We start from the raw sequence: 144179 nt of genomic DNA, 5'->3' as shown, positions 1-144179 counted from the left end.
AAGTACCAGTTTTAATAAACACAACGTGTACGATTTTAGCACAATTTGAAATTAGCATATCAGAATTATAACTCTAGTCTAAATTGTACGTTTAACTATGATGAAACTGGATTTAGTAGCGTGCACACTCAAACACGAGTGAAAGATTCACGAAGACAGAAACAAGTCAGACACGTAACTTCAGCGAAACATTCTGAACAAGTGACAGTGCTATGTACCGTCATTGTAATTAGGAATAGCATTCCTCCATATTTTCTATATTCGAGAATACAGTATAAGGATTTCTTCCTGAAGATAATGCCACCTCATAGCTTGGCATTAAAAAGTCTTATTGTTTGGATGATTGCTGATATATTTGGTGTTTGCTTAGAGCACATTATCCAAATTTCAAAACATTCGAAAGAAAATCCAATCATACTCCTCCTCGACAACATAAATATCACTGTGATAGAGAAGGCTTATCAAAATGAAGTGGTTATGCATATTTTCGCCCCGCATTGCAGTCACAAACTGCACCTGGTGGAAGTAACGATTTATGGACCTCTGAAGTCCCACTACAATCAGGTGTTCAAAGACTGGCTGGTAAATAATCCAGGAAAAACTATTTCTCCTGATTCTATTGGTGAACTTATAGGGATGGTTTACTGTTGTGCTGTGACACAACAGAATATCGCATATGGATTTGAAAAAACTGGAACCTAACCTTTCAACAGTGCTCATTTTACAGAGGACGAACACCTTATATCTTCAGCGAATTACCGTCGAAACCCCTCGCTGAACAGAAACGCACCGTTTCTCCAGCAAAGATTATAAATAAATTTACCACACAGAATATTGCTGGCATATCTTAGGATATGGACCATGGTTCATTAGAGCTTCTTCCTCAAGGCTCCGATACGTCATCAGCTAAACAAGAAACTATATCTGTTATATTCTGCAGCAATATCTTCCACTACGTTACTAATCCCTGAGAATATCTGTCCTTATCCGAAAGCTGCCTGCCCCTCTTAATGAACTCAACCGTTGAAGAAAAAGAGTTGTGGTCGAACAAGAATACTAACAGCAACTCCACAAAAGATGAAACCAAAAAGAAAAAGTCTGCAAAGTTAAAGAGATGTCGGTATAGAAATTCATTTCCAACAAGTAATGGAAAGGTTCATACAAACTGAGGGTTCTCAATCAAAGACATAGTACTTTCTCTCGCGGAGAGTGTATTGATGTATCCTTTAGTAGTTATACTACTTATGTTGGTCTATCCATGAACGAAAAAACACTGATGTTACTGTTGAAAACGATGATATTATACTTCTTAAATTTTACATCAAAAAGTGTGATGTATATTATATAGGAATTGTCCAAAATGTGTATAGCAATGGACGCAAAGTGAATTTTACGCGTAAGAGTGCCGGATGTTCTATGTGTGTTTGTCCTGTACAAAAAGATACTAGCTTTGTTGGGTTGCAAGATATGGTACTGAAATTACCTCTTCCTGTCATGTGTACGGTATCAGCACGTATGCAGTCTTCGTATTAGTGAAACCGTCAAGTGTATCGGATCACTGTTCGGGTACCATTTACTTGTAATCGCCTGGTCGTGGTCTGTCCTCCGTTGTTCTGCCAATGAGTATTTCCCTGATACCTGGACTTACCTGAGTAGGACGATGAGGGACCTCTCCAAGAAGGGATTACAAAATTGTTCCCAAATTACTCGTCGGTCACAATGATGAGATGAGCATTAGGTGGCGAGAGGTTCGGGTGTCTCGCCTCGAGAACCTCACGGACGATCAGAAGGTCATCCAGACCAAAACGCATACAAACATTACTCAGAAACACCACGAAAACACACTGGGTTAAATGACATTATACTTATTTATTAGAAAACTATTAGAAAGAAAATAACGAAAAGAATAAATCATTCACTTAACACTATGTATAATCATTTCCATTATCAAAATCGCACTTTGCTTTTCATTATACTGTAGCCCTCTATCATTTTGATTTATATATAGAAGATTACAATTGAGATTTCAGTATAAATGTATTTCTCACACCATTAACGCACTTGGGGGTTAAACACTGGGGGAAGCGTCGCCGGGATAATCCCTGGTAATAATCTAGTTGCTATTAGAAACTGTCCTGAAGAGTCGACACGAGTCTTCATTGAAATTACATAGCTTCCAAACTAGAATGCTAATGTTGGAGGGCGCGTTTATAATTTTATCGCACTACTCCATGAACCTTGAACTTATTGATTGAAGCTAGCCGTAAGAAAATGTCCTTCACCGGCTAATAGCTTATGCCCCTTCGCAGAATATGATACTTGATGCTTGACGCAACGTGCGTGGTCTCTGTCTCGAAACATGGAGTAACACTCCCCGAACCAAGAAGTTCGTCATACGAACTGCATTGTTCCATAATCAATGTTAGCAGTTCATTCTTAAAAGCACTCAGCTTAAATCACCTGTATGTATATACAAATAGAACGTAAAAAAGAGTTGACGTTAATATTAGTCCACTGGCTACGACGCACGAGAGATTGCGATAATTCTGGTGTGTCAAAGTACAGATAACGAACTGGTAAAGCAACTTGGTCTATTCTGATCTGCTCTAATGTACTGCAATATTTCCATAAACGATTAAAGAAAGCCCTTAATTTAGTTCCAAATAACTGTAGAATATATACGGTGCATATTAATAAGTCAGGGGGAAACACTGAGAAAGTTCGTCGCTTACTGAAATGTTCGCATCACAAAGTAATGATATATATATATATGAAAAACAATGGAAGACTTCTTGTTCAATTGCGTGGGAAAGCAATTCACACCGAAGAAAGAACTTATTTGCGTTCGTAAGAGGAACGACCTGTCAAATGTCTGCGTAGACAGGTTGAGAACTGGCAGTTTAATAAGGCTTGAATAAATTTAGGTTTTTCACCAAAAATTTAAAATTAGTTAGTTGCAAACACTGTGATATGCCGTGAGATTTACTTGCATAAACGTTCAATTGTTTTTCACCTGAAACAAGACATTTAAAATAGTTAAACGACTTGTTTACTCATTACAACATGATGAGGTTCCTACATGAGCAGTGTCCAGTCGAAATGATCCATGAAGTAGTAATATCCTCTTATATGTCTGCTGTAGTTGAGTTTTCTTATCAACCTGACTTTTCGTAAATTGAAGTCTATCCTATCCTCCTATCGTCCTATCGTCCCATATTGTTTTCCAACATTGAGTTGGTAAGGAACGGAGGGAAGATTCTTTCTGTTTTCTTTTATTACTTTTTTTAATACACTGGTCTGAGAAACTAGGTATGGTCAAAACACCTGTTTGGTAACTTCATTGAAAATGAGCAGAAAACGTTCAGATGACTATTTAAATTCTTACCTTAAAAAACACTTATAAATACTTTTCGTAAAATGTTTTAAATGTTCCGTATCGATCACCTTATATTATATATTATGAAGTAAATATACACGCTCAATAACTATTCATGAAAATATTGACTTAGAGTTATCAAACATCTCAATGAAAATTAATAAATCTCTTCTTTTAAAATATACTGATATCTGTATTTAAAACATTAAAATGAAAATAGACAAATAGGAAAATCTAGAACATGTTGAAATATGAACATTATTATCAAAATTTCGATATAACTGAAATATATTCGAAAAAAATATGAAGATAGTTAAAAAAAGTATAATAAATAAGAATGTAAACACATTGTAAACTGACAATATATAAACAAAATATGGTTTCCACCGGTATGTCCTCTTTTTAATAGCGCGTTGTGTTGTTCAAAAAAGGAACGAAAAATCGTCTTTCCAAGAATAAAAAAATAAACTTAAGTGTCAAAACTGACGTTCATAGTGATTCCAGCAAACAAGCATGATCCTGTATATCAAGAAAAGGGTTCTGATTTCGTCGACATATTTGAAGAAAATTCGGTACTTCATAAGATCGAAGTGATATCTGCTCGCCATGTGAAAATCGAGACTTTAATTCAATAATACTCAATATAACAAACGATTCATTCTGAAGCAAAGTTATTAGAAGATTAGGCCTAGAATAATAATTGTTATTCACTTCCAAAAGACGTAAATATTTTAGGGTTACCAGAACATGTGGGTATTGTCTGCAAAAAATATTAGGCCTAATAAAGCGTTGAAAACTATGCAGTGTTGATCCAAGTTTTTCGAAGGCCTGAATCAAGGAAGTTGACACACTAGTCCAAACATTCCTGAAAATAAACTGTCCTTACGCCATATATTGACCAAAACCATAGATGGGTAAAATGTTTAATACTAACCATACTTACACACAAAATTTGCGATCGTTTCCTACGATGCGAAACTAAAAACGTAAAAGGCCTGCAACCATAAGCACTTACAACATAAACAAAAAAAAAATAAAAGTGAGTTTGCAACCCTTGTGAGTATGTGACTGTAAATGTGCTCCAGTTTAAGTGATGTGATTCAGTGCTTTTTGTGTAAGTGAGAGGAAACCAGGGCCTAAAATTCAACGAAATCACAGCTCCACACTGGTAAAAATTTTACATATTATAGGAAAACTAGTTTAGTCAGCATTTGTCTTGACATATAATCAGTGTTCTGTGTAGCATATTATGTTTACCTGAGGCCAAAAATATTATTATTATTATTATTATTATTATTATTATTATTATTATTATTATTATTATGTAGGAAAATTTTGACATCCAGAACAAACAAAATTAAAGGTACATTAGGATACATATTTAATTGTATTGTATTAAACCATAAAATACGGGAAACAAACCGGTAAGAAAAATAGTCACACTGAAAGAATTTTTTCCCATGAAACTTACGAACGGATAATATTTCCTGGGTTATGATTGGTTGTTGAGAGTCTACGGTGCTTCGGCTAAATTTTTGGCGGTTATTTATGTGTTATCTCTGGTAGTACATATTTCTATAACGGATTCAAAGGATCGTGTAATTTGTATCTACAAAACAATTTGTATTTCATTATATCGGAAAAGTGTAATGTCCTATTGAAACAATAGATAAACGTGCAGTTAGTTGCATATTTTAAAACTATATGAATGTAACCGAAAACTTTTGAAAACTAAATATAGTTAAAAGGTTCCTTCACCTCAAAATTGGCGATGGTTTTCTCTGACATCTAGGGGACACCTATACGTATTAACTCTGGCTTAATATCATATACTGGCAGTTATATGAAATTGAGTAACCCATTCTATAATGAGTGTATTGAATCAGTAAGACTTAGTTTGGCACACTAAACGCGATTAAATGCATAATCCAAGAAATATAAGGTACTTACATTAATACCATTCCACACTCTATAAATTATAGTTCCACACTCCTTTCCTACAGTTCCACAAAGTGTGGAGTACTCCACTCAATTTTAGGCCCTGGAGGAAGCTGATGTATCTGCATTGACAAGTACCAGTCTCATCGACAAATATGGTATACAGTAATTTTATTTCACTGGTCATTATAAAATCCACTTTTCAGTTTGCGTGATAATCTTGCATCGAATGTCAGCATTGCTAACTCACTCTTGGTAATTTTTACCAGTGCGTAGTACCAGGTCATATGCAAGAAAAATCTTTGAATTCAAGTAGTGACAATAAAAACTGGAGAAAAATACGTATTTCATAATTTGCATATTTACAAATACTTTTAAAAAAACGTTAGCTTCTTACTCCCTGTCAGAAAACCAATTATTTAAATAAAAGAAGAATTTTGGAGCACTTTATTCGGGTGCACATCGTTTCTTTTCTTCTTTTTTCTCTTGAGTGGTACATCATGGGAATCTGCTGTACATGTTTGAAATCAGTGTCTAGACTAGATGTAAATTCAAACATTCAGTGTAAGGAGTGCAGCAATATTTATCACGGTGCTTGTGTTGACTTGAAGAAAGAAGTTAAATTTCTTAAATCCTCAGATAATGTATGGCGATATAAAGATAGTGAGAAGGCCCGACGGAAATTTGTGCCTGGTGACAGTTCTGTGGATAAGGCTGAAAAACTCCCCACTTTGTCTGAAGTACATAATTTGTTACCATCAATAAAAAGGGAAGTCGATGAAATTAAAGGCTCTAATAAAAGACTGGGGGATGAGTTAGGTACTTCCTTAAACACCATCCATGAAAAACTTGATGATTGATTGTAACCTCATCAAATATCAAACAGAGGAGTTGAATAAATGCAAGAATACAATGGACGAATTAAAGAATCAAAATCTATCGTTAAAAAAACATTGACAAATTAAAAGTTCAAGTAGATGAATTGGACCAGTAAAGTAGAAGGAACACAATTGAAATACAAGGTATTCATGTCTTACCAAATGAAGATGTTAATACTATAATTAAGAGAGTAGGTACAGCATTGAACATGTGTTACTAATGATATGATAGATGTATGTCATAGCTTGAAGAAATCTCCCAGCCAACCAGAACCAGCTATTATTGTTAGATTTGTTAGGAGATCAGATAAGGATAAATTTATTGCAAAAAGAAAGGTGAAAAGAAATCTCAGTTGTAAAGATCTGGGTCTGTCAGTGGGTGGTACTATTTGTGGCAACCAGAGTTTAATATTACACCGTAGAATAATCTTTGGTGACGTCAAGAAGGCTAAGAGAGAGAAAAACTTCACTTTCCTCTGGGTTGACTATGCGGGTAATTTCAAATTTTTAAAAAGACTGATGACTCCTTTGCATATACCCTCATTACTATTGATGAAATCAGAAGTTTAATGTAAAATATGAACAGCAATGATCAGACTTTTTAAATTATCCAAATGTTAGGAGTATTCGAACTAAATTACATAAACTGTACACAGGTATTGCAGCCACTAATTTAGACATAATACTTTTGACCGAAACTTGGCTGTGTGACGGTATATATAATAATGAATTTATTGATGAAGTGTATAATGTATTTAGATATGATAGAATTCACAAAGATGGAGGAGGTGCACTTATAGCAATTTTAAAGAACTATAGTGTTACTGAAATTCCAATTGCTGTAAATTATGTTGAAGCATTATGTATAAAAGTTAAAATAGCAACTAAATATATTTATGTCATTGTTGCATACTTTCCACCGAATACTAAAGTGGAAAAATACCTTGAATTCTTTGAAAAATTGAAAAAATAGATGATATACAGTTTCATAATATTGTTCTAGTTGATGATTTTAAAATTCCTTCAATTATAGACTGCTCGTTTGATTTGTTAGATGGTGACGTTATCTGTAAGTCCTTGGCAAACTTTATCTCATTTCATAAATTATGATCAATGAACTCAGTAAAGAATGCGTATGGTAAAACTCTTGACTTAGTTCTCTCTAGTGTTGAGTTGGAAGTTAAAGTATCTAGTAATATGTATCCATTATTAGAAGATAACCATCATCCCTCATTACATTGTCAGCTGTACCTTAATAACACTATTTCGCGTATCAAGCATACTACTAGTATTGTATATAATTTTAGTAAAGCTAATTTCCTTAATTTATATAGTTTTTAAGGCAACAAAACTGGTCAGAGTTACTTGCTATAAAATATATTAATCTAGCAGTGAATTACTTTTATAATATTTTAAATCTTATTATCGATAGTAATGTGCCCAAGAAGAAAATATTCAAAAGGCACCGTCACCCCTGCTGGTTCACGCAGGAAATTGTTAGTGTACATAAAAAAAATACTATAGAAAACATATGGATGTTTCAGTTTATAATTTGAATAAATTTAGGGAGCTACGGAAATGAGCTAAAACTCTTATTAATAGGGCTTACGAACTTTAAATAAGGAAATGAGAAAACGACTTAAGGAGAAACCCTAAATGCCAAATCATTTAGAAGTCAGTCATATGGTATATAAAAATCAAATACTTACTTCTGATTCTGCCATTGCCAATATTTTGCTCAATATTTTAGAAGTGTTTACTCTTCACGTCGTCCAATTTATAATGGATATTATTTTTCCGTCTTAAATGTTCGTGTCTTGTGATAAATTCCATTACTGAACGAGATTATGTGAATGCCATTAAAAAGTTAAAATCGTCTAAATATTCTGGTCCCGACTTAATTCCTTCGTACATTGTTAAGGGATGTGGGGAAGTTCTGAAGACACCTCTCACATCTATAATCTCATTAAAAATTTGTCTATCATGGTGTTTGGAAAAGTAGCTAAGTCCGTCCTATATTAGAAAAGGGAAATCCTACAGCAATAGAAAATTATAGACCAATCTCACTAATTTCTACAATAGCTAAAGTTATGTGACTGGCGACATAATAACCTAAGGATAGATAAAAGAATTTTATTAGAGTGTTCCGTGATGTTACTCATGGGATGGTAAGGTGTTGTATGATGAACTTTAATATTGTACTCCTACATTTTAGATAAGAACTTTTTGCTTTGAAATACTGCAGCCTTGCCAGTAAGCACTGTTTACACGATGCCTAAATGTAGCATGTATATATCAAATAAACACTTGATTACTAAAGTACCAGTAGCGTTCTTCAAGGGATAAGTTGTACAATATTGAGTAAACACATCGATGGTAACCAGTGCAAAGCGCGCACCATGTTTCCGGATGGGTATGGACCAAAAAAATAAAACGCCAATAAAGCTCTGGGTGCTGAATAGTGATTAGTGGACAAGAAACGAGCTGGTGGGTGATGGTCGGATTTAAATTGCATGTACTTCAAACAATCTTTTAAATGTTTCTTTATATCTGATCTCATTTTACTCCAATAAATCGATTTCGAGATAATCCGAAGTATTTTGTCTACTCCTGGGTGATCTAAATCATCATGGTAAGCTGTGAGAACATTATTCACTAATGACCTGGAAATGCAAATTTTATATGAGCCTGGAAAATAAAAATCTCTACACATAAGAATACCGTTATCGAGTTTGAAAAATTTTCCCAATTGCGTGAATTCCTTGGGAACTCTTCCATTTTCTCGCCTGCAAAAAAATGGGGAAGTCATCGGGATCTTCCTTTTGTGCGTTCTGTAACTCTTCAACTGAAATATTTTCGATTTTGTCTTGAATAACCTGTAAAAGATGAACAGATCTAGTTGGTATTTCTTTAGGAGGGGATAGACGTGAAAGCGCATCTGCACAAAGATTCTCAGAATCTTTCTGGAAACGTATTTCGTAGTCTAGCTGTTGTAATTCCAGAGACCATCTCAAAAGTCGGGTGTTCCAAGGCTTGGCCTTGTCTAACCAAGTATGATTTTTGTGACCTATAATAAAAATAACATGGTGATCAATTAGTAATTGACGTCCTTTTCGCACTGCAAATACGATCGCAAGACACTCCAGTTCACGAACACTATTGCGAGATTCAACATGTGTTAAAGTTCGACTAGCGAACTGGATTACTTTTATCTGTCCATCACTGTACTGATATAAGATTTCACTGACTCCCAGGCAGGATGCATTCGATTCTAAATAATAAGGTAAATTCAAATCAGGGTGACACAAGAGAACATCTTTACAAATATCGTCTTTAATTCGTTGAAAAGATTGTTTGTGTTCTTCAAGCCATTGCCTCAGTTTTCCTTTTTTGAGAAGCTGAAAAAGAGGTTGCTTTTTTTTCTGAGAAACGAGGAATGAAGTTTCGTGACCAGATAAAGAGACCAATTACAGATTTTAAAGATTTAATATTGGTGGGTCTGGGTAAGTTACGAACCGCTTCTATGGTTTTTGGATCTCTTTTGATGTCTTCGGGAGTAATCAATAAACCTAAAGAATGATATTGGAGTAGTACAAGACAAACATTTTTTAATATTAAGTGTTAGGTTGTTTTCTAAACTTTTCAAAGATTTGTCTCAGCAATGCACAGTGTTCTTCGAATCTATCTGTAAAGCAAGCCAAATAGTCGACATATCGTAATATTTTGGAATGTAACTCCGGTCCCAATACTTTTTGAAGCATACTGTTTGATACACTGCTACCATTTGTAGCTAAAACATGTGAATCGATATTGGTAATTCTGACCTTCGAAATTGAATGCTGTATATTCCTGTGACTTAGGGGTAAGCAAAGCTTCATTATAGCTACTTACAAAGTCGAAAGAGCTAAGGAAAGGTTTACATTTTACTTTTAATAACAAGTATTGTAGGCCTTCTATTTGGTTTGGCGGAGTTCCACAAACTGGTTCAGTAAACGGTCAACACATACCCTTCGTTTTCCGTTTTCCTTGGGAACTACAAGGATAGAATTGCTGTGAACAGAATTTGAATGACAAATTAATCCTAATTCTAATAACTTATGAATCTCTTCTCGTACATCTTGGAGATACTTATGAGGGATGGGATATTGTTTACGTGCCAATAGCTCCTCAGTTTTCACCTCCATCTCGTAAACGAAATCTTTAAAACGCCTGGTAATTTGTAAAAATATCCGTGTTGTGACAACAGAGAGTATAATTGCTTTTTCCCTTCGTTGTTTAAATTAAAAGTGTGGTTAACAGCATCTCTAATCTGTTCGTCTGTAGCACTTTTTTTTTTTAAAATGGCAGCTGAAATAGAAAAATTATTATATATTGTATCTCTCTCTTCAGCTTCGGAGATTTCCTGAAAGTCAAAATTTTCAGATAAAAGACTAACGTTGGTTTTCAAAATATTATATTCCATGAAAATCGTTCCATCCAATAGATTAATTTGGCTTCTCAAGACTTAGTGCATCAAATTCTAAAACGAGATCTTGATTAAGAGATTCAGTAACGTAAACTTTTACATAAACAGAAATGTTATCAATTTGAATAGTGACTAAGGTGTAACCTCTTACTTTTCTTCTGGTTGACCCATTGAAATCCCTAAAGTACATCGTTAGCTGGAGTGAGTTTGGGTGCGTAACATTCGCACTAATGCGTTTCCAAAGCGCTAAAGACATGATGCACGTCTTGGAGCCTGTTACCCCCAGACATTTAACTTCGGTATTACAAACTGAAACTTTATGTTTAGCAGAGAGAGGGTTAAGTTGCGCATTGATATAATCAGTGGCGAAGGGTGATATTTTCAAGAGGGTAGGCCCAATGTTCTCCTCCTCCTACTACTACTACTATTACTACTACTACTACTAATAATAATAATAAAAACAAAACGAAATAGATTAGACAAATATTTTACTACAGAAAACAAGAAGACAAATTCACATACATTTAATGCAATTGTAGTCAATCCACAGCACTTATTCGATCCGGATCTCCATTTTCATAATGAAATTGACGTATATGTGCCTCATAGATGGTCTTATTTCACCATAATGCAATTTAATTGTTTTAAGTGGCATGATCGGGTAGGGAAGATGGACTATCATGTTATCTGCGTTTCACAGAAAACATATGTTGTTTAGTCTACATGTACTGAAACAAACTCTACTTGTAAAATTTTGTCTTTAATTATATTGTTCAAAACATAAGACAGGCATTCTATCAAGACATTTTGTGTGTCACTTAATTCCCCTTTAAACACAGAATCATACTTAAATATTTTTATACGCTGCTCTATTTCAACAACTACATATATTTTTTGTACCAATCAATGCAGAACTCTCTTGCCGTCTCTTCTATTTTCAACACAGCCGTTGGCCTTCGTTCCTTAATAGCACATAAGGCCACTTCAAAAGTTTCAAACATACCACTAAGTTTCAAAAGAACACTGACATAGAAGATTCATTAATAGGAATTATATTATGTATATTCATATTCTCCACTTACTGGCATTTTCTCTCATTCACTTTTGCAAATGTAAGAAAAAATATCACACAGTATCTCAAAAGCACATACTCTTTCTACAGTGGTGCCCCCCTCTATTGTCTATCCGTAGGTGTTCCTCCATGAAAAAAAAATCTTTTCGATTAATTTTACATCGCCTCAAACATATTTATATAGATTTTTAACCCCCGCAATATTTCAGTGACGCAGTTTGCGTCATAGCCCCCCTTTGTGTGCACCCCTGCTTTCTAATGAACTCAACGAGTCTGATTTCGTACAGGTTTGTGCCAACGCAACGAAATAAAGGGGCTTTAGTTTGCGATAATAGACGAAGCACCTTTAGAATTGCTTGTTCCAATTTTTGAGTTGCGTTAGAGTCCGCAAAATTAAGCAAAGTTAGAACGGAATGGACCCAACCTTATCTTGCTCTTTATTTGTTTGATATATCGAATTGAAATCGAAGGTCTCGAGAGGAACTAGTAGGTAGAAACGAAAGTCGATAAGCGCTGAGGCCGGTCTCTTTCGCCGTTATTAGCAACACGCTCTCTCGCGGGATTTTCTGAGTAGCTTGGCGGTAGTTCTACTGCTGTCTGAGACACTGCTTGGTGAGTCTCCCAGCATTGGTGCCAACCACGAATTCTTTATCGAATCTTTTTTCCAACTTAGAAAATATCATGCGTTCTGTGCAAGGAAAATAAATTAATTATAAATTATAATTTCTGAAAGTAAATGGGTAGGCAGGGCCTCAGGGCCTCTTACCACCCTTCGTCACTAGATATAATGCTCTAGGCAGTCGGTGTCCGATTCGCAGTCACTTCTAGCCAAACCGGGATTATTTACACTACAAATGTATTATATACCAGAAAATGTTAGTTCGACCTACAGTAGGATAGTATGCATCTGCCGGTACCCAGTCCACAGTACCGCCTTCGAATTGTTTTCCGAGTGACCAGATTTCCGTTCATTATGTCGGTTTGACCGGTTTGAGTTGTTCCTGTTATGATTTTGTCTATTATTGTTATTTCTACTATTATTTCTCCTTTCATTATTGCCACTATTATTTCGTCGATTACTGGAATTATTGTTCTTTCGTTCAGGTCCAGTGTTAGAATTATCGCGCGAGTTCCGATTCCTGTTTCGCTCCTCATTATTACTCTGATCACGTGATGGCGAGGATCGATTCCTACTGTTTCTACTATTGTCATGTCGCGTACGACCTTTTCATTACTGTTAATTCTCATTTTATTTACACGCTTATCTTGGTATCTTTGAGTGTTACCCTTACCCGAGGAAGAGGACTTCATGTTCAACTCGGAACCCATGCACAAAAGATGAACGCTATACCACTAAATCACCAAGGTCCCTATCGCATCACAAGTGAACGCTTTACCATTGATTCACCGAGTCCCCTTAGATCAAAGTACAGTACTCATGTAATAATATTATCTAACATAAAGTTCACTTGTCGAGGGGCTCCCTGGGGGGTGATATTCATACACGTAAAATAATTTAAAATAAACAATATTAGTATCGATTCCATAGTTTTCGAAAGTGTTGTATTCAATAAAGACACTTTGAAAACAGTAACATGATATCTAAGGGGTAAAAAGTGGTGAGCTCCCGGGGGTGATTCGAGTTGTTAGGCTTTAAGTGTCATACAAAGGGCGTATCCCACATAAACTATAAGACCCAGGTAAAAATAAATATAATATTCCTAATCAGCATGTCCGAAAACCCCCATATGCCGAGTTTCATACAAATCGGTTCAATTTGTCATAGAAATGGCGTATCCCACATAAACTATAAGCCCCAGGTAAAAATAAGTATGATATTCGTAATCAGCATGTCCGAAAACCCCCGTATACCGAGTTGCATCCAAATTGGGCGTATCCCACATAAACTATAAGACCCACGTAGAAATAAGTGTGGTATTCGTAATCACCATGTTCGAAAAACCCTATATGCCGAGTTTCATCCAAATCGGTTCAAAGTGCGTATCGAATCGGAAATGTAAATGTGTCTGCGCATGCGTGTTATTTCTACTAAATTGGATTTGGCAAACGCAATCATGTGTGTATACTATGTTATTTAGGGGACAAAAAATAGGTCTTAGTCTTTTACGACTACTCGTTGCACGTAGTCTGCTCCGAGGGTGGGAACAGTACCTCAATGCGTGGTTTTCGTATTCGTTTTCGATTTTGATCTTTGACCTCGATGGTCAACACTCTTCGGTCATGTAGCTGTTGATGACCAATTACAAAATGTGGAAACGGCACCTCAATATGTTGCTTCATTTACGAGTTTGACCTTTTACCACGATGGTCAGTATTTTAGGACATGCAATAATTGACGAATGCTGTGTTACGAGTACACGCCCTTATATTTTTGCTATGCGCAAACAGGGGTGTAAAAATAAGCCATACTCTTTTATTAGCTCTGCTATGTTAAATAGGTGGTTGGAAGATGTGTTACCGATTTGCTATGTAAGTGCTAATAAAAGGGAACGAATACACCCCTTAAAGATTATCTGCTCTACTATGTGTTCGTAGTCTCCATGCTCTTTTATTAGCTCTGCTGTGTAATTTCTGCTATGTTAAAAGTGTTCATAAAAGGGGACGAATACATCCCCGCTATGTTTCGTAGTCTCCATGTATTCCCTGCTATGTTACGTGGTCTTAAGTATTATCTGCTCTACTATGGTGAAATAAGGGGTGGTGGCATGTTCGAATACCCCCATGGGCAGTAGGTCAGAAAATAGAACGAGTACTGCTCTGGTATATAATATGTGCTATGTTAAATAGGTGGATGCAGAATGTGCTCATAAAAGGGAACGATTCTTATGTGGCCTGTTCGAACACCCCCATATTCCGAGGTTTGCCGGCGTATGAAAAATAAGCCATACTCTTTTATTAGCTCTGCTATGTTAAAATTGGAGTTGAGAAAAGTGCTCATAAAAGGAAAGGAATCTTTGCTATGTTATGTTAAATAAGATAATAGGCCATGCTCTGCTGTGTTTTCGATCTGCTATGTTCAAACTGCTCATAAAAGAGTTGAGTTGATTTTGAGTTTAACGTCCCGTTCAGCAGCGAGGCTATATGAGACGTGGACCTACTGATTAACGTGGAATCCGAACCACATGAGCTCCCGCCGGGAATCGAACCCGTGTCTTCCACGCCAAAGGCGCGTACGCTACCCGCTTAGCCACGGAGGAGCTCTGCTCATAAAAGAGTACGAGTACACCCCTGCTATATAATATGTGCTATGTTAAATAGGTGGATGGAGAATGTGCTCATAAAAGGGAACGTTTCATATGTGGCCTGTTCGAACACCCCCATATCCCGAGGTTCGCGGGCGGGGGTCCGGCGCCAGCCAATTAACGTGAAGGGGCGGGGTCCGGCGCCAGCCAATCAGCGCGGCATTCCGAGGTACGCAGTAGGTCATAAAATAGAGGTCGTAGAAGACCGTGGGCGTGGTCAGCCAATCAGCGTGATGGGGCGGGGTCCGGCGCCAGCCAATCAGCGTCAATGGGAGGGTCTGGCACCAGCCAATCAGCGTGATGGGGCGGGGTCCGGCGCCAGCCAATCAGTGTTAAGGGCGTGGCCGGGGCGGGGTCACTTGACCTGCGCCAGCCAATCAGCGCGAAGCGGGCGTGGTTTTTTGCTCATGCGCAGTAGGAAAAAAACACCTTCAAGTGTCTCCACCCTACCTGCAGAGTAATCTTGCTCTTGGCCTTGTTTTGGTGATCACCAAGTAGCGATGAGCGTATTTTCTTGATTTCCGTATAGTATGAAAGACCATAATCAAAATTACACTTGGTCTTCATTTGTACCGATGAGGCGAGCATTCTTGGCTCTTGAATAGCATGAAAGATAACCAAGACTACGAAATACAGGACCAAGACTAGACTGCGAGACAAAGGATAAGACGCAATATTGATGACCAAGACCCAGGGAGCGAATTGTTTGAATTTCATTTGTTGGGCTGAAAGTGATGAAATAAAATTAGTATTTTATAATTAATTATCATACTGTATTTTTAAATTTTAAATTACAAAATTCATATTATGTATCTTCTTACGTGCAACTATATATACTGTAAAAATACGTTTTAATTACCGAGAAAGAAAAATCAAAGTGGCACGGGTCCCGGAATCATAGAAACCTATTTTGGAAAGTTTAAGGGTTGGAAAAAATCACAGTTGTTCTCCCGTTTCCTCAACCCTTGTCGTTGTAGTTAAACGATTTCCTTTTGTCTCTGCCAAGATTCTCTTGCTACTACCTTCCGAGAAGACCCTCTGCCGTCCGAGCAGGTGAGAACACTGACCTTGAAGAAAAATTTCGTCACATAGAACTAAAGCAAGAAAAACAAATTCTCCCACGTCGGACATTAGTATCAGTTACAAAAAGAAATAAGTAATCCTCAAAAGTGCTAAATATTCATTAAGATGCATACACAAATCCCCCGCTTGATCTAGCTAGTGGTTAACGTGTAAGACTTCTGTACACGTAGTCCGGGTTTAATTCCCAATGTGAGTGTATTTTGGCGTTCACCCAGTGTCGTGACCATAGTGCCCTCAAACGGGTCGGGTTGACCCGACCCGACCCGAGTCGGAGCGGGTCAGTTCTGATCAGGTTACGGGTCGGGTCGGGTCAGGTCAACTCGGGTAGAGTTGTCGGGTCAGCTTGGGTGGGTTGTTGGGTCGGTTTCTCGGGTCGGGTTGTCGGGTCGGGTCAGCTTGGGTCGGGTTATCGGGTCAGGTCAATCAGATCGGATCACGGTTTTGGTCAGTCGGGTCGGGTCGGTTATCAACCCGACCCGACCCGTTGAGAGCACTAATATTCAGCCACTGCAGTGGCACAACTCGGTGGCGCAACTGCTTGTGAAGCATTGCTTTAAATTGCTGCCTTCGTACGAGGTAACTGCAGTTGCTTCCACTAAAACGGTTACCGCCACCGACCGCTCTAGCGCAACTGTCTCGAGCAACTCTCAGTGTCCGTCACTCGAGAAAAAGCATTGCTTTATATTGTAGCCTTCGTACGGGGACACAGCAGTGGCGATCACTGCATAAGGTTGCCAGTGTGTCTCGATGCCAATGTATGTATATGTTGTAAAAAAGAAAAAAAGAATAGAAAAGAAAAAGAAAGAAAGAAAGAAAATACGAAAAGGCGCTGATCAGACGAAACATGCACACTTGATCTTTGCGTGCCTGACCTCGTCGCGGGTTTACTACCCCTCCCCGATGGGGGAAATTTTTAACACATTAGAAAGTAATAATGAAAAACTTATGCATATTTTATGCATACCTTTATTTCGTTTTAGTATATATTTTAATGAATTTTCATTTTACATATATTGTGAAGAAAGACTTTCTATAAATTCACGATCTTTTCTTGTTGTTTGAAATAGCTACAGAGAATGATGAGTTTTACAATATGCGTCGGCGAAATAATGAAATAAATTATTTTGAATTTTCGCCCGTAATAATTTGAATATTCCAACACTAAGAATTTCATTAAAGGGAATAAAACAAACGGATTGCAAAGACATCCATCAGGAGGGGCAAGGTGCGGCAATCGTCCCCCAGAGGAAATTGTACTTCAAAATTTCGAAAATTCAATATAATTTTTACGAAAGTTACAGCAAAATTTGAAACTATTTTTGAAACGTCGCTTATAATGCCCCCCTTTTAAACCACAACATGGGTACCCTTGTCGGATTGTTGAACTTTATCTAGATTTATATATATTGTGACAAGGTGTTGAGAAGCACATGCACAGAGGGTTGCGAGGGAAGTGCAGTACACCATAATTACCCGCCTCTTCGCTACTGTCTACTGCAAGTAGAACGTTAAAATTTTATTTTGCTAAATCAATTATTATTTGGAGACTGTTTGACTTCTGTTATTATTATTATTATTATTATTATTATTATTAATAATAATAATAATAATAATAATAATAATAATAATACAATACTTTTCACTTTTCTTCGTCTTGCTAATTAAGTTTTCATTCAAAGTGCTCCCCTCAAAACGTTGCGCCCCTAGACTCGGGCCTAGTGGTAAATCCAACTCTGTCTAGTCGTCTATTATGTTTTGTTCTTTGGGTATTAGTCATTTATATTAATCACCAGATTAGCACCCCTTATGCCAAATGAATCATTTCCGGATACGTTTATAAGTATTATTATTATCACGTAACGGGACTTATAATATTGTATTCTTAATCCGTCCATCCGTTACTTCTACGATAACTCTTGGACAAATGTCAAATTTTTATATTCTGTTTTTGCAATAGATATGTGGAGCGATTATGGTATCTCGTCCGAGTTCGTTAATGGAGACGATTAATCAACCGCACATGCTAAAAATCAACCATTTCCGGTTTTAAGGTTGCCATTATAGAGCGAAAGCCATAATAGATAGCGAGAAGGGATTTTCTCAAATCGATTAAGTATTCCAAGAATATCTTCCATGTCCATCCTTAATACTGTATTAAAACCGGAAGTGGTAGAAATCCAGTACGACTTCCGGTTTCAATATTAATCTATATAAAGAAAACTGATAAGAGAGCAAGTTCGATTTCCTTGGAATCGACTTAGCCTAACGTTCTAAGAATAGTTCGCACTTTCTCTTTTAACACTTTATACAAATTGGTAGTGACAGGAATCAACCATTTCCGCTTTCAGTGTTGATCGCCATAGAAGAAAAACGATAATAGATAGCGAAAAGCGTTTTTGTAATCAATTTAGCATTTCAAATATATGTACTATCTCCCGTCTTAACCCTCTATTTAAACCAGAAATGACATAAATCAACTACTTCCAGTTTAAACATTGATTACTATCAGGTAAAAACGGTAATAGATAGGGAGAAGCCGTTTTCTGTAATCAATTGTGTCCCAAAAATAATATTCCTTCTCGACTCTAATCTGTTTAATAAAACCAAACCTGGTACACATGTACCATTTTTGGTTTCCACACTAATTTAAAAAAAATATTGGCGCGATCCACTTTATTGTTTTTACAGAATTATATATTATTATTATTATTATTATTATTATTATTATTATTATTATTATTATTACTATGATTATTATTATTATTATATCATTAAGGAAAGAAGTAAAGGACGGAAATATGTTGTTGACAAAACCAAATATATATTGATGGGATTCTTTGTGGCTAAATTCTTAGAACTTTGCTCCCTTGCAAAAGTCAGGTTCGATTTCCGGTGGCAGGTACTGTGGTTTGTAGATCTACGTCCCATGTAGCCTAGTAGCGTAGGTGTTGAAATGAAGTTGAACTCTAAGTAATAAAAATGAAATCTTTAAAATTTACGTCCCACGGTAGTAGTATAGGGTACATATCTCACGAAAATTGGTGAACAGTACGAAATTCTCTCAAGATTTGTTGTAAATCTCCCTAATTTTTTTTTACGAAAATTGGTGCAAATATCCTTTATTTTTACGAGAATTAACACTAGAAGCACGGACATTTTGAACCCCCTAGAAGCACGAAGCAGTCAAATTGACTGCTTTCGGTTTTTGACTAAAATAGAAAAGAATGTTGACACAGGATGACTATTTTATTGCCATTCTCAATGAAACACATCTAAAAGTAAGCCTAGAAAGCCTATTATTTATTTTGTTTTTATTTATAAACACTATGGGCAATTATATGTAATATTATAAATATTTATTAATATAATAAATTTAATATCAGTATTTCTAAACTAATGAAAGAAACAAAAAAATTACTGTCACTCTTAGGTTTTAAATTTGACTGTAAAATAATATTGGCTATGATATCTTTCGAAAATATCTTCTTAGGAGAAGACCATCACAAAGTCACCCACACTTAGAGCACATAATTCGATTTCGGATCTCTGCAGTACATACTTTCCACAAACATACTTTCGACATTTGTGGCATGTCATCTGTTTTCTTTTTTACACAACCGTTCTTGACAATTTTTCGCTTGTGTGTGGAAGCTCAGTGATATTGACAATCAAATCTTGAGCCAAACGTTAGAGATTTTGTCACCTACTGATTTTCTTTCCAGTAGCTTCTCTGTACATCTTCCAGAAATCAATACGCACAACTCACTTTGTGTTTCTTCACCATTTGATCCACGATGTCTACACTAAACTTCAGTCTGATTGTAATACCTTATTGTTTCGTTTTTTTCTTATAGTGTCCTGGAAATTGACACTGACTCACGCATGGAACTCACAAACACACAGACACTTTTGTTCATTTTACATTTGTAGACAGCTAATTCATTACCACTCTGATCGCGGTAAACATCACAGTAATACAGGTCTTTCAGCTGGTGTTCTTGTTGTGAAGAAGTTATTACATTTGTCACATTTATTCCTTTTGCAGTAAAAGGATTTATCAAACTAGACACTAGAATTTCACCTAACTGTGTCCCAGCATGACGTTACAAATAATTGCCCAGATATGGAAAGCTATTGAGGATAGACTGATTGTACGTCGGTTAGTAACCAGATTTTGATGTCAAATTTATCGGGTTTATTTAGCATATATTGCAGAAATCGAACTCTGTCTTTCGTAGGATAAAGTTGCTCGTCAAGTTCACGTTGTCAGGTGGTTTGTAACATTTTATACCGTTTTCCATAAACTCATCCCACAGATCCAATTCGAGTGCGAATTTGTTACCTTGACGTCATGCAGATCTTGTACCTTTTCATCAAGTATCAAGTACCGTTTTATTTCACAGAACCTATCCCTACCCATTATTTTCCTATAAATTGTGGCCCTGTTGATCTTTTCTACAAGACTCTAGTGGGCAATGCCAGAACACTTCGATAAATTATAAGGCCCAAATAAGACTGTAGTTTTGAAAGAATTAAAAGTCCATTTTGCTGACTGCAATTGCCTATATGCTTCAGAAACGGCGCACTTTAGGATATGCCTCATCATAGATTTATCAAATAGTAAACGAAAAGCACTAATACATTTTTACTCAAACACCTGCCACTAGGCAAAACTTGTCGGTCCTGGAACTTCACGAACAATATTCTGCTTAGATGTACGGCCAACGTCAGCTTGTCCTAAATAAAATTGTTTCTACAATGTTTCATCTGGAGCAATAAAACTGTTACCACTACTGGAGTTGTCATCACCATCGCTGTCTTCCTCTCCTTCATCACTGGAATGTAAAATGTTCTCTTCAGGTTCAGAATCACTCCAGTTTCCATACCCTTCACTCGAATCCTCAGACTCATCTTCTAAGAGATCATGTAAAACTCGAAGTATTTCTTGAGTTCTCATCGTAAAACGTCAATGTACACGGTTCAGCTCAACCAACTCCAAGTGCACACTAACATGTAGATATTGGCCGCATGTATCTGAACTAATTCGTTTGTTGACCATAAAACACTGAGAGATATCTCATAACACAATAAAAAAATATGAAGTTATAGTTGGAACTATGTATCACAATATACCTAATAAAAGAACAAGTTATCTTAATTTTTCTTTGTCAAATTACAATAAATAAAGGTTTCAATTTTTCTTTTGTCTAGAAATAAGAAATACTTAATACTGCCATACGCAACTTACAAACAAAAACACTAATTTCCTATACTCTTTATAAGGCAGTCAAAATGACTGCTTCGTGCTTCTAGGTGTAACTGACAATAGTTCCCCTGTAAAAACAAGCATAAACTTATTATTAATGCTATCAACAAGTTGGCAAAAAAATATTAAAAGTCAATGAATTTCAGAGCCTTAGCGCAAATATTTCTAAAGTGATATGATATTATATTTCTTGAAGCAGTCAAAATGACTGCTTCGTGCTTCTAGTGTTAATGTACAGTACGAAAACCTCACCAAAATGGGTGCAAATTTTCTCTGACCTATTTTATTATATATTTTTGATACAATTTATGATGATTTTTATACAATTTATGATGATTGCTCACTGTTATTTCCTAACCCTTTAAAAAACTTGTTTCTTCCTTTCATATTTCTCCCTCAAGTGATGAAGAATAGCTGAAGGAACTTAAGGTGACGCCAAAAGAGGTTTTTGTTAATCTTAAATAGAGTTGGTCTTGGTATTCAGGAAACTAATTCAAAGAAAGAAGACACATTTGGTGAAAGAATGGGAGTCCTAAGGTGAGGTAACCACAGGGGAATGGGTACAGGAGGAGGGAAAAAAGTAGTACTTGGTGGGATATGTCAACATTCCTCACGACGTGATACCTTTGTTAAAACAATGGGAAAGGTTAGAATTCGAAACAGAGAAGCATTATCTAACTGTCACATAATTTTCATCCTTCTAGGATTAATACAATAGAAGATATTGACAGTTGAAACTGACAAATAGCTTAGGATGAATACTCTAACTGTTGGAAGTCAAAAGACATGTCACATATATTAGTTGCTTCTATTTAGAAACCGTGTAAATGTAGATAATACATTATTGTTTAAAAGGACATCGAATGATAGCTAAGTGATGGTGGGAGACTCAAAAGAGTCAGAGATTTCTTTGACGGCGTGTAAAGAAAGGAAAGACTGACAGATGTTCCAATGTGGGTGTTCCAGGTGATCGGGGTGAAGTGTGATGTCCTTTCTTGAGTAAACGAACTTTTTTTAATTCGGTTGTGACTTGTTACGCAGTCGTTAACGACCGTACCACCTGAAGGCACAGGAAGACTGATCCTTCTTACCTGAGTTTGAATGGAATAAAGAAAGAATGAAATGTTTACGTAAGGTGAGGCTTCCTTTGTTGCTTTTAGAAGAAGACTTGAAACAAGATTTCTTTAAGACATTTCTACATAAATTATTTTAATATTTTAAAAACTAGATTAATGAATTAATTATTTATGGATATTAATGAGCTGGTAATGAAAGGGTTAGAAAGAAAGATTTTCCGTGTTTATTGTATATTTTAGAGGTATATTGGGATATATATGTAGTATAGAGTAGTACATATTATACATAAATACATGAGATATTGTGAGAGGAAACTGACGCAACTTTAAGAAACGTATTTTATGTATTGATATGGTATTTTTACTAGCTGATATAGGATTTTAGCACAGAATATCATGTTTTGGATGCTGTAAGGGCATATAGGTGTACGAAAGGCAGATGAATGACAAATTACATGTATATATGAATAGTTTGTAAATGGGTGTAAGTATGTATGTATATTGGTCCGGATATCGACAGGAATATATATATCATATTGTAGACATATTATCTTTCGTTTCCATGTAAGTGTTTTAAGCATGTGTTGTTGGGTTGCATAGCTTTAGGCGCTATGCTAGTATGGATAGCTTGTACCTCTTGGTTTGTATTGTTTTAATATTGGTTTGTATTGTAGGGTTATATATTGTGACTTTTTATGCATGTAGCCTTATTTTAACGTAATGTAGGGTTGCATATTTTGTTTTGGGTAATATGCTAGATGAATGCAAACGCCTGAAGTGTTTGTATTGTATTAACATTGGATTGGATTGTAGGGTTACATATTGTCACTCCTTATGTATATAAGTGTTTTAGATTACCTTGAATGCACTGTTGGGATATATATTGTGATTTCTACCGATGTAGATGCTTGTTAGACATGTCCTAGTTGTATTTTAAGCACAAATGATATCACTGTGGTATGAGCCATTTACTTATAGATATCTTTTAACTAAAGTCTTCTAATGAAATATATTGGTAACTTTACTTACTTCAAAGATGCTTCAGCTTGTAGAAGACATTATAACTTCAACATGGTTTCCAACTTAGGATGATTTATTGTAGGAACATAAAATGATAAATACGTATAAATAACCTTATATGAAGCATACGTATTCTTCCTTTATATTATATAGAATACAGATACTTCGTAATATATCAATATTTGTTTAGATATAGCAATAGAAATAAAACAATTATCATAAATTGTAACGATTTATTGTATTTATATAGTCTACAATATTCTAGCGACAACTAGTCATATATATATATATATATATATATATATATATATATATATATATATATATATATATATATATATTTTCTATATTTGAATAAGATATTTTCCGTACTTAGAATATTCTGGAATAATTTATTGACATATTCACATTACATATACGTAGAAGTACCACCTGATAGGTCTTGTGAAAACTTATGAACATATTTGAGGATATTATGACTATGTTATGACATTATGGTGCCTTTAAACAGTTTACTATTTACATATTTACTTCTATATACAGAATACCAATCATTTAACACACTTAGAACTTTGATAACCATATGGCAATGTCCTATAGTCAGTAATATTGTTATGATTTAATCGTCGTCTTTTATTTTGAACTATCTGATGTGTTTTAGTTTCAGACTTGGATACGATGACAAACCCTGGTTTACGTACAATTCTTCCTGGATTGTGGAACTGTTTTTTGACAACCTTATCCTGAACAAGTTGATAAAAATGTTCAAAGTTAATTTCTTGTCGCGTACGATGACTTAAAGTTATTCCTCTGATTTTAAATACATAATCTACTTCCCCGTTTGAACTTCTTTCATTCTATAGGCATAATGTTTTGGCCCTAAGCCTATAAATGCATCAATTTCCCAGCCATCAGGAACTTCATTAGTTAGTTCACCCAAATAGGAACCCAAAGAAAGTGGAGGGTTTTCATTACGTCGCTGTACAAACATAATACTATCAGTGTCGCAGTACAATACACGATCAGGATGTACAGCTGTTAATAACTCGTCAAGTTTTAGATGTGCCCAGGAGGTGATGAATGCTGCAAGGACAACATTGGAAAATTTCCATGGTTTGTTTTTGTTTTCAATGTTTTATATGATACAATGAGATGTTTCTCTCCAATATGTAATGCAGTTTGTACTTCATATTGCGGTGCCCATAGATAACTTAAAACTTTTTCTGTAGTATCTACAATTACAGATTGAGATAAATCTGTTCGCTGTCCCCATTTTCCGTATAAGGAAGTGAGGAATATTTTGGAAATTTATCTTAGACCAGGATTCGATTCAATGTTATTTTCTGTTAACTGAATGCATTCATGAACATAATAGTCTGCAATATATTTGATCTGATCTTGTTTAGTTTTGCACGAGCTAGGAAGCCCTGAAGACTCTTGCTTCATTTTTAAGAAGATTTTGACATAATCTTTAACCATATTATCTTCTGATCCGGATAATTTGAATTCCCAAATTTCGATAATTTGTAGAATTTTGTATCCGAGATCTAAAGCTACATGAAGTTTAGGAGTACAGTATGTACCAGTAAGGACACGCTCGGTATCATTATGCATGTAATTGTTATTACTTTGTTCCATACACGTACGACATAACCCAACCAAAAGGCCTTCATTACACGTATATGGTAAAATTGGAAAATATAAGTCTTTGGGAGGTAAGATACTACATTTGACTAATCCATGAATACTTTGCGCTTGTGGAAAGTCAGGCCCCTTGTATATTTTTGGTTTACCTATAAGCAATGGCTTACGTGCCAAATCCCAAGGATATAATGAAGTTACATCATAATAAGCCACAAACTCTTCGCTCGTACATTCGTACAATGCATTGAAACATTCGGTACATCCACCATGAAAACTATCTTTAGGTATTAGATGGTCGACAAGATCATGACACTGTGTTTGAATAAACTGCTGTAATTTTTGTCATTTTTTGCCATGCGGTCCCATTCACATTCCCACATTTCAATGATATTAGATTTAATTTTTTAAGAAATGCTATTTTATGGTGGTGTTTTCATACCGATCTTGTAGGGATGTACCTTGCTTAGAGGTGGAATCTAGGCACACGTGGCGTAGTGTAGGATAACAGTTTAAACACCCGTGATAGTAACACCCATGACATTCATAAACTGTATTTGTTTTACTTTCAAATCCATCGACCTTATACCTCCCATATCGTTTTTCCAAGCCATTCCGAGAATAAAGAATTTCATTACCAATAGTACGTTCTAAGTACCGTAGCCAGTACATTGCCTTTAGGCTTTGACGATCACAATGATCAAACCCATAGGGTGGAATAATTGGAATAATTTCTTTGGGTAAATATAAGGTACGATACGTTAGTATTGCCAAACCAGCAATAGTTGGCGCGACGATAAAACATTGGATACCATTTGTTTTTTCTTCAATTAAGTTTGAAAATTTAATGACAGCCTCTGCTAAAATTTTAACTTTATTTCTACAATATTCCATCATTTCCTTTTGAAGATTATACTCTTCACCACTAGCAGAACGTTCTCTGTGCCATATGATAAGTTGGTTTCGATCTTCAGTGCTCCTTGAATCAGGATCAAAATACTTTAGCTCAGGAATTTTGCCTATATAATTTTGATTGTGTAATGTATTAAAAAAATATGGGAAATCTCCCTTTCGTAAATTTGCAGAAAGACCTAACGTTTTAGGTAATTTAGATAATTTAACTCCCATATAAAAATATGTGTCACGGAAGTAAATCTTTTGTCCTAAGCGCATTTAAACAATTTTTTGCCCCGACATTATTACTTCAGGTATAAAATGATGGTTTATTATCAAAGTTTTAGCACACAATTGCATATCATAATTACTGCCATTATGGGAAAGTACAATGATTTTTTAAACATTGATCGAGTTATTAATACATGATTAACAAATTTATCAATGCTGTGAAAATGAAACGAAGGAAATCCATTTTTATCGCCACATACAAAGCATGTATCACCAAGTTTCATGTCCTTACATTTGTAGCAGGCGTGAATGCAATTTACGAAATTCACGTGATGTTATTGTTCTCCCTGTTCATTTTTAGGAAGTAACATTGTTTCTACATCAAAGATGATGTACAAAAAGGTATCTATATGCTGCATAAAGGCCGTTTGAACCAAACAAATATGTTCATCGCTTACATATGTATAACATGTTTTACAATAACGTTCACTACATTCATGTTCAGACTTGCGTGAACGCATGTCAACCATATCACCACATTGGACACAAATTTTCTTTGTTTCGCATAAACTCTTTCCGCAAACATTCATCGTTTTATGATTGGCAAAACATTCTTCTGAAGAAGACAGTCTATGACAATTATCACACTCGAGTTTAATATATCGCCCCCTACCTTTACGTGAATCAACAATATGAATTTTGAAATTTACTTTATCACCTAATAAATAAATTTCATTACTATTTAATACATTTTCAATATTACGAAATAGAATGTCGGAGCTTAAATCCGACTTTTGACGCCACGAAATCTATATTGGTTTATTAATCGTGGAAGCAGAACTTTCTATTGTTATACCAACATACATATCATCGTCGGCATAATTTAAAACGTGCTCCTTTACAAATTCAAATAACAACTGAATATATTTTTCAGGATCATCAATTCCGCTAGTTTGCATAGTTCAATTGTAACTTCCTTTCCTGTAATTCCAAAATAAGTATAATGTTTGGTTGTACTATTAACAATACGAAAATATTCATTTGTTTTACCACTCCCATACATGTTAGGTTGTGATACAGAATTTGTATTAGGACTTGGAAAGTTTATAAAATTTTCCATGAACACGCTAAAGTTATCTGTAGTTAAACTATCAGTTTTTTCTTCAAACACAAGTTCCATAAACTTTTCACGAGCTAAATTCCTTATATTATCTTGGCGAAAGAAGCCTACATGATATAAATCAATAATATCTTTTGCAGACTTACATTTTTTCAAAACACCATTAGGATCACAACCAAAATGCATAAACAATGCCTGCAATAGCTTGGAATATGCTTCGTTGCTAACCCTTGCACCTGTAACATGACATTGTGTTAACACTTCCCACGTAAATAAAATTTCGTTTGGATTTTCATATCCCTGCTCTTCTTGTGCTGACAAAATAGTACAGATCACAGTGTTCTTCCATTGTATTACTGACACACAAAATATGTAATTTCAGTTTGAATCATTGTATCTTAAACAGTAAATATTTTACACAATGATGTATTATAAATAAAAAAATTATTAATGCTATTTACTGTACACAAAGACCGTTGATAATTCTTCTTGCAGTTTTCAAATGAGAAGCTTTCGTAGCTAGACTTTTATATGATTCACAATATGTTGACCAAAGATACACTTTTTAAGAATTCTTTTACACTTACCAGTAACTATAATAATAATAATAATAATAATAATAATAATAATAATAAAACTTCCCCGAACTTGTTTCAGTTCACAACATATTTAGTTATAAGTTTACCGATAGTACACTTGAAAGCTTGTCGGCAATTGCACTAATACTAGCCGTTAACTATATTAATAAAACTTCCCGTAAGTGTTTTTAGTTTAGTATCGATGCACTAACACTTGCCACTCACTAACTGCATTTTTAGTTCACCGAACATATATGTCTAAGTTTATTGGTTCACTAGTTCCCGATAATTGTAATTTACAAATTGGCGTAATGAAATTGTTTTAGACTAATTGCACCACAAAGTGTAAACTAGAAACGTGTTTACTTTTTCATTGATTGTTTACTATCAACACTGATAATTGGAAATTCCAAGAACTCCACACGAAGATTTCCGAAAATTGCCGAACTTTACCGAAGCTTGCTGAAGTTTTCCGAAAATTGCCGAACTTAACCGAAGATGAACAGAAGAGTTTATACACAATTCCTGTACATGTTGGTAAATGTACCACATGAATGGTTCCGAAAACTGCCGAACTAAACCGAAAATGTACATAAGAATGTATCAACAATTCCTGTACACGTTTAGTAAATGTAACTTCCAAAAGACTTGTAACTTTAAAGATCACCAAAGATATACTTCAAAGTTTATTGTTAGATGTACGTATACTTTGCAATAATTGCAATTTTGTAACGTAATTAATTGTAATATCAACACAGAGTATAACGATAAACAGCTTTACTTTAACACTACTAATTATATAGTGCGCCGCGTGGCTTGCTGCGCTGGATTTATACTTTTAAAATTTAATCTCGTACCCAAAAGCAATTAGTTTTTAGTCTCGTACGCAGGTGCTTCAAAATGCAAAAAATATTTTAAATTAGTACCAGCAATATTACGAAATGTGGCATAATTTACTCGAACAATTTGTAATTGTAATATTAAAGTTTGTAATACTTTAAACAATTTTAGTTGGTTCGTATCTTTTAATCTTTCGCTTCCAAAAAGTTCATAAAGAGAAACTACGTTTCGAAAATACTAAAACTGCAAACTGTAAAATAATCAGAAATATTAAAATTGACAACAAGTTGAAACATAAGAATGCTATTTTTCTTAATATTTCTTTAATGTGAACATTAAAATTGTTGTGATGTTATAAATAATTTATTTTCTACGAAACTGTTTATTTATTTATTTTTTTGTGAAAGACCCCTTTGCTGGGCAAACTCGGAAGAGAAATTGCGTTTCTAAAATATGAAAAGTTGTCAACCTACAAATAATTTCAATAGAAACTCAAAGTAACATAGTTGCAAACTGTAAAATAATTTGGAATACTAATTAAGAAAACATTAACTTGAACATAAGAAAGTTTAACACTCGTCGGTTAAACTTAAAATTTATTACATGAAATTTTGATTGTTAAATGAAGAAGTAAAATTTAAGTCAGTGTTGCAATTCAATACACATACGAAAAGTAAAAGGATAAGTTAAGAAATAAAAGTGCAGAAACGTAACTTAAAACACAATATTCCAATCCAAATTGCAAAAAAATTAAAAGTACAAGTTCCGAAAGAAAAAAACGTAAACTGGAAATAAAAAAGTGCAGAAAGAAATTAAATTCAATGTTGCAATCAAAAATACAGAAAGGAAAAATAAAAATGCAGAAAGGAAAAATAAAAATACAGAAAAAAATTAAAACTACAAAACAAAAGATGCAAACTGAAAATAAAATTGCAGAAGCAAAACTCAATCTTGCAATACAAATTGGAAAATAAAAATTAAAAGTAGAATTTATGAAATAAAATATAGATTTAAAAAATAAAAAATACAGAAACAAAACACAATGTTGCGTTCCAAATTGCAAAAAGGAAAAATAAAAGTACAAGTTATGAAATAAAATGTACAACTAAAAATAAAAAATACAGAAAAAAATTAAACACAATGTTGTAATCCAAATTGTAAAAGAATATTAAAAGTACAACTTTAAAACAGAATGTGACATTTAAATTACGAAACAAAAAAATACAAGTTAAGAACTAAAAATGCAAAACTGAAAATAAGAAATGCAGAAGCGATGTTAAAAGTACAAGTTAATATGGAAATTAAAATAAAAAGTGCAGAAACAAAATTAAAAACCAATGTTTCAATCCAAAATACAGAAAGGAAAAATAAAAATGCAGGAAGGAAAAAAATAAAAATACCAAAACAAAATTAATATTACAAGTTAACAAATAAAAAATCCAAAACTGAAAATAAAAGAATACAGAATGAAAATTAAAAACAATGTTGCAATCCAAATTTCAAAAAGAAAAATTAATAGTACAAGTTAAAAACTGAAACATGCAAACAAAAAATAAAAAATACAGAAACAAAATTAAAACTATAAAACAAAAGATGCAACTGAAAATAAAATTGCAGAAGCAAAACTCAATCTTGCAATCCAAATTGCAAAAGAAAAATTAAAAGTACAAGTTATGAAATAAAATGTAGAACTAAAAGATAAAAAATACAGAAACAAAACACAATGTGGCAATCCAAATTGCAAAAAGAATATTAAAAGTACAACTTTAAACAGAATGATACATTTTCAAATTCCGAAATAAAATAAAAATTACAAGTTAAGAGATGAAAATTGCGAAACTGAAAATAAAAAAATGAAGAAGCAAAGTTAAAAGTACAAGTTAAAATTAATATGAAAACTAAAGTAAAAAACTTCACAAACATAATTGAAAAAAATGTTACAATCCAAAATACAGAAAAGAAAAATAAAAACACAAACATGGGTCATTAAATTAAACATTACGTAGTAGCATAGGCCGCACTTCCCCCGAAAAGTTGTTGCAAACTCATCTCATTAAAATAATGACGGTAGAAGTACAGTCTATAATACTACGTAAGTTCATGGAAAATTTTATAGCGTGTTCATGGAAAATTTTATAAACTTTCCAAGTCCTAATACAAATTCTGTATCACAAGCTAACATGTATGGCAGTGGTAAAACAAATAAATATTTTCGTATTGTTAATAGTACAACCAAACATTATACTTATTTTGGAATTACAGGAAAGGAAGTTACATTTGAACTATGCAAACTAGCGGAATTGATGATCCTGAAAAATATATTCAGTTGTTATTTGAATTTATAAAGGAGCACGTTTTAAATTATGCCGACGATGATATGTATGTTGGTATAACAATAGAAAGTTCTGCTTCCACGATTAATAAACCAATATAGATTTCGTGGCGTCAAAAGTCGGATTTAAGCTCCGACATTCTATTTCGTAATATTGAAAATGTATTAAATAGTAATGCAAATTATTTATTAGGTGATAAATAAATTTCAAAATTCATATTGTTGATTCACGTAAAGGTAGGGGGCGATATATTAAACTCGAGTGTGATAATTGTCATAGACTGTTTTCTTCAGAAAAATGTTTTGCCAATCATAAAACGATGAATGTTTGCGGAAAGAGTTTATGCGAAACAAAGAAAATTTGTGTCCAATGTGGTGATATGGTTGACATGCGTTCACGCAAGTCTGAACATGAATGTAGTGAACATTATTGTAAAACATGTTATACATATGTAAGCGATGACCATATTTGTTTTGTTCAAACGGCCTTAATGCAGCATGTAGATACCTTTTTGTACATCATCTTTGATGTAGAAACAATGTTGCTTCCTAAAAATGAACAGGGAGAACAAGAACATCACGTGAATTTCGTAAATTGTATTCACGCCTGCTGCAAATATAAGGACATGAAACTTGATGATACATGCTTTGTATGCAGCGGAAAAAATGGATCCGTTCGGTTCATTTTCACAGCATTGATGAATTTGTTAATCATGTATTAATAACTCGATCAATGTTTAAAAAATCATTGTACTTTCCCATAATGGCAGTAATTATGATATGCAATTGTGTGCTAAAACTTTGATAATAAACCATCATTTCACACCTGAAGTAATAATGTTGGGCCAAAAAATTGTTGAAACGCGTTTAGGACAAAAGATTTACTTCCGTGACACATATTTGTATATGGGAGTTAAATTATCTAAATTACCTAAAACGTTGGGTCTTTCTGCAAATTTACGAAAGGGAGATTTCCCATATTTGTTTAATACATTACACAATCAAAATTATATAGGCAAAATTCCTGAGCTAAAGTATTTTGATCCTGATTCAAGGAGCACTGAAGATCGAAACCAACTAATCATATGGCACAAAGAACGTTCTGCTAGCGGTGAAGAGTATAATCTTCAAAAGGAAATGATGGAATATTGTAGAAATGAAGTTAAAATTTTAGCAGAGGCTGTCATTAAATTTTCAAACTTAATTGAAGATAAAAAACATGGTATCCAATGTTTTATCGTCGCGCCAACTATTGCTAGTTTGGCAATACTAACATATCGTACCTTATATTTACCCAAAGAAATTATTCCAATTATTCCACCCTATGGGTTTGACCATTGTGATCGTCAAAGTCTAAGGGCAATGTACTGGCTACGGTACTTAGAACGTACTATTGGTAATGAAATTCTTTATTCTGGGAATGGCTTGGAAAAACGATTTGGAAGGTATAAGGTCGATGGATTTGAAAGTAAAACTAATACAGTTTATGAATTTCATGGGTGTTACTATCACGGGTGTTTAAACTGTTATCCAACACTATGCCACGTGTCCCCAGATTCCACCTCTATGCAAGGTACATCCCTACAAGATCGGTATGAAAACACCACCATAAAAATAGCATTTCTTAAAAAAATAAATCTTAATGTCATTGAAATGTGGGTATGTGAATGGGACCACATGGTAAAAAATGACAAAAAATTACAGCAGTTTATTCAAACACAGTGTCATGATCTTGTCGACCATCTAATACCTAAAGATAGTTTTCATGGTGGATGTACCGAATGTTTCAATGCATTGTACGAATGTACGAGCGAAGAGTTTGTGGCTTATTATGATGTAACTTCATTATATCCTTGGGATTTGGCACGTAAGCCATTGCTTATAGGTAAACCAAAAATATACAAGGGGCCTGACTTTCCACAAGTGCAAAGTATTCATGGATTAGTCAAATGTAGTATCTTACCTACCAAAGACTTATATTTTCCAATTTTACCATATACGTGTAATGAAGGCCTTTTGGTTGGGTTATGTCGTACGTGTATGGAACAAAGTAATAACAATTACATGCATAATGATACCGAGCGTGTCCTTACTGGTACATACTGTACTCCTAAACTTCATGTAGCTTTAGATCTCGGATACAAAATTCTACAAATTATCGAAATTTGGGAATTCAAATTATCCGGATCAGAAGATAATATGGTTAAAGATTATGCCAAAATCTTCTTAAAAATGAAGCAAGAGTCTTCAGGGCTTCCTAGCTCGTGCAAAACTAAACAAGATCAGATCAAATATATTGCAGACTATTATGTTCATGAATGCATTCAGTGAATCGAATCCTGGTCTAAGATAAATTTCCAAAATATTCCTCACTTCCTTATACGGAAAATGGGGACAGCGAACAGATTTATCTCAATCTGTAATTGTAGATACTACAGAAAAAGTTTTAAGTTATCTATGGGCACCACAATATGAAGTACAAACTGCATTACCTATTGGAGAGCAACATCTCATTGTATCATATAAAACATTGAAAACAAAAACAAACCATGGAAATTTTCCAATGTTGTCCTTGCAGCATTCATCACCTCCTGGGCACGTCTAAAACTTTACGAGTTGTTAACAGCTGTACATCCTGATCGTGTATTGTACTGCGACACTGATAGTATTATGTTTGTACAGCGACGTAATGAAAACCCTGCACTTTCTTTGGGTTAATATTTGGGTGAACTAACTAATGAAGTTCCTGATGGTTGGGAAATTGGTGCATTTATAGGCTTAGGGCCAAAACATTATGCCTATACAATGAAAGAAGTTCAAACGGGGAAGTAGATTATGTATTTAAAATCAGAGGAATAACTTTAAGTCATCGTACGCGACAAGAAATTAACTTTGAACATTTTTATCAACTTGTTCAGGATAAGGTTGTCAAAAAACAGTTCCACAATCCAGGAAGAATTGTACGTAAACCAGGGTTTGTCATCGTATCCAAGTCTGAAACTAAAACACATCAGATAGTTCAAAATAAAAGACGACGATTAAATCATAACAATATTACTGACTATAGGACATTGCCATATGGTTAGTAAAGTTCTAAGTGTGTTAAATGATTGGTATTCTGTATATAGAAGTAAATATGTAAATAGTAAACTGTTTAAAGGCACCATAATGTCATAACATAGTCATAATATCCTCAAATATGTTCATAAGTTTTCACAAGACCTATCAGGTGGTACTTCTACGTATATGTAATGTGAATATGTCAATAAATTATTCCAGAATATTCTAAGTACGGTAAATATCTTATTGAAATATAGAAAAAAAAATATATATATATGACAAATTGTCGCTAGAATATAGTAGACTATATAAATACAATAAATCGTTACAATTTACGATAATTGTTTTATTTCTATTGCTATATCTAAACAAATATTGATATATTACGAAGTATCTGTATTCTATATAATATAAAGGAAGAATACGTATGCTTCATATAAGGTTATTTATTCGTATTTATCATATTTTATGTGCCTTCAATAAATCATCCTAAATCGGAAACCATGTTGACGTTAAAATGTCTTCTACAAGCTGAAGCATCTTAGAAGTAAGTAAAGATACCAATATATTTCATTAGAAGACTTTAGTTAAAAGATATCTATAAGTTAATGGCTCATACCACAGTGATATCATTTGTGCTAAAAATACAACTAGGACATGTCTAACAAGCATCTACATCGGTAGAAATCACAATATATATCCCAACAGTGCATTCAAGGCAATCTAAAACACTTATATACATAAGGAGTGACAATATATAACCCTAAAATCCAATCCAATGTTAATACAATACAAACACTTCAGGCGTTTGCATTCATCTAGCATATTACCCAAAACAAAATATGCAACCCTACATTACGTTAAAATAAGGCTACATGCATAAAAAGTCACAATATATAACCCTACAGTACAAACCAATATTAAAACAATACAAACCAAGAGGTACAAGCTATCCATACTAGCATAGCGCCAAAAGCTATGCAACCCAACAACACATGCTTAAAACACTTACATGGAAACGAAAGATAATATGTCTACAATATGACACATATATTCCTGTCGATATCCGAACCAATATACATAGATACACCCATTTACAAACTATTCATATATACATGTAATTTGTCATTCATCTGCCTTTCGTACACCTATATGCCCTTACAGCATCCAAAACATGATATTCTGTGCTAAAATCCTATATCAGCTAGTAAAAATACCATATCAATATATAAAATACGTTTCTTAAAGTTGCGTCCGTTTCCTCCCACAATATCTCATACATTTATGTATAATATGTACTACTCTATACTACATATATATCCCAATATACCTCTAAAATATACAATAAACACGGAAAATCTTTCTTTCTAACCCTTTCATTACCAGCTCATTAATATTCATAAATAATTAATTCGTTAATCTAGCTTTTAAAATATTAAAATAATTTATGCAGAAATGTCTTAAAGAAGTCTTGTTTCAAGTCTTCTAACAAAAGCAACAAAGGAAGCCTCACCTTACGTAAACATTTCATTCTTTCTTTATTCCATTCAAACTCAGGTAAGAAGGATCAGTCTTCCTGTGCCTTCAGGTGGTAAGGTCGTTAACGACTCCGTAACAAGTCACAACCGAATTAAAAAATGTTCGTTTACTCAAGAAAGGACATCACACTTCACCCCGATCACCCGGAACACCCACATTGAAACATCTGTCAGTCTTTCCTTTCTTTACACGCCGTCAAAGAAATCTCTGACTCTTTTGAGTCTCCCACCATCACTTAGCTATCATTCTATGTCCTTTTAAACAATAATGTATTATCTACATTTACACTGTTTCTAAATAGAAGCAACTAACATATGTGACATGTCTTTTGACTTCCAAAAGTTAGAGTATTCATCCTAAGTTATTTGTCAGTTTCAACTGTCAATATCTTCTATTGTATTAATCCTAGAAGGATGAAAATTATGTGACAGTTAGATAATGCTTCTCTGTTTCGAATTCTAACCTTTCCCATTGTTTTAACAAAGGTATCACGTCGTGAGGAATGTTGACATATCCCACCAAGTACTACTTTTTTCCCTCCTCCTGTACCCATTCCCCTGTGGTTACCTCACCTTAGGACTCCCATTCTTTCACCAAATGTGTCCTCTTTCTTTGAATTAGTTTCTTGAATACCAAGACCAACTCTATTTAAGATTAACAAAAACCTCTTTTGGCATCACCTTAAGTTCCTTCAGATATTCTTCAATACTTGAGGGAGAAATAAGAAAGGAAGAAACAAGTTTCTTAAAGGGTTAGGAAGTAACAGTGAGCAATCATCATAAATTGTATAAAATCATCATAAATTGTATCAAAAATATATAATAAAACAGATCAGGGAAAATTTGCACCCATTTTGGTGAGAAATTCGTACTGTATATTAATTCACGTAAGAATGAAGGAAATTTGCACCAGTTTTCGTGAGATTTTCGTACTGTACATTAATTCTCGTAAAAATAAAGGAAATTTGCACCAATTTTCGTAAAAAAAAATTAGGGAGATTTACACCAATTCTCGTGAGAATTTCGTACTGTTCATCGATTCTCGTGAGATATGTACTTTATACTACTCACGGTTATGCCGGTTAGTTTAAAGGAGACGGTGATGATGAGAAATGAATGAAATGGTGGAATGAAGAAAGTGGGAGGAAACGGGAAACCCCGAGAAAACCCTCGAGCACGGTGTTTGTCCAGCACAAAGTCCGCACAGCGCGAGCTGGGATCGAACTATGACCACAAGCACCGGAGTAAGTAATAAAAATATATAAACAAAAATATTGGTAAGTGGAAGAGTATTACCTGCGTCTAACAAAAGAATATAAATTGAGAAATTAATTACAAAGTTTATGTTGAATGGAGCTGCAACACCTTAAAAAAATGGAAATAATATGCATATATATATATATATATATATATATATATATATATATATATATATATATATATATAGTCCTAACGACAGGATTGCTCTCATGCAAATCCTCCTCAGAGGCAAATCTCTTAGCAGAAAGAGAGCCGTCCTGTGAATACTCAGGAACGTCATTCAAGCTAGTTCAGGCCAATTATCATCTGGGGAACCTAAAATATTCCCCTTCATGTCAGCATCTTCAAAACCCAGGGAACTCACTCAGTTAAAAGAATTTAGTTCTAAATATCTAAAAATTGCTCCAGTAGTCGGAACAATCTGGTTTAATTCCCTTTATAAATGATAATTAATAAATAAATTGTAGCTAGTTAAAATAAAAACCGAGCAGCCTCCAGAATTGAAGATTGCGACATTCTCTATCAGGAGCAACCAACTTTTAAGGGTCCATCCAAAAAATAACTGATTCAATTTTATTTAGATTTCGAATAGTCGGCTGTACGTGTGTTTCTGTGTGTTCCATGTATTTCTGTGTGACCTGGCAACACTACTCGTAACTTGGGCAATAAAAGGGGGGGAACAGGACATAACAAGAAGCCTTGGTACTTGCTGTCGCTTGCTTGTCTTTTCACAAGCAGTGGCGCAACTCAGTGTCGCCACCAGTGCTTAAAGTGACATCAGATGAAGTGACGGTATGGAACAAATATGTCCACTTAGAGCAGTAATTAAGGATAGGCACGAGCGAGTTCGAGCTAGTTTTCTTCGAAACTCGACTCGATTCGAAACAGACATTTTTCAGCTCGACTCGAAAAATTTCCTTTAACTCGACTCGAGTTTTGAGTCGAGTCGAGCCAAAACGAGCCAAATTGGGCCAAATCCTGTGTGTAGTTTTAAGTACTCTCTTCAAGTATCCTACATAGACAATATAATTATTCTATTATTAATGATACAATTTACTATTATTATTATTATTATTATTATTATTATTATTATTATTATTATTATTATTACAACAACACCGTGTATAAACATGAAAGTTAGGTGTTTTGTATCTGAATACTAAAAACGAGTTGACTGCCGACATCGGTAGTCCTGAAGTCTAGGAGACAAGGACATGATTCTGGATTTGACTTGTAACGTTGTACGTTCACACATACAACCGTGGTCCCGCGATCAATTTGTCCACAGGTAAAAGTCAAACCTTGCCCAATAAACAGACACAATTCCTTCCTTTACCTGCATACAAATCAATCACAAGCACACTAGTCGAGTTAGATTCCCCGATTCTTGTTTTGGCAATTGCAGAGTAAAAACACTGAAAAAATAATGTTTTTTTTTCTGGTAGCAATCAAGCTTGTTTTGACTAGGAGATATATGTAAACTCGAAAAATTCAACTTGAACAATTTATTATGAACAAAATATATGTATAACAACAACAAGAAATTTCGAAACCCCGTAGAAAAACGATTTAATGCTGAAATAACTTCAAAAACTTCCCAACAAATGACAATATCAACGATTAACATTTAATTTTCCCAAAGTATACGAAAATATCAAATTCTTGAACATTAATTCATCAAAAAGAATCGTTAATAATTCCAAAAGATACAATTTTACCCGTATACACATTTACTTTTTCCATTCACTGAAGTTTACCACCCTTCCGGCACTCAGTGACAATCCGGATCCACGTGAATAATTAATTTTGCTTTTCTTTCCCCAAAACTTACAATATTTCTTGGTTAGGTTAGGAATTAACAGTAATACGTCTACTCGGGTTTTACGCGTTTGTTTCACATGAAAATTCCTACTCAAATATTCTCCCAGTAATTGTTCTTGAGTTGGCATAAATGTGCTTATTGGGATCCGAACCCAGCATGCGCGATCCGAACCAATATATAATATAATGGGATCCAAACCCAAGGATTGGGTTTCCCATGCACTGCTCTGAAAAATAACGCGAGAACGAATAAATTTCGAATCTCCTTCTACAGCCAAAAGAGGTTAAATAATTCGTCCTCACTTTATTCCCCAGGACAGTACTAAGTACAAACCCAATCCTCAACTTCAATAGAAAAATAGCACTCTACTTACCAAAAAACACAAGAAATTATTATACATTCACTAATATTCAAAATATTCTGTTAACACACTAATTGAAGCAATCTTATTCATGTAGTATTAAGCCAACTATCACTTAATTCCAAACCATGATGTTCGAAAGGGAATTCCAATGTTATAACATACCAAAAATGAATTTAAACCTAACCCTTACCCTTTCCAATCTTCAAGTGACCGAATTGCTGGGCAAACCCACTCAGCAGCTACAGCCACTAGTGCTGCCATCTCTTGAGATTCGAGGGAACTCCTCGTAACAAGCACTCATAAGTGAAGTGGAAGGGCATCTAGTGAGTAGAAGCCGTATTACTTAACTCCTACCTTTACATCCAAATATACAATTAGAATTCCATCAGAAATCTTTTTTTTTCTTCGACGGAAACGCTAATATACGTTACATATAGATCCGTCTGCCCAAAAATTAATTACATCCATCAAAAGTATATGCGTGTAAGGAGAAGAATCTTGATCTTAATAATAATTACAAATTTCCATGCATTGCATGCTTATATACAAAAATTTTACAACTTACAGTCTCCATCCATCTATACCTTGAGGACGTGCTTTATTACAATGGTGTGATAGATCCGCGTACATATGTGTATCCAAATTCGGGTATATACTGGAAGATCGTCTTCCCTCATTCATTCGGACATAACCACAAAAGACATTAGGACCAAAACCACGGACAGCTCCTGCAGGATACAAAAATTAAGCGACACAAACAATTCACACAAACATGTCACATATTTATATATATATACAAGATAAAATAATCTTCCTTACAAAATTTTTTTTTCTTACACCTAAACCTTTAATCTCCAACCTGGTTCACGGGTTGCGCATTTCTCGGCAGAATATACCGTTTACAATGCTGAACATGTCTCTTTATTTTGACCTGGGGGTTGTCCACCTTTTCCAACCATAAGGTATTCATAGTTGGTTGTCCAACTACAAAATAAGGACCCTCCCAAATTTCAGCAAGTTTAGGGTTGAAATGTTTTTCTAATGATGCCTTCATGAATCTTTTGGTCAAGACTTGATCACCAACTTTAAAGTTAACTGGCAAATGCCTCTTAGAGTAGGTCTTTTCACATCTTTTCCAGGCGTTCTCTAAATTTCTTTTTATAATTTCATATTTCGTACTCTTATCGACTTCTTCGTCTAATATACCCAAATCTACTAGCCACTTGACATCAAGCGGGCTATACATGGTTCTTCCATAGTAGATATCACATGGAGAGAGACCCGTAGTTTCATTAAGACTCACATTGATAGAGAAAGCAATTTTAGATAGTAATTGGGCCCAATTCCTTTGATTCTTATCAATGTATGCCTTCAGAATTCCCTTCAAACTACGTATCGTTCTCTCACAAATGTTCGGAGATGGATTATACGGCGAGGTTTTTATGTCCTGTATCCCTAGGCTATACAGGAAATGAGTAAAGTACTGTGATACGAAATATGTCGCGCAATCATGAACCACCTTAGAGACAAATCCAGTTCTTAAAAATATATCCATTAATTTCTTACAAATAGCTTGACTTGAGAGTTTCCTTAAAGGTTCTAAGAATACAAACTTACTACAGGCGTCTACTACTACTAATACATATTCATACCCCTGACTACTAGGCCATTTCCCGGCAATATCAATAAAAAACGTGTTATTTGGAGCTTTTACATGTCTCGTATAATAATTTCCCTGAGGCAAGGTGTTCCTATCACGAATCCTTTGACATTTTGAACAAGATCTTACAAACTCATTAATATCCTTAAACATATTCGGCCATGTCATACGTCTAGCAATGGCTGCAGTTGTCTTTCTTACCCCTCTATGAGCACCACTTATCAATTGAGAATGGAAATAGTCTAGTATAGTTGGTACTAAACTTTGTGGAACTACTACTCTATAACCATCCCCAATCTGGCTCTTCGTTTTCTTTAACAAGATACCATCTCTTAAAATATATAAGTCTACACTTTCTTTCTTTTTTAATTTACCTATGATTTCTTGAAGATCTTTATCTGACTGTTGATGTTCTTTTAAAGGTTCATTTAACAACGGCAATTTCCAAAAATTTACAAAACTCAAGTTGACATTTTTACCATTATCTTTTATAACCTCAGCTGTATTAGGTTCATTAGTATAAAATTCCACATGATTTCCTATTCGCGACAGGAAATCTGCAGCTATGTTAGAGCTCGTCCTAATATGGAGAATTTTGAATTTAAACTGGGAAATTTTCTCCATCAGAGTACCGTACTTCCTTTGCCGTTTATGATTATGAAGTAACCAAGATAAAGCCTTCGAATCTGTGTAGACTACAAAGAAATTATGCAAATAATATTCGAAACGTTCTAACGCCAAAGATAAAGCCTTCGCCTCTAACTCGTACACATTTTTGCTCCAATCTGATGGTGGTATGGCCTTTGAAAACATATGTACCGGCATTAATTCGCCATCTTTATTATACTGAGATAATATCGCACTGTAGTTTTTCAAGGAAGAATCACAATGAATAACAAAACTTGAATTCATATCCGGGACCTTAAGGATTACCTCGTCACAAAACGCATCTTTAAGTTTTTGAAAAGCATCATCGTGTTCTTTAGTCCATTTAAATGGAACTTTAGCGGAACGCATCTCCTGTAAAGGTGCAATGAGTTCAGCAAAGTTATGTACAAATTTAGAAAAGAATTGAAAAAATGCACACACCCTATTCAAGCCTTTTCTATTCTTGGGTTTCGGTAGATTTTTAATAGTTTCAAGTCGGTCCTCATCTATGGTCATCGTTCCACGTTCAAATTGAAACCCTAGATATTTTATTCTGGTTTGAAACAAAAGAGTTTTGGAAGGTGATACAGTTAACCCAGCTTCCCTGAACCTACTTAGAACTTCCTCAACCAGTTTTTTGTGTGATTCTAAACCAGGCGTAAAAATTAACACATCGTCATAAAATATTTCTAAGTTATCCCCAATTAAGCCGTCTAATATTTTTGACATCAAATAACTCAAAACATGAGGTGAAGTTGATAACCCCATTGGCAGACGTCGAAATTGATACATCTTATTTTTAGTTACAAAGGCGGTTACCTGTTTACTATCCTCAGTGAGCAAGCACTGGTAGAAGCTTTTCTTGAGGTCAATCTTTGAAAAGATATGGTTATTAGATATGCTAGAGATAACATTTTCAAGATTAGGTGACGGAAAGTTCCGTGTAATTATCTTCTTGTTCACAGAGCCGTAAGCCACGACTAATCTCTTACTGTGGTCCCTATTCTGGACCAAAAAGCATGGACTGGAAAATGGAGAAGCATTAATCTCTTCTACCACCCCCTCTTTTACTAAATCTTGAATAAAATTATCTAATTCTTTTTGCTTATAGTTTGGTACACTATACGGTTGTAGCTTAACTGGAGTTTTATCAATTAATTCAATTTGATAATAGAAATCCTTCACACATCCTAGACGATTTGAAATAACATCTGAAAAAGAAGTTACTAAATTATTTACATAATTTTGTAATTCAGGATCTTGAACTAAAAGTTCCGAAGAAACTTTATAATTACCTTCTGAAGGTGCTGCATTCTGCCCAGAATCAGTAACCTGAAGCACCTCATGGTCCATATAGGTTTCCAATTCGGCAGCCAACTGTTGTTCTCCAAGCGCCTGCTGTTCTGATCTGCAAGTCTGATTTTGTAAGGTTCTAGGGAATCGAGCAGCCTCCTCAGCCCCCTTCGAGCATGTGGGAGTGGGATGAACCACGCTATCCCTAGAAGATAAAAAGTTTGTCCGAGGAGTAGACTGTTGCAGGTTAGATGGGGGATTTATAGGAATTATTAACTTCCTAGCTTGGATTTTGTAAAGTCTGTTTGACACATCTATCACTGCTTGATATTTTCGATGGAAACTATTTCCCAATAAGAGATCAAACTCTGTAGATGGAACTATATAAAAGTTTTCAGAAAACTGTTGAAAACCCATCCGAAAATATAAGCGAACTCGTGATTTAACTGTCACCTGTTGATCACCAAGACCTACAACTTGCAAACTAACATCTACTTCTCTGATTTTACACTGTTTTTGCAGATTTCTAAAGAATACTTCACTCACAAAGCAGGACTAGTGATGGGATTTTTACCGGTAAATATTTTTTGGGTATTTACCTTGGGTAAATACCCAGGTATTTACCCAAATTGGGTAAATATACGGGTATTTTTCATTTTCAATACTATATGTGGAACAGACGTTTTTTCGCAGTACGTAAAAAAATCAAAATGTAGGAGTTGATCCAGTAGAAACCAGAACAAGTATTAAAAGGCAGTAAATTTATTATTTTGTTTAATACAAATGATTTATGTTGTTGTTCCTGTTTTGATAATAGTAACATAAAACAAGTGTGTTTCTCCAGAAAGCAAATTTTAAAAACTGATGACTGAAAAAGACAGCATTTTTTTCTACAAATAAAGAAACTAAAATAATACATGAAACGTGGATAAGTACTTTTCTTTCAATTTACATTTTACAAGTGACTATGGGGAACATGTTATTAATATTGACATGATTTGAAATATTTTTCTGTCACATCATGTATGCTTTATTAACTAGAAATGAAACGGTAGGAGTATATATGCGGGGACTTTCACACTTAAACTACACTTGCTAGCTAAACATCAAAATGTAGTAAAAACTGAGCTGTCTGAAGCCAAATTGAAGTAACTGTATTTTCGTTTTTTGCGGAAAAAAGGCATTCTTGGAAACAAAATAGATAAAGGGCCATTGGAAAATGGGCTTCAAATGACAGTTACGTCAGTTTCTTTAATTAGTTTCTGTTTCGGTGGCATTAGATTTGTACTCCTAATTGAAATGATTTTATGCTTTAATTCAAAATTCGGCAAAATGCAGTTAGTTCACTCTGATTTCAGACATCTCAATTGGCAGCATCATCCACGTCATTTCTATCATAAACCTAATAAAAGAACAAATGAAATACAGAACATTCAAGATTTAGCAGCATTCTCCAAATATTCTATACACATAACTGAAAAGCGTTATCTCGTTATGGGAGAGGATTTCTACTAAGATTACTCATCAGATTCATCGGATACATGGAATGAAAATATGGAATCATCACTGTTAATGTCTTCATCTATGTCGCACACGGAAGAAATGTCACTGTCACTATCTTCTTCAGAGGCTTTCCTTTTCCTTGGTACTATAGTGCATTTCAAATGCGATGAACTTGTATCTTGCGGTAACGTATTTTCTAAGCCTTTCTGCTGCTCTGACTCAACAATCTTCTCTGTCTCTGTACGGTGTGTTGATACTTTCGGCTTTTGTTTCCGGTGAAGCAGTTTCCAGTTATAAGCTATATACGTAATTTTTCCGGCTCTGGAAGTAGTCAGTCTATTCCTTGACTTAGTGTGAATTTTTGAGAATGTACTAAAGGATCTTTCTGTGGCGGCTGATGATACCGGTGCTGTTAATATCCGCTGTGCAACTTCAGATAAGTGGGTATTTCCACACAAACCTTGCCACCAAACTACTGGGTTCATTTCCCCTGAACTTGTCCAAATGAACTTCTTGCCCCACAAATCTTCTTTTGCCTTGTAGTGTGCGAAATCCTTCATCACATTTACAAGATTTGCTTTCATGTTTTCTGCAACCTTGTGTATGAACTCCAATCCATCAACATGTTGTTCTGGAGTCAAGTCAAACCCCTGCGATGATGAATCTAGCAATACTGCGGCATAGTGAATCGGTTGGAGTGCTGTAACTTTTCTGCTTTCAAATTATGAAGAATATTTGTTTCTTCTGCTTTGGACAATGGGAATTCGGGAACAGATTTTCTTAATTGCTCTTCGATTTCTTTGACAGCCGGAAAAACTCTGTGTATGTTACATTCATCAGATTCTAATACATTTATCCAGGATATTATTGGTTTGAGAACGCGTATTAGCTTTTCAACTGTCACCCAGAAACCTTCATCGTCAAGTAACCTTGCTTTGTGGTCTTTGATAAATGCTGTATATCTTGCAGTGGTTTCGTGAACAGCTAAGTTCTGTAGGGTGACTTTTGTAGCTTTCAAACTTTCAAGAGATTTTAAGTAGCTTCCCCAACGGGTTTTACATGGAAGAGTAAGAGAAGTGTGTATGTTTTTCTCATTGTTGATTGCATGAAAAAGTGCATTCAAGACCTGAGTATTTCTAACTGTTTTAATGATGTCTATAATATTTGTCATAAATGATGAAAAACACTTCAAAATATCACTGCAGACAAGGTTCAATGTATGTGCTATACATGACTGGATTGCAAATGGGGGTACTTTTCTTGGACAAGAGAAAAAGCCTTCTGCATATTTGCTGCATTATCGCCAATGAGAACAAAGAACTTACTGGGGTCGTATTTTTCAATTACTTCAAATACTTGATCTCTAATGTACTCAGCAGTAAGACGGTTGTCTTTCGTGTTTATAAAGTGAACAAATATTGGATGAGGGTTGGTAATAATGAAATTGATTATTCCCTCATTGCGAACATTACTCCAACCGTCACATTGATGATTTAGATATTTCGAATCTTGTAGCTCTACACGCAGCTGTGTTTGCATTTCATTAAACTGGGCATCAAGTTGCCAAGTTGACAACGATTTTCTATCCGGAAGTTTGAATGAAGGTCTTAGACGCTTGAAGAAATCTATCCAGAGAGGATGTTCCACCATGGACAATGGCGCTCCAGTTACGTAGGCAGCTTTCGCTAGCATTCTGTTTAACATTGCCTAGAAGATAAAATATAAAAATATGTTGCAAATAAACCATCATAGGTTGAACACGTATCTTAACCTATTCCACTAATAAATACATAAGATTATTTGCACACATAACCAGCATGCATTCAATTTTCACTGTAGGTACAAATTTATCACATGGAAAAAAATCAGCAACAGCTATATCTGTTACGTGTTCCCTTTACGGAAAGTTGTTAACCTAGAAATCTAGAAATGGAAAACAGTTTCTGATCTTAGCCAAGTACAATTCAACCATTTGTGTGAAGATTGTGCGTTTGGTTGGAATTGGTTTTTAAAAGATAATATTAAAATCGAAATAATATTTGAAATTATGCCCTTGTGCTTAACAATTCTATATTTCATAGATTTTCTATAAGTGTTAGGAAATGACGTCACATTTGACAATTGTCGTTCACCCCCATGCAACCATCATTTTCTAAAAACGTACTAGCAGGAATATGCACTTGTTTCTCCTGAAAAAAACTGCTGGTATTTCCTAGCTTTCAATATAAATTGCTGGTACGCTGGAAATTGATCCAATACACACATGCTTGTGGTATATGAGAAATTTTGCTGGAGCAAAGTGAAAGCATGAGTTTTAACGTGAGAAGTGAATATTGTACATATTTTTGTCAATAACGAAGTTCATTGTACACATGTAATGAAAGTAAAAAGATCAATGTTTAAAAGTTTTCTGCTAGAGGTAATAACCCAGATAAGAAACTAATGAATAAAAGGTGAAAAAAGTAAAGATGAATAGTTCTGGAATCAATTCACACATTAAGAATGTCCTTCCATTTTAATTCTGAACTAAGCGAGTTGGAAAAGGTCATTCTTTTAAGTAATTCATTCGTTTAATTTCGAGGGAAACAATGGTAACAAAATTTCTAATAAACATTACTTACGTAGTGATTAACGTGAACCTTGGGAATTTGGATGCATGTCTTAAGCTACAAGTATCTATTATCAGTTGTCATTGTATCTATTAAAGTAGCAATGCTACTAGATGAACTTTGTTCATTCGTTAAGGAGCTCCTCTTATATGAAACTGGCATCAAAGTTTTATCAGTCACACTCGTCACTAAAGAGTCATCAATGCTCTTATTGGTACTACAACTTAGCGTAGGTGGTGCAGTTGTTCCGTCCCAATATTTTGCCAACAATCCGACAAACTTCTTCCTTGTAAACCTTTTAAAATTGTTTTCTTCAAACTTTCAGGACACTTGAAACACTTATTCACATGATCTAACATTTTATTTATATTTGCGTGTTTATAATTTTTACCACAGTACTTGCAGTTTACTGATTTATCACTTCGTACATTGTATGCGCTCCAAACATAACTTTTCCTTCTACCCATTTTCAGTTTTTTCTCTCTCTGAGTAAAATAAAACTTAGGAAACTCAATTACGGTAAGAGGCACGTTTACTGTCAACAAGTCTCAAAGCTAATATCAGTAATGAACTAAATTAGAAAGGGTAAGTTTGAAACAGTGTTACTAGATATAAATTGAGTTTCCAGTGTTGCAAGTTTGCATCTTTCTTTAACCACATTTGTGCCTGGAAGATTTTATACTGTTATTTTAGAATCCACTATGTCTTCTTATTATGTAATCTTGCAGTTTGTAATAAATACCCATTTTTTGGGTAGGTAAATAAAATTTCGGTATTTACCGGGTATTTACCCAATTTTTATTTACCTACCCAGTGGGTAAATACCCAAGTCCCATCCCTAAGCAGGACTCGCTCCCTGTATCGAGGATTGTGTTTACTAATTTCCCTTTTATATATGCAGGCACAACCAGAAGATCTCTATTATGATTATTAGGTTGTGAAGAATTTATAGTTTGGAAACCAGATTCATTCACCAATGACCTATGTTCAAAATTTCTACCAAAAGCACTGTTCCTTTTTCGAAAATGTTTGTTTGAACCCGAAGAACTAGTCACAATATCTTTCCTAATGGCTCCTGTATTACCTTGATATTGTTCATTACCTGATGACGTATTAGCATTCTTACCAGAAACTATTACATTTTGATTTTGTTCAGGATTTCCGTCTAAACATCTACCTTCAACCAAATTTACCGGTTTACTATTAACACTAGGTTGACTAATTACATTACAAATAGCCGTTTTATTTGTTATTCCCTTATGGGGATTTTTATTTACACTACCCATTACTGGTCCGACAGCATTTCTCAGTTTGTAATAGTCGCTACTGTACCTATACATATTATCAAAATGTAAAGCTGCGTCCTCAAGCTGTTCAAAAGTCATCGGTACTCCCTTACAGTTGAAAAACTTATGAACCATTGGACTAACCATATTACAGATTAAGTTACAAATCACTGGTTCTTCGAAATTCATATCTAAAACATGTATTAATGCTAATTTTTCCTCCACAAATTCATACAAGGTTTGATTTTCCCTCATAACTCGGTAAAACTCTAAACGCATAAACTGTGTTCTAACCAAAGGTGAGATGAATTTAATGACAAGTTGTCTACAAATGTCTCCCCAAACTGAACCTGTACCAATCATTGACTGCAAAAGGTAATTAAATTCCCCTTTAGTCCGCGCTAAACTAGCTATTAAAATAACATCACACGGTAAATCTTTACTACGTACTATTTTGTCAAGTTTCAAAATGAATTGGAATGATAATTCTGTATTTGTACCGTCCACCAAAGGTAATTGATTAGTCTCGGCCAACAACAATTTATACACCCCTTCAGTTGCTAATTTATTAAAATCAAAATTCAAATGCTCAGTACGCATATTATGTCTGTGTACATTTCGTCTATCTAAGCCTGGAACAGAGGAAGAACGTATCCGTGGCCTCCCACGATTTGGTTCAACAAAGTTACTATCGAATTTTTGACTCTGCATTATGAAAACAAGGATTTTCAAAAGCTACATAAGCTACAAATCCTTCTTCACTACTCGAACTACTACGATCAAAATTATCCATATTCTCATAATTCTGCCTATTATCCATCTTTCCTGTAGCCAGAGTTCAAATTATCCGTAAATTCTTCTCCTTTTACAAACAATAAGCAAATGCGCAACAACTCGTGCCAACTTGTGCTAGGTGCACCCTCCAAAAATTTCTTCACACAAATTTATTTTCTTTTTATATATCTCCTGAATATTACTCTGCGCTTTATTTTTAACATTAAATTCTAATCTAAACAAGTATATAGCCAAAACAAGTAGCACTTGAAGATTGGAAAGTTGTAACGTTGTACGTTCACACATACAACCGTGGTCCCGCGATCAATTTGTCCACAGGTAAAAGTCAAACCTTGCCCAATAAACAGACACAATTCCTTCCTTTACCTGCATACAAATCAATCACAAGCACACTAGTCGAGTTAGATTCCCCGATTCTTGTTTTGGCAATTGCAGAGTAAAAACACTGAAAAAATAATGTTTTTTTTTTCTGGTAGCAATCAAGCTTGTTTTGACTAGGAGATATATGTAAACTCGAAAAATTCAACTTGAACAATTTATTATGAACAAAATATATGTATAACAACAACAAGAAATTTCGAAACCCCGTAGAAAAACGATTTAATGCTGAAATAACTTCAAAAACTTCCCAACAAATGACAATATCAACGATTAACATTTAATTTTCCCAAAGTATACGAAAATATCAAATTCTTGAACATTAATTCATCAAAAACAATCGTTAATAATTCCAAAAGATACAATTTTACCCGTATACACATTTACTTTTTCCATTCACTGAAGTTTACCACCCTTCCGGCACTCAGTGACAATCCGGATCCACGTGAATAATTAATTTTGCTTTTCTTTCCCCAAAACTTACAATATTTCTTGGTTAGGTTAGGAATTAACAGTAATACGTCTACTCGGGTTTTACGCGTTTGTTTCACATGAAAATTCCTACTCAAATATTCTCCCAGTAATTGTTCTTGAGTTGGCATAAATGTGCTTATTGGGATCCGAACCCAGCATGCGCGATCCGAACCAATATATAATATAATGGGATCCAAACCCAAGGATTGGGTTTCCCATGCACTGCTCTGAAAAATAACACGAGAACGAATAAATTTCGAATCTCCTTCTACAGCCAAAAGAGGTTAAATAATTCGTCCTCACTTTATTCCCCAGGACAGTACTAAGTACAAACCCAATCCTCAACTTCAATAGAAAAATAGCACTCTACTTACCAAAAAACACAAGAAATTATTATACATTCACTAATATTCAAAATATTCTGTTAACACACTAATTGAAGCAATCTTATTCATGTAGTATTAAGCCAACTATCACTTAATTCCAAACCATGATGTTCGAAAGGGAATTCCAATGTTATAACATACCAAAAATGAATTTAAACCTAACCCTTACCCTTTCCAATCTTCAAGTGACCGAATTGCTGGGCAAACCCACTCAGCAGCTACAGCCACTAGTGCTGCCATCTCTTGAGATTCGAGGGAACTCCTCGTAACAAGCACTCATAAGTGAAGTGGAAGGGCATCTAGTGAGTAGAAGCCGTATTACTTAACTCCTACCTTTACATCCAAATATACAATTAGAATTCCATCAGAAATATTTTTTTTTCTTCGACGGAAACGCTAATATACGTTACAGACTGGACAAGGACATCATTCTGGACGAGTTTCTGGATTTGACTTCCGGAGGAGCAAGTATTCAGGATCGAGCCTGACATTATTAAAAGTTATAGGGCCCAGGCCAAACATGTTCAAAACTGCTTGGCTTGCACTGAGAAAAAAAATTGTAGGTGGCGTACTTAAAAAGATAGGTTACATGCGTAATTTTTGAACTTAACGTAGAGCAGGCGTATAACTGAAAACGCATGTTTTATAATACTTTCTGTAAAAGTGTTCCATCTATACGTACTTTCTGTATGAAACAATGTAGGCGGTCAGGATCTCACATACAAATCGGCGTATATAACATATAGCTGACGAAGGTAACGTAAGTATATGCATGTGATATACGGAAAACTGTTAGATGTCAGACATCCTGCAACGGCATGATGAAACATTTAAGGGCAGTGCCTATGTAGCATACGGATAACGTATGCTCCATACTGACTTCTATAGTAAGCAAGAGGATACCGTATATTTATACAATATACCGCTGTCCGGAGAACGGATTTTTCTCTGTGTGGGTTTAGGGTTGTCAACGGCTCGGCTCACAGCTCATTCAGTATCGAGCTGAACTGAAAAGTGAGCTGATCTAACAACTCACCCAATAGAAGCGACTCGAGCAGATGCCTTATTCCAAGCGAGCCGGCTCGAACTCATGGCCTACCTGAGCAGAATTCAACCGAGCTGATGGTTCACACCAACCGAGCCTACTCGCGCTATGGGGTCAGTTAAGCCGAGTTGAATCGAGCCGATGGACTCATTTCAAACGAACCGGCTCGAGCCAAGTCGAAGCGAGTTGGTGGCGCATCCCAACCGAGCTTGCTCAAACCATCTGCTCAATTGAGCCGAGCCGATGGCTTATCCAAACTGAGCTGGCTCGAGCTGTTTGCTCAATTGAATCAAGCGAGCCGGTTGACATCACTACCCGGTTGAGTTCGGCTTGGGCTCAAAATTCGACCGTGCAGGTCTCAGCTTTGATGATAAGAACTACAGTATATACTTATATGGTGCTCACAACATTTGAGGCTGTCTCATTATAAAAAGCTATTGTCGTCTCGTTATCGGCAATGTCCCCTGTCGTGAGCAACACCAAAAGTATTCCACATTACTGCTTAAATTTCTCATGGCTGTCGCTTTCCAGTCTAATCAGGCCATGATTTCGAAACGAGTTAAAACGAGCTGAACGAGCGAGCCATATATCAAACTCGACTCGACTCGAAACTTGACCTCAAAAGCAATGACTCGTCTCGGAAATCGACTCGAGAAAATTACATTTGATCCGACTCGAATTTGAGTCGAGTTATGAGACGAGTCGAGTTTTAGCTCGACTCGTGCCCATCCCTAGCAATAATTTTGACACAACCCTAAACAGCATCTCTACTCCTAACATTTTTGCACCATTTTCGAATTAAAAAAATCTATAGAAAGAGAGACAGAGAGTGAGTATGGACTTATATGTAAATGTTTATGCTCCCCACTATCATCAGCCTAATAGAAATAAATATTTATAAATCAATGAATATTGTTTTCCGTTGTATTTCATTGTATTGTATTGTATTCCATTCAATAATATAAAATCTTTAAATTATGCTAATCATGATAATATTCGATAAATAATTACCAGCACATAATACAAATCTAGTGAACAGAAAAATGTTTTGTGCAGCCGGTTTACGATATGAAAAACGAATTTTCTGTCAGCTCAAAGTGTAAAATTCTTAAACATTCTACGTAAGTGTGGACCTCTAAAAATATACAAAACACATTGTACATAGGCCTACTTTAGAACACGGTTAGAACATTAAACTATTTTTACCAATCTGGCTTCTGAACGTTAAGCCACAATATCTGCCACAGTATCTTATAAGGTCCATATTCCTTCTTTTCTCGTTAGGCTCAGGATTAAACATGTGTACAGAGTACATTTTTTCTATACGCAAATTACAATTTAAATAAGTATTTTTTACCGGTATGCCATACCGGCCTATTTTCTAACTTTCGGATGCATAACCGGCTCATACCGGCTCACTTTAAGCACTGGTCGCCACTCAGTGGCCGCGAGCGAAGGGGACCTTATTTCACAACCAGTAACCATAATTTACAGCTGATCGGCAAGCGTTCAAGGCTCTGCGACCTATTTTTAAAAAGGCTTATTTTTTAAATAAGCTTTTTGTGCGTTTTCATTCCAAACAGCAATAAACTAACATTATGCGAAATCAACATAAGTGGAAGTTGATTTCTCATTTTAGCCTAGACAGCAATTTATGCTTGTCGTTGCAAAGTTTCTGTAAACTATTCGTTTTATTTATGATTCAGGAAAGTACTACTATAGGAATGAATATGTTAAAGAACCGTTCCACATTGTCATGGCTTAAAAGCAAAAATAATCATACTTTTTTAGACAGAATTTGATTTATTAAGAAAAAGAGAGGGAGAGAATAGAAGAAAGAAAGAATGTTGTATTCTTTTCACGCAAACTGCGTAATCTTACTATTCAATTCTGCATAGACTTCTTTTGGGGATTTTTTATGTGAACATTTGACGTCAGTTGTATTCTTCTTTGTCCCCTAAGTTTTAAATTTTCTGGCGTTTTGCAAGCGATTAGCAATACTTTAAAGCTATTTTCTTTAGAACAGATACAAAAATGAGTAACGGAAGTAAGCTTAATAGTGCCATCTATTTGGAAACTGTAGAATTACAACTAGCTTGGAACGTTCCCAATCTGGTTCAACATGCATTAGCAACCACATATCGTTATGTTGGGAAACACATATTATTTACCACTATGACCCATATCTGTCCCACTTCGCATTGTAAGGTTAAGATTTACAAGCAAAAGATACGATATCAGAACTAGAATTGAGCAACAAGAGTCCTATATTCTTAAAGGAAATCATGTAGTTAGTTAATTACCAAGTTATTACCTGCAGTTCACCAATAGGAAAAAAGTGATGGGACTTCAAAGGTAACATTGGGGTCTATAGCAAACACAAGAAAGAAAGTGCTTCTTCCGTCTTTCTTATGCATATATGAAGATGAGATAACGATTCAAATGGCATGTTCAAGCCAAACACTTGATGTGAAGAGTAGAAAGGATCGAATGATCCAAACAAGAGCAGTTTCTACAATGTGTACATCTTACAAAAACTTACAAAGACCTACAAATTTGTTCCTGCTAATGTCACATTCACGAGGAAACTGATCCCGGCTGAATGCACAGGACTAGTGCAGCCCATGAACGTGTACTTTCTCCGTCGTTACAAGAACTTTTTTCAAATTCGTCACTGATACAATCCCAGGACACTAACACCTGACACCGTGACAAGTTGTTGAATCTCCAATCGTTTACGCTGTATCAGTTCTGCGCTCCCTTGTTCCAATATTTATATTTTGGCCCGTGAGATTTTGGGCGGCGATGTTTGGGCCGCGAGATTTTACCCGTGTAAATGAGGTTAGTAGGTCTGTGATTTGTGCACTTCCGCCATCTTGAAATCCTCCTCATTCGAGCAACTTTAACTATTTCAAATGGAAAGCTGGTCATGTGGGGTATCAATCAACAACGAACTATCCCGAGCAATCTAATGATCAAATTGGTTTCTTGAATTAATGTTACTCTACTGTATATATGGAACGGTTTATGCAGTAGGGTAATGGAGTTACCTAATGTAAGCAAAATGTAGTTGCGATAGACATTGATTTGTTCAATTCGTATAATGAAGAATATGGGGCATAGAATTAATTTCCTAAAGCAGTAAGTGAAATTCAATGGTGTCGGTTACTAAGGAAAGACCAAAAAAAAAAAGTTTTGGTGGGAAGTACCACTATTTGCGGACAATTGCGGTCCATATTTGCACAAGATAAACTAAATTAGAAAAAAATACAAGTTAGTGACGCGAGTTAATATTTAGAGACAGTTTATTAATTTTTACGTATTTGTGCAGATATTAATTCGAGCCTGCTGTTCAATAGTACCGGTGTTTATTAAATAGCGTAAAAGAGTACAGATTCGTTAACAACGTGCAAGCACATTGAACCATACAAAACTAATTTTTTTTAGCTACATTAATTTATGGGTTGCATCTATGAAAACTAGTACGCAACAAGTTTCATGAGTTGCCCTATCTATTAGCGAGACTATTTATTCTTAGGATTAGCGTGGCGCGCAGACTGACGTGAGGTGTGTCGTTTTTTATTAGGTTATAAGTTCTATTCTGTCTCAGCTGTCTACAGGCTTCGTAAATGCTGCTTTTTGCTTTGCTGTAATTTTGTCCGGTGAGAATGTGCTATCTCTGAAGCTCTTATTTTCGTTGTGAATGTCCTCATCTTTTATCTGCTACCAACAGCAAACTTTGGAACTGTCAATAACGTAAGTACTAAATTGTTCCATATGGGAACAAACTAATTAGTGTATTAGATTGCTCGGGAACATTCGTTGTCGACTGATACCCCACATGACCATCTTTCCATTTGAGAAAGTTGACGTTGATCCAATATGACGGATTTCATGATGGCGGTCATGACCAGCAAGTGCCATAAATCACAGTCCTACTACCCTGATTTACATAGGTGATCAGAACTATTATCCCTGCATCTGTTTAGGATAAAATATGCCTTGTATCTATGCATCACATTATACACTACTTCCCCGCATTCATAATTCAATTTGCTTTTCCCAAACTTCTAGTGCCCACTAGCAGCTAAAATTTGTGTCAGTACCATGAGCAGCTAAAATTTGTACGGAGAAGTAGCGAGGTCTACTTGTCAGCTCTGGAAGTCGAAATAAAAAATGTGTCACTGGTCTGCACGACTTCCCCTACTAATTACGAAGTGTTTTCCTGCGAACCAGTTTACACACAATATAACGTACTACGTATACATAAGGAAAAACTGTTGTTATTTCTTATTTCTTTTATTTCTTTCATTTTCCGCCGTAAGAACTTAGCGTTCATGGCTTCGTCAAGAGATACAGTTACTATTACAAGTTATAATAATAATAATTGCAAGAGATACGCTACAATTAGTATTACAATTATTAAAAAATAATATATAATAATACAATATATAAAGTAATAATATAAAATATATACGTAACAATAAAACAAACTAAGTGTACTTTTAGAGAAAATATAAATTTACCTTGTTTTATATATTTTAAAATTCAAATAAATTTTGATATTTACATTATAAAGAAAGATCACAGTGAAGATATTCATCTAAACCATAGAAAAGATGTTTGAGTAACAGTAACTTGAGGTGTCTTTTAAACTGCAAGTTTGGCATTCGTTTGACACGATCTGGTAATTTATTATAAAGTTTTATTCCTATGTGGTGTAACGAATTTTGAGTTCTTGTTAGACGGAAATTTTGGATATGAATATGATTGGTTGTTCTTGTGTTGTATTCGTGTAGGTCCGAGTTGAGTTGAAAGTTTCTTTTATTCATATGTATAAATGATGTTGTTTCTAGAATGTATATACACGGCAATGGTAATATTTTAAGTTTCTGAAACAGTGGTCTACTTGGTGTATGAAACGGGACTGATAACATTATTCGTAACATTTTCTTCTGCATAGTAAACACTTTCTTTGCATAACAGGTATTACCCCAAAAAATGATTCCATACGATAGAATTGCCTGAATCAATCCGAAATAAATTGTTTTCAATGTTTCTGTAGTTAGAATCTTACTAACTTTACGTATAAGATATATTTTCGCGCTTAGTTTCCTCAACAAATCATTCACGTGATCGTCCCATGTTAACTTAGAGTCCAATTTTATCCCTAAAAATTTACAAGAGTCAGATACCTGTATGAGTTCCCCGTCTATACGTATTTGATGTATATTTAGAGAGTTCAGTTTTCCTTCATTGAAACTCATTATAGTTGTTTTCGCTGCATTTAAGTTGGTTTGCTTTTATCCATTCTGTAATTTTATCTGTCGTGTTCTTAAATATGATTTCCTCGGAGCAAATGTTATTTGGAATTTCAACTAAAATATTTGTATCATCCGCAAAAAGTACGCTTTTGTTTGGGACTATATAATCAGGAAGATCGTTAATGTAGATAATGAAAAGTATAGGACCTAATATTGATCCTTGTGGAACTCCGTGCCTAATGTGTCTTACCTCTGACTTGGTTGGACCTATTTCTACATATTGCATGCGGTTAGACAAATAGGAGTGGAACCATAAATTAGCATGACCTCTAATACCATAATTACGCAATTTATTCAATAAAATTTTGTGATTAACAAGGTCAAAGGCTTTTGTGAGATCCAGAAAAATTCCATATATTTTATTTCTTCTCTCTCTCGCTTTATATATATCACTTAGAAAAGCAACTACAGCATTGTTAATTGATTTGCACTTTCTAAACCCGAATTGGCTCTTCGTGAAGATATTATTCTTTTCCAAAAAGGGCACCAATCTGTTATACATAACTTTTTCTAAAATTTTGGAGAAAACAGATAGAATAGAGATAGGACGATAATTTCCTGGGTCAGTAGTTGATCCTTTTTTGTGTATAGGTCTTATTTTTGCAAGTTTAAGATCTTCTGGAAATGTTCCCGTTTCAAGAGAGGAATTGCATATATCAGTCAACGGTATAAGAAAATATTTGGCACACATTTTAAGCAAGTAATAAGGAATATCGTCGGGCCCAGAAGATTTTTTCGTCTTCATTTTTTTAATAATCGATCTTATTTCTAACTCTGTGGTAGGTATTAAGTATATAGATACAGAATTACTAGATAATTTTATGTTGTTAGTCTTTTCAGACTCAGAATTTGAGTATTTTTTCGCAACGTTGGCAAAAAAATCATTAAGTAGGTTTGCAATATGTTGTTTATTTGTTATTTCTCGGCCATGCTGAATTATTTTTTTAATTTGTATTTTTTGCGTTTTTGATGCGGTTGATTGTTCATTTACTACTTGCCATAGTGTTTTGTTCTTGTTATCAGATTTAGATATCCTATTTGATGTGTGCATTTTCTTTGCTTCTTTTATTACACCTTTAAGAATACTCCTATATTTATTAAAATATTCTTTTAGTTTCCTATTATTCGTCCTTTTTACAATTGTATGTAGTTGTTTCTTTCTCATGCAGGATTTAATTATGCCTCGTGTTATCCAGTTGCATCTAGTTTTGTGAGAATATACCTTTATCTTTTTAAGTGGAAAGGCTATTTCGAAATAGTGCCTAACTGTATTAATGAACTGTCTGTATTTATTGTTTACGTCATTTTCTAGTAGTGTGTCCGTCCAGTCTTCCTTGCTAAGAAGATATTGAAAGTACTTCACGTTCGTTTCATGAAAGTTTCTTGCCCACTTACATTCTTTTCTATCAATTTTCCGATCTTGGGGTTGAAGTGTTATGTTTATTTGAACTGCATTATGGTCGGAGAGTGATGTGTTAAGATTATTTGCTTTAAAGGAAGTAGTTTCATTATCTATTATAATTTGATCTATACAAGATTCTGAGTTTTCTGTAATGCGGGTTGGAGTGTTTATAGTGTGTTGTAGGCCGAAGGATTGCAAAGTGTTTGATAATAATGTTAGGTGATTTGATGGTGTCAGGAAATCAATGTTTAGGTCGCCACATAATACGATTGGTTTACTTTCTTTCTTAACTAGAGTTAACAGTTGTTCTAATTTTTCAATAAAACGGGGAAAGGAGCTGTCAGGTGTTCTATAGATGACTATTATAATGAACCTATGTCCTGATTTTTCGATTTCTATTACTGCATGCTCAAATGTCTGTTCCTCATTCAGATACATGCTGTTTTTTTTACCTTATACTTTAATATTTTTCTCACAAACATTAAAGCACCACCGCACCTACTGAATGTCCGGCAAAATCCACCAACACATATATAATTTGGTAGGACTGTATACTCTATTTCATCTTCCCTCAACCAGTGTTCGGTAATACAAATTACATCTGGGTTCATCAGCTCAGTGTCGTTTCTGATTAGTATGTCTAGTTCATCTATTTTATTTCTAATGGATTGTATATTCTGATGTAGTACCTTTAGTTCAACTGTATTATATTGGTTTGATTGATAGCATACTGACCTAGAAGAGGTATCTGTGTCGATGAGTGGAGCATTTGTTATCTCTTTGATGCTTAGATTTTCATCAAACTTAGATACATGTTCCCCATTAACTACTTTAGAAGTGATATTATTGTCTCGTCGCATAAAAAATCATTATTCCTGAGTTTTTCGGGTAATCGCCTTTGTCGATTGGTCACACGCGTACTACTACTTGGGGCGCCTATTGTTGAATGTGTATGTTTCTTTTGTGGTGTCATGCATTGAGAAATTGGGAGGATAACTTTTGCGTTTCTTTTGTTGTGTTCCGAAACGTTTTCATTGCCTTCCGCGTTACCATTAAAGAAAGCCATGGATTGCAAACTCTCAGTAGATGTATCTGTACTCCTTTTTTCAAAGTTACATGTTTGGTTATGTACTGGCTTTTCACTATTAAGATTTACTAGTGTCACTGATGTACGCCCCAAATTGTGAAGCATCTCTTTTGCTGCAAACAACATTTGGCTATCCTCACTGTGCATTTCAAGCAATCCATTCCCCATAGCTAAACTAAAACTTACGTTGGAGAACTGAAATGTGTTCAAAGCTCTAGAGGCATCTTTTACAACTGTACATTTAGACGTTACCTTTGTAGTATTAGTAACCTGTTTGCAGGCTAAAGATTTTTTTGACCATTTCTATACTGTACTGTACTATATGATTTTGCACTGGACTTATTACTTATTAATTGATTTACCTTGTCTACAATGAAAAGCTTACCTCTGCGGTTTAAATGTAGACCATGCTGAGTATGGTGCGTTCTGTCGAGAGACGCAAGATCGACAATATGTACATTAGTATACTTGTTACATAATTTCATGATTTCCTGATTGGTTTTCCTCACTTCTAAATTGACACAAGATTTATCAATTAAGTCGTACCGGTGAGGGACTGTACAAGCCAGAACATTGGTATTACCTAATTTACCTAATACACTTTCATAAGCAGCTATTACACTATTTGCTTCGTTTTTAGATACATCATTAGTTCCAGTGATTATTAACACATAATCCTCTTTTGTGAGTTTTTCTGTTTCTTGTACGCAGTCCTTCAACACTTGCTCAGATCGAGCTCCTGGCTTAACAAAGTTAACTGTTCTTACCTTGTTTAGTTTGTTGTTCGTAAGTGTACCTAATCCACGACCTTGGCTATCTGATAATATAACTAGTTTCTTCAGGTCACTTTCCTGTCTATTACTCCCTTCAGCATTCCTATTTCTTCTGTTGTTTTGTCGAGTCACATTTACGTCTAATTTTGTTCTCAGCTTGTTATGGGTTTCACCATCTTCAAAGAATTTCGGAATACTTTTCCTGTCCTGCGACGTACTACTTTTAAAATGTTCTTTGACCAGTTCACCTTCAAGCACTACAAATCTATTCTGAGTTCTAATGCCTTCTGGTGAACTTACCTGTTGATATTGTGTGGTTTTTACATTACGCATAGTTTGCGACTTCAGATTATATCGCGGTTTACTTTTATTTGTTTCGACCTTTTCTTTGTCCTCCAATAACTGCGTTTCGTATTTACTGTTGTATATTACATTTACATTGTTTTTCTTCTGCCGAACATTTCCAACAAATTTCGATGAGATTTTAGCTATTGGTTGGTTGACACTATTATGCACTGAATGAGGGACATTGTTTCTTTTCACCTGTTCAAGGGTGTTGCTTTCTTGCGAGTTGGGGTGTACATTAATATTGCGTTTTACAATTTCACTCCAGGATGCACTTGTATTTTCATTTTGAGAGATCTGTCCATTATTTTGCAGAATGTCTTTAGATAATATGTCTATTATTAATTGTTTCGATAGAATTTCTTCTAGTTTTGCATTCAGTTCTCTTTGCAGTTTTTCACAATTAATACAAAATGAACCCTCCATTGTATAACATAAACAAAATTTTAACACAAAGAAGCTATAATTTTCAATATCAATGCGATTTTTCTGAAACCATAATTTCAGCGTAAACCGTAAAGTTAAAACAGGGTAAGCTGGCAACGCTGACTTTCATAGAGATTGCAGCTATGAGATTGCAAATGGCCGCCAATTTATTGTAATATATTTTTCAAAATTCTGAGAATCCACTACGAACTAATAAAATGAAATCTACACAGCTATTATTGTTTTGGCACAGCTTTACACTTTTATCCATTGGAGACTGGATTCAACATTTCTTTTTCCTCCAGAGGGCTAACTCGCATTTAAAATACTAAAATAATACTTCTAGTGAAAACACAAATACAAGTTTTGTTTACGTTTCACAAATTATTCATATCTCAGTTTCTATCACTACGAAAGTACGTTTTCGATGTTCTTCTTACCACTGCATAATTCACAGATAAAATAGTGTAGAGTAAGTTCTTCTTAGAATAATATTACCACTAAAATTCTCGCAATAAAGCGGGAGCATGTCTCGACGCGTCTTCACTCGCTAACGCTCCGCGCAAATCTTTATTAATGAAAGATCATTAATTGCTTTATTAATGAAAGATCATCATCTCGCAATGTTTTTTTTCAATCAAAATTTGGAGTATGTTACATGAAAATTCCATTGATTTCAATAAACTAGCTGTTTGTATTGGTTCGAAATCAGGATTTGTTTTGAATTTTTTTTATTCTTGTAGTACTAAAGCATCATTGATAGGTTTACAACCATCTTATTATGAATTTTATCGCGCATATACATATGTACTTGCAAAATGTATATGTATTTTAATGATAAATTGTTCCTATGAAATTTAAGCTGAAACTATAAATTTACTTCTAAATACATTTTTTAACGTGTTTTATTGGTTCGAACAACTTCATTTACTTACGCAGAAACAGCATTTTAAGGAAATTTGACAAATATAAGAATAAACATATGCAACAGAATTTATATTTTTTATCCTTAGTATCAAAAGTAGCAATGCAAATGCTTAATTGCTTTCTTTCGTACTGTAAGGATTAATTTAAAGTTTAACTGAATTAGTGTTATTATTGGAATTTTTGAGATCAGGTGGTACAATAGACTACAGGCATCCCTGGCATTATTTTGGCATTGTGCTAATTTATATTAGTGTTTCTTCCTGTTGCTCTTTCCATGGAAAACACCATGTGTCCATCAATTTCAAGCACTATGAGATACATTTGCTTTGAAGATATATTTTACGTTGTCAATTCCAACCAGAATGAGTTTTGAATATTTTGATTACGGATTTAGATAACTCATTCTAAGGTGTAACATACCCTAAAAATTGAAGGTGCTAATGGACATAAAGAATGAAATTATGAGAGAGTAACTGTTTGGAAAACGTAAACCCAGACAATGACCAAATCTTAAGATAAACCGAAATAACTTCAACTGTATTTAAACAAGCTATAAGAAAATTTGGTAACTTTAAAAATTCTATAGGAGCTTTCCGAAACCATTGCTACCAATGATGAAAGTAATACATTGTGTCCAACTCAGTATATATATATTTTTAGTTAGTATGTTATTACCCATGTTTGGGGACTGAGCTGAGCAACGATTTAGGTTCATGTTCATGGTATTTTCCTTCCTTCTTTTTGGAAGTTGGGATCCTGAAAAATATAATAAAAAATAAAATAGTCAAAGAAAGTACTGCCCTTTTTTCATTTTACATTTTCCATTTTCTTTTTCCACCATAATTCAAGAAGTTCTTTGGCTTTTTCCATTTCTTTCTCACTTAGTTCCCTTCCATTTACATTAAAGCCCAGCCTCCAAGCTAATTTAACCAAATTTCCTTCCTTTTTCATTTCATCGTTCCATTTCCATTTTTCCCTGATTTTTAGGGTTTCTTCACATTTTAACAATAAATGTTCTAGTGTTTCATCTTCTTTAAAACATAGTTGACATTTTTCATTCACTTCTTTAAATTTTTTCAATCTTACCCCTGTTTCAAGTTTCCCTGACCTGACTTTGAAAAATAAAATGCTTTGTAAATCATTGTTAATATAATTTATTTTCTCATAACGCTTTTTATATGTGTATATTCCTCTTAAACTGCTCTTCTTGACAACTTCTTCATACCACTTTTCCTGCGCTTTCTCTTTAAATGTTTTTTCTGTGATTTTTTCCCAATTTTTATAATTTTCTTCTCTGTGCCAGCGGGTAGTTTGATCATACTTTCTTTATAATTTCCTAACTCTCCTATACCATTTTGTGTTCTCCCATTTTCTCATATGTTTAGTGGCCTCATGCACTACTTTTACTAATCTTGTTTCTCCCATAAATTTTAATCTTCCAAGATATTTTACTTTATTCATAGCTTCTCTTTTTTCAAAATCACTCCATCCCATCTCTCCTGTTATTGTTACAGTTGCACTTAATTTATTTTTTTCCTAGGGCAAACCTTCCTATTTGATTTTTTGTTTGTTGTAAGATATTCCTGTTTTTTTCGTTAAAGTTGGGTAACTGCCAGAAGACATGTCTCAATATTTTATCAGCATTTGCACATACACATTTATGTTCACAATATTTGCAATATACTGACATCTTTAGAATATTGCACGTAACATTGCCACACACGAACTTTCTTCCTACCCATTTCTCAAAATGACATGGATTAATTCACACGTAAGAGAAATCCAAATACCTCTTCAGAAATTCGAGTCAGAGACAGAGGCAGACCAACGTCTATTACTAACTGTAGTTCGGAGTGCATTAATAATACTTAATATCTATTTGTACGTAATTTCTACATTAGTTTACAAACTCGTTCCTTTTCATCATTTGTAACTTAATTCATTTTAAAAGTTATATAAAGTACAGTCAAGGAATTTTAACTTTTTCAACCACCAAATTATTTAAAAACTTGCAAGTAAATCATTATAAATGAAAATAAAGCAATTAGCGATATGGTTCTTATAATTTCGACGATAAATTAAAGAAATGACAAAAAATTCTTTCCCGAAAATTTACATACCAAGGTAAAACCCGGGAATATTGCCATTTTTTATTTTCCTTCTCACCAGGAATATTCCCACTGCCCATCAGTAGATGCGTATAGAAAAACTGAATAGAGATTTGTAAAATACGGGATATTAGTATATATAAAACTTTATCTATAGCCGGATAATATTTGTATTATCTATCTATCTACCTATAAACTTTCACAATGTTTATTGCAACAAATGTTAGGAAGTGACAATATGTATATTTTAAATATTTTTAATACTAAACGCTCACTATCTGTATCCAACCATGCTTTGTACCTATATTCTGGCTCGTAGAAGGAAACAAGGAAGTGTTGAAACGTGTTCTGATCAGCGTTGCCAATGTGTGTGTAATTGCACAAAATGAGTGCAATTCTGGCCTGTTTGTGCATTTTGTGTTTAATGCCAATCTGTGTGCATTTTGTATGTAATTTTCCACTATTAAAAATTATGATCATTGATGATTTTTACGAAGTTCCTTTCATTCAATTATTCATTATTTCCCCCCCCCTTTTTTTTTTTTTTTTTTTGAAAATTGCCTTCGAAAAACTACGAGCTCTAACGCCTGACTCCAGGCCAGCGCAATAAAACCACAGATAAAATAACAAGTTATTTGTTATTATTGTTAATCTCTTGTTATTTTCTCTACAGTATGATAAAACTTATCTTGCTTTCTTGGTACCTCACTTCTTGTTTCTCAGAGGCAGGTGTCATGACTAGTGATGGGTAAATTCCCGGGAAGATATTTTTCGGGAATATTCCCTGGGAATATTCCCGGGAAGATTCCCAAAATGGGAATTTATCCGGGAATTTATGTTCAATCAGAAAGAAAATTGCATTCTATTACTATATTATGATTTCAAAGGTGAATTAATTTTTATATCACAGCACATTATTACTGTTGTCCACAGAGGATTCTTTAAAATATACATTCTCAACGGTAATATGCTACTTTATTAACACTTTATTATATTTAGAGTTAGTTATTATGTAATACAATCTTATGTATAATGCACACTCAATTTTGTACAAGTGTTCTTGTTCGAAAGTGTGCGAAAACCTTGTACGCCTGGCAATCGCAGTTTGTGTTGTAAACAATAAACAGAGAGAACGAAGACCGTTAGGCTCGCTGGACAGCGTTGTTTTCATGACAAGGTGACAGAAACATATTGTACTGATTGTAAACAAGAGCTGGGAATTTCGATGCGAGTATAGGTGGAAATATTCTCGCCACATATTGCCTGTTGGTGAAAGTTTGCAATGTTGCAAACTGCTAAGTCTAGAATTTCATACTAATTGAACGAGCTTTAAGAAGGATTAGTGTGATGCAATAATTATAAATACTAACAACCATAGACTTAAAGTATTAGGAAATAAACCAAGATGCTGGAAGAAGAATATAATACACATTGAATTACGAGTTCAAAGTACAGTATAAAGTGAATTTTAACATTTAAACATTTTAAAGCTGTACATATTTGCCCTGTTTGGGTGCCCTTACCAGACACTGTACAACACAAAAGAAGGCATTAAAATAGGTAGATCGAGTGTGGGCATGAACCCGGCTCTGACCGGTATTCCTTATTAAGGTTTTTTTTCCAGTCCCACGAGGTGAATACCTAGATGATAGCTTCTGTAAGGCAGGGGCGGATTCAGGAAGGACTTTTGTGGGGCGGTGGGTTTTAATACTGCTACTTAGAGCTACTTTTAAGAGCTCCAAACTCTGGGATTGGGTTTTATTTAAATATATAAAATGAGAAAGTTTCCTTTCCTGGGGAGCAATCGCCACGATCGTCCCCCTGGATCCGCCACTGCTGTAAGGCCAGAATTGGGCCAAACACTGAGGCCCCAGAAATGGCGGAAATATATTCCTTCAGAATATTATGTTGCCAACACTTCCACAAATATTATGGTAGTGGGTTTCGATATCCCTTTTTCGTTTATATGTGCTTAAATTCATTACGAGGAAATTAAAGAAGTGTTTCTTTCTTTCTTCTCATCTTTCTCATCCTCGCTCTCCTTTCCCCACATTCTTAAAATTTGAATACTATCCTCCTGTAAGATTATTTCTCTCCACGACCCAAGGTTTAAAGAGACCAACCTGATATAGTTAACTATTAGCAGAAGTGAACCAATAAATTCACATTAGAGACAGCGCCGTAACTTAGATTTTTTCTGGGGGCCAAGCATTAATACGTGTATTTGGGCCTCCTAGAAAAAAGTTGTTTTTCTCATTCTTGGGCCCCCTCTTTCTATCTTTCTCTTACTATTTATTCCCCCAAGAGCCTGTGGGCCCTCCCTCACGGCAAGATCTGCGGGGTCGTTACTTACGCCCCTGGGCCCGTTCCATACATGACAAATTAATTAAGGGGACAATATTATAAATGTCAAAGGCATGCGAGTGAATTATATTTCTAGGGCCGCTAATAATAGACGTTTCTTACTGAAGTGGGCCCACGGCTCACTTTTGTTTTATTTACCTTTTGTGTGCTGCTTTATGTAATGTAGTGAAACTGTTTGGTGCTTCATTTATAATTTCATGTTCGTATTGTATATGGATTAAGAAAATTTTGTCTCCAAATGGGCCGCTTTGAACGGCGGGGAACCTCCCTGTGGCGCAGTTGCCCTCCCCTACCCCCTGAAAAAGTAAACTCTTTCGAAATTTACGCAACTTGCAAATACCAAACTCTACTAGTGCTAAAATTGATGAGTTAGTGTCACTGTTACCACTGCTATAAGAGAAAAGTAGGGGAAGGACTGCTAAGATTCGCTGGCCAGGTTTTGTGTCAAAACACAGCGCCAAGCTACAGTAAACGGACAATACGTTGAAAGCAATGGCACAAACTTTCCAAGATTTATGTGGGTGCATATCAATGGCTGGTCATATTAGCCTATATGTTTCCAGGGAAGTCTCGATGTTTGATTGATTTACTTTTAGTTAAAATATTTTATGAACATTGTCATAAAGGCCTGTGCTGTGAGAAAGTAAAATACTCCGGTACTATAAGGATAAGTTGGGGATGCCACTATTTATTTGGGTGCCGGAGGCCTGGAACACACACGTAGTCGGCGCGCATGGTTGAAAGTAAAATTATAAATACGAAAATTAGAATGAGTGCATCAAAATGTTGCTAAATTCACAAGAAAAGTTTTTTTTCGTTATATTGTTCTTATTTACAGATCTTTTGATATGAAATTTACCACATACATGTCTGCCGATTATACACATAGTAAGAGTGTTAAATGTACCCTGCGATATCATTATCAAAATATATTCGCTCAACAAGCTTGTTATAGATATGCGACAAACATTTTGGACATGAGTGTACTTATAGGTATGTACATCATTAGACATAATATACATATAGATAGGTAGTTATGTATTGTTTAATGCTGTGTTCACTGTCTTACAATTTGTGTGTAAAATTGTGGAATTTGGACGAAAGGTGTGTGTAATTTTGCTTATCGCGTCTGGCAACACTGGTTCTGATTCGTGTCACGGTGTGGGAGGTGCTAACCCAACTCATCGTATACTTATCTACTCTATACTTTAAATTCTTTGTTACTAGTACGCTTTTGTTCATTTATTATATGCTTAATACACTCAATACGTGTCCAGTGAGCCACCAGGTGCATTAAACTGGCGAAGGAGAAGAACCAATTGTTTTATAAATCAATTATTATGAATTTTATTAACACCTGATCATATGTTTGATTAGAAGTATAAAGTTGTTTCTTCGAACGTTCTTTTAAATCATTTTATTAACACTGGCTGCATAAAATATAAGGGAAGTATAAGAATAGTGTCAAATTCTTATTAAATTTGAAGTCATAATGGCTGGTGAGGCGTCTGTTAAGTTGGAATTTATGTGCAAAGAAGAAATTAATTATGACTTACCTCAGGAAGATCCACTCGAAGGGAAAGGGTGGACATACGAACTGATGACTGACAACAAAGAACTAATATTATCTACAACGGAAGAAGAGCAAACAATGGACATGGATAGTGCTAAGTATTCTTTGGATGTGGAAATAAACGTTGATAGGGTGAAATCAGAATTTGCAGAAGAAGAAGGATCTACATTTAAAAGTAATATAGATACGCTAAAAGAAATAGTGGATCAAGAGTCTTGCACGTCGTACTCTAACGAGTCCCAACAATTAACAAGTTTAAATTCAGTTCGGCAAGAAAGGTAATGTTGAATTTTTCATATAGTATTTGGCTCAGGTTGGTAATACGGTTACATGAGTTCGGAAAGTTTATAGGTTGAAAACAATACTTCACGAGAAATATTTAGGTATGAGAGATACCTCGCACGTAAATTAATAACCTACAATTTAGAAACGGCATGGCACACATAGACTAGTTGTAGGCTATACCAATTAATAGTAATAATAATTAGATCGGTACAACGCATATAAATCTTATAGAGTTCGTATCTTAATGAAATAATGTTTACTTTATTATTGATTACACATTTCTCATCAATTCTTGCATATGTTTATAATATGGTTGCTGGACGATAGTCTCGAATTTATATAGAGGATTTTCTAAAATAAGAGATCGCGAGAATGAAATTTACCCAAAAATTTTCAAAATTTAAACGCAAAAGTTATTATACTTGAACAACAATGGTGGTCATTTGTCCTTTTACTCAGGATTTAGCTAGAAACAGTCTAGCCTCACTTTTCCGGAGGGACATAAAAAAATTCAAGATGAAAGATTATTCCGACGAACAGTGAATGTTCATTAATTGTAGATAGGTCGGGTATAGTGATAGGTAAATTCCCGGAAAGATATTTTTCGGGAAGATTCCCAAGATGGGAATTTATGTACAATCAGAATGAAAATTGCATTCTATTATGACTTCAAAGTTGAATTAATTTTTATATCACAGCATATTATTACTGTTGTCCACAGAGGATTCTTTAAAATGTATATTCTGAACGATACTATGTTACTTTATTAACACTTTATTATATTTAGAAAGTACGCATAAATTTATATTTATTTACAATATGTTCTATCAATTAAATATGTGCGAAAAAATTATATAGTAACAGTTTAAATTTATACGTAAGTGTATTTGCTCAACTTGACTCTATTACTGATATTATAAACACATTATATTTATAAATGTTATAAACAAATTAGATTGCCTAAATGTTTGAAGATACATGTCTCACCAATTTATCAACATTTGCGCAAACATATTTATGTTCACAAAATTTGCAAGATATTTACTTACCTTTAAATTTTAGCACGTAACTTTGCCATACACGACCTTTCATTCTACCTATTTCTCGAAATTCCATACGTTAATTCACATGTAAAGGAAGTCCGAGTACCTCTTCAGAAATTCGAGTCAGAGACAAAAGACAGACGGACGTCTATTACTAAGGGTTTATTAATAGTAGTCCATCTGTATTACTATATAATTCTAAATTACTTTCCAAAATGGTACCTCTTCATCATTTGTAAATTTATACTTGGCTAAATTTGGCTTTTGTTTAGTATTGGGGGCGAGCTTTTGCACCTACGTTTTAGCGATATTCTATTCCGATGGAGTTGCTTATGGTTTCATACGTGAAATTACGTTACCAACATTAAATTCAGACAGCATTGCGGAGGAAGCGTTAGCGAATGAAGACGGGTTAGAGCCCCGCATGGGACGTTGTTTTCTATCTTCGTTACCAACAATTCACTTTTCTCACATAAATCACTTCCACTTTCCTTTCCGTTTTGTATAAATCCCCTACTCCCTAAAAAAAAAAAAAAAAAAAACGTTCGATACTTTCTTGACTACTTGAAGATCACTATCAGCAAATTGCTTCCGTAAATCATCCTACTTTTTGCTAGTTCTGGCCTCCAATACTAAACAATTACCCTACTTTTTAGTGCAAATGTAAATGGAACTTAAAAAATCATATTATTAGTTATAATAGTGCCGTCAAATAATTTTAAATTTTTTAACCTCCAAATTCTTTAAAACCTAATAGTAAATCATAATATGTTAAAATAAAGTAATTACTCATATGGTTCTTATAATTTGGAGGATAAAGTAAAGAAATGGAAATAAATTCCTTCCCGGGAATTTATAGGCTAGGGAAAAAAACCGGGAATATTCGCATTTTTAAATTCCTTCCCGCCGGGAATATTCCCACTAGTAATTTAAAGAATGGGAATATTCCCGTTTTTTTTCCCTGGCCTGTAAATTCCCGGGAAGGAATTTATTTCCATTTCTTTACTTTATTTTCCAAATTATAAGAACCATATGACTAATTACTTTATTTTAATATATTATGATTTACTTCTAGTTTTTAAAGAATTAGGAGGTTTAAAAAAATAAAACTATTTGACGGTACTTTATATAACTAATAATATCATTTTTTTAGTTCCATTTCCATTTGCACTAAAAAGTAAGGTAGTTGTTTAGAATTGCAGGCCAAAACTAGTAAAAAGTAGGATGATTTACGGAACAAATGAGTTGATAGTGATCTTCAAGTAGACAAGAAAGTATCGAACACATACTTTTTTAGGGCAGTAGGGGAATTATACAAAACGGAAAGGTAAGTGGAAGTTATTTATATGAGAAAAGAAAGTGAATTGTTGGCAACGAAGATAGAAAACAACGTGATATGCGGGACTCTAACCCGCCTTCATTCGCTAACGCTCGCTCTGCAACGCTGTCTGAATTTAATACTGGTAACGTAATTTAACGTATGAAGCCATAAAACAACCTCATCAGAATAGAATATCGCAAAAATAATAGTTGCAAAAGCTGGCCCCTAATGCTAAACAACAGCCGAAATTAGCAGAGTGCTAATTCACAAATGATGAAAAGGAACCATTTTGTAAAGTAATTTAGATTTATGTAGAAATAGAGATGAAGTACTATTAATAAACCTTGAACCACCATTAGTAATAGTCGTCGGTCTGTCTCCTCGCTCTGACTCGAATTTCTGAAGAAGTACTCGGACTTCCTTTACATGTGAATTAACGTATGGAATTTCGAGAAATAGGTAGAATGAAAAGTCGTGTATGACATTGTTACGTGCTAAAATATAAAGATAAGTAAGTATCTTGCAAATTTTGTGAGTATAAATAGGTATGCGCAAATGTTGATAAATTGGTGAGACATGTATCTTCTAGCATTTACCCAATCTAATTAGTTTATAACATTTATAAATTTAAAGTGTTCATAATATCAGTAATAGAGTCAAGTTGATCAAATCCACTTATATATAAATTTAAACTGTTACTATATAATTTTTTCACACATATTTAATTGATAGAACATATTGTAAATAAATATACATTTATGCGTACTCTCTGAATATAATAAAGTGTTAATAAAGTAACATAGTAGCGTTCAGTATATAGATTTTAAAGAATCCTCTGTGGACAACAGTAATAATATGCTGTGATATAAAAAGTAATTCAACTTTGAAATCATAATGTAGAAATAGAAGGCAATTTTCTTTCTGATTGAACATAAATTCCCATCTTGGGAATATTCCCGAAAAATATCTTCCGGGGAATTTACCCATCACTAATTCCTACTGCTCATCACTAGTCGGGTATGGATTTTTAGATTTCGGGTAGTTCATCTATGAATTTCGAAAAAGTACTTATTGAGGCTTAAGAACAATTGAAAATGTATTATTATGCAAAATTTGGTAGGTACCCTAATGGGGTTCAGGGGTACCTAATTTATGAATTTTTAAATATTTTGAAACACATGTTTATGGAATCTTTCAAAGAACGTTACAAATACTAGATAATCGAAAACCATATCTCGTTACACCTCACGGTTACCGAAATATGCTGGAAATAAACAGTGATACCATAGATGTCTGGGGTTTGCGTACTCGATGGAACAATTTGGAAAAACTAACTACTCATTCCTAATAACAATCTCAAAAAAAGTTTAAATCCAAAACAAGCACACACAGGTATCCTGTTTTGGGGTTACCATGGCGTCGCAAACCATCCATTTCTAAACATTGACAAAACACGTCTTAACGTAATTTTAAAGATCATTACAAAGATGTGTAACTGTTACCGAAATATGGGGATATTAAAATCGGCACCATATGTTAGTGGGGTTCACGTGCTTAAAGATACAGTTTTGAAAATCTAATTATTCAGGCGTAACAATAATATTATGAATATTCATAATCAATAAAAAAACACATACTATTGGGGTTTAGGGGTACCATGGGGTTTGTTAAAACCCCACATCTACTTCAGTTTTCAATTTCTTTCAGCTAGCTTAACCACTACCCTTAGCTGTGTCGAATACCGAAAACTGCAGGCTAATATCTAAGAAGGTAACCCAGATTTTAAGAATTATATTTTAATGACGTCATAAATATACAGATTCTTATGAATATGGACTTTTGGGTTTCTACTATAAGAAGGAGAAATTTCACAAAACTAATATATGTGCATTAATATACAATCTAATAGACATTCTGAAGTAAAATATGATGTACCCCCATGGGTTAAGTGAGAATCCTACTATATTTTCTACAAATACATTACTTCGTTTATTAATTTCTTTTGGTTTACCTTAAACAATGCACTCAGCTGTGTCGAATACTGAAAATTGCATGTCAATATCTAACAAAGTAACCAAGATTTTAAGAATTGTATTTTTGACGACGTCATACATATAGAGATTCTTATGGATATGGACTTTTGGGTTTCTACTAGAAGGAGGAGAAAATGCACGAAACGAATATATGTGGATTAATACACAATTTAATGGACGTCCTGTTGTAAAATATGATGAAATCCCTATGGGTTAAGTGAGAACCCCACTATATTTTCTACAAATACATTACTTCGTTTATTAGTTTCTTTTGGGTACCTTAAAAAAATGCACTCAGCTGTGTCGAATACTGAAAACTGCATGTCAATATCTAACAAAGTAACCGAGATTTTAAGAATTGTGTTTGTGATGACGTCATAAATATAGAGATTCTTGTGGATATGGAGTGATGGGTCTGTCCCATAAGAAGAAGAAATTTGCGAAAACTTATATCTGCCTCCAGTGTTCAGTTTAGTATGTGGCACCCCGATGGGTTAGTTGACAACCTATTCTACAAAAGAATTTATTTCTTCGAAAAGATTAATTTAAAATGCATCTCCAGTGACTCCGTATTTTCTTGACCGGTAGGTATTGAAACAGGCAGACACCGCTGATGGCTCTAGCCTATTTCGCCCATGCTTGTGCGAACTTTGGTTTGTGTGCGTGTCAGGGAACACATTGAACTGTGCCTTCCCTACAACACATTCCTAGATACGGGCCTCCTGGATATCATATCTAAGAACAAGGATGGGTTCGAACTGGAATCAAACCGAGAATGTAAAAATGAAATGAAATCTTTGAGTTTTACCTCCCACGGTTATGCCGGTTAGGCTAAAGGAGACGGTGATGATGAGCAATGAATGAAATGGTGAAATGAAGAAAGTGGGAGGAAACAGTAGAACCCCAAGAAAACCCACGCACACGGTTTTTGTCCACCATAAAGTTCATTTGGCGGGGTCTGGAATCGAACCCGAAACGCCAAGGGCCAGAGGTGAATGCTCTACTACTGAGCCACCGCGGCCTCTGGAATCAAACCGAGCTCACCATCGTTCGAAAAAGCAGACAACGGCCGCTTTGAGCTCTTTCACTGGAACAACTTTAAATGTGACACCGAGTTTGCATATCGGGAAACTAGCCTCTCGTCCCATAGTTCCTATACCCACAATGTCTGAGTGGCCCTTCTGTATCCAGATGTATGCGCCCCTTCAGGTAAACAATTCGTGCTTTTGGGTCGAATTACGACACTTCTTGTGAAGATCCTGCTGGATATCCGTGAATTCATGGGTAGTCTGCGGCATGGAGTTACGCAGCGGAGTCAGATGAGGATAGATCCTAATATCTCCACTGGAATCCTCTCCAATGGTGCACGGTGACCCCGAGAAGTGACTACAACACTGTTGGGACCGTCGATCGGATTTTCGACTCCTGTTCGAACACACCTCACTTTGCGAACGTATTCGTGACCTACAGAGTCCAGCGGTTCTGTACATACTCATATCAATCATGGTAGTCACAAGTATAGAAAGTAGGGAGTCACAGGGTGTCTACTGACCTGGAAAACCTTGAAAACCTGGAATTGGCCTGGAATTTACTTTTGGACCTGGAAAACATAGAAATAGCATGGAATTTGACGAGGAACCTGGAAGTTTTAAAATTGTTTTTAATATATTGTTTTTGGGATTGGTATAGAATAAGTATATTTTTGTAAAATGCAAGAAAGTTTATACTACAGCATAAGTTAAAAGCCAATAGTAACTTATTCAGTGGAGACGTAGTTGAGAAAGACAGGCAGACGTGAGGAGAGTGCAGGCGGTGAATATTTTTGGAAAGTATGTTGAGGGTACAAGAAGAGACTGAATAAGATTTTATTTGTTTGGCATGGTCGTTGTGAATAACAGTGACTACAAAAAGAACTAAATTAGTTCCCGATAATGAGAGTAAGGTAATTGAAAACGTTAAATTTGATGATCTATTAAGTTTGTGTCTTGGGGATACTGGCATACAAGCCAGAAGCTTTTTCTGTAGTTGCTGCTTATTTGCATAGTATGAATCAAGTTTATTTACTGCTTTGTGAAGACATTGGTTTGCTTGTTTCTGTAGCAAGAGTAGTAGACAGGCCTGGAACAACATTCCGCTTATACTCCTGTGCCGAAGCTTTTTAACAGGAGTCCAAGCCCGCGAATGTCGCAGTGAACACCATTCCCGGTGGCCGAAAGGTGTATCACCGGAAAAAAGTAAAATTGCCCCTCATCTTAACGGAATCACTTTTTGTATTTAGGTTAACATTTTACTAGTCTTGCAATAAATCCTCTTACACACTAACAATTAACATTCTATTTTTCAACCATTAAAATGGGGAAAAGTAAAACTAATTCCAGGACTCGTGGAAAGGCCAGTGGAAATGTGTTATTAGGTCCAACGATCTATTTAAAGCTGGTTGTAAACTCTGCAGAACTGATTTTGACATTTCAAATATGGGAGGTGTATCATTGAAATCTCATGAAAAAGGAAAGAAACATCAAATAGATGTTAAAGCTCTTAATGCAGAATTTTCGATCGTAAAGTTCTCAAGAATGTTAACAAGGAGCCTTCCTGTACAAAAAATTCTACAGCGTTTTCCGGTTCAGTGACTGGCGCATCATCTACTCAGTTGTTCAGGAGGAAAATGAAAGCCCAGCAAAAACTGGTGGTGTAATAAAGAGTTATCAAAGATCAAAGAACGAAAGCAGAAATAATCTGGACATTACACAAAGTTACAAGTCATGCATCGGCCAGAAGCCAAGCGAGTGCAGCGGATTTGTTTCCTTTAATGTTTCCTGAGCGTGAAATCGCTAAAAATATGCAGTTACACAAAGACAAAATAGATTATGTCATCACTTATGGATTGGGTCCATATTTCCAATAGACGTTACTTCCTGAACTACAAAATTGTGAATTTTTTGCAGTATCGTTCGACGAAAGCCTAAACACTATCTCACAGAAAAATCAAATGGACTTAGTAGTTCGTTTCTGGCACAATGACGAAAATAAAGTTTTAACACATTATTTAAAATCAGTATTCCTCGGACATGCTAATGTCCAGGATTTGTGAAGCGCATTTATTAATACTTTCAAGGACAAGGGTCTTGATTTTTGTAAGTTACTTCTGGTTTCTCTTGATGGCCCCAGCGTTAATTTGAAATATCTGAGTGATTTGAAGGCCTATCTGAGTGAAGAAAATAGTGAAGGTCCACAGCTTTTGGAGACAGGAACATGCTCTTTACACTGCGCGTACCAAAGCTGGTTGGAATGTGACAGAGTTTTTGAGAGCGTTGTACTATTTATTCAAGGACTTCCCTTCAAGAAGAGCAGATTTCATGACAGCATCTGGAACAGCAGTTTTTCCTCTTAAATTGTGTTCTATTAAGTGGGTGGAGAATTCTAAAATTATCAACCGTGCCATAACTATGATTCCTGCCTTAAAAGTTTATGTTGATGCAGTGGAAACAAAACTTCCTAAACATCAAACTTCTGTAAAGTAAAAGTCCACATTTCTGATGTACTGTAGCCTGCTAGATTAGAATTCCTTCAGCCCGTATCTGTAGAACTAGAAGAATTCCTCATTAAGTACCAGACAGACAGTGCATTACTACCGTTTCTATGGAATGACCTAACACCTTGAATCGTAGTTTAAGCTGCTTCGTGAAAGATGATGTCTTAAAAGTAGCTAAAACCTAAAAAAAAAACCTGACCTCAATAGAACTTTTTGATAAGGATATCTTATCAAAACCACTTAATCTAGTTGATGTTGGATTTTCTGCGGTTACATCGCTTAAAGGAGTGAAGGATGTTATATATTGAACTTTAAGAAAGAATGCAGAAGATTCTTGCAAGAACTGTGTAAAAAACTTACGCTAAGATGTACTTTAAAATACTGTGTAACAAGAGCCGCAAATTGCTTGTCTCCAGAAACTATGACCAACGAAACCCTTCGTGAATCACGTATCACACTTGCCCTGGAGACATTTGTCGAGAAGGAGCAAATAACACGTGTAAATGCTGATATGGTGAAACGGGAATATTTAAAATTTTGTTCAGACCAAGACACAGCACGAAAAATGTCAAATTTCAGTCACAAAAGTGAGAAAAGTTTTTCTCCATGATCTGTTAAATAAAGAAGGTGTCTCCAATGCATTTAAAACATTCATGCATAAGATATGTGTACTTTTCCATAGCAGCGTAGCAGTGGAAACGAGTTTCTCCATTAACAAAGAGTGGATTGTTGAAAATCTTCAAGAGGAGTGCCTGATTGCTCAGAGAAGTGTGTTGCATGCTGTGCGTGTTGTGCGATACGTAATATGAATATCACAATGAGTATGATCCAGTATGTGAGGAATGCATCAAGCAGAAGAATTGAATATCTGAAAGACCGCTGTGGAAAAGAAGACAGAGCAGCTCGAGAAGAGAAAGACACTAAGAAGAAGAGTTGGAATTAAAGAAGAAAAGAATACTAACTGACGCCGAAGCAGAAGTAGATGCATTGGAAGAACAGGCGAAAAACTTTAAAGGGATGTCGAACTCTAGAAGTTAAATGTCAAAAACTGTTCACTGTGAAAGTTGTTTTCTATATTTGTTCATATAATGTGCGTGGTTCCACAACATTTTCAACAATACATTTTTAAATAAAATATAACTGATGGCCAGTCCCCATCCAAGAAGAATGTGCAATAATGTTTAACAATATGGACTACTTTGCGTTAAGAATTTGTATTATATATGATCATTTTCTTTTTACTTCTAAACTAATACTAGTTTGACAAAAGTGGGGCGAAAAGAGCTTATTCACTGCTAAGTCCTACCAGTACTTAGCATAAAATGCTACAAGAGTACTTTAAAGAGGAGTGCTTGTAGTAAAATACTTTTGTGGTATTTTATCCCCTAACTTAGCGGTGATTAAGCTATTTTCCGGCCATTTTTGTCACTGTTCATGAACACTCTCGTGCTACTACTATAATATTAATTTATTTGAAGCAATGTTTTTGACGGAAATTTACTATTATACAGGGTAAATCTAACTAAGCCGATAAACTTCGGGAGGTGAGTCCCGAGCCCGAAAGAAGAAAAAAATCCTCTAACTTTTCTCCACAGTACAGTTTTGGAGCTACAAGGTGCCGAAAGTGTGGGAAAATGAACTTCCGAGGCCTATATTTCCAAACCTATCCAACGTAGAGAGTGCAGCTTAATATCTCATTAAGAAAGTCTTATCTGCTCTGAACATATGGTTTCCCTTGTGAAATTTTAAGCAGCACACTCTACTTTGGATAATTTTGGAGATATAAACATCGCAGGTTCATTTTTCCACACTTTCAGCACCTTTTAGCTCGGAAACTATGCGCCCTGGAGAAGAGTTAGAGTTTTTTAATTTTTTTTAATGTGCCGAGCATCATTTTCCGAAGTTTGTCGGTTTAATTAAGGTTCAACAATGTATAGTATTCCTACATTAGAATATCTAAAGCTACTGCACATTTTTCTCAACCGGTCTTCTGGTAGGGGATATTTTAATTAAACATTTTCTTGTGTAAAATGTTTTGAGAACCTACATTTCAGTCAGTTTCATCTTGTCACTTAAACAAACTATCACTTGCCATATGCATTCTCTAATTATTACCAGTTTTTGTTAAGAACTATATAAAATTGGATTACCTTACACATGTTACAATAAATGTCACTCTACTGAATAGACCTGGAAAAAAAGGAAAAATAAACCTTGAAAACCTTGATAAAACCTGGAATTTGAAAATGAACATTTAGTAGACACCCTGTAGTCAGCAATGCATTGGGTGGAAATGCCCTTTCTTTCAGGCATCTTCGAGATTGCTCGGAGCTTCAATATCGAAAATAATTTTACTTTTAGTAAATATTAGTGGTCATTTTGATAAGACTTAGTTGATCCAAAGATAAAGATAAATTTTATTCATGTATATTTAATTATAGTTATATCGAAGAGATCTGAGACGTGCTCTCGTGTAACTTAAGTCTTTATAATACCCCCAGTAAGGATTAGGTTGTTAAAGTAATGGTTCTTTTACTTATGTTAGGTCTTATTTATGTTTTGAAACGAACTGACCGGAATTTGAGTTTCATTACTCAGAAGGTCGATGTTAGTATTTGTTGTTGTTTCTTAAGTTTGTGTGATGTGGTCAGAGTACGACCTGTTGCTTATTTGTTGATTCCAAGTCTATGTTAGGGATTGGCATTTTGAAAAGAGTCAAAAATTCTTGTCTCGTTACTGAGAGACTGGGAATAGAGAATAGTCTATGGTTCGGGCCAATTTCCTGTTTTTCAAAAAGAGGCGATATTTAACACCACCTAAAATCTTTAGTACAATTCCAGGTAGGAATTCTTCTCACAAGAGCTCATATTCCCGAAAAGTCCTGTGTAACTAGGCCAGGGCTTCTCAACCGGAAGGTCGCGAAGAATATATTGTCCCGATAGGATTTCATGGGTTCGCGAAGATAAGCGGAAGGGATAAACATAATTAAAATCTAATACCTGAAAATATTTTTAAATATTGTTTTGAATTTTATTCTGATATAGGCATAACTTATTTTTATACATACTGTTAAGAACAACAAAAAATAGGTCTACTAAACAATTTCAACAGTACAGAGTTGTTTAAAAATCTATTTAAAAGAAAGAAATACGGTATCAAACTAATGAGAACTGCATATTGAAATACCAGAAAAATACAAATGCAACAAACCTGCATATTCAAATACAAGTAATTGAAAGCTGAGATACGTAGGCCTATATGTGTGAGCGAATAGTCTTTTTTCCACCAAGTTGGCCAGAATGAAGATATATTTCTAGTGTGGAATTTTATTTGTTTCTTAAATTTTAAATGTAAACTAGTTGCTTTTAACAGTTTTTTGTGATACTGAACACACAGAACAATGAACCAAATGCACAACAATATGAGGTAATAAAAGTGGTCGCATCTCGGAAACTAAAATGCTCAATAACGTTTCTAACAACTGTCCAAGTTTTATAAACCAAATAAAAAATCACTTTATTTTTTTTATCATATTACGCAAAATTAAGAGAGTTATAAAGTTTTAAAAATTCCAGACGGCCTTCAATTTGAAACAGTGTGATGGATCGGAATCGATATTTGCAATATGAATGAACCGACCAAATTCGGTTTTAATCCGTTCGCTTTTAGGGAAGTTACTGTATGCACTATATACAAGAAATACATTCTACTATTATAGAGATAAATGGATATCGTGAAATCTCCGCAGTAGGTAAATGAAAAATTACACACAAGCTTATTACAAACCAGAAATTATAAGCGGTCTCTGGCAAGAGGATGTGATAAAATAAGGTCGTGATAGGAATTAAGTTGAGAACCGCTAAACTAGTCAAAGCACTGATTTAGTGAAATACTTTTTTTTTAAGTAAGGCTAAGCTGAGGTGTTCTGAAGTGCGAATAACAAGATACTTAGGCTACAGTTCTCATATAACATTAATTAGCCATATAAGTAAACTTTAAGCAGGAGAGCACATCTCTTTTTTCCGATATTCCTCTAATTCTTAGAGTTTACTGTGAGGACACTGACGAGCTTGTTAGCATTTAAGAAATCTCCAAAAACCTTTTTGCTCATTAAGCTATGCATAAATAGAGAGAACACTGTAGACCTGGTACTTGTTCTTTAAAATAAAAATCCCTTAACTCGGGAACATGATTCTTTTAAGGATTTAAGTTAACGTACAACCCTAGAAATTTTTAGAAAATTGATTATTATTAATAGTGTCACATAATAATTATAGTTTTATTGTTGTGGTATTTTCAGTAGCGTACGAAGGAATTTGTTTCGGGAGCGGTAAAAACTCAATATGAAGGCATTTTATTTAACATTTCTAAAATTGCGCCTAAAATTAGGCTAAATTTATACAAAAGTAGAAATTTCTAGGGGGTTCGGACTCCCAGGACCCACCCCTTGTGTACGTCCCTGGGTATTTTCTATGTATTATATTGCGGTTATGCTATGTGTTTTCTATAATTAACATAGAACGGGATGGTGCGAGAGATATCATGGCCATAGCAATAACCAACTCTTAGTAATCTAGACATCAATAATTTGTACACTAATGTTCATGAACATTCTGTTTATAGAGAAATGAAAGAACAGATATCTGGGGGAATGATTTTAATCCGTGTATTTTACGTTTATTCGTGTCTGTTGAAACTTCCCAATCACTGACTCTCGACTATATAAACATATTCTATTGCAATTATTTAGTCATGGACGTATCGTTAAGTAGTAGGGTGGGCCGAAAAAATTTTCTTTTGGGAATTTCGTTTTGCCTGGTTGCGGAAAAGTTGCCTCGTGTTAGTGAAAGACAACACACTAAATTTGGATTTTTTCGGTCAACCCCTTCCTTTGCCTCATGGGACTTGAATATTTTTATAGCTGTGCAACCCGCACGATACTAGGAAGAAAATTCTGCCTCACAGCTTTAACCTTTTGTTCTTTTTCACGCTGAAGCATTCTGAGACTGAAAATAAAACGCAAGATAAAAATGAGATCCGATATTGTTCCTATATAGTTAAAAAATATAATCAATTAGACGAAAAATTGTACTTTTATGTTTCACTTCATGTTCATATATAGCGTGAAAAATATACCCTCAACCTTACATTGCAGCAATTTTGTTTTACACCTGTCGATATTATAAAGAAAATTTTAATCAAGTAAACTGATATCAAGTAATTTTGAAATCGGCTGTGGAATAATAGAATATATATATTTATCTACAACATTGTACACGACTATAATAATAATAATAATAATAATAATAATAATACGTAAAGCATTTTTATAGGGAGTCGGAAACATTGTAATGTTATACACAGTCCAGCAGCCTGTGTCTTTCGGCAGCGGCCTGACGTGACAAAATGGTGTTAAAAGCTTTGAGTAATGATCAGCAACTCCTTTTGGATATTTGCAGAGCTGTTTCAGGTTTGTGTCCGTCAGACCTTCTGAACGAAAAGCCTGGACTGATTGTCATGTCCCAAAGGTTGACGACATATTCCATCGCATTCTTCGATTATATATTAGCACCGAAAATCCCGAAAAAGCACTTCGTTGGCTTGCACAGTATGTCAGCAAAGTATTTGCGCAGGTTTTGTTTGAAATAAAGCGAAATTCTTCTCCCTCTCAGCAATAGGACGCGACACTTGAATCGCTCGATCTGTATCATTTCTTCCAGAGGAATTACGAAGAATCCTATATACTGTGGATAGCTCCAACCCTTACTTTGAACATCCGGGAAACTTGTTGCTGGCAATGATCACCGGCAGGAGCCAGGACACCCAAGTTTAGGGTGGAGAAGAATAAAAGAGTATCGACAGAGAAAGAGATCAAGTCTACGTGAATTTGTTGTTCCCACAGTAAACATAGACGCAAGTAAATATCATGAGATGATTGATTTTTCTTAACGGACATCACCGAGCCTGACAAGAGAACTTTCTTCGAGCAAGATAGAAGAAAATATTAGAACGGCAGCTACAGCTTCTGAGGAAATTAGATGTTTTCCGTGCCATTCGCAAGCGGTGGATAGGATGATGAAAGTAGTTACATAAGCGTCATCATTACTGTGTCAAGCGGATCGAAGAGATAGCATTATCATGGCAAAATTAGAGTCTCCAAGAAAACGTGCAAAACTTGGACTCCCAACAGGACTATCAAATGTAAATGAGCCAAAAGTCGGAAGCAAGTGCGTGGGCGGGTGGAAATCGATATGCAGCCAACTCCTCGTGGTGCGTTCTAGGGAGTTTCGGAGTTTATGTGCCAAGAAGAGTTAAGAGCTACAAGGGAAGGTTTATCAACAATTTTTCATAACGTATATTAATAATGTGTTTTGGAAATATCAATACAATTTCTTCGTCTACTTGATTATAAATTTTAACCACGTAGGAACATTATTACATCTTACTTTTGTCTTGCGTTTTATTTTCAGCTTCAGAATGCTTCAGTTTGAAAAAGAACCAAGGATTGTAACTGTGCAGCACATTTTGTTTTTGTAGTGTCCTGCGGGTTGTATAGCTGCAGCTATAAACATATTCAAGTTCCTTGAGGCAAAGAAAGGGAATGACCAAAAAATTTCAAAAGAGGGGTATCAATATGGGCCGATTTTAACCCCCCCCCTCCTTGGAATGAGCTGATTCTCAGCTATTTTTTAGCTGAACATGTGTAGTTTATGGAAACCAGCATAACTTGGCCCTTGCACTCTTGTATAGGTACGTAATTATGGCGAAACTTGAGGGTAATGGCCGATTTTCGCGAAAATCTCATATTTTTCGACATCTGAGGGTTTATTTCATACAGAGTGCATGTGAGTGGCGTGATTTCCACTGAATATCTTCTGAAGGGATATAAGAGGCTAATGTTGGGCTAGGTTTGATTGGGTTGCTGTCTTGCGCTCAAGAAAAAAAAAACGTTTTCTGTAATATCGGGAGTATATCGCCTATATGGTAAAAGCCGAAGAAAGGTGATACAAGGGGGGAAGCTGTACCAAACGAGAACAGTCATTTCGTAGGGCAAGAGAAGAGGATTACGGAGCCTTTAACAGCCCATTCTGATAGATATTAAACACGGAGAAAACCCTCTTGAAATGCAAAATCATGAAAACAATGATTTTGTATTCAGTATATGCATGAGTGTAGACCGAACTTGTGTTGGAAAGGTAAGTGGCTACTAGTACGTTACTTAGTGAGATTTCAGATAAACACGCTTGTATTGGTTTCGTTGTTTCCCTGCGTTTCTATTGCATGAAACATAAGAAAGAAAGCAAACAAACGGGCTTGTCGCTAAGACAAGACTGATTGTGAACCTAGTTATCAGCAGAGGGATAACACTATTTGCATGAATATCGGATGACTCAAATCTCTTGTGCGATACATTGCAGACTGTATTGAATCCTCACTTGTGCTATTACGTCTTTCGAGCTTTTTTCTCTGTCTCTGAAAGGTGAATTGTTTGAAGGGCTTGTAGATGTTTTGTGTTCGTGTGTTTCGTTTGTACATTTCTTCCGTGTGCTGTCACTACAGTGTTCTGTTTTTACTGCTACTAGTGCTCGAAAATAACAAGAATTGCTTAGAATATGAACTCTACTGCATTTGGCTTACATTTTTTGTGGTGGAATATGCCTAAGCAGGTATACTGTGACGCGTGCGGTGCTCGTGTATGTAAATCGAAATTAATTCGAATCTGTAGTGACACAATTCTGCGATGTTTGAAGTGATAAAACGTGAACATAGTAATAGGTAGCCGGATATGCCCCAAATGTCACTTAGAACCACCAAAGAAAGGGTAAACTCGCAAGTGTTCTCGAGTGGTGAGCTCAGCGAGAACTACTCTCAGTGATAAAAACGCACATCCTCATTGTGCCGAAGCATCCTCTAGCAAAACTGCCCCTACATGTGACGATTTAGAAACTGTCAAGCCCGCGGAGAAACTCAAGCTGAACGTTGGACGAACTTCCCTGTCTCACAAAAAATGTATTGTTTGTAACAAATCTCAGACGTGTCTGACATTAATGCCTGCAAAAGCTAGATGCAAGTTTTATGTTGGCAATGGCTTTATTATTCCCAAAGGTGCGCGTTGTTGTCAGATCATTTAGACTCACACTATTTGAAACCTGGGACTGTGATTGAAAAAACATCAAACGAATGCCTCGTTAATGCTGGAGAAGTACAGGAATTGCTGGATGGCTTGAGATTAGTGCATCTCGCAAAGGAATGGATTTTGATACGCCCGGTGTTTTCACTAGTGCAGACTACTTTAATTTAACAGAAGTGACAATTGAGCAGTTCGATGTTATATTGAAATGCGTGGACTGCCATTTGAGAAATACTAATCGAAGAGAAAGAAGTACATATAATAAGAAACAACTAAGTGGTTTGCCCTAGGCCCTGATCAGCAGGCCCGTATCCACGGGGGGCAAGGGGGCCGTCCCCTAATTTTTTCTTGCCTCCCCCCAAAAAAATTTCATGGAAGGCTTGCAAAAAATCTCGATTAATTCTATGTGTAAACACTAAGAATAAAATGCAACATAAAAGAGATTATTCCAATTTTTTTTCCATTTTAACTATTTGACGAACACTTCTAAACATATTTTTAAATAGTTTAAGTTTATTAGTCTTCTCGAATCTCGATATGAAATGACACAATACATATTGAAGCAAGTTTTTACGAAAAGAAGGAATATGTTCCTAATACTTCACGCTACATTTGTATTAGCGATCTGGGAGGTAGGAGACGAAGTGTGAATTGCTTACTGCAAGCCAAATCATAAAAACAGGAGCAGGAACAAAGCGTTTATTTTTGTCGATTGCGGTAACGGCGATAGGTTATTTATTCTATTGTGTAGTTGTAGTACATACATGCATTGCAAAATCCTCGTCAACAGCAAACCTTAGATTAACTGTGGAACAATTAGTTGTGAATTAAATTAAGAGCTCCGAGTTCCGTTAAAGGCTATTGATTCTAGTAGTGTCCAAATTATTGTGGTGTGATATGTAAAAGAAGAACTGTGGTGGAACATTCACCGAAAAAGTAATGGTTGCAAAGAGTTTCATGTGTTTGTTCTCGTAGAAGAATAAAGATAAGGTAAATTACCTTAATTAGATGAGTAACTGAGCAAGTGAACATATTTAACGTTTAAGTTTAAGGATCAAATTCCGGGTTGTGGGGCCAAGACTAGTAAAAATTTGCAAGATTTAGAAAGGAAATTAAGTAGCAAAATATTTTGTATTGTACTTGGGGTAGGGGATCCCGTGGAAGTAGCTAGTTTTCATATAAAAAACGTTGTAAATTGGAACTATTTCTTAGTCTCGTACGCGTAATAATGTTGTAATCCAACATGAAAGAAGCATTGATGCTTTTACTCGATACTAGATGGATGTAACGTTTTACTTACATTGAGAAAAATCCGTTCTCTGGACAGTGGTATATTGTACAAATATACGGAATCCTCTTGCTTACTACAAAAATCAGAACAGCATACGTTATCCGTATGCTACATAGGCACTGCCCTTAGATGTTACATGATGCCGTTGCAGGATGTCTGATGTCTAACAATCTTCCTTATGTATGTTACATACATATATGTATGTTACCTTCGTCAGCTATATTTATGTTATGTATGTATGTTACATACATATATGTATGTTACCTTCGTCAGCTATATTTATTTATTTATTGAACAAATTCCCAGATACAGCATAACTTTGCCATTTTAAACAGGGAAATGTTAACAAAAGAAAGAAGAAAGAAAACAAGACAACAATAACAACAACATAGAACAGTATCAAAAAAAGGTGTAAAAGTAATAATTTTCCTTCAAAACTCGTTTAATTGCTCTATCAAACACCGGGTAGCTTGAAAAAATGTCCACATTAGTTGTTACTTGATTATAACAGTTTGGTATTCTGTAAAAAAAGAGACCTCTGTATAATTGCCAACCTAGAAGGGCAAGATGGAATAGGTGGGTGTTTCGGGTGGTGCGGGAAGGGACACGTAAAGATAGTTCGTGAAGTAATATTTCCGATCTTAAGTCTCCATTCACTATTTTATGAAGAGATTTCAGGTCAGAGATAATTCTACGTACTTCCGGAGTCTGGATATTCAGATGTCACACGAGTTCCTTCTTAGATAATATTCGAAGTACAGGAACACGGAAACGGACTATAGCGATAAAGAAATTAAGAATTGAATCAAGTCTGGAGAGATGTGTAGATATGTTATATACGTCTATTTGTATGTGAGATCCTAATCGCCTATATTTCATACGGAAAGTAGGTAGAGATGGAACACTTATACAGAAAGTATTATAAAACATGCCTTTTCAGTTATACGCTTGCTGTTCGTTGTCCAAAAACTACAGGATTTACAAATGTAACATACGATATTACGTATGCCGCATACATTTTTCTCAGTGTAGCTTTGAATAACATTATAGTAATTTTAAGCTGTTTTAGTATGTGTCTTCTTCGTATAGTGTGCAGGTGGTTCATTTATATAAAACGAGTTTAATTTAAGATTTTAAATAAGAACTTAGTATAAATATTTAAAAAAAAATACAACTGTAATTGTAAACAAGGGAATTACTTCAAAATTACCCGTCCACCTAATTTTCAACAAAAAACATAATAAAATCTACAATCATCAATTTCTACTTAAACTTTACTCATTTTATGTTCTGTTAAGTTACCTCGAGGGTCTGAGTACGGGGGAGGACCCACAATTATATATCGAAATCCATTATTAACCTAAAGGGGAGACTGGCTGACCGCGTGGAGCACGGTCGGGGTAGTTAATGGGGAGTGTAGAGTTGAGAGGGAAGAACGAGCGAAGCGAGAAGCCAAAGTAAGGGGGGATAACGCACTACTAGGTTACTTCAGCTAGGTTATGTCTACTTCGCACTTACCATAGTACGTACTTAGGTTTGTAGAGCTCTCCTATCTCAAGCAGAAACTCGTGAACGATTGTTAATGGTCTTTGTTCCTTCATTCATTAAGCCAAAAGATTAACCTCATAATCAACATTATGTTTTACAAATGTTAGTACTGTCAATTCACATCCAGCGCAAAGACCCTGTACACTTGCAGGCATGTTTACTCGAAAATTATCCACAATCCAACCGTCCTGAACCTAGAGACAAGTAGTTCCCTCTACTTGCGAATTAGTCCCGTCTATAACCGCTTATCACAAGATATTACACATAAATTACGCTTCACTTACATGTTATCAAGCACACAAGGAATCAAATTATCAATTTCTTCTAGGTAAATTTTCAGAATTTTGATAAGAAACGGAAGGGCAACTTCGCAAGTTAACCCTAAACGAGAGCCTAAGTAAAGTTGAATTTCCTTATTTCACAGTAGATCATCTCTCGTTCTTGATCTTAATATTAGTGTTACATGTGGGACTATTAAAACATTTATATTTTAATTCTAATTCGTGTAGTTAGTAATACCTTTTTAATAAAATTTAAGTTTTTCTATATAGATTACAGAATGTTAACTTAATGTGTGTGTGTGTAGAGGGGGATAATAGAATTACGTAGATGCAAAATACTTACACATTCACAGAGAAAAATCCCTTCTCCGGGCAGCGGTATGTTGTACAAATATACAGTATCCTCTTGCTTACTATAGAAATCAGTACCGTGGCGTATTTACGATTTTGTTTCGGGAGGGGCTTTGCTAACTTTCGGGGGGCTTTGCTTGAAAACGTGAAAATTCTGCAAGATATTTCATATACTTTACTATAGTAAGTAAGATTTCGGGGTCTTAAGCCCAGAAGCCCCCCTAGATACGCCACTGAATCAGTACGAAGCATACGTTATCCGTATGCTACATAGGCACTGCCCTTAGATGTTACATCATGCCGTTGCACGATGTCTGACTACTAACAGTTTTCAGTATATCACATGCATATACTTACGTTACCTTCGTCAGATATATGTTATATACGTCCGTTTGTATGAGAGATCCTGACCGCCTACATTGTTTCATACGGAAAGTACGTATAGATAGAATACTTATAAAGAGAGTATTATAAAACATGGGTTTCAGTTATACGTCTGCTGTACGTTAAGTCAAAAACAAGAAGAATTACGCATCTAACCTATCTTTTTAAGTACGCCACTACAATTTTTTTTCTCAGTGTTCAAGAGCAGGTATGATGAATTGCTGATGTTACTATTTGATGAACTGTAATATGGTTGGCTCAGGCCCCCCTAACTTCTTCCGGGGTCCCTCTGCATTTTTGGGCTGGCTACGGGCCTGCTGATCAGTCAGTCAGTCAGGACTTCTTATTTTATATATAGATAAATCGATCCTTCTTTCCTAACCACAAAATCATCTTAGGAAAAAGAAAACAGGAAAAGTCTTACAAAACTCAGGGATAGATGTTATCCACTAGCACCTATGGTCTGATACTAGAAGTTGCTACTCTATCACTATTCAACTGTTTTCCACTTTGGAGGAAGAGTTTTCTTTGTCCTAAAAGGGAAATACGTTTTTCTAGGTAACGTATTCTCAACTGGTCCTCCAGGGCTCACAAATTGTTAATGGTTGCTGGTTAAGGTGGTTTCTAATTGTTTCATTATGGTTGTTATTATTTGTAAGGAAGAAGGGCTACCAAGAAAGAGGACCATGTTCAAAAGACTGAGAACTACAGCTCTAGTTGTAAGAAAATGCAAATTGCCTGAATAGTATAGAAGAGACATCAAGCAGCCTTTGTTCATAAGTCTTACGCATTATTAGTCCTATCATGGTTACTTAAATAATTCATACAGTTTTCTATTGCTGGATGGACTGGAAAATATTGTTCTAGGATACTGTAGTACAAAGGAATTCATAGCCAAATGGGAAAATCATTTTGTAAGCGAATGGAAATACGCCAAGAAATAGTGCAAGTAACTTCAAATCATGTAGGATGTTTAATAATTGAGGATATTTATTGGGCCTCCTTCATATAATGGTATTCAATATTACAATGTACGTCATTTAGTATACATTTGAACATCGATTCTACAAGATCTACGTAGTCAACAATAGCAAAGTAATTTCTACAGACTGCCTCATCGCATCAGTATAACAATTTCATAACCTGTAAATGTTCACAAGAAGTTTTTATTTCTTAATTTTGAGGAAATTGATACAATAAACTGACTGCGCAATCATTAATTTCTTGCGAATCGGGGGGAAGTAAGTGCAGTGGAGAGAAAATTGGGAGACAACATTTTTTTATATACATGAAAGGATAGTTTTTGACTTACATTACAATACAACGTGTCCAGGGAGCAGCCGTCGTCATCAGTAAGAGAGCTCGTCCTCCTTGCTCCCTCTGACGGGGTCACTGATACTTTACTGTTACATAATTCAATGCATCGCAAACGTAAAAAGTATAAAGACGTTGCGAAGGAAATACGACTATGAAACTTCAACTAGGAGTATTTCAACTGTAAGAGTTAAATGGATTGTCAGATAACATGTAATAAGGAAGATAAAAATATCCTATAGTCGGCAGCTCGACAGTGCATCAACTCAAGAATATAAATACACCAAGGACAGATTCTACAAAAAACGAACTAGAGGGAATTTCAAGAGCTGGATTGTTCGTGCAGTACAACCTGCTAACTCCAACAAAATACGGGTCTAGGATGTTTAGGTGTAGGGCGTTTTGGTGTAGGATGTTTCGGTGTATGGACGTTACGGTGTAAGGACGCTTGGTTGTAAAGGATGTTTCGGTGTATAGCCTAATATTTGATTGTGTTAATTATATGCTTCTAATGAACAGTCATGAAGTGTCATAGTGTAGCCACTCTGCAATAGTGTAAACTGATTAACATTGTTATTGAGTCTCATTGTTATTGCTCAATCTCTTCGTAACATTGGCGTATTTTTTCGTTTTTCTGACTTCATGTACGCCAATTAACTTATTTGTTCTATTTGAACAGCACTAACAAGGAGACTTACGGAAGTGTACTTTACTGATTTGAATGAAACTTTGCGTACTTGTAGAATATCACAAAATAATCGTCACGTTTTTTTTTTAACTTTGGTAATGGTGCAGGTTTAAGGGTAGAAACCACCCTTCGAACGTTAGAGGTGGCCTCCAAGCATAAAAAGAAAATAATTATTAAAATAGAAGATTAAATTATACGGCCAGCTTACTGCCAAGGGGTTTTAGGACAGGTGATTCAGAACCTGACGTTAAAATTACAAAATTCAAATTGGTGGATCCAGTATGATGATTAAAATTACAAGTAGTCTTCTGGTATAAATGTTCTGCAGTTAGCCAAGAACAATTATAATTGGCAGGGATTACTGAGAGAAGGTGCAGATTGATTTGAAACCCCTCTCTGTACTTATTTTAACAGGACGTTTGATTAAATCTATAGCCCAAAAAGTTAGAAGCCAGTGCCAATGCATTTGTCGCGAATGTGAAGCAACACGTGTTATTGGAAAATAAAATATTTATAACTGATCAATACGGTTTAATTTGGAAATGCAGACAGGACGTACTCTAGTGTTTCCAGAGATACAAACAGTAGAAAGTGTACACAGTCAATAAATTCTATTACTCGTAGCTACATCATACAGCCTTTAATTTCTGCAAATAGAATTTTGTTATCACCACTGTTAATTGTTTTGTAGGAAAACAATGGAACATTTGGTCTTATAGTCCAACACAACCTCTTTAAATTTGAAAATATCCTTGTGAAAGCGTCAAATCCGGGACAATTAACATCAAGTGTTGTGAGATCATGGTTCCAAGAGATTTTTCTTCAAGCGTCTAATGCAAAGTCCATTTTGTTATTAGCTTCGTGGAGTGGTCACAATTCATCAATTTTGACCCTACTTTAAGTACAAAAGAGTAACTCATAATAGAAACCATTTCTGCAGGAACAACTGGTAGGATTTAGCCTCTTCTTGTGTTCTTTAGGCCGTTAAAAATTTTCTTGAGGCTTTTTTCTGACACTGTCCTCTACAACTATAACATGAATTTATATCTCCGTAATAATATAATTAAGATCCCAACACTGATTCATAATGTTTTCTTCTCCTATATTTCTAATCTTATTGGGTATGCATGATGTAAAAGCGGTTATTTGGAAGAAAAACCATCTGTGTTTGAAAATTTTCTTTCAAAGATTGTGCAGTATTTTGCGATTTGTGCAAAGTTATTGCCGTAATAAGGTGTGTGTGGTGTACACAATGTTTATGCATCACACACTTTTTTAAGTTTCTTTCTGATGCTTTTGATGTGTAATGTTTAATATTGTATTCTTTTGACAAGAGTTAGGTGGTAGAGCAGCCATGGCTAAACCTCGCCCGCTTCAATAAATACATTTTCATTTCATTTCATTACTATATATCATTACCATAAAACGTTTTCCGAATCAATTCATAATTATAACATCTGATGATATAAGAAGCTCTGACATAGAGTGAAGCGAGGTGACTCACTATAGATAAGTAACCCCTGTCAATTACAGCAGCGTTTAATTTTTATTTTATTTATTACTAACGAATAATTTTCATTTTGAAGAGTGGACGTTTCGGTGTAAACATTGAAACTTTTACACCGAACCAGCCTCACACCTAAACGTCCTTACACCGAGCAATCCATACACCGAAACGCCCTGCACCAAAACGTCCTACACCGAAACAAGCCGTATCCTCAAAATACATATCTTAATAGTTTTTAAAGTATATAATATATTCAAAGGATATGTCCAAGGAGAAGACAGATCTTGCTAGAGTTTGTCCTGCACTGAGACAAAGTAGAGCAATCAAACACGTGTATCTCTTATTTTTCTTTCAAATTTGCCGTCTTCTAGCTTAATTTTTACTCGTTGTACTATGATTTTTCTTCGTTGAGATATTGTATGTGGTCACTCAACTTCATTTCGTTTATTGCGTTTATTTTCGTCATTCAACTTTTGATAAAATACTTCAGGAATTCTCCAGTTTCTTTGGGGTCACCATTGTGCCGCCCCTGCACGACTTCTAATTGTGTATAAATGGAATCTACGACTAAACATAATGGATATTCGTTTTTACCCAACTTCGATCCGACATTTTGTTCTTGCGTTAAGGCTGATTTTGTATTTTTCCGACAAATTTTTTCGGCAAGTTATAACTATTGCATTTCATCTCAAATCAGGCAAAGAGGTGTCAGGTGACCATTAGCAATATCGTTCAAAAAAATATATGTGAAAGGCACATATGTGCAATGAACATTCCCAAGATATTTCAGAAAAATGCCCAATGGGACCAGTGATATCCACATTCCAAGATGGCGCCGTGCACAGAAAATGACACCAATGAAAATATAAGAAATCAGCCATAACTCAGGAATCGTTACTGACGCAACAATGATTCTTACACCGTTGCAAAGGTAATTTAATCTACATCTACTTGTGATAAGCACGTTGCTCTACAGCGAAAGGCATTGTGGGAATTAAGAAAAATGGCGGGAAAAAAAGGCAATTTTCAAAAATCAATAACTCAAAAACCCCACCCTCAATTTTTTTTTGAAACTTCGCAGAAATATCCAGGAAAGGGTACACTTTGAAATAAAAACGTAAAAAGTGGTAGTATTTTGGTAGTATTTTTACTATGGTCCATAATGGAATATGATAGCACACCATCTGCGGTAAAACGGTATGCACGCAAACTACAACCTAGCGAAGTGTGCACATATTTGGGAACAAGGGACGGCCTCCATGGAAGATAAAAATGTGTACTGTGCTCACCAATGTAATTAAACTCCTTTCCAAATGCAGAATGCTGCCTCAACCTGCTGTAAGTCTGTTGGCTGAAATGTATGCAACCGACCTGTATTTGTGACAGGAACAGGGGGATGAGTCATTTTAAAGAGGACATTCTTCACAGGCACTCGGCATCTGTCATCATGTTGTGGCCATCGAAATCCACTTGCTGGACCATGTGGATGCATGAAATTGACAGTAATATCTTCATGTTCAAAATGTACACCAGTCACCATCCCGACCCACCAATTGTCATCGTAAACACAAGCAATAAATTCATTCTGAGAGAAGTCACCGACACGAAACGACTTTAGTTGGGAACACACTGGGAAGAAAACAGCTCGACCTATGTGATTCGCGTGTCTTGCCATAGTTACACTACTGGGGCTTGCAACCCAAACGTGGTGGGATTGAATTCCATTAGCAGCTGGTACTTGCGTCCATTCATTTTGTTTTCTAGGTCTGAGTTCAGCAAGTTCCTCAAGTGGCACATGTAGTAAAGTAATATTTGGCACATATCTACCGACTTCATCAATAAATGTTATAGAATCTTGAATTAAACTGTCCTTACTTCGCAAGTTGTGTGTTGATGCAAAATGTTTCACCAGCCCACCAATACCATCACATGGCCCTTTCCCATGTCCTGTTGCACTGAATAACCATTTACGTTGCACCTCATTCATATTTGTTCCGAACTCAAATAGCTGATACCTGTTTTTAAAATGCGATGCCGCTCCATCTGAAATATAAGTGACAGTCTGCCATTCGATACCATCTTGACGTAGATGTTCCCGTACCTTGTGGATTGCAAGTAAAGCATGGGCACTGTCATGTGAAGTATCTTCCGAAATCACAGCATAACTTTTGACTCCTTTCTGTGTATAAACGACGCAGGTAAATATTGAAATTTGGACGTTGTGCCAATGAAATGATTGTATTTCATTAGGAAGGACAAGGGACCAATTTTCCGCAAAATCAAAGTGGAAAACAATATGTAACTTAGATGCAGTCTGTTTCTCCTTTCCAATTGCTTCTCTCTGTATTCTGTGCACATACTTATGGTAAACACCTTTTGTCACCCACTTTTGTATTTCTTGTATATAATTGTCAATGGGCACTGTCTTTTTTACCAACATACCTTGATCCCAAGTACTAAAACTGACTTCTTCATCTTCCCAATCTTCCAAGTGTAATGATTCAATTGTTAGTCCCTCGGCACCTGGACAAGAACAACATTCTTGGAACCAGCACGTCTGTGTAGGTTCCTGACATATACACAATTTGTACAACTCATCCACGTGAATGGGACGCCTCAGCAAATTTTGCAGGCTGGTGCGTAGGAGATCCACATTACAACAATATACGCAGCCACACACTTCACGGCTAGGTTGAATCTTAACCCATTTCGGTCGAAGAGAATAAAATTTCGTGAGACCTACTTTCACCTCTGGATGCTGTTGTTTCATCATGGAGTATGCTTCCTTCACAGAACATGTCATGAACCTCTTCACTTTCTGTATTCGCACATTATTCTCCGTGACAAATATGACATCACCTTTATTTGGACTCTGGTAAGTACATCCTTTGTCATCATCCAAATAATATGCCAGACAAGTATTGACGTCTGTTTCTGAAACTGGGTGACCACAATGTGGGTCAGGTTCAACCCATATACCACTACCTTTTTTGAGGGTCCGCGATTTGTCTACCATGTGTTTCGTGACAGATGGTATGATTGACAACAGGTCCTGCTTGGTATATATATCAGGGACTAACAATATCAGTTGCAACTGAAGACCCCTGTTTTTGTTCAGTCCTGCTTTTTCATATGCAATACTAATATTTTGTTCCCAGGATACACATGTTGTATATTTCTTGTTTTCTATCTTTTCCTTCTTTAGCGGAACATCATATACATTTGCAATTGCTTCACTAATCTGGTTTGTGACATTACTAATTTGCTGTATTTTCCTCTTGGTATATGAATGTCGCCGATCTGGTCTTACAGCTGATGGATGTTTTAGAGGCGAAACAGTATTTGGCATATTTAAGCTTGACACACTTTTGTTCAGATTAGATACATCTGTTTCCATTGGTTCATACTCACTGTCTTCTTCATGTGGGTCATATTTATTAACAAGTGATGTATATCTCTTGTAGCAGTTGAGACATACAGGATCAGAAGCACTAACTGTAACAGCTGGAAATATTTTCTGCAGGGTTGAAGACATATCACCTACTTTCTTGAATGTCTTTTCATCTTTCTTGTATATTTTTGATTTGTGGCGGTTTTCAAAGTCTGAGCAAAATACCCTATCACTACTGAATGCACTTTTATACATGCTGGACAGTACACGCAATGCACAGTTCACTATCAGTAATCACAGACAATGGTATTTCCGCAGGTAGATGTTGGATGTTTCCGTCACTGAAACAAAAATAAAAAGTAATTAACGACCACAAATTCAATTGTCTTAGAATCTATTATTGTATTAAATTGTCTCTTCTGTCGTCCTTGTTTGATTCAATGCTGGAAAAGAGAATGATTAGACACAAGTACCATCAGCGGCTGGCACACAATAGATTTACAGCAGGTTGAGGCAGCATTCTGCATTTGGAAAGGAGTTCAATTACATTGGTGAGTACAGTACACATTTTTATCTTCAGTTGGATGTCGTCCCTTGTTCCCAAATATGTGCACACTTCGCTAGGTTGTAGTTCGCATGCGTACTGTTTTGCATCACACCGTATGCTATCATATTCCATTATGACCTATAGTAAAAATACTACCAAAATACTACCATTTTTTACGTTTTTATTTCAAAGTGTACCCTTTCCTGGATATTTCTGCGAAGTTTCAAAAAAATTGAGGGTGGGGTTTTTGAGTTATTGATTTCTGAAAATTGCCTTTTTTCCCGCCATTTTTCTTAATTCCCACAATGCCTTTCGCTGTAGAGCAACGTGCTTATCACAAGTAGATGTAGATTAAATTACCTTTGCAACGGTGTAAGAATCATTGTTGCGTCAGTAACGATTCCTGAGTTATGGCTGATTTCTTATATTTTCATTGGTGTCATTTTCTGTGCACGGCGCCATCTTGGAATGTGGATATCACTGGTCCCATTGAGCATTTTTCTGAAATATCTTGGGAATGTTCATTGCACATATGTGCCTTTCACATATATTTTTTTGACCGATATTGCTAATGGTCACCTGACAACTTTTTCGTGATTTTGCCCGATTTGAGATGAAAAGACCCAAGTGCCGAATCGAGGCATTTCTATATCCAGATAAGGCTTTGCTTTTTGTCTTTATCTCGTATCATGAATCAACTCTCAGACGTTGTTGATGTCCAGGCGCGCCCCCAGAATTTGTAGGGAGGGGTTCAATGTTACAAGCCATTACATTTGCGTAGTATTGAACGGATATTATTCTGCACCAGAAAAAAATAAGTAATCGTAAAAATGATAGAACTAGATTGTGCTATGAGAGAGTACGGATGAAGAGTAAGATCAAATATTAATGCTACAGCAATCATTTCAATGTTAGCCAAGTATAGTTTTATTAAGAAAATATAAAAGTGTATGTTGAATTAGGAAATTTTTTTGGGGGTCGGATCCTGTGGACCCCGTGTGCATACGTCCTTGTTGGTGTAGTTTTGATACAACCTATATATACAGGGCATTTTAAAATACACGTTACAACGCTTGGGAAGTGATCTTCAAGTAAAACAAGGACAACATATTATATGAAAAAAGGTGAAGTGGTATACTTTGCGAATGAAAGGTGTCCGAAAATCGCCACATACCATGTTTAAAACACAATAACGCAAGAAGAAATTGAGATAGCAATGCCAGGTTAAGAGAAAATAAAGGAATTCGTACTTGACGAATACAATGGTGCTGCAATTGAGGCCGAATCTGAAGTACGCAATGGGACTTTCACAGAAACTGGGGAGTCCTCTTACGGAAAATACACGAAACTGAAGACTATGTTCCACATTATAATGAAATCAGAATGTAGGCAGTTAAAGACTGATGATGAATGCTCACATATCCCACTACAGCTGGAATACCTTAGCAGACAGAAAATAAGACAATACACTGCAAAATCTGTTTTGGCATACGGTTCACATTGTGGTAAGAGAAGTAAAAGTAACACAATTGTATCCATGTTCCAATACTGCTGAGACACCGCGAGACACTCGAAAAATGTGAAAGTAACACTGCAAGATTTACTATTCCACATGGGTTACATCACGGTACGAAAAGTAGAAGTTTCCATGCCCTACTACAGCTTGGATTCCGTCACAGTTAAAAAATAGGAAACAAACACTGCTAAACTCCTACCGCACACTGTGCGCATTACGGTACAATGAATATAAAAACAATTGTGTTATGTACCACTGATACATCCTAAATAATAAAAAAAACAGCAGTAAAAACAGTAAAAAACGGTTTAAAGCTCCGAGTATTTTCTACACTACTTCTCGTACGAAAAACAAATGTAAAACAATGGCCATGTCACCAGGTTGTACAAGGGAGCTGCAAATGAAGTGGGTAATCTTGAAAGGAATAAAGATGGAGAATGTCGAGAATCGTATTTCATCCTCACTACTTAAAAAAAAAACAAACTACGGAATATTGAATCCCAACTAAAGTTTTAATCATATTTTTCTTTTTGATGCTGTCCTACCTGATCAATGAAAAATCAAAAGCTAGACACAACACAGAATCAAACACGGGTCGTGAGTCGTGTGCGGATTCAATGAGGCAGGTAATATTGCTAGTTTTATTTTCTTCTTTTCACTAACTTTCATGATATATCTATAGTATCTTGCAGGGTTGTAAACTCTCACTTTTGAAACGAGCTTAGCTCACCTCAAACTCAGAGTGTAAAAACTGAGTTAATTCACATTCACACTCAAGGTTTCTAGAAGCGAGCTCAACTCACGTTCATTTTTTTTTATTTTTTAAGTTACCCTCAAGTTCATGCTCAACATAATGAAAACACACTTTGATGATTTAATAACTAAAAATATTTACAACCATACGCAGTGGCGTATTTACGATTTTGTTTCGGGGGTTTTTGCTAACTTTAGTCCTGGAAATGTGAAAATTCTGCAAGATATTTCATTTACTTTAATATAGTAAATAAAATTTGCGAGGCTTAAGCCCGGAAACCTCAAACGTAATCTAAAATGTCATAAATCTGGGACTACTACGTTTTGTTATTGCATTGAGAAATTCAAGAAGTAACTAATTTTTAAAAATACCGAGATGATCTTCTTAATAAGATGATTCTTTCCTCAAAATTTGTAGGTCACAACAATATCTATTTCCGTTGATTAGATAAAAAATAAAATAACTGATCAACTATAAACAAGGCTAGATATTTTCTCTGTCTTTGGTTCATACATAACTATCGGGTTATAATTTTGGACAAACATTAAAAAAAATGTGATAAATTCCGCCAACTAAACTAATACTGTCACTTGAAATAGATGCACTTCCAGACTACAGTCGCTTCGAGCTATTTCTAGTCCTAAAGTCCGTAACCTACATAATTTATATAATTACAAATTAGTATTTAAAGTCTCTTCTCAGAGATCGGATAACAGCAAACCTACAAATGGGCAATTACATTATTTTGTGAAAATCAAACTATGTGGCCTTGAGCGGGATTTTACGATCAAACTCATCTACATTTCGAGTTAAACTGAACTCACGCTCACATCTTTCAAAAGGAATTAGCTCATGATGAATCTTACGATAGACGAGCACGCTCATGTGAGCCAGCTCAGATGAGCGCGCTCATTTATATCCCTGGTATCTTGGGTAAATTGCAAAGAGAAAAATAATGCATTAATCGATTTTGTTAGGGTTTGGGCCTTTAAAATCCTACGCGCCATTTGCAAAAACGCTAGAACTAGAAATACACGTCACACAAAAATATTGTTTTATTTTCCCCGCTCCGAAGATAAACAAACAAATTATATATGTTTGTAATATAGGCATATAACTGAATCCTACATAATTTTTAAATTTTAAAATATACAACAATTAAGTATATATATACAAATCGCGAAGTGATAAAAAGATACGCGTACTGATTTCATTCTCATAGTAAGTGGAAAGATACTACCCTTCGAAAACAAATTTTTAATTGCGAAAGATAACACATACAGGTCCAAACTTTCGAAATGGACGATATTTAACTCCTTTGAGCCTCTTATTTTCCATAGTTTCCAATCCAGTGTCGGAGCATTAGGCCAATCCGGCGGGCAGGTTCCTTACACAGAAACTTGTCCCTCAACAGTTGTTCACCTTTTACAGTAATGGCAATGATCCTGCTAACTGAAATATTTTTTAAAAAAGTACAGGTCGACAAGTACTTTGATATTCATATCCAAAAGTACTTTTAAGGCAATAACAAGCACAAATAACCAAAATATTACTAACGTGTGGCACGGCCACTAAAAGATATATAAAATAAATGCCTACTGTAATGAGTATAAATTTTGATATCCACTGCAAAACTGCAATGCAATTATACGTATATGAACAAGAATATTCACTTTCTTTAAACGAACTAAAGTTACACAGAAGCTGGAAAGCTCTGAGCAAACGTTAATCAGAATTATGTACTAGCCTTGAACATAGGACTTCCTTAAACCTGAATTAGGCATTTAGTTCTTCTCTCGTCTTTCTTTTCCCTACAAGAATATTTTGAAACTCATATGGGTTTATATTCTCAACATGTCATCAAAAAGTTAATTAATTTATATCTTGGTGGCTCTATTCGATCTTCATGTGGAGTTTTCGCCCCTTGTACACCAATCCATGTATTCTTAAAATTGCCTTAAAGTAAAACTTAAAACATAAGAACTTCGGGAAAACATTCGACTGTTGTATTCATTTAATCCACACCTTTAACCCAAATAGTTCCCATTAACTCGTATATTCAGATAGGGTTCATATATTTGTTAGTTATCTGGAAATTTCATTCTTCTACAAAATAGCCAAAATTCAACATTTATCAGCGTCTCCATAATGGTGACGTCATCAAAAATATACAATTCATACAATTTAAGTTACTTTCTTAGATATTGATATATAGTTTTCAGTATTCGACACACTGAGTGCACTGTTTAAGGTACCCGAAAGAAATTAATAAATGAAGTAACCTTTTTATAAAACTATAGCGAGGTTCTCACTTAACCCATAGGGGTACCATCATATTTTACTACAGAACGTCTATTAGATTGTATATTAATGCACATATATTCGTTTTGTGAAATTTCTCCTTATAGTACAAATCCAAAAGTAAGTGCCCATAAGAAACTATATTTATGACGTCATCAAAAAACACAATTCTTAATATCTCGGTTACTTCTTTAGATATTGACATGCAGTTTAAAGCATTCGACACAGCAGAATGCATTGTTTAAGGTACCTGAAAGAAATTAATAAAAGAAGTAATGAATTTTGTGGAAAATATAGTGGGGTTCTCACTTAACCCATAGGGGTACATCATATTTTACTTCAGAATGTCTATTGGATTTAATGATGGGCAGTGGGAATATTCTCGGTGGGAAAGAATTTTAAAAAATGGGAGTATTCCCGGGTTTTTCCCTGGCCTATGAATTCCCGGGAAGGAATTTATTTTCATTTCTTTACTTTATCTTCCAAATTATAAGAACCACATGACTAATAACTTTGTTTTAATATATTATGATTTACTTCTAGGTTTTAAAGAATTTGGAGGTAAAAAAATTTAAAATTATTTGACGATACTTTATATAACTAATAATATGATTTTTAAAGTTCCATTTCCATTTGCACTAAAAAGTAAGGTAATTGTTTAGAATTGGGAGGCAAAAAGTAGGATGATGTACGGAGGAAATGAGTTGATGGTGATGTTCAGGTAGTCAAGAATGTATCAAACACATTTTTTTTAGAGCAGTAGGGGATTTATACAAAACGGAAAGGTAAGTGGAAGTGATTTATGAGAGAAAAGAAAGTGAATTGTTGATAACGAAGAGAGAAGACAACGTGCCATGCGGGGCTCTAACCCGCCTTCATTCGCTAACCCTAATACAATTCTTAAAATCTGGGTTACTTTCTTAGATATTAACATGCAGTTTTCGGTATTCGACCCAGCTGAGGGTAGTGGTTAAGCTAGCTGAAATAAATTGAAAACTGAAGTAGATGTGGGGTTTTCACAAACCCCATGGTACCCTAAACCGCATTAGTATGTGTTTTTATTATTGATTATGAATATTCATAGTATTATTGTTACGCCTCAATAATTAGCTTTTCAAAACAGTACCTTTAAGCACGTGAACCCGACTAACCTATAGTGCCGGTTTTTTATTTCCCCATATTTCGGTAACAGGTGTACTGACTTGGGATTTGCGGTAAACACATCTTTGTAATGTTCTTTAAAAGTATGTTAAGACGTGTTTTGTCAATGTTTAGAAAAGGATCGTTTGCGACCTCACGGTACCCCCAAAACTCTACATTTGTGTGAGTTTGATTTGGATTTAAACGCTTTTTGAGATTGTTATTAGGAATGAGTAATTAGTTTTTCGAAATTGTTCCATCTAGTACGCTTAGCCTGGAAAGCTTATTTAACGCCACTGCTTAATGTACTTCATTTAATGTTCCCCAAGCACATTAAAAAAAAAAAAAAAACATTTCCGGCAAATATTTGGGATTCTTCTCAGATACAACAAGGAATATGTTTTCTCCAGTAACGGAAGAGTATATTCTGAAAACAATGTGAACATGTTTCTATAATAGTCCTATTGTAACCGGCAGGAGTTCTGGTCGCTGTTCGGGCGAACATTTATTTGTAACCGCCTGGAGTTCTGTTCGCTGTCCTTGGCTCGTGGTACTACCAATACGTATCTTCCTGATACTTTAACTTACCTGGACAGGGCGATGAAGGACCTCTCCAAGAAAGGTTACAAACTGTTTCCAAAAAGCTCGTCGGTCTCAATAATATGAGCATTAGGCGCCGAGAGGTTCGGGTGTCTCGTCTCGAAAACCTCACGGACGATCAGACGGTCATCCAGACCATAACGCACACAAACACCACTCATACAAACAACGAAAACACACTGAATTAAATGACACTATACTTATTTATTAGAACACTATTTTGGAAAAGAAATAGCGAAGAGGAATGGATACAACACTGAACACTGGGTAAATATAATAATTTTCGTCCCTGAAATCACACTTTGCCCTTTTCAGGCAATATAGCCCTTTATATATATATATAATTATGATTCAGATATCACTAAATGCTTCCCTCACACCATTGACACACTTGGGGAATTAGCACTAGGGAAAAGTTGTCTGGATTGTCCCACGATGAATCCAGTTGTTACGCTGAACCGTCCTAAAACGTAGAGGTGAATCTTCAGTAAATAAAAACAAAAAGAAGGTCTCCACAGTAAAATACTGATATTGGAGGGCGCGTATATAACTTTTTAAACGCACAAGGTCTGCGGACCTGGGATTTCACTAGTTGGGGCTAGCCGTAAGAAATCGTCCTTCACCGGCTAAATAGCTTGTGCCCCTTCACTATAAGTCGTATCTGAAGCTCGACGCGATGCGCGTAGTTACGGCTTCCCGACCTGGAGTCAAACTCCCCGAGCATTCAAGCTCAAGCTACGGGTTGCAATGGTCAACGGAAAAGTGTTGGCAGTTCATTTCAAAAATTACTCAGTTAACTCACCTGTATGCACATACAAACAGAATATAGAAAACAATTTCTGTTAATTTTAGCCAACTGCCTATAATGCACTAGACACGGCGATAACACTGGCGTGAGAAAGTACAGATAACGAACTGCGAAAATTGTGAGGCTGGTGCCACTTTGGCTACTGGGACATCTGGTCAGCCCGTATTTCTCTAATCTATTATAATGTTTCCATAAGCGATTAAAGAAAGCACTTAATTTAGTTCCAAATAACTGTAGAATATATACTGTGCATAAAATAAGTCAGGGAGAAACACTGAAATGGTTAGTCACTAACTGAAATGTTCTCAGCAAAAGCAATATTACAAATATATATATGAAAAAACGATGTAAGACTTCTTTGTCCAATTGTGTGGGAAAGAAGCAATTCCCACCAAGAAAGAACTTATGTGCGTTGCAGAATAAAGTACAAATTGAAAATAATAATCACTGTCTTTACGAAATATACAGAGTGTCCACAAAAAATCCTTCTATAACCTGGCAGCGGTTATATGTGGTGTCCGAAAGTGGAACGACCTGTTAAGTGCACACGTAGACAGGTTGAGAACCCTTAGCCGTCTGACGAAGTATGAATAAAATTAGTTTTTTCACCTGAAAATTTAAAATAAGTTAGTTGGTAACACTGTCATATAGTGTGAGACTTACGTGCATAAACGATGAATGGTTTTTCACCTGAAAAAGGGCTATTTAAAATAGTTAAATAACTTGTCCACTCACTACAACATGATGAGGTTCCTGCATGAGCAATGTCCAATCCAAGTGTTCCATCAAGTAATAAGATCGTCTTGAACAATTGGTGCAGTTGGGTTTCCTTATCTTCCGTTACTTCACATGTTGAAACCATGTTGTCTTCCTGTGTGAGTATCCTCCATGATTCTCCAACGATGAGTTGATGAAGGGAGAAGGGGAATTTTTTTAAACACTGGTGTGAGAAACGAAGTACGGTTACAACACCTGTATGATAACTTTTTTTTTAAGTTCACAGAAAGCGTTTATAGGGCTATTAAAATTCTTACTTTTTTTAAACAGCAATATATATATATATATATATATATATATATTTTAAACACATAAATACTTTTCGTAACATGTTTAAGTGTTCCGTTTCGATCACTTTATTTTGTGCAATATGAAATAAATATACACACACGATAACTATTCATGAAAACATCGACTTGAAGAATTATCAAATATCTCAAAAAAAATTAGTAAATATACTGATATCTGTATTTAAAATATCAAAATAGGAATGAATGTGCAAATAGCAAATATGTTAAAGGTACTGAAATATTAAAATTATTGTTAAAGTTTCGATATCACTCTAACATATTTGAAAAATATGAAAATCATTGAAAAAGTAAAATGAATGGAAATGTAAACACATGATATACTGACAATATGTAAACAAAATAAGATTTTCACCTGTATGTCCCCTTTTTTTTTTAACTGTGCCTCGTGTTGTTTGGCAGAAAAGAACGAAACATCGTTTTTCAAAAATAAAAAAAAAATAAATTTAAGTGTCAAAGTTGACGTTCATAGTAATTCCAAGAAATAAGCATGATTCTGCATATCAAAGAAATGATCGTGATTTCGTTGACATGTATGAAGAAAATTTGGCACGCCATAAGATCAAATGCCATCTGCTCGTCGAGACTTTAGTTCGATAATGCTCAATACAACAAATGATTTTATTCTGAAACATGTTTATTATTAGCTGAGGCCTAGAATAATGGTTGTTGTACACTTCCAAAAACGTAAACATTGTGAGTTACCAGAACATATGGGTATTATCTGCAAGAGAACTTATTAATAAAGCGTTGAAAACTATAAAGTGTTGATCCAAGTTTTTCAAAGGTCTGAATCAAGGAAGTTGACTCACTAGTCCAAACATTCCTGAAAACGAATGGTCATTATGCCATGAATTGACCAAAACCATAGGTGGGAAAAAATGTGTAATACTACACGTACTTACACACGAAATATGCCATCGACACCTGCGAGGCAAAACTAGAAACGAGGAAAGGCCTGCAACTATAGGCACTTACAAAATGTTTTTGCACAAAACTGAAATATAAACATTAATATTCAGTAAACTACGCGTATGTTCCCTGGAACATAACATACGTCTTCCACCTAGAAAAAATGTGTAAACACACAAAATACAAATGCTCTCATAGCATCGTAAAATATGTCTCTAAAAGACAAAATACATGAGACCTACTAAAAAAAAAACATGGGATACAAACAAAAATATAGTCAACGACCTTACAACTTTCTGGTCGGTCTGAAACATCAAGATTAAATTCCCTACAAAATGGTTATGTAATTTCAAGACAGTTAAACTTTCTTAGGCATCTTCGCTACAAAATATTCAAACTGGTCTTATTAACACATTAAAATTCAAAATCGTCGAGCATACGAAATAATTAACAAAGTAATTTTCAAAAATCGTTATGGCTTCATGATGTTCACGCCCTAATGTAGAGGTCCATAACTTTACATTTCATACCGTACCCATTTCTTATTGTGGAAGTCGACTTTTTATATTTTCAGAAATAATTTCTAGGGCATGCAACTTCCATTTCTCCCTACAGGTTCACTCTAGGGGCTTATTGCGCGTACACGATATAAGAACTATTGTGCAATCAACACTAACCAACATGTGCTAGATAGCCGCTAAAAGAACAATATTCATATGTAACTTAGGGCAGAGCGCAGGATGGTCCGTCTAGATGCAAAGAGATGGGTCGCTTAGGATGAGATGGGTCACGGACGATAAGTATACACGTAAACGAGGATAGCGCAAGACACTGTATATAGCATAAACTTACATGTCTTACATGTTCAATATGTATTTGTACGTTCCTAAATATATTATTAGTAACATCCTGAAATGCTTTCAATGCTTGCATATTTGTATTCCAAAGTAATACAATACATTAGGAACGTAAATTTCTTAACTCTCAATCATTTTTCCAGTTCCATGTCATGTTTTCGCACTTTGAATTTTGATACTTGATTTCGCTTACAGTGGTTACTAGCTACTTTGTGTGCGAATCCGTGCATAACATTCGCACTACGGTATTATTTAAAATGCTATTACGAATTTGTTCTGTAAATTTTACAGTAAATCTCGACCGGTTAATGTTTGCCCATTGGTTGATCTTGCATACAAATTGACACCGTATATTTTCTATGCTTCAAAGTAATTTTTACAGGACATTATAGTTTTGAACAAACGGTAGGCTATATATCATTATTTTGTTTACCTGAAGTGGGGAAAAGGAAGTGTTAAAGAAGATGTTAAAAATTTCCTCTCTCTCTTTCTCTCTCACTCTCTTTCTCTCCCATCATGTTAAAAGCATGATGCTCGGTTCGTCAGCAAGTTGTCATGCATGTAAGTTTAACAGCATGGAGAAGAGTGGTATAGATGTTTAAGACCCAAAAATATTAGGAAGCGTAGAGATGGGAAAACAATCCAATAGGGCCGTTATCAGTATCGAATCCACAGTCGTCAGGCGCAGTTGGTGTTGCTCATTGGAATTTATATTGCTCAATTTTTATAATAATAGTTATTATCATAGTTATGATTAGGAATGACAGGTGTACCGACATAGACATGGAAATCGCAAGAATGTTACCTTTGTTATTTATTCTCATCAGTTCTTTTTTTCAACACATTTTTTATAAGCATTCACTCTTCCCTAAACCTAGTTTTAAAATACAAAGCAAAATACAAGTTTGTACAGTATTATAAAAATAATTTTTACCAGAACTTGTATAAAGTGAACTTATTATAAATCACTTTATTAACATAGCGTACAGGGAATATAACTGAAATATATATATATTAATAATCATAAATTATTGTGTAATATAGGAAAATACATAGTTGTCCCACTGATGTATAAAAATATATATTTAACAAATTTTAAAACATTCACCACTTTGAAACTAAAAATGGCATCAATAAAGCCAACAGTTTGGAAACACGTCTCAAATAAATAAAAAGTAGGAAATAATTTCTGACTCATGTCCAGGTCCATTCACTCTTTAAGACCCTAGAAACCTTTAAGTCATTTCACTTGTCTTGTAAAATGGCATTGTAACCATTTCAGTTCGAGGTCTCTGTTCGGGCGGACATTTATTTGTAAGCACCCGGGTGTCAAGTCGCTGTTTGGGCTTCTATTTATTTGTAACTAATTTAAGGTCCAGTCTCTGTTCGCGGTTCTGTCCTCCGTGGTCCTACCAATAAGTATTCTGTTGAGACCTGAACTTACCTGGATAGGACAATGAAAGACCTCTCGAAGAAGGGTTACAAATTGTTTCCAAATCAATCGGTGGTCTCAATGATGATATGAGCATTAGGCGCCGAGAGGTTCGGATGTCTCGTCCCGAAAACCTCACGGAAGATCAGATGGTCATCCAGACCATGACCCACACAAACATCATTCACACAAACAACGAAAACACACTGGATTAAATAACACTATACTTATTTATTAGAATACTATTATGTAAAAAAAATAGCGAAGAGCAATGAACACAACACTTAACACAGAGTATGTATAACAATTTTCATCACTAAAATCACACTTTGCTTTTTTAATGCACTGTAGCCCTTGATATATATGAGATTATAATTCCGATTTCACTGCAAATGCTTCTCTCACACCATTGACGCACTTGGGAGATTAGCACTGGGGGAAACGTTTTCGGGACAATCCCAGGTGGGAACTCAGTTGCTGCGCCAAACAATCCTGAAGCGTAAAGACGAGTCCTCAGCAAATTAGAAACGAAAGTCTTCAAAGTGAAATGCTGATGTGGGAGAGCGCGTATATATTTGACATGTACGCACAAGGTCTGCGGACCTGAGACTTCACTAGTTGGGGTCTAACCGTAAGAAAACGTCCTTCGCCGGCTAATAGCTTATGCCCCTTAACACAAAATCATTCTTAATTCCCGGTGCAACGTGTGTGGTGGCTGCACACAATACCGGAGTCAAACTCCCTGAGCACCAAAGCTCAAGGTATGGGTCTCGGTGGTCGACTGAAGAGTATTGGCAGTTCATTCCAAAAAACACTCAGTTAAATCTCCTGTGTGCACATGCAAACAGAATAAGGAAAATAATTTATGTTAATTTTAGTCAACTGCCCACAATGCACGAGAGACTGCGATAATTCGGGTGTGAGAAAGCACAGATAAGAAACTGCCAAAGCAACGTGACTGGCGTCACTTTGGTCACTTGAATACCTGTTCTGGTCTGGTCTGCTCTAATCTTTTGCAATGTTTCATAAGCAATTAAAGAAAGCACTTAATTCAGTTCCAAATAACTGCATAATATATACTGTGCATATGATAAGTCAGGGAGAAACACTGAGAAGGTTCGTGGCTCACTAAAATTTTCTCCCCAAAAACAGTTTGATATATATATATATATGAAAAAAAGATGAAAGAGTTTGTCCAATGTGTGTGAAAGAAGCAATTCCCACCGAAGAAAGAACTTGTTTGCGTCGTAGAGCAAAGTATAAAACGGAAATAATAATCACTGTCTTTACGAAGTATGTAGAGCGACCACACAAAAAATACTTCTATAACCTGGTGGCGGTTATAGATTTGACGTTCGACACGCGGAACGACCTTTGAAGTACACACGCAAAAAGGTTGAGAACTACTGGCCGTTTAACGAGATTTGAGTAAGGTTAGTTTTTCACCAAAAATTTAAAATTAGTTGGCAAGACTGTGATATGGTGTGAGACTTACTGCATAAACGTTGAATGGTTTTCACCTGAAATTTGAAATAGTTAAATAAATTTTTGACTCACTACGACATGATTAGGTTCCTGCATGAATAATATACAATCCAAATGTTTCATGAAGTGATAAGATCCTCGCGAATGTTTGTAGTCGGTTTTCCTTATCTTTCGTTTTTTCACATGTTGAAACCATGCTGTCTTCCTGTGTTGAGTATCCTCCATGGTTCTCCAACGACGAGTTGATGAGGGCAGAAGGGGAGTTCTTTTAGCACTGGTATGAGAAACGAAATATAGTTTTAAACACCTGTGTGATAACCTTTTTTTCTAAAGTTCGCAGAAAGCGTTTATAGGTCTATTCAACTTGTTACCTCTTTTTTAAAGTACTTTTCGTAAAATGTTTTAAATGTTCCATTTTGATCACTTTATTTGATATTATATGAAGTAAATATATACACTTAATGACTATTCATGAAAATATCGGCTTAAAAAATTATCAAACATTGCGATGAAAATTAGTAAATGTCTTCTTTTTAAAATATACTGATATCTGTATTTAAAATATATAATATGAATAAATATGCAAATAGCAAACATGTTAAAGGTATTGAAATATTAAATTTATTGTCAAAGTTTCAATATTGCTATAATATATTTGAAAAATATGAAAATCATTGGAAAAGGTAAAATGAATAAAAATATAAACACATGATAAACTGACAATATACAAACAAAATAAGATTTTCACCTGTATGTTCCTTTTTTTAGTGCCTTGTGTTATTTAAAGAAAAAGAAAAATCGTTTTTCCGAAAAAAAAAGAAAACTTGAGTGTCAAAAATGACGTTCATATTAATTGCAACAAACAATCATGATTCTATATATCAAGAAAAAGATCGTGATTTCGTTGACATGTATGAAGAAAATTCGGCACGTCACAAGATCAAAATGACTCTGCTCGCCATGTGAAAATCGCGACTTTAGTTCGATAATGCTCAATATAACAAATAATTCATTCTGAAACAAAGTTATAATCAGCTTAGACCTAGAATAATAGTTGTTATTCACTCCCAAAAAGTAAACATTGTAGGGTTACCAGAATAGGTGACTACTATCTGTAAAAGAACTTATTGATAAAGCGTTGAAAACTATACAGTGTTGATCCAAGTTTTTCGAAGGTTTGAATCAAGGAAGTTGACTCGCTAGTCCAGACATTCATGAAAATAAACGGTCATTACGTGATGAATTGACGAAAACCATAGGTGGGAAAATGTGTAATACTACACGTACTTACACACAAAATATGCCATCGACACCTGCGAGGCAAAACTAGAAACGTGAAAAGGCCTACAACCATAGGCACTTAGAAAAATTCAGTAAATATTCAGTAAAATACGTGGACGTTCCCTGGAATATAACGTACGCCTTCCACCTAGGAAAAAGATGTGTAAACACACAAAATACAAACGCTCTCGTAGCATCGTAAAATATGTCTCTTCAAGACAAAATACATGGGACCTATTAAAAGAAAAACATGGGATATAAACAAGAATATAGTCAACGACATTACAACTTTTTGTCGGCCGGAAACATCCAAATTAAATTCCCTACAAGACAGCTATGTCATTCCACGACAGTTAAACTTTCTTAGGCATCTTAGCTAAAAATATTTAAACTGGTCTTATTAACACATTAAAATTCAAAGTCGTCGAGAATATGAAATAATTAACAAAGTAATATTCATAAAACATTATGGCTTCATGCTATTGGAAAGGAAGAAAATAAAATTATTTTTCGGGATCTATATCAAATTTGAATAGTATCTAGGACATATTGGAACTAAAATACAATTTTCTCAAAATTAATATGAAAAATATTGCAACGTATTACTATACCAATACACATCATATAATTACGAATCATAAACATTAAAATATTCGCTGAAATGTTACTAGACAATAACATATACTGAAAAAATATAACCTAAGAATACACATGCTTAGTTGCGGGTTACTATAAAGGAAGAAAAGAAATGAAGAACTATATTTTGCAATTGATGGCTAAAATACAGTTAGCTATGGAATATCCAATGGATTAGCCACATCCATTTTGCAAGAGCTCTGCAATTCCAGGAAATATTGCCTCCCTGACAAAAATATATTTATCCCCATCAAATATTCTACCCGAAGAAGTTTCCCTACGGTCGCCAGATGTCTATAGGAGACTAAAAGAACGTTAATCAGAAATTTGCAAGAAAATATAGGAATTAAACATATTTCTACATACATATCAATATGGGAGAAAGACGACCGTTCACCATCATAGTATCTTTTCATATAGTTTTTCTAAAATAAAAAGATTACTAGTTTAGTTCGGAGAATATGCTATTCACACGACATTCCTGAACATACTATTAACTAACAAGGAAATGCCTTTTTTCACTCGTTTAAGGCTTAGCCTACTTTCCTTCCTAAACTTTTCTCCGAACGAAATATAGCGTGTCCCATCCTGTAAAATTCAAATAAGTCAAAATCGGGTAAAAGACGTAAATGAGGTTCAACAAAATTACAATGAACATTTAAAAATGAAAACGAAAAACTGAGATTAACACTGAAAAAGAAATTTAACATTGATTATAAGCGTAAAATTCCATATTCTACGCATGAGATTACATACTAAGTTTTAATTACAAATATACTAATGTACATATAACTAAAAACTAAAAATTTTCTTATCCTTGGCATCTCGATACATTCTCTTTTTTTAATTCTAAAAAGAAAATCAAACATTAATTGTGAATCATACGTATGATAACATGTTTTAGTATTTGGAAAGTGGGAAGAGATCCTAAATAGGAAATTAAAATTTAAAACATTTAATAAAAATATAAGGCCAAAACATCTTCCCACTGGCTGAGGGTGCGGAAATCTTGCCAAGATTCCAAACCGTTTTTGGATAACCACGGTCCCTCTACACATATAACGTAATTAAGAGTTTGGGAAGTGGGAAGGGATTCTAAAAAAATTTAAAAATCTTAAAACATAATAAATGAATCTGGTAAGGCCAAAGTATCTTCCCACTAGCTGGGGTACGCAAATTTTGCCAAAATTTCGAACCGTTTTTGGATAAATACGGTTCCCCTACGTATGTAGAATGCGTTTTTACTAAAAATCCTAAATTCGAACATAAAAAATGACATTAAACTAAAAAGAAATTATTAATAAGGTTTGCAACGCTAGTACACAGCTGGTTGAAGTAAAAAGTACTACGTCGAGCAAAGACAGAAAAAAAAGAATCAATCAGCTGTAGGACCCGTTATTCGTCAACATAAACAGGTTGTGGAAAATGCAGCGGCTATCTTATCAAAATAAAGAAAGAAAAACGTGTTATCTGCCCTTTGCTGAACAGTTAAAAGCTAGAAGTAAAAAAGTTTAAAAACAATACGTAGTTCTCTTTCCATTTTTCCGTGAGTCATCAAAACTAAAAGCAAAAGGAAAAAATGAATACATGTTTATCATCTAACATCGAAAGAAAGATTAAAAGAAATACTTGGCTTTCCTGGAAGAAAAGTGTATCAATATACAAAGTCTTGGTTGCCTTTTTTCCTTTCCTATGGTTACTATTTCTACTGTTATTATTCCTCCTTTCATTATTGCTACTAATGTTTCGCCGATTCCTAGGATTATTTTTCTTTCGTTCAGGTCTGGTATTAGAATTATCGCGCGAGTTGCGATTCCTGTTTTGTTCCTCATTATTGCTTTGATCACGTGGTCTCGAGGGTCGGTTCCTACTATTTCTACTATTGTCATGTCGCGTACGACCTTGGTTCTGATTTCTGTTAATTCTCATATTATTTACACGCTGATTCTGGTAACTTTGATTATTAATCTTATTATCCGAAAATTTTCGTTGGTTACCTTTGAAACTGGAATTTTGATTACCATTATAGCAATTACTCTGCTTGTATCAGTCCTCTCTACGACTTTGCTGAGCATGTAAGGTTTCTAATTTTTGAATTGCGGCCAAAAATTCCCTGATGTTATTACATGAATGAAGAAAAAGTTCAGTTTTAAATCTATTAGGCAAAGTCTGTATTACATCTGTAAGTATGAGAAATTCAGGCAACTGCGGTGTCAATTCATGAAGTTTATTGAATTGATCAAGCGCAAAATCATGTACGGAACTATGTACCTTAGGGTCGAACCTAGTACTCTTACAGGTTGATAGCCTGTGTTGTACTGTAGCTTTTCCCGCAAAAGGTTTAATAAGTGCTTGTTTGATTTGATCATAGTAAAGTCATCTTTCCTGATATTGTACCAACTTAACGAAACTCCTTAAATAAATGTGGAATGAGTTTACACAGCTCTATCAGAAAGGTTGGCTAATTGAGCTGTAAGCTCTAGCTTTTCCAAATAATTGTGAATTGATTCACTGGAAGGATCCCCCGGAAATTTAGGAAAACACTGAATTTCCTTAATCATGACATCATCTTTTAATTTCTTATTTTCTCTCTGGAGATTTGTGAAAGTAACATTTTTGTCGCGCTCGCACCTTCAGTCACACACAACCTTGATTTCTGAATCATCACTTGCGCTGTCACTACTACTGATGTCTTTACATTCCGAATAAGCCGAATCACAATAGTGCCTATTTCTAACTTGTCTAGGAGTATCTGATTCTACTCAAAGTTCGAATTTTCACGCCCTGTTTTCAGTACTTTCTATTCTCTGAACGAGCTCTACCATATCACGCCTAATTCCTTTTATGTTCCTCTCTATTGCCCGTATTTTATCGCGACATTCTGCGTTAGATTCAGAGTTTACTTTCACATTAAAACCTATGAGCTTCCCTTCTTCATACACCATCTTAATGTATTTTCCTTGTCTTTATAGTCATGCATCTCATCTATCTATTGTTTCTATATGTAAACTAACACAGCGTTCTTATTAGTCTGACACATCTCGGACTGATTCCAACTGACCCTGGGGGGATTGTATGCATTCGTGCAAGCCTCCTAAACGATTCTGAATTTTACAGAGTTTTGTTTCTACTTGTTCTACACGGTGACATGTTTCTTCGGTCTGTTGCCTAACTTCGACGCTAGTATGTGTAGCGAGTTCAATTGCCGTTTAGTACTAAGACTGACTTCGTGAAGGTGGTCATGAATCTTAATTGTTATGCCATCGCATTTTTGTTCGAGGATTTCGTTCCTACGTTTACTTTCAGACTCTACAGTCCTAATACCTTGTTCTAATCTTTGGTTATTTTCGCAACATTCTTTTTGTACAGCGTCTAACTTCTGACCTAACTCACTCTTTAGCTCTTTTTCTAATCTATCAATATTCTCTTTATTTCTCTGTTCTAATCTAGCAAAATTCTCTTCGTTTTTAGCGCGATTCTCTTTAATGTCTCTCATCAATTCTTCGAGAATTGAGCTCATCCTAGTTATCATATCTACTTCCTGGTGTTCCATTTTGGACAAGAATAAAACTTAAAACGTATGATTAGAAAATATATGAAAGATATGAAAATATATGAAAATATACTATTACAAAACAATATGATTAAAATCACCTGAAAGAGATTTTTTTTTCAAATCCTGGTACTGAGCTGAAAGAGAAATGGTACATTAAAATATTGATCTTATATGTTATTCGAGCACCAATGGTCTCGATTCGGGTCGTTAGTTGGGCGTCATTTATTTGTAACCATTTCAGTTCGAGGTCTCTGTTCGGGCGGACATTTATTTGTAACCACCCGGGTGTCAAGTCGCTGTTTGGGCTTCCATTTATTTGTAACCAATTTGAGGTCCAGTCTCTGTTCGCGGTTCTGTCCTCCGTGATCCTACCAGTAAGTATTCTGTTGAGACCTGAACTTACCTGGATAGGACAATGAAAGACCTCTTCAAGAAGGGTTACAAATTGTTTCGAAATCAGTCGGCGGTTTCAATGATGATATGAGCATTAGGCGCCGAGAGGTTCGGGTGTCTCGTCCCGAAAACCTCACGGACGATCAGATGCTCATCCAGACCATGACCTCCACAAACAACGAAAACACACTGGATTAAATAAAACTATACTTATTTATTAGAATACTAATATGTAAAAAAAATAGCGAAGAGGAATGAACACTTAACACAGAGTAGCATAATAATTTTCATCACTAAAATCACACTTTGCCTTTTTAATGCACTGTAGCCCTTGATATATATGAGATTATAATTCCGATTTCACTGCAAATGCTTCTCTCACACCGTTGACGCACTTGGGAGATTAGCACTAGGGGAAAAGTTTTCGGGACAATCCCAGATAGGACTTCAGTTGCTGCGCTAAACAATCCTGAAGCGTAAAGATGAGTCCTCAGCAAATTAGAAACGAAAGTCTTCAAAGTGGAATGCTGATGTTGAAGGGCACGTATATAACTGACATGTACGCACAAGGACTGCGGCCCTGGGACTTCACTAGTTGGAGTCTAACCGTAAGAAAACGTCCTTCGCCGGCTAATAGCTTATGCACCTTAACACAAAATCATACTTAATTCCCGACGCAACGTCCGTGGTGCCTCTACACAATACCGGAGTCAAACTTTCTCAGCACCAAAGCTCAAGATACGGGTTTCAGTGGCCGACTGAAGAGTGTTGGCAGTTCATTCCAAAAACCACTCAGTTAAATCTCCTGTGTGCACATGCAAACAGAATAAGGAAAATAATTTATGTTAATTTTATTCAACTGCCCACAATGCACGAGAGACTGCGATAACTCGGGCGTGAGAAAGTACAGATAAGAAACTGCCAAAGCAACGTGACTGGCGTCACTCTGCTCACTTGAATACCTTTTCCGGTCTGGTTTGCTCTAATCTATTGCAATGTTTCATAAGGGATTAAAGAAAGCACTTAATTCAGTTTCAAATAACTGCATAATATATACTGCGCATATAATAAGTCAGGGAGAAACACTGAGAAGGTTCGTGGCTCACTGAAATTTTCTCACCAAAACCAGTTTTAAATATATATATGAGAAACGATAAAAGACTTCTTTGTCTAATTGTGTGGGAAAGAAGCAATTCCCACGGAAGAAAGAACTTATTTGCGTCGCAGAGCAAAGTATAAATCGGAAATAATAATCACTGTCTTTACGAAGTATACAGAGCGACCACAAAAGCAAAAAACAAAAAAATTATAACCTGTTGGCGGTTAGAGCATGACTTCAAATTGTAACCCGTATGGTTAAAACCAGAACGTTCGCTTTTAATAGATCAAAATTCAGAGCATGTTATCAATAAAACGATTAGGAATATTTTTACAGCTCATTCCTCATGTATTCTTACCCTTTCTTAGATTGTAGAAAATAATAAATAATTATATCACTCATCGAGCACCGATAACGTGATTTAAAGCGAAACACTTCTACCTTAGTTCTTCAGAGCGCGTAAATGAGATGTCAGAATTTAGAATAGGTGAAAATAGAACAAATCGATAATTTAAGTTCCGGTTATCTACAGACATACTTGTATCCTTTATATTGTATCCTATAGCAACAAATAATTTGTTTCCCTCAGTCAATACGGATAAGATAATTGCAAATTACATTCTTTGCGTTGGGAGGTGGAAAATCGATCATTACCAACCACAAGTTGGCCAATATTCTAAGAATACGGATTGGAAACATTTTCCTAACATGTTTCGAATTTTCACCTTTTAATTGCAACTATTCTACAACCAACTTTGCGGAGCGGATAATTTATTTATTTAATTTTATTAGTTAAGTGTTCAAAACGATAATCATGCCTGTTGTTTTGTATGGCTGCGAAACATGGTCACTTATTCTAAGGGAAGAACATAGACTGAAAGTATTTGAGAACAAGATCCTGAGACGAATATTCGGACCCAAGAGGAACGGGAATGGGGAACGGCGGCAACTTCATAACGAGGAACTACATAATTTGCACGGTTTACCCAACATTGTTAGGGTCGTCAAGTCTAGGAGGCTTAGGTGGGCGGGTCATGTAGCTAGAATGAAAGAAAGTAGAAACGCTTTCAAAATCTTGACTGGAAGACCAATCAGAAAACGACCATTAGGAAGACCTAGGTGCAGATGGGAGGACAATATTAAGGTGGATCTCACAGTGATTGGAATAAAAAGTAGAAACTGGATGCAGTTAGCTAAGGATAGAAGTCAGTGGAGAGCTTTTGTGAACGCGGCATTGAACCTCCGGGTTCCGTAGGTTATAGAGTTAGTTAGTTAGTTAGTTAGTTAGTTAAGTGTTACAAATCGGGAGTTTGTGTTTTCTAGAATTTAAAAATTTGTAAGAATATCCAAAACTGCAAGCTACAAAGAAAGTTCCATTTTGTTCTATTTCGAGCGCTTTCCAATACCAATTTTTTTTTTTTTTGGTTTACTCTTAACGTATCGTACATATATGTATTTCATATCCTGTTATCCCTAGTAAAAGAGGGAAGTAACTCGCTATTTTTTTATAATGAAGAAAGTATCAACTTCTGTGCTGACAAAGAAAAAAATTCTCGATCGTTGCATGAAACTTGTTCCACACTTGGTGATCAGAACGACTCCTACTTTATTTCCTATTGCCGATTATATAATTTGAGATCGTTTCATTCATTTTAGGCGAGGGAAATGAATTGAGATCTTATTTGAGAATTACAAGGAATGTAAGAATAACCCTCCTACAAATCATGAACAATTTCCCACTGTTCTATTTGAAACATTTTTCCTAGTGTAAGAACAATTGCCGGTTATTTTTCTTGAAACTGCAGAGGATGTAATCTGAGATGAAGTCTTTCCTACTAGGTGAGTGATTTTTTTTTACTCTCATTTTAGATTTTAAGCAGACATGATAATGACATTAGATGCAAGTCCAGCAGGATTTTGTATTTTTCATTTAAGAATAGCTTTAGAACAGAAGATAAAGAATAGTTTTATCATTACAAAATAAGTATGCAAAGTATCTTTTTTGACAAAATAGAATCCTAACACCTCTAAAAACTGTAACTCGTGTTGGTTTATTCTCTGTGGGTTTCCTTTAAACTGAGATGGTCATTATGACTAAAAATCGATTTCTAAGCAAGAATAGTATCGATTTTTGTTGATGGGCAGCAGCATTTTCTCAGATAATATTCTCCTAGTACATTTGAGAAGAGTATTTTATAAACGACTTTTCTTTCTTGCATATAGAGCTCCTGTAGGCTGACATCACCGTTAATATTTAATTTGATTTGAAAGTGATGTGAAGTCAATTTTTATTGTGATGTATTAAGATGTACTCATAAAAAACCAGCGAAGCGTAATTTGTTTATTTATAAATTAGCCCTCTACAGTCCAGATTGAGAATATAATCTTCAATACGAAATTACTAAGTGCATCCCTCCTTTCTTAGTACCACAGAAAAATATACCTTCTGAGCGGCATTTCGTTCTCTGATGCAGGTTTACATTAGGAAAGCACAATGATGGCTATGAATTCAAAGTTCTGTGAGAGAAAAGATGTAAACTGCTTTAAGAAAAACTATTGTCCCCTTTTATTTGATTTCTTGCACGGGTGGGGGGATATATTCGAAAATGCAAGAGCATGAGTGTACAAGAAACGAAGACGGACAAGAAGGATATGGAGCCAATGGTTTATAGTTTACTTGTGTTTATAGTTTATAGTTTATTTTATCAGATTTCTCATACATTTCATGTTTCCGCTTTTTCTTCCTTTCTTTAACTTGCACCTTTTCTTGATTTTATATATTTTTTCACATTATTTTCGATATTATTGCGCCAAAATATGAGCTCTCTGTTATCTTGTCAGCACTGTCGTGCATTTGTAGCATTTACCATATTTCATACTGCCTTTTTGCACAAGTTTGTACTTTGTGCACGTGGAGATGAAAACACTGAGCTATTCAATATAAAATCAGCAAAATGATAAATGAATCTTTAAAAATTTACAGTTAAATTTTACAAATCTAATAGTATTACAAGTTTGCGAAAAAAGTGGAAAGCTAAATGTTTTGGGAGTCAGTTCTGAAACTACAGGGTGCGAAATTACTTATATTTTTTCAACATAATATCGCACGCTTGATATTTGTATGACTAGCATTTGTAGGTGTCTCAAACCATATAGGATACTGGTTTGGGTTTCCTTTTTAAACTTATGCATCAACCATTACAAGAATTTCAATTATCAATCATAAATTTTTTAAATTTATACTATCGTTTCCTTTTAAGACTATAGCCTGCATCCCCACCCGATCTTGGTGGATTTCTTACGGTCTTATCTACAGTACTTGTCTCATGTCTTTTCTCCTTTGTAATTGTTTATTTCCTTTCCCTTCCTTTTTTGGTTAGTCATAACTCAGTAGGTTACGGTTATGCATTTTAAAATTTGCATGGTCTCCGAAATTTAAACTCAATCCCTTTCTCCCTTGTTTCTTTTTATTTTTTACGTTATTTTTGGAATTTAAAAATTACTCTAAGAGCATATACCTTACAAATATAAAAATCCTAAAATACCTGAGAGTGAATCAAGATAACTACTTTCTCTTTTGGATGAAACCTACGTGATTAATTCCCATTAGTATCGTCTTAAATTGGACAGGATGAGTGCGAGTTAAAATGGAATTAAAACAAGAAGATTCTGCTGACAACAGGTATCATCTAATGCTTTGTTCTTGGCTTTGTTTTCATTATTCCAAACATCATTTTGTTATGGTTTGATTTCTTTTCCATTTGATTTGTTGACACACAGAAAACAAACACATCTGGAATCACACACATATATTATAACGATCATTAAAAAGTTATCTTTACCTGTTCCAGGTTATTTTCAGAAAAGTTAATTTTGTTTATAACAGTTTTTCACGTCTTCGTTTATAAAGATTTATAATTTGTGTTAAAGTAACGTACTCCTTTTTTTTATTGTTTTCGTTGTTTTTCTTTTCGGCAGATTCTTAACTGTTTAGCTAAGTTCTGAAATTAGTTTAAGTTTATATTTTACCATCTTATGTTATCCCATGCCTCTGCATTAGGTTTTTTCTAATTTCAATAGTGTTCTCATTTCTATCAGGGTCAGAATGAGAAGCTGTGGAGCGGGGGACGTAGCCCTGAATTCATTAGCAGAGCGCACTACCTCTAACATAGGGATATTATTACGTATGAGTAATTTGTTTAACTGGCTGGAACAACAGTAGTATATAAAGTCCTACTACAAAATATCCTATTAGACCGATTAAACGGTTAAAATGTAAGTTCCAAAACCACATAAATATATTCCGTTACACTCCGTAAAACATATACATCAAACAAAATGAGGACCTGGGAGTTCAAGGGGACTAACTGACTTTTGAACTAAATTTGTTTATGCCGTAGAAATGAGAGCTATTCCATAATACTGTTCCAGGTTTGGAAATTCGTCGAAACACAGGTACCGTACTGAATGTTTAATGGAATATTTCTGATTAACGCCTACACATCCGGGAGAACAGTGCTACCAACGAGAAATGTGCAGCTATCGCATAAGAACGAAATTTTTAAATATGTTCAAACTTGGGCCTGAACTCCAAGTTAAATAGTTGAATATAATACAATCACAAATTATGAGTAGTCACATAGATTACTTTATCTCTGTGGATTCAAACTTCAGAAGAACGATCACGCAGCACATCACTATCTTTGACACAAAAGCCGTTGTTTGTAGGGAGCGCAAGCCGTGGGCCGCTAGGATGGTCCGACGCTGATTTCTTCCGGTCTTTGGTGTTCTATAGAGTGGCATGTTTGAACATATTCGATATTTAATGTTTTATTATTATAATTGAAGGAACCATGACCTGTAACAATTTCCATTGTTTCTTTGTTAATTTCTTTTTCCTTTCATAATTTCAACCTTTTCAGGACGGGCAGGGATTTCAAGAAAATCGTAGACCTTTACTTTGGCGGACGTAGCACTCCTCCTAATTCTTCCATGGGTATGAATTATACCTTGTTGGAAAGTTTATGAAACAAAAATTCTAGTAAGATAACCTTTGAGGCTACCGTACCCAACCCGTAGAAGAAAAAGGGGTCATTCCATGCCAAATCATCACAAAAAAAAGTGTACTTTTCAACCCGACCATCTCCGATTGACATGAAAGTCGGTGAAAAGTGAAAATACATGAAGTTATACACACACGTAAAATTTTACCCCTCACTGATGCACGATGTCCAGACAGCAGTGTTGCCAACCTGAGAAAAAGTGCAAAATTTGACGTCGGGTGCTCTGCAGAAATAAATCATAACTTCGCTTCTAATTGAGGTAGAAACTTCATATTGGTCTTATTTTGAAGCTAAAGGGTCATAGTATCTACTAAAAATAGTTACAGTTCAAAATATTGTATTTTTGTTTTTAAGGTCAAAAGGCGTAACCTTTGACCTTGAATATCTCAGAAAGTGTATCTTGATTTTCATTGTCGAAAAAATATAATTAACAGTAAAACACCATCTCTTTTTGGTATAAATTTCATTTTGGGAAGGCTACGGGAACAGGAGTAAAAACAAATAGAAAGTATGAGTGTTGCATTTTTTTGTTATGTTTTGGCATCTGAAATGACACAATAGTAAACTATAATTGCACCAAACATACATAACACAAGTTCACACTCTCTCTTTATCATTCTCTCAGTGCACTGTTAGTCTGCGAAGCAAGCTCAGTCCTGCTCAATCTTCTGTGGAGGGCAAAAGTGATTAGAAGACTAGTGCTTCCGTAAGGAATGATAGTTCGAAAAAGTGCATGAAAATGAAGAAGTACATACAGACCCAGTGCTGCAATCCATTTGATTTGAAAGGGCACAAGAGCAGTAGAAAGCAATTACGGAAGGTGCTACCATGGATGATAGAAAAACTACCACATGTGACTAGTGAACAAATGATTTGTGACAACTGTAGGAAGAAAATTAAAAGAACTGATGAGGAAGAACCGAGCACATCAGTTGATGAAGAAAGTGATATCGATGTGAACACATACAGGACTGAATCTGCTATGCGGTCATTAAATGAAAGTTTGAGTAGTGTCGGTGCATCACCTATCAAGAAGAAGAGAATGAAGGAAGAGTCATACTGCCAAAAAAAAGCTACGAAAATTGCGAAAGTTGTAAAAGAGAAGATATTTCACATACCAGCTGAAGATCCCGTGCCTGATGACAACGGTTGTGATGCCATGCTGCAACAACTAAAAGAAAAGTTCGAAGAAACCAGTGATAAGAGTGAGAAAGTGACAATTTTGACCATCCTTCCGAAAGAGTGGAGTATCAGAAAAATAGAGCATGAATTTCCTAGTGCAAGTAACTACATGATACGTAAAGCTAAGCAATTAGTAAAAGAACATGGGATTTTGTCTACACCAAATCCCAAACCAGGGAGGAGCTTGGATCCAGATGTTGCTGACACTGTGAAGAACTTCTACTGCAATGATGATGTCAGCAGAATTATGCCAGGTAAGAAAGACTTTGTGAGTCTTAGAATGGGTGGTACAAAAGAACACATACAAAAAAGGCTAATGTTAAACAACCTTGCAGAAGTGTATGTTCATTTCAAACAGTCGTATCCTGGTGTGAAGATTGGTTTTTCCAAATTTGCCTCTCTGCGGCCTAAACATTGTGTTCTTGTGGGAGCAAGTGGTACACACACTGTATGTGTGTGTGCTTTACATCAAAATGTTAAATTATTAATGGAAGGGTGCAAATTAGACAAGCTAATGGAAGACCATGATATTAATTTATCCACGTACCACCACTATTTGGCAAATATGATGTGCAATCCAACCAAAGTACAGTGTTGGTTCCAGCAATGTAGTGACTGTGTAGGATCCAATAATGTAAAGACAATATTGGAAAACGTACTAGAAGACAATGCCACTGAAACTGTTACCTGCAAGCAGTGGATTACATCACAAATATGCACACTTGAGACATTTGTCAAGACCACGGACGTATTCATAGATTTATTTATTTCTAAGTTGATACAGTTACAAACACACTCTTTCATTGCAACACAGCAATCATCATACTTGAAAAGCCTAAAAGATAACATACAGGTGGGTGAAATTATTGTGTTGTGTGATTTTGCAGAAAATTATTCGTTCATACTACAAGACGAGGTGCAGGGTTTCCACTGGAACAATGCCCAAGCAACAATACATCCATTTGCCATTTACTACAGAGAAATGCCTGCAGGAAAATTGGCATGTACAAATTTAGTAGTTATTTCAGATTGTTTGCAACACACTACAATAGCTGTACATACGTTTCAAAAGCATCTCATTCAATTTCTAAAACAGAATATTCAACATGTAACTAAGATATATTATTTCTCAGATGGGTGTGCAGGCCAATACAAAAACAGAAAAAACTTTTCAAACCTGGTTCACCACAAATTTGACTTTGGGATTCCAGTGGAGTGGCACTTCTTTGCCACATCGCATGGTAAGAATTCATGTGACGGACTAGGTGGAACTGTCAAGAGACTAGCCGCTAGGGCAAGTTTGAAACGTATCTATACTGATCAGATTATGACTCCAAGACAACTGTTTGAGTGGACAAAAGACAATATCAAGAATATGAACTTTGTATATGTGTGTCAAAATGAAATCCTGGAAAATGGGCGGATGCTTCACAGTCGACATGAAGAAGCAAGACCAATACCTGGAACTCACGCATTTCATGCTTTCATCCCAGGAACAAGGAATGAATTAGTAATAAAGAGGTTTTCAACACACACAACCAGTACTGTGCAGGAAACAAATAGCCCACATGAAACATTGCCGTTGGACGAAATTAAAGGATTTGTGACTTGTATCTATAATGATGCCTGGTGGTTAGGTTGTGTCATGAATATAGATGTAACATCACAAGAAGTTTTGATCAATTTCCTACATCCCAAAGGACCATCATATGTGTATCCTCCCCATCCAGACATATTGAGCATTCCAAGTGAACAAGTTCTCATTAAGGTTGATCCACGTACTGCAACTGGGCGAACTTACACATTAACTGCTGTGGACACTCAAAGTTCAGAAGAAGCACTACAGAGGAGGAGGCACTAACTTGTTTTTTGCTTATAAGTTTCATTGCGTGTTGTATACAGCATTTCATTCATCCTTCTATTAGGTACGTTCCATACATAAATGTTAAGGTATTCAATTTAATCTGCAGTATTATGTTTTCAGGATTTTTTTTACTCCTGTTCCCATAGCCTTCCCAAAATGAAATTTATACCAAAAAGAGATGGTATTTTACTGTTAATTATATTTTTTCTACAATGAAAATCAAGATACACTTTCTGAGATATTCAAGGTCAAAGGTTACGCCTTTTGACCTTGAAAACAAAAATACAATATTTTGAACTGTAACTATTTTTAATAGATACTATGATCCTTTAGCTTTAAAATAAGACCAATATGAAGTTTCTACCTCAATTAGAAGCGAAGTTATGATTTATTTCTGCAGAGCACCCGACGTCAAATTTTGCACTTTTTCTCAAGTTGGCAACACTGCTGTATGGACATCATACATCAGTGAGAGATAAAATTTTACCTGTGTGTATAACTTCATGTTTTTTCACTTTTCACCGACTTTCATGTAAATCGGAGATGTTCGGGTTGGAAGCTGTGATGATTTGGCGTGGAATGACCCGAAGAAGAAAGAGAAAAATACTTTTTTTCGGAATTTGTGAGAGCCTGGCAATACTGTTTCTAGTCGTACGCTAGAAAAAATATTCTGACCTGTAAGCCAGACATTGATAATAATTATACCAAAAAATGAAGGGCAAAGGTACAATAGCTAGGTAAAAAAAATCGGAAGATAGAATCTAGGTGAATCATCCTGTTCCTATTTTCCCGAGAAATTTTCGTCTACCCTTACGTTGGCGGGCTTGGTGACGCCCCTAAATGTCACACAAAAACAGACCATACCTCGTTGGAAACCTTATAGAACGCGTATTTCAGCAAAGTAACTTTCGTGTCTCTCAGACCAAATTAGTAAAAGAAGGAGAAAACGAAAGTCAAAATTTTTGCGAAAAAATCTATTTTTCCCAAATTTGTCCGACTATGGTAACACTGGAATTTGTCGTACGCAAGGAAAAAAATTCTTACATTTACGCCAGACATTGGGAACAATGATATTAAAAAATGAAGGGTTTAGGTACAATAGGAATGGAGGAAAAAATTCGGAACTCCGAACCTACGTGAATCATCCTGTATTTTGTGCGAGAGATTGTGGTATACGCTAATATTGGCAGGCTTGGCCACGCTCCTAATTGTCACAAACATATCAGCTATACCTCGTTGGAATCCGTATAACACACACATTCCAACAAGGCAAGTTTCGTGTCTCTTGGGCTAAATTAGTAAAAGAAGAAGAAGACGAAAATCAAAATTTTGGTTGGAAAATCCATTTTTTTTAAAATTTGTCGTACTGTGGCAACGCTGTTATTTGTCGTACGCAAGAAAAAAATTCTCACCATTACGCCAGACATTGGGGACAATGATATAAAAAAATGAATGGTGTAGGTGCAATAGAAATGGATGAAAAAATCGGAGCACCGAATCTGCGTGGATCATCCTGTATTTTTTTCGATAGATTGTGGTGTACTCTAATATCGGCAGGCTTTGCCACGCTCCGAATTGTCACAAACATATCAGCTGTACCTCGTTGGAAAGCTTATGGAACAAACATTCCAACAAACTAATTTTCGTTGTCTGTCAGGCCAAACTAGTAAAAGAAAAAGAAGACAAAAATGAAAATTTTGGGGAGAAAATCAAGTTTTTCGAAATTTGTCGGACTATGGGAACACTGTTGTTTGTCGTATGCAAGAAAAATAATTGTCACATTTACCCCCGTTATTGTGAACAATTGTGCAAAAAATAAACCGTGTAAGTGCAGTAGGAATCCAGAAAAATTCGCAGGGAATAAACTGGCATGGGTTCACCTAACATCGTTCGTCGCAAGATCACTGCATTTCTTTCCTTTTGCTTCGGCATGAAGATTTTTTTCTAAAACTAAATAACTTGTCAAAGGAGGGAGTTGAAAGAAATGCATATTTACGACCCTTAGGTTCAACTGATAGGTACAGCTGACTTTGACCAGGCTAAAATTAGAACGGTGCGTTCTGAGGTGATAACTGTTTTCCTTTCGCGCTCTCTCTCTCTCTCTCTCTGTGTGTGTGTGTGTGTGTCTGTGTGTTCAATAAGCTATCTTGTTGGAATGTCTGTTCTATAGGCTTTCCAACGAAGTATAGCTGATATGTTTTTGACAATTAGGAGCGTGGCCAAGTCTGCCAATGTTAGCTTATACCACAATCTCTCGAAAACATACAGGATGATTCACGTAGGGTCGACGTTCCGAATTTTTTTCTTCACTCCTATTCCACCTAAATCCTTCATTTTTGTACATCGTTGTTTCCAATGTCTGGCGCAAATGTGAGAATTATTTTCCCTGCGTACGACAAATAACAGTGTTGCCATAGTCCGAAAAATTTCGAAAAATTTTAATTTCCCCCCAAAATTTTGATTTTCGTCTTCCTCTTCTTTTACTGGTTTGGCCCAAGACACACGAAAGTTACCTTGTCGAAATGTTTGTTTCATAAGCTTTCCAACGAGGTATAGATGATATGCTTGTGACAATTAGGAACGTGACCAAGCCTGCCGATATTAGCGTATACCACAATCTATCGAAAAAAATACAGGATGATTCACGTAGGTTCGAGGTTCCGAATTTTTGTCTTCACTCCTATTGCACCTACACCATTCATTTTTTTATATCGTTGTTCCCAATGTTTGGCGTAAATGTGAGATTTTTTTTCCTTGCGTACGAAAAATAACAGCGTCGTCATAGTCCGACAAATTTCGAAAAATTTGATTTTCCACCTAAAATTTTGACTTTCGTCTTTTTCCTCTTTTACTGGTTTGGCCCGAGACACACAAAAGTTACATTGTTGGAATGGCTGATCTATAAGGTTTTCAACGAAGTGTGGTTTGTGTGTCTGTGATAATTAGGAATGTCGCTAGGGCTGTCAACGTTAGAGTACATTACAGTGGATATTGAATAATATACAGGATGTGTCACGTAGGTGTGGGGTTCTGAATTTCTTTTTCGATTTGTATTGAACCGATGGTTTGACTTTTGTGTATCATTGTCCTAAATATCTGTCGTAAATGTGAGATTTTTTTCTTGCGTACGATGAATAACAATGTTGGCAGAGTTCTTCAAATTTGAAATATATTTTTTGTCTTTATAAGAAAATATACAATAAGAAAAAGGGTAAATTCAATACCCCTCCTATTCACCCCTCTCAAGCCCAAAAGTCATGGACTGGGTATGGCTCTTAAGTATGTTCATTTGTCTCTATGGATGCCATTTTTATCCTTGTAACTCCATCAGGGGTGTACCTCCCCACAAATTCTGAAGGGAAAGAGGGAAAACTATAAACACCCAACTTTGCCCCCCTTACCCTCCAAGGCGGGACACATTACATGAATGATATACACAGGATTAGAAAGTTCCATCCTTTCTGAAGAGATACATAGCAAAATCATATCTCTAGGTTAATTAGGAGCTGAGCTAGAGAGGTTTGATTTGCTAGCACAAGGGTAGAGCCGTTCGTCCTGAAAAGGTTAATAGTCGGAATATTTTATTCCAATTTGTTCTTTCTGGTTAAGTTTTATCATGTTATGTATTTTCTTTTGATGATTCTATTTAACTAAATTACTAATCGAAATTTTTACAATGTTCGCCTATCTCTTCTCTTAAATCCAACTTTTTATCTCTTGTCCTATTCAGCTAACCTTTAAAGTTTAAGGAGGTTGACGTTCTAAGCAATAGTAGTTCCTTACTCAAGTTGACTTGTATCATTATGTCTGATAGCTGGACACCGAACATGACAATACATGCATGCACCAATACATTACATGCCAGAATATTTCTCCAATTGAAGCAAGAAAGAATGAGTATTTCGGCAACACTTAAATAACCACTAGATAAAAAGGGTATATTGCATTCACGTTGAATTCTGAGAAATGACAATTAATGCAAAGAAACTATATATAATAATATTCATCATGTAGAGACAGAGAAACCATGGGCAGAACAACGAAATTTTAACACTTAAGCATAGACAGTCTGCATTTCCCTCCTATCCCACTTTTTTTTTTGGGGGGGGGGGTTTCCCTTATATAATAAATCTTTTTTATTAAAAATAGCGAACCTAATTTACAATGCTTAATTCTCTGAGAAACAAATTCTAATTCCAGGCTGGAAATCGAACTGAGAACGTTTGGCATGAGTCTCGCACGCTGTCCCCGTAGGTGCACAATCTAAGGCGTAGGTATAAATCACCCATAAAATTCCACAATACCATGGAGTAGCCCCCGGTTTCATTTGGAGTTTGAATTTTATTTACGTTCTTTTTATATCTATGGGTTAACGTCTGGCGTCAGAAGAAAGCATTTGATCATTAGATCAAGGTCAAGCAAAAGTTAATCCACAATCTTGAGATCGTACTGTTGCACCTCCATATATGTAGGACTAATCGAGGATTTGCTGTGAGAAATGACGTTTTGGCGCGCAGTTCTGCACATGTCATGGACCGAAAAAAAAAGGAATGAACAAAGACTAAAGGAAGTTGATGAAGAACGACAGATGATGAAAATAATAGGAAAAAAGAAGAAACGGGATGCAGGGCCATCTTATTCGGCATCCCTACTGGACCACCATGCTGATAGAAGTAAAGACAATGGGTATATCATGAAGAGGAAGACCAAAGATACAATACATAGTCAGTTACGAGGAGGAGACTTTATCAAGGTATGAAACTGGTCTCCCAAGGGAGAGAAAAGGTTCAAATTTTCCATGTTGCCCACCAACTTACACTTGTGGTGAAGAGGAAGGAATCGGAAATTTAAAGAGTGATTTCTTAAGTTTGCGAAATTCGCACTAGTTCTTCAAGGATTATTAGAAATGTCATTTCATAAATCTGAGAAGCCAGGCTAAGCTCTTGAAAGAGGTGTTTTCACCATTAATCCATGTGTGAGTCATCTAGTACCTTTGTTAGGTAATATACGTGCAGTGTTAATAAACTTCGAAATTGCTATTTGCAAGCTCTCACATGAGAACGTCGGTACGGTGTCGTGTTATCCTATGAAATAACCATCGTTCAAATATCGGCTGCTACAAGTTACTTTTTACTCTCAATTTTTTTTTTTTTTTTTTTTTTTTTTGCATTTCTAAAACGAACACCGTGAAATAGTGAGAAGCGTTTTGGACAAACGTTTTAGCATCTAACACGTTTTAACATATCTCTACTATTCAGAGCAATATATCAAAACCGCAAATGTTTGAAACTTACTATTACTTCCGATATCAGTACTGATGTCCGACAAGCGAAAATGCTAAGATGTATTGAGATATGGTTTTCTAGAATCGTGTCAGCTTGCCTGAAAACCATCTATATTCTCGTTCAAGCTGTATTCAAACCGGAAGTGGTTAAAAATTATCCGTCTCCGGTTTCAACATTTGTCGTTAAAACGAAAATTGTAACAGGTATCGAGGAGCTTTATTTTAAATATGATTGGTACTCCTGTTATCTGATTATCATAGAGAAAAACTGAATAAGATGTCAAGAAATTCTTCTGCGATCGGATAGGCGTCCCAAAGATACGTTCTACCTCGGTCTTTAACTTTCTGTTCAAATTGCAAGTGCTTCAAATTAATGATTTTTTCAATGTTTATCTCTATAAAAGTAAAAGAGTTACGGATGGCAATTAATAGCTTTTTCAGATGGATCGTGCGGACTGATTCTATCTTCGATTTTGTAACTCTATGGAACCCGGTTGTTGCAGATGTAGTACTTCAAGTTTGAGTATTGAATTCGCATATTTTGGAAGTCTTAGTTTCACACTGTGAAACCTTATTCACTTGTTAACTTGGATATGTGTAACATCTTTACTACACCCCACCAGATTGATACTGTTAGTCATACTTAAAAATGTGTAGCTAATGAACAGATATTTGACAGAAGTAATGTGAGTGGTAAAACAAAAGTATGTCGCCCTTAAAGTTTGGGCTCTACTGCCATTAATTTAAAACTTTATCCTGATTTGAAATGTTATCCTAGTTCAAAGTAATACTGTTACTTTGCTCGTCTTCCACCATGCTTTATCCACGACAAATTTTTACCATTCTGACATTTAGTTTGTTATTTCATACATTCCGCTAACACCGTATCACTTGTTAATAAAGTCAAATATTAAACAGTTTTTTAAACGTTTTGAACTTCATCATGGTAGTTTTCTTTGTTTATACAAAATTTTTCTGTGAGATTTCTAAACACTTCTTCATTTCCTTATTTCCATTTGTATGGAATATTTTCCCCGCTTTGGTATATAAAGATATATACCTTAGTGCACAAATAATTATGTCAATATAGTTTCGCCCATTCTTTACTTGATATCTGTGTCCCCAAAGTTTATAAGTTTGTAAAATTCTAAAGGTTACAACCAGTAATATTACGGTGTAAGTGAAATTGGTTTTAAATGTATAATAATTTATGTTATTATTGGTTGGTACTGTAATGAAGGGAATTAATTTATTTGTTGGAATAGGCCTAACACGAAGCTACTGTTATATTTGCAATTGATCACCAAGGGGATAATATCTGTTGATCTGTTTTACAAAATGTTATCTAAACTGTGAACAATTCTGAAGAAATACTAAATTGAGACAATTATGGTTTTCTCTTCTACCTCATCTACAATTAAACTTAATTGTCACAAGTCCAGGGTATCCATTTATATCCCTTTTCACCCAGACATTTTTCTTAATTCCAAAAAAAAAAAAAAAAAATAAGAAAAAGAAAACTTTTTTCCTAATCTAGTATGATTTACTTATCCTCATAAATATGATGTTTTTTCTTTAAACTAGTAGCTTTCGGGAAAATTAACTTCCACAATTGTGCATGTTCGGCCAATACTGCATATATTGGAGATTCCACCTACCTGTAGAATTGTGTAGGTCAGGTCTGAAAAGGTTAAATATGGTAATTAGCACTCAGGAAAAAGATTGCCAATTATGAAATATAACTTACTTAGCGTGAGATGTACGAAGAGAAACCTTATGTCGCTATATGTATAATTAACATTTACAATAATAAAACATCACAATTTTACACAAATAATGAAATCGATATATCTACGATAGGCGGATCACGTCACTTGCGTCAGTAATACGCATGAGAACTGTAAAATTCTTGTGAAAGGTTGGTATATCAAAATCGATAATATAATATTATACAATACGAGACTCAAAGAATGAGTGATAATAATCCAAGTTGGCATGGTTTAGTGCAGAATGATATCCAGTTGAGAAGTTAAATTTGTGAGCTGTGGAATTTCTGGTTTGGTTAATCAATGGGTGAATGAGTTTCGTATATTCCTGAATGTGTACTACAGTATAAGGTGAAGTATATATTTTATTTTCTTGATCTTTTAATATTTGCTGCTCAAAGTACACAGTTAAAATTACTATAAAATCTGCAAATGAAGGTCACGTCTGTTGCCAGTACTTAATCATTCGACCTTCGTTAATAATTTCGCGAACGTGTGCTCAGTACGTTTTACAGCCTTCAAACCAGCGAAATACAAACCTGATCACCATGGTGCCACTTCTGCAATAAAATGTACAGAAAACTAATGCTTAACTTCACCTTTGAAATTTCACAGATTATTCAATAATTACAACCGGGGGCAATTTTATGCAGATTTCCCTGGTTCATGATTTGTGTAAGATCTCGATCTTAACTCTTACATTAGTGAGATGTGAACTTGTTTCAGGACGCATCTTTGCAAATGAAATGGACTTTGACTGAGATGATATAAATCATATGTATACTTTCTTTTTAACGCGTTCCCGTTAGTAAACTCGGCAAAATGTTTTCTTAAAACTCTATTTTATATGCGAATTATTATTATTATTATTATTTGTAGTTTTTACGTTCTGAGGGATTATAAATTTCCAAAGTTCATGACAACATTAGGCACACAGTATTATGTAATTTATATTCCGTCAAGTTTAAGGAAGGTATATTACTATGACGCCATTAAAACAACGTAGAAATACTTAATGTTGTGACGCGGGAATGAAACAGGTAATATTAATTTGAATCACTAAGGAAGAGACGCTGATTCTTCGATTTCTTTTTTTTTTTTTTTTTTCGCAACAAGTAGAATGCTCCATATAGGTGAAGAAGCACGTCCGGAAAGGATAAAGGCGTTATTTCAAACAGAAATGATGAAAATATTTTCTTTCCCTGCAAATAATTTTTAAATCGTGTACTACAAGCTTTTTTGCTGTTTTTGATGTGGCACGTTCGGCATCTAAAGAAGTGTATAAATCGATTTGCAGTTACATGGGTTTACAGCTTAATTTAACAACATCCATTGAAAAAGCAATTTTCTTAAAATTTCTTCTATGCTTGCAAAATTGCGATTACCTAAATTTATCAGACAATGTGTAATAGGTGTGACGGAATTGCTAATGCTTGTCCATATTACATTACCGTTGATTTCTAAAATCATCATATCATAGATGTAAATATTACAAGAAACTGACCGCTCAACACATCTCAAATATATTTATTTTATTAAGCGGGCCTAAATGTGTACCAGATGTAACCATGTAGCTATAAGTCAACAACCGCAAAGATTGTAGTACCTATAAAAATTTACTATATCAAAATATCAGATTATATTAAAAACACACCTAGAGATTGATATACTGGTTGAAATCACGTATTTTGTGCATAATTTTTTATGCCCTTCTTTTGTTTCAGTGTCATAATAATAACAGTTTTTTTTAGCTGCAATTGCAACAAGTTCTTGCGATTTTTAAATTTTGTGACAACAATTAAAGATATATAAATATTTTAGTGACAACGAATTTCTGATTTCGCTTATAATAATGAAATGTTTATTCGACGTAGCACAAAATATATATGTTGGTAGGTACTTGAGTTAATTAACTCTGATATGGTATATTTAAAGGAATGCAAAATTTGATATAGTAAAGCATATATTGAGAATGGAGAGATATGGAAAGTCCTCGATAGTTCTTGGTTCCATATTTCTACATGATTCCATGTAATAGAACAAATATATACGTAATCCAAACATGAAATATAATGAATGATTTTATATCTTCGTTGTTACTTAGTAAGTACCTTAATTCTGATTTCATGGTTTATTGACTTCGTTACAGACGAGATAACGTACTTGCTCTTCACGAGGATACGAATACGTTTCTAACTTTGTCAAGTCATAACTTAATACATAAATGTACAACATCCCACAGATGCGAAGAGTGTGGAAAGGGATTCAGTGAACGTTCACGTTTGGCAAAACATGTGTTAATCCACACAGGGTTAAATCCTCACATTTGCCAAGAGTGTGGAAGGGGATTTAGTAATCGTTCAAAGTTGGGTAGACACATGTTAATTCACACAGGGGAGAGACCTCACAGTTGCCCAGGATGTGGAAAGGGATTCAATGTTCGTTCAGATTTGAATAGAGACATGTTAGTTCACACAGGGGAGAAGCCTCATACTTGCCAAGAGTGCGGAAAGGGATTTAGAAATAAATCAACATTGCGTACACACATGTTAAACCACAAAGCTAAGAAACCTCACACTTGCACAGAATGTGGAAAGGGATTCAATTTTCGTTCAGATTTTAATAGACACATGTTAGTCCACACAGGTGAGAAACCTCACACTTGCCAAGAGTGCGGAAAGGGATTTAGATATCGATCAACATTGTGTGCACATATGTTAAACCACAAAGGGGAAAAGCCTCACACTTGCCCAGAATGTAGAAAGGGATTCAATGTTCGTTCAGATTTGAATAGACACATGTTAATCCACACAGGAGAAAAACCTTACGAATGCCAACAATGTGGTAAGAGATTTAATGTACGTTCAAATATGAATAAGCATATGTTAGTCCACACAAGGGAGAGGTCTCACACTTGCCAAGAGTGCGGAAAGGGATTTAGAGATCGATCAAAATTGCGTTCACACACCTTAAACCACAAAGGGGAAAAGCCTCACACTTGCCCAGAATGTGGAAAGGGATTCAATGTTCGTTCAAATTTGAATAGACACATGTTAAACCACAAAGGGGAGAAGGCTCACACTTGCCCAGAATGTGGAAAGGGATTTAATGTTCGTTCAGATTTGAATAGACACATGTTAAACCACAAAGGGGAGAAGACTCACACTTGCCCAGAATGTGGAAAGGGATTCAATGTTCGTTCAGATTTGAATAGACACATGTTAATCCACACAGGAGAAAAACCTCACGAATGCCAACAGTGTGGTAAGAGATTTAATGTACGTTCAAACATGAATAAGCACATGTTAGTCCACACAGGGGAGAGGCCTCACACTTGCCAAGAGTGCGGAAAGGGATTCAATGTTCGTTCAGATTTGAATAGACACATGTTAATCCACAAAGGGGAGAAGGCTCACACTTGCCCAGAATGTGGAAAGGGATTCAATGTTCGTTCAGATTTGAATAGACACATGTTAATCCACACAGGAGAAAAACCTCACGAATGCCAACAATGTGGTAAGAGATTTAATGTACGTTCAAATATGAATAAGCACATGTTAGTCCACACAGGGGAGAGGTCTCACACTTGCCAAAAGTGCGGAAAGGGATTTAGAGATCGATCAAAATTGCGTTCACACACGTTAAACCACAAAGGGGAAAAGCCTCACACTTGCCCAGAATGTGGAAAGGGATACAGTCTTCGTTCAAATTTGAATAGACACATGTTAAACCACAAAGGGGAGACTTGCCCAGAATGTGGAAAGGTATTCATTACTTCACATTTGAATAGACACATGGTAGTCCACAGAGGGGAGAAACCTCATACTTGCCCAGAATGTGGTGAGGGATTCACTCTTCGTTCAAATTTGGCTACGCATATGTTAATACACACAAGAGAGAATCTCAGATATGCCGGCAGTGTGGAAAAGGATTTAATGATCGTCCACATTCCATTACTTATATTTTACTCAGCCGAAAAAGCTCATATACGCAAGAGTATGTAAGGAATTTAGCGAACATTCACATTTGTGCAAACACGTAAATCTACAAAGGAAAGAAGCTCACACTTTCAAAAAGTGTGAAAAAGGGTTTCGGGAAACTTTCACCTGCACCCGTAGGAAACTTTACAATGAGGAAAGGTATTTCAAATTTGTTTTAAAAACTGAAAACCCACCCACGCGAAAACCCTCACGCATTCCAAGAATGTTTAAACGATTCAGTGTACGTTCATGTTTTGCTACTCACATGTTCATCCACAGACGAGAAGAACTTCGCATAGGCAAGGATTGTGTGAATGGATTTAATTGTCCAAGTATGGTTCCTCACAGAAAATCCTCCTATACGGTAGGCGTGTGGATGAGAATTTAGACATCGTTCACATTTGCTAAAAATGTTAATCAACTATGTCGAAAAATTTAACGCAAACGAAGAGTGTGGGAATATGTATAACAAGTAGTTCAATTCCGGGGAGACATGTTATTCCATACAGGGAAAGGGTGGGTGTTAAAAAGTGTCAGAAGCGTTTACCTAAAGTCCATATTTTCTTAGTCTAAAAAAGTTGTAACACACGTGAAACGATTTATATTTGTACATGAAAGGATATAGTCAGATTATACACGTGATAACATATATTATGTGCGTAACCTGACCATATGTTTTGAAACATCATATTTTTGACGTGTGTACCATGACTAAGTTCGAAACATCATATTTGTCAAAACTGCTTCAAAATTCGTTCAATATAATGCTGCTTATTTCAAATATAAAAGGTGGCAAAGTTTCTACTTGCCAACAGTGTGCAAGGATAATTTCTCGAAGTTCACATATATAAGAGACGGTAACAAAATACAGTAATAATAATAATAATAATAACGATCGCAATAGTATTAAAATATCGTAAGTGATAACAAGTAATTTTGACAACAACTGACAAAAGTTTATCAACTAAAATGACATCGTAGTGTAGCTGGAAAATGAAGTTATTTTAAGAGTGTATACATTATTTCGTTCTATAGTTTAGAAGGCCTGTAGAACAGAGAACGTTAAACTCTTGAATGCCTAGGTCGTACTATATGAAAAAAAATGTTACGTGTTTGCGTGGAGAGAATTCGGAAACAAAATTCTGAGTTTAGCGTTCCGGCATGAGTTTGCCATCTTTGACTTTATACAGATATTTGAGATCACTGATTTTATGAGTGTTACAAAGTTGTATATTTATTGTTCGAAATAGTTCGCGTTTTGTCTTGCACGTGTACGAGACTGTCTAAAGCGTACTACTGCAAGGAATAAACAAGGAATTCAGTTAATCCGTGATAGGTCTGTAGGAACTACTATTGTGCAGATGGACGAGCAATATTCCAGTATTTTATTTGAACTTATTGTCTTGTAGGAAGTTGCTAAGGATTAAATATTCCGTATTTTTCTTAAACTGTACAGAAGTCCTGTAAGACGCATTGAATGCTTGGTGAAATTTTATGTTCTGTGAAAGTTAGTTTTGTGTCCAAAGAAACTCCGAAATCCTTAACATTGTTGATTCTCGTGACGGGCAAACTATTTATATGGTATGAAGTAAATACAATATATTTCTTTACGGAAACTGTTATGGATTTACTCTTACAAGAATGAACTTTTAGGGACCAGGTGTTACAAAAGAAGGAATTATTATCATTTTCTCTTTGAAATATATCGGAGACTTCTATTCGGTACACTCCTCTGAAGATTTCGCAGCCTCCTGTTAATAAGAAGATTCTGCTGATATTTGAGTTGATCCAACTAGTCGAATCGTTCAGGTACAATATGAATAAGAATACTCCAAATACGCTTCTACGTGATACTGTAGATGTTACAAGTAGGGGGTTACAAATCGATAACGATTCCCTGGGTGAGACCTTGTAAGTAGCTATTCAACAGACATAAGTCTGGCAAAGGAACACAGAATCTATTGAAGATTTTCTAAGTTACATAAGTATGGTAAATGGAACCGAAGGCACATGATAAATCGAAATAGGTGGCGTCAAGTTGTGCATTGTTAGAAATACTATCCACAGCGTAATTAAGCATGTTGATGAGGTTAGTGAGACAAGAGAGAAATGAAACTACATTGGGATGCGTTAATATAGGCAGAGGTGAATTTGAAATGTCTTTGATAATTTTCTCGCAGATGATTGATATATTTGAACTGAGCGTGATATTCCTTTAGGATGGCATACGATTGTTCAGTCAAGATTTATAAATGGAAGGGACGCGGGCTTATTTCCAAGAACAGGGAAAACGGCTTTCCTAAAGCATCTATTAAAAATGAGCGAAAATGGAAAAGAAATAATAGATGTGGTCGAGCGCAGAAAGGATTGGCTTATATTTTCCGGGCCAAAGACAAAATAAGAGAAACTCATCCTATGGACGATTTATAGGTAAACGGAATAAGGTGGATAAGCAAACGGATTGATCAAGGAGGAACGTTGCCTATCCATTTGAGAATTTGTTGCAAAGTATTAGTTAAAATTTTCTGCTCTTTTCTCATCTGTCCTTGATACATAATTGTACATTACAGGAAATATGGTAGAAGTTTTACACCTATATCTGATAGAAGACCAAAATCGTTTAGGGTTGTTGATGCTGGTGTCTGAATTTTTTGAAATATATTCTAGATATTTGCATATCAATAGCTTTTTTGTGTAATGTCCTATATCAGAAAATTATACATATATATATATATATATAGATAGAGTGATAGATAGATAGATAGATATTCATTTGGAAATGCACGCCAAAGTTCCCAAGCCTTTTGCTTATTTCGGAATGTGTAGCGACACTGTTCGCTGTGCCATGGTAAAAATTCCTTTGATTTTGCTCTTCTGAACAGTAAAAAAATCTTTTACTGTTGCATGAAAAACATCGGCGAAGGAATCCAGTGCCTCGTCTATTCTTCCTTGTAGTGAAATGTCCATGGAACGCAAATATTACTTTCAAAATTTCGCCCCAAGGGGCATTCCTCCAGTAGGTAGAAGCTTTCGTTTTGAGTTCGGTTGCTAGCTGTTGGTGACTATAATATGATAGGGAACGCGGAAGGACACTAAAAGCTCGTGGTCTGAGAGAAGGAACTTTTTATATGAGATGACACATTCTGCAAAAAGTAGAGATGGCAAAATCTAAGCTCTTATTTTTTACCCACGTTATGAATATTGTGCAATCCCAAATCGAGTCCTTCAATAGTATATTTGACAATGGTGTTCCATTTGTGTGTGATGGTATCACACGTTTACTGTCGATCTATTCTAAGCCCAAGTTATAGTCATCAAACTCAACAACATTTTCACCTTGTGACGGTTACTGTAAGTGGTTCGCAGCATGTTTCAAGTAATCTTCGAGATGTGGTCTGCAGAAACACGTGACCAAGTTTGTCTTTTTGGGGAGACCTAACCAGGTCCAGATAATTTCATACTCACGTATGATTCACTCACCGCTAAACAGCCACATTCATGCAACTAACTAATATTATAGCACAGTCCGTAAGTTTGTTTTTACTGCTTTGTATATTTTAACAGTTTATTTTCCACTGTTTTCTTGCCATCTGCATTGAGCATTCTAAATTATTTTAAGTAAGCAACAAAAATAAGGGTATTTCGCTGCATTTCTAGGTAGAGATATTGTGCGTTGCGTTGTCGAACACAAACTCTTGCCGTAAACTTACTACTGGGTTCATAATGGAAATGATAAAGCACAGAGATAGCACAAATATTCTTCCTGAAACAAAAGCAGGAATTTCCCCTTTCCAACGTTTTGATGTTATCTTTTTTTTAGCTTAATGCACAGACAATCCGAAATACGTACAAAATTTTCTTACGGTCAAACTTAACGTAAGTATTTATGGTGTGGATACCCGCATCAACCAAATTCCGTCCAAAGCTTTTGATCCTCAAACAACATTTTCCACATAGTTTTTTTTTTTCTCCGTTTACCTAGTCCCGCCCAAAAGCTATACCAATGCATAACTATCTCCATATTACAAACTATATAAATAATACTTCTCAACTATATTAACAAACGATTCCAAACCCAGCACTTATTACTTCATGCAGTATGCAATGCCTCGCTTTACATCCCACACCACATCGCTATTACCATACCCCTTGTCTCTACTGTTTACGCTATATCAGTACACTTTACCCCCGTGAGATTTGTTGTTTTTAATTATATTTGACTATGTTATTCATTAGCATCTTCCACTCTTACATACGTCATATCCTGTACAGTAATCAACTTCTATTCAATTTGGCTTCCCCTGTTCTCATCATCACATAGAGCTGACCCTACGCGGAACACAGGTTCATTTGTCTGAATGCAAAACCCATGTGTTATCCTGTGCTCCACACCTGGCCTGATTCTCTGTCGTCGCTATCACTATTCCATTTTCCCTTATTTTATTGTATTTATTTATTGAATCATTCCGTCTATATTAAGTTGTGTGTTATATATGTTTACTATTTTCATGATCCTAATTATTAAGAGTCCTTACCTCCATTTTTTGTTTTTTCTTTCTGATTCTTTTGTTATTTGTTATAACATAAAAATTAGATAGAGCAGACCTTACAATTGTATAGCATACAATATTGACATACCATACAATTGTAAAAGTGTAATAGACCACAGACCACTACTTATATTTTGCACGATAAATTACTTTTCATCTCTCACCTTACTGTGGGCGTAAGCTTCTCATAAGTTGCTTACCATTTTGGCAGGCCGGCAAAAAATAGTGCATGCCGTATTACAGCCCTTGTGGTGAGGCATAGTTGCGAAGTCTACTCTGGTTTATTGCACTCGCCTGGACGCACGGTGATCCGAACACATTAACAGGCGACAAGTTGCAAGAGATTGAGAGTTTTGACGACCGGAAGCTGACAGAAGTGCAAAATCTGTGATCATCATTTGGATCATTTTTATTTTCACCTTCTCATCTCATAGTTCCGCGTATTGCTTTAGTTTGCTTACCTTATCGTATATAATCATTGACCATGGATTATCTTTTACACATCCCTTGAAAATAATCGAGAAGTAGAGAAATCTGCGAGACAGAGCATAAACTGAACCAAGTTTTCAGCGTTCTCGTTCTCCAATTAGTGGCAAACACCAAGCACCATCAGCGAGTTCACCACCATATAAGAAGCATACAGACGCACGTGTCTCAAGTTCCAGCTCTGACTCCAACCAGCGTACATGAATTATAAGCTTTTACTTCTCCAGGATCACCCACGATAAGTTATTTCGCAAGTGTTAGAAACTAGAAATAGACACATAATCAAATAACAGTTTTGAATCCGTCACACACACAGTTTTGAAATCTTCGGGAAAACTGGTACTTCAACTTCTCTCAACAACATCCGACACAATTAACCTTAGCGAGCACCTTCCTGGCTAAGCGGTTAGCGTACGCGACTCTGGCATGGTAGACCCGGTCCGATTCTCAGCGGGAGCTCATGTTCGGATTCTACGCTAATCAGTAAGTCACGTCTCATAGCCTCGCTGCTGAAAGAGACATATCTCTAAGCTCAATTCAACAAGTAACCGCAGCCACCTACTATGTCCGTAGTAGTACGAGGAGTCCCTCCATCTGAAACAGATGACGAAATATAAGCTGACCTAACTGAAGTAGTCTAGACCTTTAAAAATGCATCCGGATTCGAAACAATCAAGGACCTACCTACATACTTCCAATTCTGAGAAAATCACTGAATACTATTAATGATCTTTTGCATAAACGAATTTTCATTTTGAAGAGACACCGAGTTGAACCATCCCACTCACTACAATCACTTCCTTTCCGAGGTGAACGAGGTCAAGAATAAACTAATCCTACTTACAGGTGTATTAATCAAAGCAAATGTGGCTATAGCATTTGTTTTAATCCTATTAAAAGTTGTCCGAATCTGCAACAAGCTCCTATCTACAACGCTTGGCATCAACGCCCGCATTCTACGTACAGCTATAAGCAGGGTGCGAATTACCGGGGGTAATGAGGGGATTTTCCCCCTCAATCACATTTTGTTCCCCCCAAAGAAGTCAGCTGAAGTATCCCCACCGGGGATGCTCGCTTTCCCCCTCAAACTATGCTTAGTATAACTCCAAATTTCACTGATTTTTGTTATTTCTTGTAAATTTAATCTTCTAGCTGTAATTCGAAATGATCGATGTGAACTGTTCAGTTTTGGTCATTTCTACTTACCACCTAATTACCCACTATTTTCAACGTTGTTTAGTAGAACTATATTATTATGACTACGGTTGTTACTTGCAACTGTACCTTCGTACCCTTCAGTTCGTCATCGTTTGTGAATTTGAATGTACTAATTGCGTATAACAAAGCCACATATAGATTTATAAATGTTCTTAGCGGTTGGCCAAGAAGAAGTTAACAAATAGCTTCTTCTACCATACTTGGCGAAGTTCGGATATGTCATATTCATCTTCTATATTTGTATCGATTATCATCTTATTTTAATTTTGTTATAAAATGTTATTTCATTTTCCAGTGTACTCTTTGTTAGCACATGGTCTTCATTCCCTAGTAGGTTGTGTGTATGCAACTCAAAAGTTGCATTTAATTTGTGATAATTACCATAGTAATCACTGCTTTTTCAGTTTACGGAAATGAACTTTTGAAACTGTACTCAAAATCTGAGATATAGGTATTCTCTCGTAAGTATATGTTAACGTACACCCTGGGGGATACGCTCCTAGTGAGCAGACATGTTAATGAAGGTGATTTTTAGGTGAATAAGCGAATAATTCAAGATTTGTTTCAGCACTTGTTAATAGGACTGGTTCTCTGCGTCATTGTCCGTGTCTGTACAAGCATTTCAACTGGAGCGGGGATTTTTTTTAAGTTAACCCTTCATTTTTTCATCTTTTCGCTGTACAGTTTGCTGTCCACGCAATTAATGTTGTCTGAAAAACTTCAGTGTAATGTTTTACTTTATTTGAATAACATAGCCGATAGTGAATCAACTCATCTTCAACCTAACAGTAAAGTAATTTTTAAGTGTTGACTTTCCATGCCCATCACAGAATCGATATTTGGAGAAAAAAAGTCGTGATGAGCACAGCTTTAGCGGGAAGTAGAAGCACAAGTTCGAAAATTGAATTGAGAGATTTTAAATATTTGGCCTTCGATTTGATCTTGATGTGAGAAATCGGGACAAGCAACAATCCATTTCTTATTTGATAGGCTAATATCTAGATTTTCTTTAAAAAAATGTCTGGTTTAACTGATAATTATAGTATGGCTATCGCTCAAGCCGAATTATTAACTAAATAAACCTTAGAGAGCTACAGGGACAAGAGTGAGTACAACATAAAAACACGTTCAGAAAGGTTTAGTGGGGTGTGTGTATGTCAGACAATATATATGTGCATAGTTATTGTCGGTAGATTTATTAAATTAATAAATCTCTTATTTATTACAGATGTCACACACACACACACACACACACATATATATATATATATGTGTGTGTGTGTGTGTAAGACATTTATTGTCTCATTTTGAAATTTGAACCTTCAGACTATGTCCTTTGGCCTAATTTTATCCCCCCCCCCAATATAGATTATCTGATTCGCACACTGGCTATAAGTGTAAATCTCGGCTGGCTCCAGAAAAATTCAAGCCGAAACTATCTATCACAGAAATCACTAATGTTATTAATCATAAACGTTAACTACCCTGGAATCGACAACGTCTATCGACATGTAAGAGAAAGTCCACCAATATTGCTCAATCTTCTCGGTCACATTTGCACATTTATTCGCCATACCGACTATGTACCAGCTCATTAGAAAAAAATCAAATCTCTCCTGTTCCTTCAACCCAACAAACCTACTGACTAGTTTACATCCTACCGTCTGATACAGCTCAACATAATCTACACCAAGATCCTAGATAAAATATCTTCAAGTTCATCTTTCTCAATACCATCCTTTACCACGATATAAAGCAGGCTTCCGCCCAGAATTTAGCATCAACGATCAGCTTCTGCGTCTCCTCAACTACTTCCATAAGCAGTATAATACCACGAAGCCATCCTGTGTGGTACTTTTTGATTTAGAGAAGGCATTTTATAACGTTTGGCATTAGGATTTCCTTTCGGAGCTGCTAAATTTTCGCCTTTCTATCATACATCCATTTTATTTACAATTTCTTGTTTCGCCACCTTACTTACAAATACATTAATATAGTCATTTCGTTCCATATTTATGTACTCATACATATCTAAGGCTCTTTACTATCACCCTTATTATATCTACTTTATCCTCTGGACATGATTCTTCTCCCGCAAAATGTTCATTTGTTTCAATACGCTGATGATACAGCCTATGTGGCTACTTTGCCGTGCTATACACTAAGCCTAAACGCATTACGACCAACAAAGCACACTTTTGTTCTGTGGTACTATAAACGGCGAATAAAGTCCAATGCCGCTAAAACACAAACTACAGTATTTCTGCCTCCTAAGAGACGCTCCATGTTTCACCGTAATTCACACTTACTTCCATCACTGTTAACGACACGCGTCTTACAATCTCCGAAACCGTTAATACTTAGGAGTTGCCTCAGATTAAAGACTTATGTCCAGGACTCATCAAGAAGGCATATAATCGACAAAATTTATTAAAACTACTCACTCACAATTTGGAGTATTTCTGCAGAACTACTTTTAACCACTTATCATAGTCTTTCTTGGGCCTGTGCTTAGTTACGGACATGCTGTTAGGTCTCGGTAGCCCTATCCTTTCATCAAAATCTTAAGGTTCTCCAACTTCATACACTCAGAATTCTGTACCGTATCAAACTCCCGAGCTCTTCTCCAGAACTCTATGCTCGCTTGAGTTTTCCCCACATTTGGTTCCATATAGAAAAACTTCGCCTCAAATACTTCCGGAACGCTCCATCCTCACCATCTGCTCCTCGCCGATTCCTTCAACGCCCACTTCAATTTTCATATCGTTCAATCCATCAGTCATTCTACCTCTTCCTTCTCTTTACAATGTATCGTTATTCCTTACCACTGAATCATCCAGATGTTTCGCTCATCAGAAAGTTTCTTCTCTATCACCCTCTGCCTAATACCATACCTACATAATCTATACAATAATTTCTGTCACTTAAAGACCTTCCCTATTTCTTTGATTAATGCTTGGAGCAGCCTCAAGAAAGATTAACCAACATCCGTCATTTTACAATATCTTTTTGTTTGCCTCGTCCAAATGGGCCTCATCTCACCGATATTCACTCATCCTTGCAATATACTGAAATATAAATCCAAATGCTTTCATCACGATGTCTATAATTAATGTCACAATTTACTTCCTCGATCCTGATTGTGATTACGATCGTAAAGATCGTAATGTAGTATTTACTTACCTTATTTTATGACATAAAGTTATAAAACAGGTTGAAAATCCCTTAGACAATCTCTCACTCCTTTTTCACAATACACTTTACTAATCTTTCCCCCATGGAGGGCGTAACCCTCGAGTAGGTGGTTAGCCCCGGTTAACTAAAACAAACTTGCGCCATTCCTTAACGTTATAATTTCACTTATAATGTTATTTTCAAAGGGGGTGTTTGATAGGCAGCTTTTGTGTTAAAAACCCATAGAGATCGTAGTTTTGTAACTTTGTCACAAGGCTGAAGTCTCTGTGCGACCCAAAGTAAATTTTAGCCGAAATATATACCCTGTTGTCACTTTCAGATAATGAAATATTTATAAAATTTCGTATCAGGGAGCTACACAAATATAGCGGAAAAGTGTGAGTTGCGAGACAGTTGGAGAAGTAGCACAGTGGTAATATCTCTCTGGTGATTTGTGTTGTGCCATAGTGGCTGCTAGCAGATGTGCTGGCAACAATTGAAACACAGGGAAATGGCTGTCAGGTTCTGAACGTGCACAAGGTTTTAGAAGCAAAAACGAATTTCCCTTCATCGCAGGTAACTATTAT

The 144179-nt window shown here is 35.3% G+C and overlaps 1 protein-coding gene across 1 annotated transcript; it reads left to right on the top strand.

The window, feature by feature from the left end:
- The first annotated feature begins 67092 nt into the window (after positions 1 to 67092).
- On the top strand, positions 67093 to 141598 carry LOC145691078 (uncharacterized). The gene is made up of 2 exons (XM_081766744.1): positions 67093 to 67801; positions 132334 to 141598. Exons 1-2 carry the CDS (start codon positions 67443 to 67445, stop codon positions 134186 to 134188), a joined length of 2214 nt encoding a protein of 737 aa, XP_081622870.1. The 5' UTR covers positions 67093 to 67442; the 3' UTR covers positions 134189 to 141598.
- The last annotated feature ends 2581 nt before the right edge of the window (positions 141599 to 144179 follow it).

This window comes from Thermobia domestica, chromosome 7 (genome assembly GCF_964235325.1).
Source record: "Thermobia domestica chromosome 7, izTheDome1.hap1.1, whole genome shotgun sequence".
In the NCBI taxonomy this organism is placed as follows: Eukaryota; Metazoa; Arthropoda; class Insecta; order Zygentoma; family Lepismatidae; genus Thermobia; species Thermobia domestica.
This window is presented reverse-complemented; position numbering and strand designations above follow the sequence as displayed.

Coding starts and splice junctions, on each gene's coding strand:
- LOC145691078 (XM_081766744.1), top strand. CDS start 67,443: ATGGCTGGTGAGGCGTCTGTTAAGTTGGAATTTATGTGCAAAGAAGAA. Junction 67,802..132,333: donor AATTCAGTTCGGCAAGAAAG/GTAATGTTGAAT, acceptor ACTTCGTTACAG/ACGAGATAACGTACTTGCTC.